Raw genomic sequence first — 122664 nt, forward strand, 5'->3', positions numbered from 1 at the left:
CCCCACCCCCCCCCCCCCCCACCCCCCCCCCCCCCCACCCCCCCCCCCCCCCACCCCCCCCCCCCCCCACCCCCCCCCCCCCCCACCCCCCCCCCCCCCCACCCCCCCCCCCCCCCACCCCCCCCCCCCCCCACCCCCCCCCCCCCCCACCCCCCCCCCCCCCCACCCCCCCCCCCCCCCACCCCCCCCCCCCCCCACCCCATTCTCACAATGGAGAGATGTAGGGCGTGGTGTCCCTGCCAAGGATCCGTGATTGGGACCAGTGCTCTTTAACCTATTCATAAATGACCTGGAAGTAAGGGTGGCTAGCGTGGTGGCTAAGTTTGCAGATGATACCAAATTATGTAGCCAGGGTGGGTGAGAACCACAAAGGATTGTGAAGAGCTCCAAGCGGACCTTAATAAATTAGGTGAGTGGGCCAAGAAATGGCAAATGCAGCTCAATGTAGCAAAATGTAAAGTGATGCACATAGGGGCAAAAAATCCAAACTTCACATACACGATACAGTGCTATCAGTCACAGACCAGGAAAGGGATTTGGGCATCTTAGTTGATAGTTCCATGGGAATGTCAACTCAATGCATGGCAGCTGTGAAAAAGGCAAACTTTATGCTGGGAATAATTAGGAAAGGAGTTGATAATAAAACTGCAAGGATTGTCATACCCTTATATGTTAAAAGTAGTGAGATGTATGTACCGCACTTGGAGTACTGTGTTCAGTCTCTGGTCACCACATCTCAAAAAAGGATAATTGAAGAGATAGAAAAGTGCAGAGAAGGAGCAAACGAGATGATTGAAGGATTGGAGCACCTTCCCTAAGTGAGGATAGGCTGCAGCCGTTTGGGACTCTTTAGTTTGGAGAGGAGACGTCTGAGGGGGGATATGATTGAAGTCTATAAAATTATGCATGGGGTAGAAAATGTTGACAGAGAGACATTTTTCTCTCTTTCTCACAATACTAGAACCAGGGGGCATTCATTGAAAATGCTGGGGGGAAGAATTAGGACTAATAAAAGGAAACACTTCTTCACGCAACGTGTGATTGGTGTTTGGAATATGCTGCCACAGGAGGTGGTGATGGCCACTAACCTAGATAGCTTTAAAAAGGGCTTGGGCAGATTTATGGAGAAGTCGATCTATGGCTATCAGTCTTGATCCTCCTTGATCTCAGATTGCAAATGCCTTAGCAGACCAGGTGCTCAGGAGCAGCAGCAGCAGCAGCAGAAGGCCTTTGCTTTCACATCCTGCATGTGAGCTCCCAAAGGCACCTGGTGGGCCACTGCGAGTAGCAGAATGCTGGACTAGATGGACTCTGGTCTGATCTAGCAGGCTAGTTCTTATGTTCTTAAACCCATGGAAATTATTATTCTCCTCTCCTCTGTTGGGGCCATTGTAAATTTCTGTCTCTGCTGCCTGAGACAGGAGGTTGGCAAAGATCTGAAATGTCCATTTCACAGACCCTCTATCCACATTCAAATGGATGAAACGGTTCTGGTAACACCCAATGCCACTGGAAACAACTTCCTCAAGTAAAAAAAGGCTCAGGTGTTTCAATAGTGACAAAATGCTGACCCAAAAACCAAGACCTGATGGGCTTCTTCAATTAGCATGAACAACCTGCTGAATAGCTCATTTTCTTAGAAAATGTCACAAGATAGACTTCACAGAGCAGCCAATCTTCTTGGAAGTGCTGGGTTTCCTTCTCTTTCACACCACAGGAAGCACCTACGGTTGTTTCATTACATACCTCAGTGTATTGGAAGAGTTCAGGGAGGTTTATCCCCTCAGTCTGTAAAGTGAGCACCTTCCCTTTGTCTGTGTCTGTGGTTTCATTTAAGAGACATCGCGTGATCCTCTTGGTCTCGTGGATGACTGTTTTGTTTGCCAGGGAAGTCAGCAAGGAGGCCAGGTTGAAGTATTCCTTTGACAGTGGAAGCTTCAAAGAAACCTAGGTGAGAACACAGGGCAAAGAGCAAGAGGTTTGTGCCATGGAATAAAGCAGCCTGGCATCTGGCAGTCCAAGCACATGGGGGGAAAAGTCATTTCCTGCCTCCCCGATGGGACGATGGGAACCACCCACAAGATGTCCTCCAGCCCAGGGGAGAAGCAGACTTTCTCAATCTACAGGGATTTAAATGTAGTTGATTGAGGGCAGTGGTCATAAAACTTCCCCAACGCAGAACCCACTAAGAATAGGTTCCCATATATTGAAAGTATGTAACAGAAAATGTATGTGACATCACGGTCATGTGACAGGAAGAAGCAAAGTTATTGTTTCATTGGTGTCAAGGACCAGGATTATGGGCAGCAGACTGAAACAGCTGGGGAAAAGAAACATCTCGTTACAGGATGCAGAATTACATAGTGGGATCCCACTTATAGCCTCTCCCTCTTTCCTGCTTCCTTCTCTCCTTCTACATTGTTCAACCTGGAGTGTGAGGCTGGAATCATAATAGCTCTCCAAACTCTACCGGTCAATTCCCCTTTGGCTCCAGGTTGGCAAATTCCTGGACATTTGGGGGGGGGGGAACCTTAAGAGGGAGAGGTTTGCGGAGGGAAGCAACCTCAAAAGGGGACTATGCTGTCAAGTCCCCCCTCTAAAGCAGCCATTTTCTCCAGGGGAAACTGATCTCTATCTCCTGAAGGTCAGTTGTGATTCTGGGGGAGCCCCTATCCCAGTGGTGGCGAACCTATGGCACTCCAGATGTTCATGGACTACAATTCCCATCAGCCCCTGCCAGCATGGCCAATTCCACCACTGCCCTATCCCCATCTGGAGGTTGGCAACCAATCGCTGATTTGAAGTCTATGGCACAATAACCATCTGAGGTCCCTATGTCAATGGAGTACTTTGGCTGGGTAAGACAATCAAAGATGCATGTCCTTGTTATGAGATGTCCAGATAATTGCCTGGAGTAACTCACAAATCTAATCAAACAGACTGTTTTGCCTTAGGCTTGCTCTCAGTTTGGACACTCTGCTATCCACCCATTCAAACGTGGAAACTGGCATTTTGTAGCACATAGCAAGAAACAATATGAAATCCAATATTTCATAAGGCAGGGTATACAGGGCAGGGTTACGCTCCCCTTCTCAAACCTCAACCTGCACCCCTCCACCCCTCGGTATGTGTTAAGTGCCACTAAGTCGCTTCTGACTCATGGTGATCCTATGAGTCAATGCCCTTCAAAATGTCCTATCGCCAACTGTCTTGCAGACTGAGGGCTGTGGCTCCCTTTATAGAGTCAATCCAACTCATGTTGGGTCTTCCTCTTTTCCTGCTGCCTTCCACCTTTCCTAGCCTCACTGTCTTTTCTCGTGACTCCGGTCTTCTCGTTATGTGACAAAAGTATTACGGTTTCTCTTCCTCCCCTCTATTTCTCTCCGCGCTCTTAGACAACATCCTCCCTTATTTCTCTTTCTCTCCCTCTCAGACAATCCTCCATTTTCTTTCTCTCCCCCTCCCTCAGACAACCCCCTGCATTCTCCTTCTGCCCCCTTCCTGAGACAATCACTTTGTTTGCTCCCTTTCTCTTCCACTTCAGCTGTGGCTTGTTCATCGGAAGTTGCAGCTGTGGCATCAGGAAACACTGGGCTGGCTTGCAAGGCCTCTGGGAGCAACCATGACTGGGGCAGGAGATGCTGAGCTGGGCACAGGGCCCCTGGGAGTTGTCACAGCTGTGGGAGAGGCCCAGGACACGCAGCACAAGCCTCTCACATTCTTTAGATGCTGATGAGGAGAGACAGGGTTCCCAATGGCACCTGCTGTTGTGCGCATGCCTAGAGCAGTGGTGGTGAACCTACGGCACTCCAGATGTTCATGGACTACAAGTCCCAGCAGCCCCTACAAGCATGGCCAATTGGCTGGTGGGAATTGTAGTCCATGAACATCTGGAGTGCCATAGAATTGCACCACTGGACTAGAGAGATCCATTGTTTTGTGTGTGTGTGGGGGGGGGACGGGACTGCTCAATCAATTTTTGGAAAGTTTTTAGATTTTTCAGCATACCTGGGGCTGCCTGAGTTTGCAAGGAAACTGGCCTCGATCTGTGGAATTAAGTATCTGCAGATGGAGCCAGGTTGTGATATACAGACGTGGTTCTTGTACTGTTTGATGCAAAAAGCACCAATGTTGTTTGAGAGAGGGGAGTTGTTCAGGGAGCATCTTGCCAGCCACACAGCTGCTCAGTTGCGTTTTGTCTCCTCCTGTTTAAGAGGGATAGGACAAGGCATGGCCACATGGCCCTAGGCTTGCAGCCTGTGACCACTGGGTGAGTCAGCCAGCCAACCACTGGATTCAGAACCTGCTGAAGAGATGGGGTGTTTTTTCTATTTCTTTCTTTCTTCCCTAATAATTTTTTGCTTATTTCAGTAGTTTGTTAAATTAGGTACTGTTGGAAGATGTTCTGAGTCCCTATAAAGGGAACATAAGAACAAGCCAACTGGATCAGACCAGAGTCCATCTAGTCCAGCTCTCTGCTACTCGCAGTGGCCCACCAGGTGCCTTTGGGAGCTCACATGCAGGAGGTGAAAGCAATGGCCTTCTGCGGCTGTTGCTCCCGAGCACCTGGACTATTAAGGCATTTGCAATCTGAGATCAACGAGGATCAAGATTGGTAGCCATAAATCGACTTCTCCTCCATCAATCTGCCCAAGCCCCTTTTAAAGCTATCCAGGTTAGTGGCCATCACCCCCTCCTTTGGCAGCATATTCCAAACACCAATCACACGTAGTGTGAAGAAGTGTTTCCTTTTATTAGTCCTAATTCTTCCCCCCAGCATTTTCAATGGATGCCCCCTGGTTCTAGTATTGTGAGAAAGAGAGAAAAATGTCTCTCTGTCAACATTTTCTACCCCATGCATAATTTTATAGATTTCAATCCTATCCCCCCTCAGACGTCTCCTCTCCAAACTAAAGAGTCCCAAACGCTGCAGCCTCTCCTCTTAAGGAAGGTGCTCCAGTCCCTCAATCATCCTCGTTGCCCTTCTCTGCACTTTTTCTATCTCTTCAATATCCTTTTTGAGATGTGGTGACCAGAACTGAACACAGTACTCCAAGTGCGGTCTCACCATGGCTTTATATAATACTGCTCCCTGGTTCTAGTATTGTGAGAAAGAGAGAAAAATTTCTCTGTCAACATTTTCTACCCCAGGCATAATTTTATAGACTTCAATCATATCCCACCTCAGATGTCTCCTCTCTAAACTAAAGAGTCCCAAACGCTGCAGCCTCATAAGGAAGGTGCTCCAGTCCCTCAATCATCCTCGTTGCCCTTCCCTGCACTTTTTCTATCTCTTCAATATCCTTTTTGAGATGTGGCGACCAGAACTGAACACAGGACTCTAACAGCAGGGTAAATAATTACTTAAATAAATTCCTCTAGCAACAACAATGAGCATATTCTTCTAGCAACAACAATGAGCATATTCAGTCTGAAACACAAGATCTCATTAAGAATTGACTTATTTTTGGATTTTAAAAGGAAGAGAGTATACGATGGCGGGCACTGGTTGCTTACAAAACAGTCAATAAGCAACATAAACACTGGTAACCTGAGCCCACAGCCCTCTGGATGCTCTCCCCACAGCCACAATCTTACCTCACACCACAGCTCATTTTTCGTGTCATACGCATAGCTCTGAATAGCCGGGTGGCTCTCCCGCACGCTATTAACTCTGTAATGGGCTGATTTGCTCAAGGTCTTGCTCTTGGTCTGAACCTGCTGGCTCGAGGAAGGAGCAGAAGGGTCCGGCTGAGCTTCCGTTGTTTCTGGATCCCTGCCACTGTCACACGAGGCCGCCGCCTCTTCCTTATCCGGGATTTCGTCCTCCTCCACAGCCCCTTCATCGCTCTCATAATCGACCTGTGGAGAAGAGATGTTCGGGTTCTTTCAATCTATGATCCATGTACTGCTGGTTTTACTGGAATGTTACATTACAGAAGTGATTATCTGAAATCCGAAACAAAATATTATTTATCTGTCAACATTTTGGGGGGAAGGTTTTAAATATGGGTTTTCTGGATGCCTTTTATTTTATTGTATTAACCATTGTTTTACATGGAGTTTTAGTAAGTTTTACTGATTATTAACTGGATGGAGCTTATGTAATTTGTTATTGGGTTTTTGTATGCTTTGCTCCTCTATTCAGCATTGTATGAATTTTATGTTGTACACCGCCCAGAGCCCCTCGGGGATGGGGCGGTATAGAAATCTAAGTAATAAATAAATAAAATTATTTATGGTTTGTCTTTTTCATTGAGACTTGAAGTGGATTACACAGTGTCAATACAATTAACAGCACGAGACAACTAATATGCAGTGTAATCGGACCCGGACTGCAGAAATCTGAAACAAAGAATAACTATTAAGCATGATATGTCGAGTAACAAAGCAAATGGTAGTACATACGCACAAAACAGTGCAGTAAGAGCAAGGCAGTATACACAGCAAACAGATAATACATACTATGCACAGTACTGCAGTCCACAGTCTCATTCCCTTATTGAACCACTTCCCTGAATTGTTTTGCTGTAACTCCGGTCCTGTACCACCTCCATTGGCTGTCCATTGAGTTCCAGGTCATGTTCAAGGTGCTGGTTTTAACCTTTAAGGCTATAAGTGGTCCTGGGCCTGTATACTTGAGGGACCGCGTCCCCCTGTACTGGCCCACTAGGACCCTCTGATCCTTGGAGGAGAACCTATTAGAGATCCCTGGCCCAAAATATGTTTGGCTGGCCTCTACTAGAGTCAGAGCCTTTACAGTCCTGGCCCCCCTCTGGTGGAACAGGCTCCCTAGGGAGACCAGAGCCCTGCGAGGCTTGTTGAGTTTCCACAGGGCCTGGAAAACAGACCTGTTTTGCCAGGCATTTGGCCAGCCGGCTGAATGTGATTCCACCGTGCCGTCCTCCGGTAGGCTTTGGGGGAGGGGGGATTTTTTTCGCCATCTGAGTTTTAATTCTGAGTTTTAATTCTGATTTTATTAGGATGTTGTATTGTTGTTGGGCTTTATTATCATGTTATTTATTGTTATTGTGTACTTATTGTGTTGTACGCCACCCTGAGCCCTCCAGGGGAGGGCAGCTAATAAATCTATATTAAATAAATAAATACATACATACATACATACATACATACATACATAAAAATAACATATCACTATTACTGTTATAAAACTGCCCTCCTGAGCAACTCTGTCTTACATAGTTGTGTGGAATCACAGAAATAAGAGAGCCTTCCTGTCCTCCTCAGGCAAAAGCCAGGGGCCATAATGGAGAATGCATGTAGTTGGGCAGTTGCTGATTTATTCAAAATATTATTTAAAATATGTATAAGCCTGTTTTCCCCCCAAACTCCTCAGAAGCTAGAAGGATAACAGCAATAGTAAAATGATCTGATAACACAAACATTGAAACGACAGATACACAAAAGTCTAAGAACACCTGTTTTTATTGAAGTGGTCACTTTGCATCTGGACAGTTCCAGTTGAAGCCACTCAGATACAACGCACCTCCTCACAAAAACCCAACAAACAATCCCTTCACAGAGGAAAACCAGGTAACGGGGAATGACTCTAGCCTAGGCATCTCCTTTATGTGCTGGTTTTCTATGTGTTCGTGTATGGCCTGGCACACTAATACACAAGCATCTCATTGGAATCAAGTTAACCACATTAAATCAGATTCCTACATATGGCTATTTCCCAAGAGGTAAATTATGGCAGTCCACAATAGATACATCAGTCTTCAGCTCCCTGTCCGGTGATGGCGAACACCTGACATGGAATCCGAGGAAATGGCATTAGTGTCAAATGCTCCCAGGAATCTGGGTATGGATGATCCCATTGATTCCTTTAAAGGAGGAATAGTATGTTACACATTTTTTAAAAATGTAACACCTAAGACAAGTGTAGACAACTGGACCGGGGGGGGGGGGGGGTACTTCAACTGTTTTGATGTCTTTCACCTCGGTAATTCACTTCAGTAAATCCAGCTTTTACAAAAACCATGTCTAGGTGGACAATAACAACTATTCCGCCCACTTAATAACAACAGCAATCAACACCCCAAGCACAATCATGGAATTGGCCAGACAAACCAGCTTCTGTGGATTCTGAGAATTATCCAAGTGACTGTGGCCACTCTGAAACTGCATCTTATGGATATAGTTACACTACCTCCAAGCCAGCACCTCTGACTAGCACGAGAGGCCAAACCTGCAACACAGCAGTTTCTCTACTGCTTCCACAAAACAAAATGGTACTTTTCGCAGTTCTGTTTCATCCCACCTCCATAGGCAGAGAGCTTTTGAATGAGCTGTTACTAAAACAAGCATAGTAACCTCACCTCCTCCTCCTGCTTCTCCCTTCTTCTTGTATCTGTGGCATCAGCATCCCCTTCATCAATTTCACCATCAAGAACTCTCCCTTCTTCCTGCTCTTCAAGGTCATCCTATGCCAAAGAAAAATGGAAACAGGAATGGTTAAGAGTGCTTAGTTGCCATGGTTCTTTTGGCCCTTTTGCTAGAAGGCAGCAAAAAAAGGATTAAACAAAAGAGAACTCTTCGTTTCCACAGGATATGCTTCTTCAACATGCAGTGCCATTTTTAGAAAATTTTACTCTGACAGTCATGATTGCATTCAATGGAGCACAATAACAAACTCAGCAAGACAGAACCTCCTACCAATAAACCTGTAATTAGTTTTGTGGGAATGGGTGGATAAGAGTGATCCAGCAAAGATCCCCTTGGACTTGCAAAAGGCTCTTGGGTACCTCACTGGATTTCCGAGTAAGCTTAGCAATGGGAACTTGTATGGATTAAAAGTTGGTTAAACAACAGGAAGAAGAAAGTAGGAATAAACTGACAGCTCTAACAATGAGGGGAAGTGAGCTGTGGACAGATATTGGGACCTGTACTTTTTAATTTATTCATAAATGATTTGGAATGTGGGAGAGGATAGCAGTGAAAACGTCAAGATTGCGGATGACACAAAATTACTCATGTTTGTAAAAACCAAGATGGAAACCTGTCTGTAAACTGAGTGAGTGGACAACAAAATGGCAAATGAGACATTAGGGGTTCATTCCTGAACAGTTCAAAAGTGGTTGGTGGGATTCAAAAACCTTCCCCCTCCATGGGGCAGGGGTGGGGGGAGGGAGGAATCTCAATACCACCACTTCCACCCTTCACAAAGCCTCTCAAGGTCTTGGCAGAACAGGAAAGGGACAAGACCTGTACCTGGTTTTCATGGGATGCTCCGACTTCCCCATCACCACCACCTACGTCCCTGTGATTTGCTCTTTGAGTACTGACACTGTTGTATGAGACCAGCTTTGAAGTCTTCCTCTTAATGGTTTCCAGTAAGATTCTGAAGAAACTGTTTGGGGGTAAAAGAAGAAAAAAGCGCTCACTGCAAAGGTGTATTTAAGCCATGCAGTCTAAGCCTGTCCCTAATGCTGTCGATACAGAGGATACATTTAATTTGTTTTCTATGGCAAAAAGAGGCTCTTCTTTTCACTCTGACACCCCCCCCCAAAAAAAACCCCCAACTTTTCTCCCTTCTAGTCAGGAAAGCAGCGTACAATAATGCAAAAATCTTCTACATTCTTCTAGTCTTCAGAACAAATTATTTTAACCACGCATATTGCTGAAGGCTTTCACAGCTGGAATCAGCCAGGTGTTGTGGGTTTTCTGGGCTGTGGTAAGGGCTTTGGTAATATTAGGGTAAGAGAGTACCCTAAATATTCCAGAATGTCTTCCACTCCACAAACATAAAAATGTGTTTTGCTTTGCTATTGGAAAAGCAGGTAAATACAGTTGCTAAAATACGTTAATTGCAACTGTATATACCCCTAAAGCATTCTCACTTCTTGGAGGCAACCAAGGTCCAGCCATGTTGCAGTCATTTCAACCTGGGGTTGCCCTTGAAGACAACTTGGAAATGTTGATCAGCTCAGAAAGAAATTGGATCTCTGGGGCATGGTGCTGGGGCAGTAGATATCAATCCTACTTTAAGATCTGTTCATTGGTCGCTAATCTATTTCTAAGCTACATCATTGTGCTGGCACCGATCTTTGAAGCCAGTCATAATTTGGGACCACACGTTTATTTACCCTAACTCTGAATCTCTCCCCAAAGCGGGTTGCAATGTATTCCTCTCTTCCATTTTATCCCCACAAGCTAGTGAGCTAGGCTAAACTGAGTGTATGGCTCCTTTCATTGTATGGACCTCTGTAGCAGTTTTGTCCTGCTTCTCTTAATTCTTTTTTTTTGTACTCGCTGCTACGTCTTCCCAGAAAAGGTGAGAAATCCCACCTTGCTAGCACTCCAGAGGAGCTGAAAACAGATTTATTCAGGAAGGTGTCTGCAACTCTTAAAAGGGATATTTGCAATGGAGGATACAACAGTTGTTAAGTTTACTTTTTGTTCCCCGTTTCTTCTGAGAGCATTACTACTGGTTCTACTGTTATGATGATAGCTGAACATTGTTTCCATTTTAGAATGTTTTGGATATTTTTTTTATATGTTCTGCCTTGGATCCCAACATCTTGGGAGACATGAGGGCTTATCAATATTTTTTTAAAAGGAGAAGGAATGGGTAGGGGAAAACACCGACCTTGTCTCCATAAAGTTTAAGATGTCCCCCGGCTTCACACAGAACTCTTCACAGTAACATTCATACGACAAAAAAGTAAATCTGATTGTGAAGATGCGATGATTGCTTTGCTTATTCTCCAAACACACGGACTCCTGAATATCCACTTTATGTAACACCTGAAACAATAAAAAGAAAGCCAGGATATTTCCATGCAACGGCAGGAAGGTGACGACAGTTGAGAGGCTGCGGCTCTAACTCCACGGTAGTGATAGAAATATCTTTGAAATACGTCAGCTTCTGCTCTTATTTTTCCCCCTGGATGGTATCTGTTGATATTTGCCACAAGACTTTTAAGCAAGCACTATCTAAGCTGGTTGAAAACTGCTGAAAGCCACCTCAGGCTGAAAGCCCAGCTACTGCTTCACACATTACTCAGCAAGAAAATTACTTATAACAATAGGAAAGTGCTGGAGGCCAAGCTAAGAACATAAGAACATAAGAACAAGCCAGCTGGATCAGACCAGAGTCCATCTAGTCCAGCTCTCTGCTACTCGCAGTGGCCCACCAGGTGCCTTTGGGAGCTCACATGCAGGAGGTGAAAGCAATGGCCTTCTGCTGCTGCTGCTGCTGCTGCTCCTGAGAACCTGCTCTGCTAAGGCATTTGCAATCTGAAATCAAGGAGGATCAAGATTGGTAGCCATAGATCGACTTCTCCTCCACAAATCTGTCCAAGCCCCTTTTAAAGCTATCCAGGTTAGTGGCCATCACCCCCTCCTGTGGCAGCATATTCCAAACACCAATCACACGTTGCGTGAAGAAGTGTTTCCCTTTTATTAGTCCTGTAATTCTTTTCCCCCCAGCGATTTTCATAATGGATGCCCCCTGGTTCTAGTATTGTGAGGAAAGAGAGAAAATTTCTCTTTGCTCAACATTTTTCTACCCCACGCATAATGGTTTATAGGATTTCCCAATCATATTCCCCCCTCCTCAGTACGTCTCCTCTCTCCAAACTAAAGAGTCCCAAATGCTGCAGCCTCTCCTCATAAGGAAGGTGCTCCAAACCCAACTCAATCATCCTGCAAGTTGCCCTTCTCTGCACTTTTTCTATCTCTTCAATATCCTTTTTGAGATGTGTGGCGTACTGTGAGACTGAACTGAACACCAGTATCTTTTAAGATGCTGGCTCGCATCAACGGCTTTGTATATATATAATACTGCTAATACTGGAATCAAAACAACCACCTGGAAGAGAATAGCTATGAGGAAATCAAAGAAATAGGAAAAGAAGCAGAAACAGCTTGAATCTTGATTCTTCTGCATCGCCGCCTCTTAAAGACACTGAACAGCTGTGGATAGATGATGTGTTGGAGCATTGAGGCAGCCATGCTATCTGCTAATAGATTTGAGGCACCAGTTCAGTTGGAAAAATAAAATTCACCTTTGCTTCAATCATCTTGCTTATAAGGTAGGGAGGAGTCCCTCCTTAGTTTTTTGTCTCCTTTAGGAAATGCCAGTCATGTTTATTCTAAGAACATAAGAACAAGCCAGGTGGATCAGACCAGAGTCCATCTAGTTCAGCACTCTGCTACTCGCAGTGGCCCACCAGGTGCTTTTGGGAGCTCACATGCAGGAGGTGAAAGCAATGGCCTTCTGCTGCTGCTGCTCCTGAGCACCTGGTCTGCTAAGGCATTTGCAATCTCAGATCAAGGAGGATCAAGATTGGTAGCCATAGATCGACTTCTCCTCCATAAATCTGTCCAAGCCTGTTTTAAAGCTATCCAGGTGAGTGGCCACCACCACCTCCTGTGGCAGCATATTCCAAACACCAATCACTGCATTGCGTGAAGAAGTGTTTCCTTTTATTAGTCCTCATTCTTCCCCCCAGGATTTTCAATGGATGCCCCCTGGTTCTAGTATTGTGAGAAAGAGAGAACAATTTCTCTCTGTCAACATTTTCTATCTATATCCTATTCTGAATGCTGAGGCAATGGAATTTTCCCTTGGGTCTTCATGTCATGATTAGGGAGCTGCTGCAAAGAACGAAGGAAGACTTACCTCGCCTAAGCACACCCTGGTGAGCCGTTTCTTCAGCTTCTTCACTCTCTTGTGAGCGCTCTTGGTGTCCAGCACAGGAATGCTCATCATGGGGGTTTTAATATTAGCGCTGGCGACCATCAGGACCTCCCGCAACCTTCATCAAAGGATTATCATACATTTAGCCACAATGTTAAGCCACAGCTGACTTACGGCAACTCTTCGTGGGTTTCCAAGGCAAGAGTCGTTCAGAGGTTGTTAGCCATTGCCAGCCTCTATATAGCAACCCTGGGATACCTTGAAGGCCACCCATCCTAATAATTGCCAGGGCCAGTCCTGGGCTATCCAGGTCAGGACAGTGATACATCACGGACACATTAAATAAGGATTGTTAGGATCGTTATATGGCAGTGACGGCGAACCTTTTCGAGACCAAGTGCCCAATCTGCAACCCAAAACCCACTTATCTATTGCAAAGTGCCAACATGGCAATTTAACCTGAATACTGAGGTTTTTGTTTAGAAAAAACGGTTGGCTCAGAGGCGCGCGTTACTCGGGAGTAAGCTTGGTGGTAGTCGTTGGCTTTGCTTTGAAGCAATTGTGCAACTCTTCGAATGGGTGAATCACGACCCTAGGAGGATTTACTCAGAAGCAAGCCCCATTGCCAGCAACCGAGCTTACTCCCAGGTAAAGGATTGCGCTTTAATTCTTTGCATGAAAATCAATGGGATTTAACAGCACTTAACAGGGTTACCAACACTGCTTCCCCAAAACTAGGTCTTAGATTTAATGCTAATAATCAAGCCCAGCAGCCCAGGCCAGCCTAGATGTGTGTGTGTGTGTGGGGGGGGGGTGGGGGGCGATTTCCCCCCCACATGATGAACTCTGTGCGTGCCCACAGAGAGGGCTCTGAGTGCCACCTCTGGCACCCGTGCCATAGGTTCGCCATCACTGTTATATGGCATATAATGCATGTGGTTTTCCACATTAAGGTGCTAAGTATCCAACCGTCTGCCTTAATTCATTGTCCTGCTGGCTCCTGGACCACATCCGCCCAAGCCTCCAAAGTTCCCTGCACGTCCGCTTTCCTTCAGCCGATAACCTCAGTTATTCCTCAGCTGTGTGAGGCTTTTACCCTTCGGGCAGTTTTTGTAACTCATCCCATTACCTGCTCCTCAGAAACCTCGTTTCACGCACCAACCTTCTCACTCAACCATAAATTTTAGAAATACTCTTCAAAATAGATTGAGATTACTCACGGCCATGTTTATTTTATGTTTGGATTTCTGCCCCGCCCTTTCCCGACCAAGAGATATGCAGAAAGTCAGTCTGGCCTGTGAAGTGAGCCTCAAAGCCCAAACCTGTCATGACTGAGCTCCCCTTGTGCCATTGACACCACTTCCTCATGCTCAGAGGCTGCTCCTTTTCACTCAAAGGTGGTGGAAGGTGCCATCAAGTCACAGATGATTCATGGAGATCCTGGAAGGTTTTCCCAGCAAGAGGCAAACAGAGATGGTTTGCCATTGCTTCCCTCTGTGTAGCTGTGCTGGATGGAGTTCCTTAGTGGTCCCTCATATTCGAGAATTCAACAAGGCTAATCTTGCTTAATTTGCAAGATCTGATGAGACTGGGGTATCTGGGCCAATCTAGGGGGCTTTGCCCACTACAGAAGGGAGCTAAGGTCGACTCGGTTCCCTTCAGTGGAGGGCGATTCCAGGCTGTCCCCACAGCAACTGAGTTGGCCCCCTGGAACCGAGCTAAGTGGGCGGGATCGTCTTGGTGCCTGTTTCGCTCCTCGATCATGATTGGCGCTTGTGTTACAGCGGGAATCAGGAGCGTTCTTTTTTTTTTTACAGTTTTTACAGTTACATGCGCTTTCTGCCTGCCACGACTCTCCCATTCTGCACATGCCACAAAAGCGGCTCGTGATTGGTTGAATGGATGAGGTGTCGTTTCGATGCTTCCCCACTTCGAAGCTTCGAAGCGGTATCGACCTTGTTCCGGCAGAAAAGTGTAGTTCATAACTGCGACAAGGATGTTGCAGTTCTGAGGGGGTGGGGGGGCTGAGACAAAACAATGTTGAGCTCGGTGGCAGTGGGGATTCATTGAGGTGAACCTAGGTAGAAACCAGTTCAACTCTGTCAGTGGGGAAAGCCCCTAGGTCAGTTTTTTTACCTGGTACAAATCACTTATTTCAGTTTCCCAAATAGTTCAGACTCACCAAGCAGGTGGCGTGAGCTTCTTTCTTGGCCCCCAGCTTTGTGCAGAGCATACATTCAGTGTGGAGCAGAGCATTAACCACAGAAAGGCACTGAGATCACGGAACGTTACTTCACCTTGGGATACCGAGTGTGACGTTCATTTCGCCGCGTCCAGCGAAGTGGAAGGTGTTGAGCGTCATCTGTGTGGAGGGCTCCCCAATGCTCTGAGCAGCAAGAAGACCCACAGCTTCTCCTGGGTCACAGAGGGACTGTTGCCACTTTAGATGCAGCAAGTCCTTTAATCTGAGGACACAGAAAGGAATGTATAGAGTCAGCAGCTAGCAGATTGACTGAAAGGAGAGTTTAAAACAGCAATAAAAGCAATAAGGTTTGTCTCATTGGCTAGCACTCATCTCCCTTACCACTACTCTGTCTCTGGACTGCAATAAAATAACTGAATAAGAATTGGGGTGCTGTGTGGTTTCCGGGCTGTATGGCCATGTTCTAGCAGCATTCTCTCCTGACGTTTCACCTGCATCTGTGGCTGGCATCTTCAGAGGATCTGATGATGCAGATGATTCAGATCCTCTGAAGATGCCAGCCACAGATGCAGGCGAAACGTCAGGAGAGAATGCTGCTAGAACACGGCCATACAGCCCGGAAACCACACAGCACCCCAGTGATTCCGGCCGTGAAAGCCTTCGACAATACACTGAATAAGAATTCCTTAATTAAGAATAATGAAGATTCCTGTGTAGTTGACAGGGATACCATAATCACTAAAAGTCAACATGGGTTTCTCAAAAACAAGTCAGACCAGACTAATTTTATCTTGTTTTCTAGTAGAGTGACAAGCATTGTAGATGAAGGAAATGCTGTGAAGGTAGCTTATCTTCATTTCAGCAAGGCCTTTGACAGCAAGGTGCCCCATGATATTTTATTTATTTATTTAATTAATTTATTTATTGTTTGGACTTTTATACCCCCCATCCCCAAGGGGCTCTGGGCGGTGTACAACATAAAAGATAAATATAAATAAATTACGAAAACCTTTAAAACGGCGATAACAATAATAATAGAGGCGTCCGACCAACCACACTTTTAAAATTCTCCCCGGGAGAGGGCGGCGAGTCCCATTAGCTGATAGGCCCAGATGAAAGAGCCAGCTGGGAGGGGGCATCATTTCAGCGGCTGGTCCCTCCAGAGGTCCCTCCAAAGGCCCTTGCAAGCAAGCTAGTAAAATGTGGGCTAGACAATGCTACTGTTAGGTGGATTCATAACTGGTTGACTGACCAAACCCAAACAGTGTCCTGGGCCCAGTGTTATTCAATAATTTTATAAATGACTTGGACGATGGAGCAGAGGGTATGCTAATCAAGCATGAGCAGAGGGTATGCTAATCAAATATGCAGATGGCACCAAACTGGGAGGTGTAGCTAGTACCCAAGAGGACAGGGCTAGAATTCAAAATTACCTTGATAGATTAGAGAGCTGGGCCAAAACTAACAAAAATAATGTTAACAGGGAGAAGTGTAAGGTACTACATTTAGGAAGAAAAAATGAAACGTACCTTTTGCATGAGTTTCAGTTTCTGGATCATGGCTAAAGGTAAGCCCGCGTAGAGCGAGTTACAGTAGTCTAATCTAGAGGTGACCGTGGCATGGATGGTTGGACTGGATGGTCCTTATACCAATGGTCGACACCCAGCTTGACAACACTACATGTGAAGGGGAGTCTTAGTAGGAGTACGCAGTGGCGTAGGAGGTTAAGAGCTCGTGTATCTAATCTGGAGGAACCGGGTTTGATTCCCAGCTCTGCCGCCTGAGGTGTGGGGGCTTATTTGGGGAATTCAGACTAGCCTGTACACTCCCACACACACCAGCTGGGTGACCTTGGGCTAGTCACAGCTTCTCGGAGCTCTCTCAGTCCCACCTACCTCACAGGGTGTTTGTTGTGAGGGGGGAAGGGCAAGGAGATTGTCAGCCCCTTTGAGTCTCCTACAGGAGAGAAAGGGTGGATATAAATCCAAACTCCTCTTCTTCTTCTAAACTAAACATGAGTCAACAGTGTTATGTGGCAGATAAGAAATTCAAGACGATTGTGCGCTTCATCAATAAGAGTAGAGAGTCTAGATCAAGTAACAGCAGCACCCTATTCTGCATTGGTCAGACCTCACTTGGAATAATGTGTCCTGTTCTGGGCACCATAATCCAAGGATATTGACAAGCTAGAGCATGTCCAGAGGAGGGCGACCAAAATGGTAGAAGGTCTGGAATCCACGGCCTATGAGGAGAGACTTAGGGAGATGGGTATGTTTAGTATGGAGAAGAAAAGGTTAAGGGGTGACATGATGGCCATGTTTCAGTATCTGAAGGGATGTCAGGCTGAAGATGGAACAAGCTTGCTTTCTGCTGTTCCATAATCTAGGAGGAGGAGTAATGGATTCAAACTATGTGAATAGAGATTCCACCTAAACATTAGTAAGAACTTCCTGATAGTAAGGGCTGTTCGACAGTGGAATAATCTGCCTTGGAGGGCTCGAAGGCCATCTGTGAAGAGAGCTTTGATTGTGTGTTCCTGTATGGCAGGGGGATTGTTTGTTTGTTTGTTTGTTTATTATATTTATATACCACCCTCCCCCAAAGGCTCAGGGCGGTGTCCATCAGTCATAAAAACAATTTAAAACATATAATAATACATAAAATACTAAAACTTGTAGATGGCTTCAACCCCTCCCTCCCCCCTTTGTGTACCCACGGAGGCCAGATGTTCTTTATGGCGAAGTTGGAATCATCCCGGCTGGCCAAATGCCTGGCGGAACAGGTCCGTTTTACAGGCCCTGCGGAAACTCTGTAAGTCCCACAGGGCCCTGATCTCACTCGAAAGCCTGATCCACCAGGTAGGGGCCAGAGCCGTAAAAGCCCTGGCCCTTGTAGAGGGATCGCCTTGGGGCCAGGGATCACCAGTAGGTCCGCCTCCGATGAGCGGAGGAGCTTGAAGGGAGATATAGGGAGAGACGGTCCCTCAGATATGCAGGGCCAAGGCCACAAATGGCTTTAAAGGTCAGTACCAGAACTTTAAACATGACCCGGTACTCGATTGGCAGCCAGTGTAGTTGGTATAGGACCGGCGTAATCCGGTCCCTAGATGTTGCCCCAGAAAGGAGCCTGGCTGCTGCATTTTGCATGAGTTTCAGTTTCTGGATCATGGCTAAAGGTAAGCCCGCGTAGAGCGAGTTACAGTAGTCTAATCTAGAGGTGACCGTGGCATGGATGGTTGGACTGGATGGTCCTTATACCAATTCTATGATTCTACTGATTACAGAAAAGTTCAGCTCCTGCAGAAGTAATTCTTGGAAAGTAAAAAAACAGTTGCACAGAACAGTAGAGAACCAACCTAAACCATCCCATCCATTGAGACTAAAGTAAAAAATCAACAAGAACAAAACACCCCCATCCAAAAAACTTAGTTATTCTGAAACCCTGGCTAATCCTGAAAAAGGTGTTTGGAGATTACAAGTTTGAGGTCCATATTAGTGGGGCTCCTTCAGTAAACAGCACAGTACACCACAAACTGGCAAGTCTGTTAGGGTTTCTCCTATGAATGTGTGCTATGGTTGTCTTTCTTTGGGGCCAGGATGCAAGAAGTCATTGCACAGAGGCTGAGATATGAACGCGTGCCCAAACTACGTGCAAACTAAATAAAATTACCACCTCTCTGGAGAAATTTCAGACGGACAACAGCTGAGCTTGTTCCGAGAGTTCCACTCTGTGAGGAAATTCTCTACATCGTTTTCAAATGTTTCTGACACGGATGCAAAACAGATGTCCGGCTGCCAGATTCCCAGACAAGGATCGGGGCATTTTGTTGCCTTTTTCTGATACTTGCTTCGTCTTTTCTCCTTCAGTCCGTACCACATCTGCAACAGCTGAAATGGATGGAAGTGGTCAAAGTGCAGAGTAAGCAAATTTTCAGTATTATATACACGTGTACAAAAATACAGAAGGATTCCCTTGACTCATATTTATATCTTATGACTGCCAACGTACCATAGGCTATCATAGCATGAAGCAGCAAATCTGCGCTTGGGAGTCAACCCAGCCATGAATAAAGAAGTGTGTAATCCAAAAACAAAGAAACATAATCTGGATTTATACCCTGCTTTTCTTAACTGCAAGGAGTCGCAAAGCTCCTTTGAAGATCCTCTGAAGATGCCAGCCACAGATGCAGGTGAAACATCAGGAGAAAATGCTGCTGGATCATAGCCGGAATCCCCACAACATCCCCAGTCTCAAAGTTGCTTACAAACTCCTTTTCTTCCCCTTACCATGATAGAAACCTTGTGAGGTAGGTGAGGCTGAGGGAATTCTGGGAGAATTGTGGTTGGCTCAAGGTCACCTAGTAGGCTGCATGTGTAGAAGTGGGGAAACAAACCCGGTTCACCAAATTAGAGTCTGCTGCTAATAACCACTAAACCAGTGGTGGCGAACCTTTGGCACTCCAGATGTTATGGACTACAATTCCCATCAGCCCCTTCCAGCATGGCCAATTGGCCATGCTGGAAGGTGCTGATGGGAATTGTAGTCCATAACATCTGGAGTGCCAAAGGTTCGCCACCACGGCACTAAACCATGCTGGCCCGAGATGAAGGGGAAAAAACCCCAAGGCCTGATTAGAGTGGCTTCTTGCTTCAGGGAGCCACAGAACACTGAATGTCCGTTGTGGGGTAGAGGGAAGGGCCTTGAGTGAAAAGAGTAGGGTTCAGTGGTGGGATCCAAAAATTTCAGTAACAGGTTCCCATGATGGTGGGATTCAAACAGTGGCGTAGCGCCAATGGGGCTGGGTGGGGCACGATGGGAGCGTGGCTGGGCATTCCGGGGCGGGGCTGTGGCAAGGACACAGCCGCTGCGCCGGTCCTTGGGCTGGAAACGAATGCACGCAGGTGCAGGCTGCCACGCACGCCGGTGCACCTACTACTAGACTGCTTCAAGTTCTGCACGCTACTGCTGAGGAGCGGAGGAGGGGCGTAACTAAGGCAAAAACCACGTGGCAAAATCACCCATGAGTCACCCCCTCTGGTAGGGTTTGGATGTAAGATGCTTATTTCTCAATGGTGATTTTTCTCCCAACTTGCCCCTCACCTTGCAGTGTGGCAATGGACAGGTAAAAACACCAGCCACGCCCCTTCTACTATGTCACGCAGGTTCATTAATAGGTGAGTAAATTCCTGCTCCTTTGGTTCCAGACCTCAGCCTCTAGGGCAGTTCTGCACAGTAACATTACCTTGAATATCAGAGGTATGTGAGCAGGTGGCAGCTCAGCAGTGTGGAGCTAGTATGAGTGTGTGTGTGGGGGGGGGGGTCCCCTCACTCCTGATTCCAGTGACCCTTCAACGTGTCACTTGCACAACAACAACACTAATAACAATTACAAATATATTCCCCCCTCCCTCTGCCAAAGCAGTTCACAACTACCTCAGGGCAGTTCACCACTCCTAGCCAAGGTCTTCACAATGCCACATACAATACATTAAGGAAGTCAACAACCCACATAACCTGATTAAAAAACAGAGAAGGGGCTGGCTGAGAAAGGAATGAGAATGCAAGGAGCAGGCAGGGGGATGTTCCATGTTCCAGCCAGCTGATGAAATGCCCATAGGTTCAAAGCCACTGCTGTCCTCAACCACAGGACCAGTGGAGCATCTCCGTCTTACAGGCCCTCCACGGCTGGGAAAGGTCCCTCAGGGCCCAGGTCTCTTTGGACAGAGAGTTCTACCCAGCAGGGGCCACAGAGAAAAAAGCTGTTGCCCTGGTTGAGGATAGCTGGATGGCCTTTGGACCAGGGATCACCAGGTTCTCTTGGGGCAATAACAAACCTAGTGTATTTCAGAGGGGACTCTCCTTATGATCCCTGACACGCCACCCTGAGCTTTTTGAAGGGTAGGTGGGACTGAGAGAGCTCAGAAGAACTGTGACTAGCCCAAGGTCACCCAGCTGGCATGTGTGGGAGGGCACAGGCTAATCTGAATTCCCCAAATAAGCCTCCACAGCTCAGGCGGCAGAGCTGGGAATCAAACCCAGTTCCTCCAGATTAGATACACGAGCTCTTAACCTCCTACGCCACTGCTGCTCCTAAATATTTTAAATATTTACAACGTGATCAAATCCACTGCTAAATCAATGGGTGGCATTACGGTCTGAATTACCTGCAGAGTTTTAGGCTCTCGTCCATTTATGAGTTCTCCACTAGGGATCTGCGCGGTTACATTTGCCATCTTTTTCTGAGAAAACAGCAAAAAACCTCCTTTTCTGACCGGCTGCTGGTGTCTGACTCGCCACCTCTTGATAGCGCTGAACTGTTCCTTCGCACGCCAAGGGTCTGTTTTTACCAGAACTTCATCTAAATGTTTAGATTTCTCTATTATCTGTAAGAAATTGATAACAAAGTTAAGTGTCCATACAAAATGTTTATCATGCTTCAAACTACACATTCCCCTTACACCACAGGTGTCAAACTCGCGGCCCTCCAGATGTTATGGACTACAGTTCCCATCATCCCCTGCCAGCATCATGCTGGCAGGGGATGATGGGAACTGTAGTCCATAACATCTGGAGGGCCGCGAGTTTGACACCTATGCCCTACACAGTGGTGGACTGCAAAGAGCTAAGTCAGACACGCAGAAGAAGGAGGAGAGTTTGGATGTATTCCCCCTTTCTTTCTGTAAGGAGTCTCAAAGCATCTTACAACTCCTTCCCTTCCTCCTCCACAACAGACACCTCCAAACAGTTATCAATTTGCATCATCAATTCATCAAACGACCCTCTTGAACACAGCCCCAAACATTTTCTTAAAAAAAAACTGATTCGCAGCTCCTCCAGAGAGGGAGTCAGGCAGGACCTTATTTCATGTGGCTCCTTTCCAAGGTCTTTTCACCTGAGGCCGAAAGCAAGTAGGAGGGGACATCAAGAAGGTGTTGTGGAAAGGAAAGGTGCAGCTGCACACATGAAGTCCTTCAAGCAGACCTATGATGGCAAACGGCACAAGGACCATCTCCCTCTAGCAGTGGCGTAGGAGGTTAAGAGCTCGTGTATCTAATCTGGAGGAACCGGGTTTGATTCCCAGTTTGATTCCCCGCTCTGCCGCCTGAGCTGTGGAGGCTTATCTGGGGAATTCAGATTAGCCTGTGCACTCCCACACATGCCAGCTGGGTGACCTTGGGCTAGTCACAGCTTCTCGGAGCTCTCTCAGCCCCACCTACCTCACAGGGTGTTTGTTGTGAGGGGGGAAGGGCAAGGAGATTGTCAGCCCCTTTGAGTCTCCTGCAGGAGAGAAAGGGGGGATATAAATCCAAACTCTTCTTCTTCTTCTAGTTTCTGGGAGCAAGGAAAGGAGTTCATCAATATAAATCCTTAGAAGTGGTTCAAAATAACAGCTCGCTGTCTTGTGAAATTATACATCCTTGTAAGTACAAGATCGGATTCAAAACCCATGGAAATTAACAGGGAGGTGAGGCGAAAGATATACAAGACTCCTACCTTGTAGTTATCTACAATGAAAGGAAACCGCTTGGGCTGCAGGAACTGTATTTTGGGAACGTTTAAGCCATCTTCTCCGTAGAGAAACTGCACGATGCTGCCATCGCTGTCCCGTACAGTCAGGTCATAATGAACTATCAGCCCTTCCAAATGCTTTATGATGCATCTATGAAAAAAGGAAGGGGGAAAAAAATCAACAACTGTTCTGTGTTGTGACCCAAAGTTATTTTTCTAAATGAGTGAGAGGGGATCCTAATGGGTAAAGTCTTCAAAAGGTGTTCAAGAAACCGCCCAAGTGCTGAAGGTTGCACCGCAGGCATCACCGGCCAAGCTGCGCACTCTTTAAGCCAACCAATTGTGCACCTGAGATATCTGAGCTGAAGGAACTGAGCAGTTCTGTCTTTGTTCAAAAGCCATTTAGCAGTGAACTTTACATGGGGCTTCCTTTGAAGACGGTCTGAAAGCTGGAGCTGGTGCAAAATGGAGCAGCTGGGCTGCTGATGGGTCAACCTGGCCGGTTGCAGATAATGAAAGAACTACACTGGCCCCCCATTAGCTATCAGGTCCAATTCAAGGTATTGACAATCATATTTAAAGCCCTAAATGGCTTGGGTCTCACATACCTAAAGGAACACCTATGCCAGTGGTTCTCAACCTTCCTAATGTCGTGACCCTTTAATATAGTTCCTCATGTTGTGGTGACCCCCAACCCTAACACTTATCCATTTTACAGACGGAGAACACTGATGCAGAGAGTCTCAGCTGACCCCTGTGAAAGGGTCATTCGACCCCCGAAGGGGTCCTGACCCCCAGGTTGAGAACCGCTGGCCTATGCCCATATGAGCTGGCCCATGCACTGAGGTCAAGTAGGAGGCCATCCTGGGAATCCCTTCTGCTGCCAAGGTGTGGCGGGAGGGGGCTCACGGGAGGGCTTTTTCGGTAGTAGGCCCCAAGCTGTGGAACAGCCTCCCTGCAGAAATTCCCCAAGCACCCACACTTTATGGATTTCGGCATCTGGTCAAAACCTTCCTCTTTACCCAGGCCTTCGATGTGTGACCCCCAGGGGCCCCCGTATCGATGCCAGCTGAAGGGTGGGGGGAGGGTGAGGTGGGGTGGGAATTTTGAATGATGTTTTTATCTACTGTTTTTCAAAGATGTTTTTATAATAGTTTTTAAGGATCGTATGTTTTTGGGATTGTATGTTTTAACGGGGCTTTTAACCCCATTATGTAACTTGCCCTGGGACTTCGCTATAGGGCAGGGTATAAATGGAATGAATGAATGAATGAATGAATGAATGAATGAATGAATGAATGAATGAATGAATGAATGAATGAAATTAAATTGTTCAGTCGAAATGAATGAATGGAATCGAATGTGAAATGAATGAATGAATGAATGGTCATGACAGTTAGAACATGGTGATCATATCCTATCCAGCAGAGGTATGAGTCAGCAAGAAAGGAATGATCTGACAGCTAGAGAACAGCAAGCAGACCGGTTCAATCCAGTTGCTAGTGACCTTTACAGTGATTGGTGGAACCATGTATATAAGCAACAGCAATGTACTGTGTGTTTGTTCCTTAGGGAAACAAGTGCCTGGCGAAGCACTTTGCTGGACTGTTTAATATGAATGAATGAATGAATGAATGAATGAATGAATGAATGAATGAATGAATGAATGAATGAATGAATGAAGGCTGCCTCAACCTTGGTCCACTGCAGCCAGTATTGCATACTTAGACTGGCAGGGGCTCTTTCAGGGCCTTCTGCATCACCTGCTACCTGTAGCTGAACATGAGGACTGAAGCTGGGACCTTCTGAATGCCAACCACATGCTCATCCACTCAGCCACAGTCCCTTCCCATAACCTCTGTTCCACATTAAACAATTAAGAAAGATGGCTTCACCTTTGAAGGTATCCAGATCGGCTGGTTTTGACAGCTGTATCCACCAGTCCCTCTCGACCAGCCATACAATGGAAGAAGAATTCCTGAAACACAATTACAACCTCTGTGAACAAAGAAAACATATCCACCCTGCAGAACACAATGAGGCTCAGATTCATCACGTATGCTCTTAGGTGTTCCAGATCGTTTTCAAGGTGTTGATATTGACCTTTAAGGCCCTACGCAGCATGGGGCCCTCATACCTACGGGACCGCATCACCCCTTATGTCCCGCATAGACCGCTACGTTCGGCAGTGGTGGAACTGCTGGAAACCCCTAGCCCTGCGACTATGCGGTTGGCCTTGACCCGGGCCAGGGCCTTTACGGCTTTGGCCCCTGCCTGGTGGAATGCTCTCCCTCCAGCTGTCCGGGCCCTGCAGGACCTTGGTGAGTTCCCGGTGAGGGCTCCGTGTAAGATCTGAGCTGTTCCAACCGGGCCTTTGGTGAGGCTTGGCTGCAGTGATTCTACCCTACCCCACTGAGGCTTTCTTCGCCAGTTTTCATCTTTGGCAGGGCCTTGATTCCATCTTGGGCCCTGCCTTTCCCCCTCCCAGCCTTTTGGATCGGGCAGCCTGTCTTTAATCTTGCTTGCTTTTAACTTTGTCATTTAAATTTTAAGATATTGCTGCTGTGGAAATTTGTTCTAATGTGGTTAGTTTTAGTTATGTATTTTATGTGCTGTTATTGGAACAGCTGTATTGTGAGCCGCCTCGAGCCCTTTGTGGGTGAGGCGGACTATAAATCTAAATCTAAATCTAAATAATAATAATAATAATAATAATAATAATAATAATAATAATAATAATAATAATAATAATAATAATAATAATAATACTGCAGCTGGTAAGGATGACCTTACATGATCACATGTAACCCTGACAGTTCATTAAAGTAGCTGAAGAACTAGTAGATTTGCTGCTCTTTTAATCGTGGATAAGTGCCCCAAGTTTAACCTTGTAATCTTGCTTGGGAAATTAATGGGTGCTACCAAGATGAATTTTTAAATGCATATGTTGCTTCTCTTTCAAATCATTTGGGGACCAATCATGTTATCTAGAGGAAAGATTCATCTCTGTTTCTAATTGTCACTTCCTCTATACAAATGGAATGGGCAAATCAGTTTTCTGAAGTGGATCAGTCAAAGAAGAATACACAGGGGAACTTTTGGGGGGGAGGGGCTTCCAAACTTTTCATGATATTCCAGGACAATCATCCGAATTTTCATGAAACTGAGTAGTGCAAACCGTTAACTGGATGTGAGTTAGCTAGTTTGTTCCAGCTGAATCTGCCATCCTAGAAATTCAGAGGTAAAGGACTCCCTTACAAGTGTACTTATTTTCCCTCCAGCGGCTTCTGTACCTTTGCTGTTGAGGATAAGGACATTGTTCCCTGACCGTCCACGTGGCAGCTATTCTAGCAACCTGGGCGGGGTGGTGAGTTTTCTGTGTTGCACAGGGATTGGACTACATGGCCCTTGAGGCCCCTTCCTGCTCTATGTTTCTGTGTTTCACCTGGAGGTCCACTCTCACTGTACACAACCACCTGAGTGAATACATTCCTGGTCAGTTTGGTCTTCCACCCCATCACTGGATCTCCAGATTGGGTCTCGTCAGAAAGCCTCCATCTACCTTCAACCTACGAATGTAGCACTCTTAGTGGCCAAAACAGCGGAGAGTCAGTGTGGTGTAGTGGTTAAAAGCAGGTGCACTCTAATCTGAAGAACCAGGTTTGATTCCCCGCTCTGCCGCTTGAGCTGTGGAGGCTTATCTGGTGAACTAGATTAGCTTGTGCACTCATGCCAGCTGGGTGACCTTGGGCTAGTCACAGTCCTTTGGAGCTCTCTCTTAGCCCCACCTACCTCACAGGGTGTTTGTTGTGAGGGGGGAAGGGAAAGGAGACTGTAAGCCCCTTGGAGTCTCCTACAGGAGAGAAAGGGGGGATATAAATCCAAATGCTTCTTCTGCTCTGCTCCTCCATACTTATCAACCTGCCCACGCTCCTCCTTCGCCCATCATGAGATGTAGCATTCCCTGGAGGCTGGAACAGAGCTAGCTTCATACCTTGCAGGAAAAGCCACTAGCTTTTGTCCCTGTGGCCCCAACAAAGGTGAGGTCTCTTTGAAGCAATGGAGCAATCAGATGCTGAGTGCCATTAAGCTGTGCTCCAACATGGCTCACAAACCCCTGTAAAGAACGATGACAGCGCACTCCTCTAGAACTGGAGCAACGTCCAATGCCTTTAGCAGAAATATTTTTGTACAAGATCTGGTTCACAAGCCACCTTGCAGCACCCGCGGGGTCCCCGGCACAGCATCCTGCTGCCGCTTTTCCAGCTGCCTGCCGGGCAGCCTTAGAAAATGGGAGGCAGTTTTGCCAGCAAGACTTCAGATCAGCCACTGGAGATCTGATTGGCGGCTGCCCAAATGTCAAAAAACACTGCTTTAGCACAGCACAAGGATCTTCACTGAGTGACTGAAAGTCAGCTGCACGCAGGCAAGGAAACATTTTAAAGCAATGTGTTCATTTTAAAAGCAGCCCGTTGAACTTCTTGTTGAAATGCTGAAGATTTACTACGAGGGTTTTATTTATTGAGCAAGGCTGCTTACAATACTAGTTAAAGGCATTTTCAGGAAAAACAAAACAAAAAAATTAGCAAACCCCAAATCTCTCCCCCTCCTTTAAACTCTGACTGCCCCCCCCCCCCCCGAAAGCCCTGGCAAATATGCAGGCCTTGCAGCATCTCTGGAAGGTCTCCAAGTAGGGGCCCTCCCCTCCCCCTCTTCAAGGAGCCCCTTCCCCAGAGACGCAGCCACGAGGGAAAAAGGTCCTGGGCTCTGGTCGGTGCCGGACAGGCCACTCTAAAGTGGTGGGAGAGCCAACAGGGCCTGATCACTGTAGATGCCACACAGGGCCATGTGGGAGGAGACGGTCCCTAAGCTGGCTCCGCCTCCTGAGGCAGTCATTTTGTGCGTGCGCACACCGCCCTGTGTCAGAATGCCAAAAGTGCCCGCAAGGCTCAAAAGGACTGCGGCTGCTGCGATACTCAGTTGCTCAAATGCTAGGAAAAGACACACCATGCCCTGCATAGCAGAACTTGGAAGGCCAGAACCTTTGGTACAGCTGTCCTGAATGCTCTTTCGGCATGACGACTCCAGCGCCCACTTCCCCAGTGAACAGACTCCGATACAATTTAAGGTCTTTCACAGAATTCACAAACAGAAATTAGCCAATTATGGACAGAGGAGTTGGTAACTGGGCCTCTAAGGACAGGGTATAGGGAAATCGTTCAGGAAGGGATAATGGTTTTATTCAGACTGTCAACCTTTCCTATGTAACAGAAAAGCAAAATCCCTGTACCTGTAAATCTACCTGTAAGACTACCTGTAAATTTGGATAAAACTGAAGGTCCTTTGGGAAATGCAGCAATATAATAAAGAAACAATAACAAAAGATAACTTACGGCAGGCTTGATGCCCGTGAGAAATCTCCCCGTCACGAACCCCCCTGATCTGGGGGAAAAGTCGTAAGACTGGAAACAGGGCAACGATTTGCCAGATGGCATCAACGGAGGCCTTCGACCTTCCAACTCAATTTGGCCCAGCAAGCAAGAAATCTTTCGGAAGCAGAGAGAGAGGATGATGCTAAAGCAGCTACTAAAAACAGCTTATTCATAAGCACACCTTTTTCTCCATGTTAAAGGAAAGCACTTTCATGCACCAGTTTGGTCCCGGAAGTGCCAGCTTTGATCCCACTAGAAAAATCTAAAACAGCCATTTCTATGCACTGTTTTCTTACTAGTATTTAGAGAATATGAAGAACGGAAAAGCAGCACAGGGGCTGATGGGCTTGGGGGTTTTTTATGGAATAATTTGTTACAGTAAATTTTAAACAAAAATATTTTTTGATTGGCAGGCATTGCTCAGCTCTCCGCACTCAGAGGACACTTGAGTTGACAGCTGGTATGGTGTAATTGAGTCAGGGAACTCCAAGTCCCAATTTGGGCATGAAGGCCTGAGCTGGCGCAGCAGGATTGATGGCCAGGAGGAAGCCGACTAACGTTGGCTCCTCACCTGGTCACACACTGGACTGCCCCTGCTACGCTGTCAGGGATGGGGGTGCAGGGACACTGGAACCATCTCCCACCAGTGGGGAGAGCCGTGGTGGCCTGCACAGCCCCGCGCCGCTTCCTCTGGCAGATTCCCCCGCCCATATTTGGATGGGGCTGTGCCGCTCTATTTTCTTGGGTCCCAAACATCGTCCTGCACTCCCATTTTTGCCCATTCTTTTTGTTAAGGGTGCAGACTTAGACCCCTGATACTTCAGCACAAAGTCTGCAGTCTATTTTACATAGACATAAAACGCTTCCATCTACTTCAGGTAAGGCCCTCAAGTGGCGTACAAGAAACATGCTTAGATACAATGCTTGATGGGTTGAAAATGATTGCTTTATTGCATGGAAAACTGGCTTGATACTTGTCCTCTATTGACTATTTTTGTATTCTTTATATAAAGAGAATGTCCAATGTTTGTTTTATGACGGAAATGTGGCCGTTTCCTTTGTGCAGAAGCAAAGAAGAGAGGTTTCTAGGCCAAACAGTATATCGTAAAGTATCTAAATTACTGGTTAAAAATCAACTGATCTCAAATTTATTGTTGAGAGTAACATTGTGTCACGATTAGACTTTACTATTAGAAGAAACAATGAACAATTTGTTTATCTGTCAAAATATCCCATTTTCAAATCTACTGAACTAATTCCAGTTTGTCTGGAGACAAAAAAGGCACAAAATCCTTTTCTTTATAAAATAATGTGTATTCTTCCACTTCTCAACTTCAACTGCCGCAACTGTCTTCTTCCACTGGCATTTCAAAAGTTGCATTTTCCCTGGCTAATTTCCATTTCCCTGACTTGCCCCATCTTTCCAAAAAATGGCAACCCTGGATGAAGAAAGTTCCCAGGGAAAAAAATGGATTTCTCCAGGTTTTTCCTTGGTCCACACAACTTACATTTCTAAAAGAAAACAAAAAAACCAGGGAGCAAACAAAATTTAAAAGAAACTGCATGAATACCTGCATAGTATTCACAGTCGATCCTTTGGCTCCTGACTGTACCATCAACTGCAAATTATTTTCTGGGAAGCTCCGGTGAAGACCAAGAGGCATGCACACCTGCATTATTTAGAGAATTGAACAAGAATCAGTCATCTTTTGAGCAATAAAGTCAGTTTTCTGAGAAAACCTGATCTGGATGCCTGAAAATAGAGCATGATTTGAGTTAGCATGTTTACTGTAACTTATTATACTTCATACACAACATTTTTGTAAGTAGTTTGTGTTAATTTAATGTCCCTATAGCAATAAATAGTTGAACTTAAATGCTTGATTAGTGTGGTTTAAATGTTACATTCAAGCTAATTCAAAGGTTTATGCGGAAATTATTTTTACTGGAGTGATACAATTTTCAAGACAGTACCAGATAAACTTCCCTTATGTATGTACATTTGTGTTGTCAATTCACAACCATCTTATGGGGACTCCAGAGAGGGGTTTTCAAGGCAAGTGAGAAGCAGAGGTGACTTGGTATTGACTACCTCAGCAGCGTCTTCCTTGGCGGTCTCCCATCCAAGATCGGATCACTGCACATCCCCAAACTTGCCTTACATTGTACAAATTTAAGGAAAAAACCCAAAGGGATTGAAAATGGCTGACATGCTAATTTTAGCATACCCAAAGAACTGTGTATGATATACTATGGGTGTGGCTGTACTGCCATCTGGATCAAAGAATTTAACTCTGTTCCATAAAAGTAACTAGGGTACTTCAGTTTCACTGTCTTCATAGTATCAATGACATTACTGGTTAGTGTCATATCAAATCAATGATTACAGCTCTTTCATCATGTGAGAGGAAGCATATAAATACGTTCCATCCAAACACTTAATTATTGGTTCCCCACCCTGGGACATGGACAATATACCACACTAAACTTTCCCTTCTCACTTAGACACAGTGTGAATCAGACTTTTCTCTGTGATACACCTCTGAAGATGCCAGCCACAGATGCAGGCAAAACGTTAGGAACAAAATCCACCAGACCATGGCCACACTGCCCGGAAAACCCACCAGAACCAGTTGAATCCGGCTGTGAAAGCCTTCGACAATACATATAAATATGGATTTCAGCTTTGCTTTTGAGGGCATCTGCACAGCCCAGTCAGATGAATTTATAACTCTTTTCCATTTGGACTATTACATTTATTTATAGTTATCTCTCTCTAAGGGAGACTATAGTGGCTTAAATCATAACAGCAGAAACATAAATTAATTTAGAAAGTTATTTAAAACAATTCATGAACATAAAACAACTGGCAACATTCAAAGAAAGTCATTAAAAAAATCCTATTGGCTATAAACAGACCATAAAACAGCTAAAATGATAAAATCTGAATTGAAAGTCTGGGTATGCCCTTGACTTCCACGGTTACATCTTACAAGATTCCTCAACGTAAGCACCTGCAACACATTAAAGACAACTTCGCAACTGCCAAACTTGCCCAATATTGCATTGGCAATGGCATCCATTCATTGTTATTGGACTTATGAAACAAGAAATCTTTAGAAATTTCTCACACACCACTGCTTTTAAGCCATTTAAGCCACGGCAGCTCACTCATCTTCGAAGAAAAACGGGTGGTTCTGGAGGAGTTACTAAGTCTCAGCACAATACCACTTACAGAACAGTTTTAACAATAAAATAGAATAATCTATATCATCTTCAACTCCTTGAAAGAAGCTTGAGATATAAATGTAAATGCATAAATTCCAGCTGGGAAATTTTTACTGTACATACATGAAACAATAAGCCATTAGCGCAGGCCTGCACTCACGCATTTTGAACGCCCACCTTGTTAATCTCGTTGTTGTAACGGTTCACTTCCTCTTTGAATTTCAGATCGACGACATTAAAGTTCCGCCGGTCCTTGTCGAGGTGAGCGTCCTGCCACTTCCCCTTGGCCTGCTCACAGGTTGAAGTCTCCAGCAAGTTAAATGCAGCTTTGATGGTCTGAGAGCAAGAATCAGGGGTTGAGACAGAACGCAAGACAATCTCCCTCACACACAGACACACGCGCCACCCAAGAGTATACATTTACCTTCTTACCACACGAGGCACAGTCTTTCATGATCTGCTGTCTTCTATGGTCTGCTTGCGGTTTGACCAAAATATCCTCAACATCTACAATGAAAAACAACAACAACAATGACGTTGAGCCTCTCCCATTTTAGATATGTAGCTACTTTTGGTCATTTTTTGAGGTGAAGCGCTATTCTGGTAAACCGAGACAGCTGTCATGTGGCACGTAGTTAGGCAAATAGCATTGCAAAGTTTGTAATAAGCTACACACAAAAGAACTTAAGTGTTCCAAAAGTCTTAATGCCAGTTAAGAGTTAGATTTTACCAAGTTTTCTACTGGAGCAGAGGAAGGAGGCCCGATCTAGCTCAATGTCTATCCACAGTGCAGCCCTGCCCATGGGGCCTTTTCTCCACAGAAGGTCTCACAGTCCCTGGCATAGCCTTTGTGGGAAGGGCTCCATTATTTCTGTTGCTCCAAAAAAAAAAAAAAGAAGAAGAAGAAGATTGCTGTTTATACCCACAGTAATTTTAATAACTGAGTAACTTTTCTAACTGTGTGTCCAGTGGTGGGATCCAAAAATTTTAGTAACAGGTTCCCATGGTGGTGGGATTCAAACTGTGGCGTAGCGCCAATGGGGCAGGGCAGGGCATGATGGGGGCGTAGCCGGGCAAGGACGCAGCCGCTGCGCCGGTCCTTGGGTGGGAAACAAATGCACGCAGGCACAGGCTGCCATGCACGCCGGTGCACCTCCTGCTAGACTGCTTCGAGTTCTGCGCGCTACTACTGCTGAGAGGAGGGGCGTAACTAAGGCAAAAATCACGTGGCAAAATCACCCATTAGTAACCCCCTCTCGGCACACACAAATAATTAGTAACCTACTCTCGGGAACCTGTGAGAACCTGCTGGATCCCACCTCTGTGTGTGTCCCTCTGACCTGCAAGCAAAACCAGCTCCCTTGATGTTCTGTAAGCAGACTGAGTGTTGCTCAAAGACCCTGACAACATGACTGTTCAGTGGCAGCACCCGACCCTCTGTCAGCTATATGAAGTGAGCCCTCAGTTCTGGCAAATTCCATACACATAACCGCCCAACTGGTGGGAATGAATGGCCCCTTATGGCCCAGCAGCTCCTCACTGAGAGCTCTTACAACCACTTGTGCCAGTCACAGTTTTGCCAGCCGCTACGTCAAATGAGGGCCCCAAATGACTGCCTGGGTTTTTCCAGGGAGAAGCACAATCAGCCATTCTCAACCAGGGTTCCATGGTACCCTGGGGTGCCGTGAGCATGTCCCAGGGGTACCACGGCAACACTACCGCCCCCCCTCATTTTTGTGGTGTCCCCCACCGGCGCCAGCAAGGACATGGAGCTGGCCCATGGGACAGGGCCTGCCACAAGGTCAGCAGCCACCCCCACCCCTTACCCCAGTGCTTCCACTTCACCCCTGGGAGGTGAAGGTGGGTGTCAGTGTGGCAAGCAGGGGCAATGGGAGGGGAAGGTGGGGGGTGGCGGCAGGGGTACCGTGAGATATGAAGAGTGAGGTCAAGGGTACCCTGACCTCGAAAAGGTTGGAAAACACTGAGCACAATGAAGTATGAGACTGTACACACCAGCTCACACACTCACACAGGCTGCCTTTGGAGACTTCTCAGTAGCTTCAATTGGCACTAAATGCAGCAATGAGACTCCTGCCGGGATACAGCAGGTTACGCCAAGGTCACGTCAGCTGCCTCGGTCGGCTACCGGCTTCTGGACCTCACTCAAAGTGCTGGCCTTTAAAGCCGTTCCTGGCCCAGAGCCCTTCTCACATTGCAACCGCCAACCAGCACAACTGCTGCATGTTAGGGGAGCTCTTCAGACAGTCCTGTCCTTGTGGTGCCCACCCTCCAAACAATTTGTCTGGCAATAGTCAGGCTTTGAGGGCCACGGGACTGACTCAGTGGTGGCGAACCTTTGGCACTCCAGATGTTATGGACTACAATTCCCATCAGTCCCTGCCAGCATGGCCAATTGGCCATGCTGGTAGGGGCTGATGGGAATTGTAGTCCATAACATCTGGAGTGCCAAAGGTTCGCCACCATGGAGCTATGTGTATTTTGCCAATTTACCTGTACGTTTTTAACACCTTGGCAACCTCTTGTTGCTTTTGTCAGCTGCCTTGAGTCCAAGGAAATATGGCAGGCTAGAAAGGGAGGCTTGAAATGAAACCAGCAAGCTTTATGGGACACGGAGCCCTTGATTCAAGCAAACTGAGAGGTGATGCAGTGCCCGGAGCGAGAGCCAATGGAGAGAAGTGTGCGATCCTTCAGGGATCGGTATTCTGACCAGTGCTGTTTCATTGAGTCACACATGACCTGGATTTGGGAGGAGAGCAGCGTAGTGGCCACATCTGGTAACCAATTATTTGGGGCAGTGAAAACCAAGGCAAACTGCAAGGAGCCTCAGGAGGAGCTCCTTATTCTGTGAGTATCAGCCACCCACGGCAACTGGTAGCCCGCTGCGTGAAGCAGGATGCTGGATCGGAAGGACTACCTGTCTGACCTCATGGGCTTTTCTTCTGGCTGGCTAGCCAGGAACCTGGCAGTAGGAAGAACACTGAAAACCGAGAGACAAAACAAGTGCCTTGGAATTGCAGATGTGACACCAGTCTACAGGGAACCACCGGAGTGACAAGCCTGCGAGTAGAAACTGTTGTTAAAGGGAGGAGGAGCGGAGGGAAACTCAGCCTGGCTTCTGCAATGGACAGTTCAGGCTCCCTAGTTTTTGGAGTTCTTTGAGGACGTGACCAGGCAACATACGAGGACTTCTAGTGGACTTCTCACAAGGTATCTTACCAAAGACATCTGAGTAAGCTTACCAGTTGAGGGACAAGTGGACAGGTCCTTTCATGGATTTGTCAAGACCCTGTTGAAACATGGGTTCATTCCGCACATGCAGAATAATGAACTTTCAAACTGCTTTCAGTGCTCTTTAAAGCTGTGCGGAATAGCAAAATCCACTTGCAAACAGTTGTGAAAGTGGTTTGAAAATGCATTATTTTGCATGTGCAGAGGGGACCATAGTACGATTCCAGCTCTCCCCTGTTCTTGCCATGAGGCTATGGAGTGGGCTGGGAGCAGGTGGCTGGGTGGGAGACCCTGTCTTGTTTTGCTGGAGTTTTGCTTTGGGCACACAGCAACTTCCTCACCCTTTGAGCTGGCCAGCCACTGGCCTTATCTCCCGTTTGGCCTTGAAGACTCTGCACTGTTGAGGACGCTTTTAGTGACTTCGCCCTGCTGGGGTCCCAAGAGTGGGGGTTGAGGGGATGTTTGGGAAAGAGATATTAACCAAGAAATGCTATAGTGGGACTCAGTTCCAGCACACCTCGCTTCTATGCTGTTTGCGAAATCACATCAATAAACCAATTTCTGAACTCAAGAGTCTGGTTACCACAGGGGTGGGCAGATCCTGACAGGATTAAAAACTGGTTAAACAGGAAGTTCAGCGTAGGAACAAACAGACTGCTGCTGCAGTGGAGGGAAGCAAGCAGTGAGGTCCCACAAGGATTAGTATTTAGTTCTGGTAGCTGTATCTCAAAAAATGAGATTGCAGAGCTAAAGAAAATGCTGCAGTACCTTTTCTACGATTAAAAGATGAAGAGTATGGAACTTTAGATAAAAAAAGAAGGCTACGGGTAGCGAGACAGAGGTTATAACATCTTTTATAACATCTAGCGGATCCTACCGCCCTCCCCTAGGGGTTTTTGGGGGAGTTGACAGCAGGTGCCATCTTATATTAATGTAATTTTAATAATGTAGTATTTTAATGGGGTAGGGTTTATTTTTATTAGAGCCGTACTAATTTATATTTACTGGTTTTTAACTTGATATTGTGCTCTACTTACATGTTGTTCACCGCCCTGAGCCCTCCAGGGGAGGGAGGTCTATAAACCAATTAATAATAATAATAATAATAATAATAATAATAATAATAATAATAATAATAATAATAATAATAATAATATACATGGGGATAGAGTGGATAGAAAGAGTTTCTTGTCCCTATCCTATAGTATTAGAACTCTGGAGCATCCAATGACAGAGAATTGTAGTCCAAAGGTAAGTGAGCCCATGGAGTCTTCTGACAGGTAGCTCTGATCAACTTGGGATTTAGAGAAACTGAAGAATGTGAGGGAATGTAACCAAGTTCTGGCTGGGCTAGCATTAAAAAGACGTATAGGAGATGTACTATTTATTGCAATACAGCCATTTGCCACCAGACTCCCAATGTTGTCTTTTGCTTGCATTGTTTAGGATACATAATTCCAGGTTCATCTCTCCACTATTTCTCTTTAGCACATTTTTTATCTTACCATTTCATTCATCTATCTTTGCATAGTTAAAAATGTTGGCCAAGGCATTATAGGCAATAATCATTTATCTTCCCTGTCCTTCAATAAACCTCCATAATATGTTCCAGTTAAAATATTTACTGTGTATCTTATTGTACTGCTTATGCATTACTCGCTGGACTGACATGGCACCTAGATTTACAGCTGGTTCTTTCACAAAGGAAGGAACATCCTCACTATATTAGCTACGGGACTTCTGTCTTTAAAAAGTAAGTTCAAGAGAGGGTGTTTTTTCCTGCTCCTTGGCAGAGAGGAAGAAATTGCCAGGTAAATGCTTTGTCTTCGGCCAAGGAAACCTAGGACAGTGATGGTGAACCTTTTCGAGGCCGAGTGCCCAAATTGCAACCCAAAACCCACTTATTTATCGCAAAGTGCCAATATGGCAATTTAACATGAATACTGAAGTTTTAGTTTGGAAAAAACGATTTGTTCCTAGGCATGCGTTACTCGAGAGTAAGCTTGGTGAAGCAACCGTGCAACGCTTCAAATGGGTGAATCACGACCCTAGGAGGGTTTACTCAGAAGCAAGGCCAGTTTGGATGTGTGTGTGTGTGTGGGGGGTGATTTTCCGCTCCCCCTACATGACAAACTCTGTGCGCGTGTGCCCAAAGAGAGGGCTCTGAGTGCCATCTCTGACACGCGTGCCATAGGTTCGCCACCACTGACCTAGGAAGTGGGACTGAACCCAATGAAGGACTACTTATCAGAATAACATGACGGTGCACCATGATTTGCCAGGTCAACAGGTTTTGGAAGACTGAATGTATTCAAACTAGTTACTCTGCACTGAGCAAAGTTCTTAATATTGAGTTAGGCAGCCCCATCCATGGTGGGGAAGGGGAAGTTCTGCAGTAGATAAGGATGTCATAGCCATGCCGCCTCCAAAGAGGAATGGGATGCACGCAAGGAAGGAAAAAACTCAAAACTCAGAAAAGGTTCAAATTGGCCATTCTAATTCAATGGGCTGCACATGCAGTTTTGATGAAAGCCCTCTGGAAGCTGACTAAAGTCAGTTCCACCCCCCAGAACCGCCCCTGGACCGCCCCCATCAGCGCCTGAGCATGCTGCAGTGGCAGAGGACTGCCGGTGCAGTGGAAGCATTTGTGCCCAGGTGCTGGGAAGCCATGTGATGGCCTGGTACCAGTGCCCCTTGCCAGTGTACGTGCCATTTACACCATCTGGACTGGCAATGACACTGGCAGTGGGGGCCGCAGCCCTTTCACCACTCCCTCACCCCATGAATTGCACTATTAAGCACAAGCATTTATTGTCACTGTGCACGCACAACAAAAATTTACAGCAGCATTCCTCGATGCACACAATTTCAGACTCATACCCCATCCTCACTTCCCCCTTCCTCCACCCATCCCTACACAGTCCCAAATACATCAACACGAAGCTACGGAGTTTAGCCTAGCCACAGCTCTAGAGTAGAAGCTGTCTCTCAGCCTTTGTTCTAGTTTTGATAGACCTGTATCGTCTGCCGGATGGTAACAGTTCAAAAAGAGAGTGTGCTGGATGAGACGGGTCTCTCAGGATATTTTGGGCTTTCTTTAGGCTTCGGGAATTATAGAGTTCTTCCAAGGAGGGGAGAGGGCAGCTGATAATCCTCTGTGCAATAGTAATCACCCTTTGGAGCGCCTTCCTATCTGCCACTGTGCAACTGGAGAACCATACACATATTAATCTGTTGCCTATACTTGTCTGAAAGGGGCGATTTAGTCATGGTACCTGTACATATTTTTATGCTTATGGATGATGGCTAAAGTGAAATCACCACTGATCTACTCACCCATTGTAAAGCCCCTGTAGAACTGCAGGTAAGCTGTGAAGAGCCGAGCCAGAGCCGTCAGCACCTTTCCACTGGTCTCCCCACCGTAGACCTCGTAGCAGCAATGGACCAGACCATAGGCAGAGCTGCCATATTGCGCTTTGTCCAAGACCCCACACAGCAGCTCCCCGTTCCGAATGATAACCTAGCAGGCACACATACACACACACAAAGCATGAAGCCGGGACTGGCACATCCAGAATGAAGCTCCCCAGATTCGTCCACATATTCCTAGCTATATTTACACACTAATTTCTACATGACAATGTGGAAGCCAGTGAAAGTCCATCAGCTACACCTGTGCTAATAATGAGTATTTATTGTCTGCATTGTGGTTCAACACCCTCAGGGGTTACAACAAAAGTACAGGAGATAATACCTGGGATCGAAACTGCAGTCCTACCTCTAATACAGACCTGGGCATTATACGGCCCATGGGCCACATCCGGCCCGCCGGATGACCCTGACTGGCCCCCCCTGCTGTGCTGGGGAGCGAGGCGCCCTTGAAAGCCCCGCAGAAGCCGGTTGCCTTGGCTGCCGGCTTCTGCAGGGCTTTCAAAAGCGCCTCGCCCCCCTGCCTTGCTGGGGAGCGAGGCGCCTTTGAATGCCCCGCAGAAGCCGGTTGCTTTGGCTGCCGGCTTCTGCGGGGCTTTCAAAAGTGCCTCGCCCCCCCTGCCTTTTGGCCTGGCCCTCCAAAATATTTTCTGTTTCTTATGCGGCCCCATGGAAAAAATAATTGCCCACCCCTGCTCTAATACGTACAAAAGCAGTCAGCTTTCAAAACACTTCTTGGTTTCCAGAATCGTTTATCATGAAGTGCGTGTGGAGCAGGAGAAACCCAAGTTCAAACAATTCCAGGGCAGGCAAAACTAGCTGCAGTGGAGAATGTAGAAAGCTGAATTCTGTGCCTTACGAGTGCTAATCCTTACCTGAGATTCACACATAAATTTGAGACCCGATCGGTAAATGCCGGGTTTAGATGCTGCCCCCCAGGCTCTTCCATCAATTTTAGCTCTCCCTGACAAATTCAGCGGAGGCCAATCCTCTGGAATTACGTTTGCCAGCAACGTAGAAACAACCTGTGACAAATGAACAGAACAACCAAATAGCATGATAGGCAGCAGGTCTTTTCATCATAGTCACCTATCACTTATCACTGCAGAGAGTGGAGGGGTTTGGGTGTCAGGGATATCCAGACTCAAATCACCAGTGTGTTGTGAGGTTCTTTGGGTGGTGTTGAGTTAGCAAGTCTCTCTCTCAGCCTAACCTACCTCACAGTGTAGTTGTGAGGGTAAAAGGGAGAATGGGAGGACAATGTATTCTACGTTCAGTTCCTTGGAGGAAGGTCAGTCATAAATAAACTCCTTTGTGGGTAGCCTTGGGGTTTTTTTTTACCAAGATCTGAAAATGAAAGCACTACCAGAGGATCAGGGGGGATGGTGTTTTTACCCAAGCTATCAAATGCACAGATGGGCAAGAGGCAAGACACCCACCATCTTGCAACAACAGATGCACAGCACTCAAAAACTCTGGAAAATTCAGGGGGGGAGTGGTTTCCTCACTTTTTCCCCCTTAGTACTTTCCCCCACAAATGGAGAAACTGGAAATCCTGGGGAGCACTGATAAAAGACATTTCTCTCTTGGAAAGAGTAAAATGCTTTTTAAGACAAGGACTCAAAATGATTTTTTTTGTAAAGCAATCTACATTAGAAAATAATAATCCCTGTGGATAAATGGTACACATTTTCAAAGGTATGTTTATTGTTTAAACTGTCCACAATTATAATTTGCTATAAAGTAGTCAATAAAAATATTCTGCTGAGTTCAGTATTTTCAGTGTTACAAACTTTAACTTGATACCCAAATATGATGCTATTACAATCATATGAGACTCTGAAAACAAATCTGTGTTACCTTCTTTTCAACTTGTATTGTTTTCTACTTCTCAGCTGCCAAAAGGAGAAGTGTGTGTACTGTACAGTATAGCAGTTTGCAGCTCCCTCTAAGTCAGGGGTCTGTAACCCGCGGCTCTTTCAGCATTATACTGCGGCTCCACGTGGCCTGGAGGTTGGAGGGTAGCATGGGCATATCCCTCCAGAGCAGTGCTGGAAGGGATGGTGAGTGGAGGGGCCGAACAGGAGGCGGCTCTGTGCGTGAGGGCATCGCCTTTCTCGTCCCCTCCACTCACTTCTCCTTTCAGCGCTGCTCTGGAGGGACATGCCCACACTGCCCTCCGACCCGTGGAGGTTGGAGGGTAGCATAGGTGTGTCCCTCCAGAGCAGCCGCCATCCCCCACTACCCCACGGAGCAGGTGGCTGCCTACTCCATCAGGCAGAGGGGGTTTCCCTGCCTGGCACAGCTGCCTCCCAACGCTGGAAGGAAAGGTGAGTGGAGGGGCCAAACCAGAGGCTCTCCGGCTCGGTAGATCTTCAGGGCCATGGAAAATGGGTCCAAATGGCTCTTTGGGTGGTAAAGGTTGCGACCCCTGCTGTAAGTAGTATGGAATAATACTAGTTACTTGCACACAGCTAAGAAGGTTATCCTAAAGACCGTTAATCCAGTCTAACCCCATTCATTTCAATGGGCTTAGACAGGCGTATCTCCACATAGGACTGCACTGTAAGATATATACTACAAAATGTCATAAATATGCAAAGTAGTACAATTTTATATGCTGAATTAGTCATAAATTTTATCTTGTTAAAGTAGTCCCAAAGCTGTCTGGAAAGGTCAACTGGTCCAAAATGTGGCACCCTGGCTTGGGGGCTAGTTAAAGAGATCACAGACCCCACATGCCGAAAGACCTACACGGGTTACCCGTCTGTTATCAGGGGCAATTCAGTGCGCGTGGATTTCAATCCCCCCCTCCCAAAATCTCTATTTTCCCCCATAGCTTCAAATTTCCCAGAAACTCTACATCTGTCAACTGTTGGTAAGGAGAATTTGCTCCCAATCATGTCTATGACTTCATTTGCAATGTCAACTTTGCCTAAAGCCACACGCCTCAGCTCCGAACACACAAAATGCCTCGTAATTTTACCTGCTTTCCTGTCCACAAATGCTGCGGTTTTATAATAGCTGGAGGCAGAACTTTCACTCTTCCCTTCTTGTCGGTCAGCCCTTGATACACCAGTTCCATGTACTGTTCTTGGGTAAAGAAGCAGCCTCGCATGGTCATGCTGGTGCCGGAGACCATGTGATCCTGGATCAAGCCTGCCAATGGCTTCCCATCCTGAGAAAGACATCAGATATTGGAACAGAAGCATAAGCAGCACAGCTTGCATAGTGATAGTAATTTGAAACACATCGATAGGAACCATATACTATAAGAATATAAGAACTAGCCTGCTGGATCAGACCAGAGTCCATCTAGTCCAGCTCTCTGCTACTCGCAGTGGCCCACCAGGTGCCTTTGGGAGCTCACATGCAGGAGGTGAAAGCAATGGCCTTCTGCGGCTGCTGCTCCTGAGCACCTGGTCTGCTAAGGCATTTGCAATCTCAGATCAAGGAGGATCAAGATTGGGAGCCATAGATCGACTTCTCCTCCATCAATCTGTCCAAGCCCCTTTGAAAGCTATCCAGGTTAGTGGCCATCACCACCTCCTGTGGCAGCATATTCCAAACACCAATCACACGTTGCGTGAAGAAGTGTTTCCTTTTATTAGTCCTAATTCTTCCCCCCAGCATTTTCAATGAATGCCCCCTGGTTCTAGTATTGTGAGAAAGAGAGAAAAAATTATCTCTGTCAACATTTTCTACCCCATACATAATTTAATAGACTTCAATCATGTCCCCCCTCAGACATCTCCTCTCCAAACTAAAGAGCCCCAAATGCTGCAGCCTCTCCTCATAAGGAAGGTGCTCCAGTCCTTCAAACATCCTCGTTGCCCTTCTCTGCACTTTTTCTGTCTCTTCAATATTTTTGAGATGTGGCGACCAGAACTGGACACAGTACTCCAAGTGCGGTCACACCACGGCTTTATATAAGGGCATGACAATCTTTGCAGTTTTATTATCAACTCCTTTCCTAATTATCCCCAGCATAGAGTTTGCCTTTTTCACAGCTGCCATGCATTGAGTTGACATTCCCATGGAACTATCAACTAACACGCCCAAATCCCTTTCCTGGTCTGTGACTGATAGCACTGACCCTTGTAGCGTGTATGTGAAGTTTGGATTTTTTGCCCCTATGTGCATCACTTTGCATTTTGCTACATTGAACTGCATTTGCCATTTCTGAGCCCACTCACCTAATTTATCAAGGTCCGCTTGGAGCTCTTCACAATCCTTTGTGGTTCTCACCACCCTACATAATTTGGTATCATCTGCAAACTTGGCCACCACGCTATAGCTGTGAGGATGATGCATCAGAGATGGAAAGATTCCCACAGAGGTTCACCCCCATTCTGTTTCCTCCACAACCACATCCCCTACACACTGGCAGGATCTGAAGATGCCAGCCACAGATGCAGGCGAAACGTCAGGAGAGAATGCTGCTAGAACACGGCCATACAGCCCGGAAACCACACAGCACCCCAGTGACAAGACAACCTTGGGAACTTTTCACAAATACGTGGTATAAAAGCGCTGCAATTAAGTTAATTACTAATCTTGCTCTTTACCAATCCGCCCTTCCGTACTTCACAATCTCTGCGGCTACAAATCAGGATTTGCTCAGGGGTTAAACGGATTTACCTTTGGAACAAGATACTGCTCATCCGTGCAAGCCAGGGTGTAGGCTTCCGCCCGGCCGAGCTCATTCTGAGGGAAGTGAGCGTTCATTTCATCCCCGTCGAAGTCAGCGTTGTAGGCTTTGCAGTTGGCATAGTGAAGCCTCAGCACCTTCTCATCGGGCAGAATCCGGGCTCGATGAGCTTGGATGGAAGGTCTGTGGAGGGTGGGCTGGCGATTCAGCAAAAGGACATCTCCATTTTTAATATGACGGCACACCTGCGAGAGACGGAAGTTCAGCCGTAGGGGAAAAAACCTACAGGTCTGAAAATTGCTACTTATAAAAAAACGTGTATGTAAAAACCAAGAATCGCATCATACACTAAGGCAGAAACTAAATAAATGCAAAAACCAATAAATCTCTGAAGTTATTACTATAATTCATGAAGTGTTGTATAACATACAAAAAAATAGACCAAAGTCATGATTCAAATTCATCTAATTATCTTAAGTCTCTGTAAGTAAGACTCTAGTCTCTCATTCAAATTCTTATAACAATTCATATAGTGTGATATTATATGCAAAAGGCCAAAATAATGGTTCAAAGACCGTCAAAATAAATATCTCCAGTCTTTATAAATCCTTAAGAGTCTCTCTCTCAAACGCCTCACGCGTTTCAAAAAGCGTTTTCCTAGATATCTTCCTCAGGAGAAGAAATTCATAAATTCTCTTTTCATAAATTCATGAATTTGAATCATGACTTTGGTCTATTTTTTTGTATGTTATACAACACTTCATGAATTATAGTAATAACTTCAGAGATTTATTGGTTTTGCATTTATTTAGTTTCCGCCTTAGTGTGTGACGCGATTCTTGGTTTTTACATATCTATACGTTACACACATTGTTGTATTGGAACTTATTAAAAACCAACAGAGAGGGGCCAGAAGAAGTAAACACACAGAGAGCAAGAAACAAACAGAAGAGCAGAAACGGAAACATGGCGAAGGGAACCAAGGTCCGATTTATGACAGCAAGTTCTTTATTTCAAGATGCAGCAAGAGACACAAGACTCCCCTTCCCTGATAGAGACTGCAAACTTGATCCCAGCCCTTCACCTGTAAGGCTTAGTCCACTGACCAGAACAAAGGGGGATCTGAATTCTTTACAATCCCCTGCTGAATGGAGATGAAAACAAGTCTGGAGCCAAGAAGTGGAGAAGCAGCCACCAAGCAACTTTCTACCAGGCGACTGGTATGACTTAACCAGGCCTGGTTGCCTTTACCCCACATCAGCCACCTCGCAAGAGGCAGCGTAGTGGTTAGAGATTCAGACTACGACCGTGGTGGCAAACCTTTGGCACCCCAGATGTTATGGAGTGCCAAAGGTTCACCACCACTGGACTAGGATCTAAGAGACCTAGATTCAAATCCCCTTTCTGCTATGGAAGCTCATTGGGTGACTTTGGGTCAGCCTAACACTCTCAGCCTAACCCAGTGGTGGCGAACCTTTGGCACTCCAGATGTTATGGACTACAATTCCCATCAGCCCCTGCCAACATGGCCAATTGACCATGCTGGCAGGGGCTGATGGGAATTGTAGTCCATAACATCTGGAGTGCCAAAGGTTTGCCACCATGGGCCTAACCTATCTCATGGGGGGGGGGTCCAACCCAGGTGCTCCAGATGATCATGGACTACAATTCCCATCAGCCCCTGCCAGCATGGCCAATTGGTCCATGACCATCTGGAGCACCATAGGTTGGACACCCCTGTCATAGAGTTATTGTGGGGATAAAATGGAGGCAAAGAGAAAAATGTAGGCTGTTTTGGGGTCTTTATTGCAGAGAAAAGAAAGGTGTAAATGAAGTAAATAAGTAACAAATATAGCCAAAGGCAGCGTTTCCTTGGTGGGCGGGAAGGTAGGAAGGAAGCAAGGAAAGGGGTGGATATGGGGCATGCCAAAAAGATGGAAAGAGAACATTTCCTTAATACCGTTTGTAATCATATGGCTGCACCCCCTTTGCTCCTTGTAACTGTGTGGCTGATATATCTCTCACACAAAAACAGTTTGTATGTTGGCCATGCTGGCAGGGGCTGATGGGATTTGTAGTCCATGAACATCTGGAGAGCCGCAGGTTGCAGACCCCTGGCACAGACAATACTCACAGTTTTTATCCCTGGTTTTGGTGTCCCGGTGGAAGGAGTTAACAGTTGCTTGGCTATGGCTTCTCTTTGGGTCTGGCTCGCTGCACTCAAGACTGTGCGAGAACCATCCTCGTTGATGACCATGGAGGCACCTGGGTGGACATCAGGCCCATTAATGACAGCTTTCCTCAGTTCATGGACATTCCATGGGGTCACAGGTTGAGGATAGGTCAGTTTGGTAGCAAAGACCTACAACCAGGAAGAAAAATCATCAAGTTGTCCTGCATGCTTTTCACTGGAGGTAGCAGATACACCCTGTCCCTGAGGGAGGAGTTTTATTCCTCTTAATCTATTATTGGATTCCACAGTCCAATCGGCTTTCTGTCAGTCAGACAAATACCTCTCAAGGCCATATTTATGCAAAACGTTTTGTATTTCACCTTTCACCAAACCAACCAGCCAACAAAAAGATTAAATCAACAACCACCCAAGCAAGAATAACGCTACCCGCACCAAGGATTATGGAAACCAAAACAGGCCTGGGGTAATAAAAACATCTTCTCTGGAACCTACTGCTCAGTCGGATGCAAATAGCCAAATGGGTGCATGGTAGACATTCCCTAGATCAGTGATGGCGAACCTATGGCACGGGTGCCAGAAGTGGCACTCAGAGCCCTCTCTGTGGGCACGCACAAATAGAGTTCATCATGTGGGGGGGGGGGAAATCACCCGCCCACCCCCCACACATCTAGGCTGGCCTGGGCCGCTGAGCTTGATTATTAGCATTAAACCTAAGACCTAGTTTTGGAGAAGCAGTATAGGTAACCCTGTTAAGTGCTGTTAAACCCCACTGATTTTCATGCAAAGAACTAAAGCATGATCCTTTACCTGGGAGTAAGCTTGGTTGCTGGCAATGTGGCTTGCTTCTGAGTAAACCCTCCTAGGGTCGTGATTCACCCGTTCGAAGAGTTTCATGGTTGCTTCAAAGCAAAGCCAACAACTACCACCAAGCTTACTCCCGAGTAACGCACGCCTCAGAGCCAATCACTTTTCCTTAACTAAAACCTCAGTATTCAGGTTAAATTGCCGTGTTGGCACTTTGCGATAAATAAGTGGGTTTTGGGTTGCAGTTTGGGCACTCGGTCTCAAAAAGGTTCGCCATCACTGCCCTAGATAATGTGCCACAAGGCAAGAAGTCCTGTCTGTACGGCAGAGCTGTGATGACAGTCTCAATAGCAAAGCAGGTGTGCAAGGGCGTTGGCGCCAGCTGCCATTTGGCGCATCTGCATTCTTGCCTCTGCGGCTGCACCAGAGCCCTCCTAGGGAAGGGGGTGGCAGGAAGCAGATTAGCACACGCTTTGCCTTTGGCATGCTTCTTGGGCTGGGCCAGAGGTTTGTCAGGTGGTAGTCACCCTCGTCTTTGGAAAGGAAGTCCGAGTCTGGTGTCCACTGCGTGCTTCATGGTTCTCAAAAGACTGGCAAAGGGAAGTGGGGGGGGGTACGGACAGAGGCAGGAGGCTCTGGCCGCATTACTGGCTCCGCAGCGGGAAGCGGTTTGGCATGGGTTGAGGAGGCAGTGGAGGTGGGGGGGGTGCAGGGGAGAGCAGCCTGAAGGCTGGCTAGTTAAAGGACAGGAGGTAAAAATTAAAAAAAAAATGAAAACAGAGAGCAAAGGCAGGAGCAGGCAATCCGCGCGCTTCTCCCCTTGAGGAAGGAAACAGACTGGAGTTCAAGGGGAAGTTCCGCCCACCAGGAAGGGGGGAAAAGTCATTTCCTGCCTCCCCGATGGGACAATGTGAACCACCCACAAGATGTCCTCCAGCTCAGGGGAGAACATCAGTGGTCTACTTCTTGACCTCTGTCTTCATGGGCAATAATTCAGAAAGTAGAGAGCACAGCAACAACAGTACTGCTTCTGGAACCAAAAAATCTGCTAAGGGCCCTTGCAGCTTTTTCCAGGAACGCAAAATGACACCATTCCCAACAAATGGTAATCTAGCCTCTGCTCTGAGACTCCTGGGGAGAGCACACACACACACCCTCCCAAATACTCAGCATCTGTGCTCTACCCTTAGGAGATTTTTTCTCACATTTCTTTTGCAAATGGTAGAAGCTGACCAGAGTATGGGAATCTCGAAAGGCACTCAGTGAAAAAAAACCCCACTGATAACCCAGCTCCTTCAATGTTTGCCCCTTACCATAGGAATGCCAATCTCATTGGTCCCAATGTACATGTCGGGGCAAATGACTGACCGAGCTGCATAATCCACTCGCTTGCCCATCATATGTTTGCGGAACAGGCCTTCCTTTTTTTCCAAAATCTTCAATCATAAATTTGAAATTAAAATAAGAAATTAAAAACAAACGTTAGGAAGGTCACGTGACAGTCAACATCTCAATTGCTGGCAACATAGGCCACGGAAATGCCTTCTATACATACATAAGCCTTTATTGGCATAGTCAGAAAAAAGTTACATGAATCGGGAACACTTGCATGGATACATGATAGATAAAAGGCCCCACGGGGAGCACAACAAATACGTTCTACTGGGAACTCTCAACTATCTCCGCAGTGAAATTGGCGATCTCTTCACAAAGACCGTGGTCCGAGTTGTTTAACATTAGAGATAACCTAGTCAGATCAGGCAGCCCAGATTGGAAGAAAAAATGTAGGTTGGTATATTTAGATCTGATGTTATTAAATCTGGTGCAGTGCAAGAGTTGGTGAGTCAGGGTTTCAACCACATTGAGTTTGCAACTGCATAACCTTTTTCAACATAAAGATTACGGGAGATCTGTGCATCCACCATTTCTTGGACCATCTTTGTTCTAGAGCTGCAGTGGCGAACCTTTGGCACTCCAGGTGTTATGGACTACAATTCCCATCAGTCCCTGCCAATTGGCCGTGCTGGCAGGGGCTGATCGGAATTGTAGTCCATAACATCTGGCGTGCCAAAGGTTCACCACCACGGTTCTAGAGTGTTCTGTTTGGGTCCTGCTGCCTACCCAGATCCGTTCCAAGGGTACTAGGACCCAAACGGAGCATTCCAGAACAAAGATGGTCCAGGAAATGACGGGTGAATTCTCACATCTCCTGTTGTCTTTATGTTGAAAAAGGTTTAGCAAAGGAATATTTTTAGTAACCCTTCAGGTAATTCTGTACAACTTCATTATAAAGTCCCCTCCTCCACCACCCCCAATTCTTCCAGCTCTCACCTGCCGCACTCCAGGGAATTTTTCTGACATGAGCCTGTCCATGTCACTGTCAAACAAAATATTGACATGGCTCTGAAGACGAATCCAGATGTTGTTCAGCTTATCTGCCATCGTCTGCCCGGGGAGAGTCACCAAGACAGAACGGTCCAGGAGCTCCGTTGGCTGCTCCACCGGCTGTGGGACATGTAACAACACTTCAGTACTGGCAGAAGCGTCAGAACAGGGGAGGGGGCAAAGACAGGGGATGAACCGCCCCAGTTCTGGACGATCCTTGACTTGGGAGTAATGAGGATTAGAAGGAGAGCCCAAGGCAGGAACATCTGTCTGTCTGTCTTGCACCATAAAAGGCACAGAGAGCTTTCAGGAGGCTACTTAATGAAGCAGCAGAACTGTTTGGCTCTCAAATTAAATGTGATCAGTTTTATCGCACAAAGCAAGGGAAGCGACATCATCAGACATGGCCGGGGGGTGGGGGGGGGAGTGCTCCAGAACAAGGTCATTATGGCCAAACGGATCTCAATCCAACAGAGGCACTTCACGGACACTCAAAAATATGAAAAATCCTTTCCTATGCCCATAATCACGTGGAGTTCTCTTCAATAGCCAGTGATCCAGATGTCAACTATATAAATGCCAGCCATATGGAGGCTTTCAAAGAACTGAGACAATACGGTCCTGCCCAAGCTGGTGGCAGCAGAGATCCAGTTCAGGCCCAACCACCGTGGCTGAGGATGCCAGGAGCAGCTCCAGCCTGCAACAGTGGACGATGGGAGCTGCTCTGAGTCCAGCTATGTGGGCAGCAAACACCAAGAAAGGCTCTGGGCCCAGCTGCCATAGCAGACAATTCTATGAAAGGCACCGAGCCTCACCACAATGGTAAAGGACACTGAGAGCTACTCTGGTCCTGGGCAGCATTGCTGTTGCCATTGTGGGTAGTGGGGCCTGGAACCACAATGGGATCCCCACCCCCACCCCCACGAGTCTCATGGGCCTCCCGCTCATCACACACAACTCTGATCAATAACCTGAGCCTGCAAAACTTGCATAAATAAGATAGTTACAGAATTCACTAGATTTTAGTCAGATGTTTCACTTAATCCTGTGGGCAATGAAACCACCTCACCTTCGGGAGGTCTCCCTCTTCAGTTTGCATCGACAGCTTCAGATCTTGAGCCATGATAGCCAGAAGTTTCCGTGCCACCTGGGCATCTTTCATGACAGCTTGCAAGTTCACCGTTTGACCATTTGCAAACATCTGGTCTCCAACACAACTCACAGGGCGATATCTATATCAGAAGAAGAAGAGTTGGATTGACATCCCCCGTTCTCTCCTATAGAAGACTCAAAGGGGCTGACAAACTCCTTACCCTTCCCCCCCTCACAGCAAACACCCTGTGAGGTAGGTGGGGCTGAGAGAGCTCAGAAGAACTGTGACTAGCCCAAGGTCCCCCAGCTAACCCTTCCACAGAGCCCTGAAACAACCCAGCTAGATAGCTAATCACACCTGAAATTTGGCCCACTCATGATGGAGAAGATGACAAATTTGGATTTATATCCCCCTTTCTCTCCTGTAAGGAGACTCAAAGGGGCTTACAAACTCCTCTCCCTTCCCCCCTCACAACAAACACCCTGTGAGGTAGGTGGGGCTGTGAGAGCTCAGAAGAACTGTGACTAGCCCAAGGTCACCCAGCTGGCGTGTGTTGGAGTGCACAGGCTAATCTGAATTCCCAGATAAGCCTCCGCAGCTCAAGTGGCACAGGAGGGAATCAAACCCAGTTCCTCCAGATTAGAGTGCACCTGCTCTTAACCACTACGCCACTGCTGGTCCCACATGAGTTCTGAAGAGTAAATAACAGAACAAATGTCAAAAAACACAAAAACAAAACTATATTGCTAAGAAATCCAAGAGAGTTTCATTACCTAGATGGTGGAACAACAAGTTTATCCAGGAAGAATATCTCAGGATTGAAACTTGAATCTCCACTGACCATCACACCAGAGAAAATTTTGCTGAGGAAAAAACCTAAATAGAACAATCAAAGACTGGTTAGGTCACCTGATGCACCCAAGCCGAGTCAGGCAATGCTGCAGTCCATAAAACACTGTCAACTTACATGACTTACGTTCGAGAACCAAACATTAAAATTGTATGCAAAATGCATGCACAGAAATATTGCTATTTGCGAGTCCACAGCATGTTTGAAGTCGTATCTCCAAGCACACAACAATTTAATTTTCTTCCTCCTAAAGTATTTTTTTGTTATTTTATCTTCATAAAATGGGTTCTCGATCAAATCACGGATAAATTCTTCCTAGAAGCTAAAATGTCTGAACTGAGTTTTTGTACTTTGGCCAAATCAGGAGAGGACGACGCTCACTGGAGAAGCGAACACAATGCTAAGAAGAGTTGAAGGCTCATGGAGAGAAATAATGGAAGTAGTAATGGGAGATTTCAGTTACCCTGATATTTGTTGGAAGCCAAACTCTGCCAAGACTATAAGGTCCAACAAATTCCTCACTTCCCTTGAAGACAATTTCAGAAGGTGTGAAAAAGGCAAACTCTATGCTGGGGATAATTAGGAAAGGAGTTGATAATAAAACTGCAAGGATCGTCATGCCCTTATATACAGCAGTGGTGCGACCGCACTTGGAGTCCTGTGTCCAGTTCTGGTCGCCACATCTCAAAAAGGATATCGAAGAGATAGAAAAAGTGCAGAGAAGGGCAACGAGAATGATTGAGGGACTGGAGCACCTTCCTTATGAGGAGAGGCTGCAGCGTTTGGGACTCTTTAGTTTGGAGAGGAGACGTCTGAGGGGGGATAGGATTGAAGTCTATTAAATTATGCATGGGGTAGAAAATGTTGACAGAGAGAAATTTTTTCTCTCTTTCTCACAATACTAGAACCAGCGGGCATCCATTGAAAATGCTGGGGGGAAGAATTAGGACTAATAAAAGGAAACACTTCTTCACGCAACGTGTGATTGGTGTTTGGAATATGCTGCCACAGGAGGTGGTGATGGCCACTAACCTGGATAGCTTTAAAAGGGGCTTGGACAGATTTATGGAGGAGAAGTCGATTTATGGCTACCAATCTTGATCCTCCTTGATCTGAGATTGCAAATGCCTTAACAGACCAGGTGCTCGGGAGCAACAGCTGCAGAAGGCCATTGCTTTCACCTCCTGCATGTGAGCTCCCAAAGGCACCTGGTGGGCCACTGCGAGTAGCAGAGAGCTGGACTAGATGGACTCTGGTCTGATCCAGCTGGCTTGTTCTTTTGTTCCTATGTTCTTAAGGTGAAAGAGGCAACAAGTGGATCAGATATTTTACATCTGATTCTAATCAGCAATGATGACCTGATTAGTGGAGTGCGAGTGACCAAATTTTCCTTAGGTGGGAGTGGCCAAGTTTTCCTGGAGTTTGTTATTCAGCGGATACCAGATGCCAAGTGTAGTCAGACACACATTCTAGACTTTTTTTTAAAAGCTGATTTCAGTAAACTTAGAAACCTACTGGGTGTGATCCCATGGTTAAGAGTACTAAAACAGAAGGGAATGTATGATGGATGGGAGTTTCTAAAAAGTGTGATTTTGAAGGCACAATTTCAAACAGTTGCAAAGAGGAGGAGAAATGAGAGGCGTCATCAATACACAGTGTAACAGACTTTTCTCTGTGACACACCTCTGAAGATGCCAGTCACAGATGCAGGCGAAACGTTAGGAAAGAGCTCTACCAGACCACGGCCACACAGCCCAGAAAACCCACCACAACCATTTCTGGGACTACTGAACCAAAACCTGAAAAATACCAGATAAAATGGTGCACGCCCCTACAGATAATACTCGTGTTCAACATAACTTGTGAACAGGGTTTACAAAAAAAGGAGCTGTTGTCTTGGCAGATTAATGTTGCGTATTACTGAGGACAGCAAAACACCGCCAGGAAACAAAACACCGCCAGGGCATTACTGTGTGTGCAGTTCCCCACTGCAAGTCATACGGAACAATGCATGGCTTGTGCCCAGCTCCCATCCATTCCTTTGAGGCTCCAGATCAGAAGAGCTTCCAGCTCAATGGGGGGCCACCTGCAGTTTCTGTCTAGGGGATCATGTTCCATTCCAACAGTCAAACAGGGCCTGGCTTGTGGTATTACTTGTGCCATCTTTGGACAGCCACTATCCATAGGTCGCAACTGATCCCACTGTTTTTACCTTCATTTTTCCACAAAGCTTCAACATGTTCTTTGGCAGTGCTGGGCGTCAGGTAGCCTCGTTTTCCCAGTTGAGTTTCATCTATGGCTAGGGAATTTAAATAATCATGTTAAATTATGAAGTATCTTTATTTCAGATCATTTGCAAAAAATACTTTCCAATTGCATAAGCACAGGATACCAACAAAATGGCCTTTGCTCAGTACCAATGGTAGTCTGACTCACCGCTCACTCTGGCCTTTGTTTTCCTTAGACTCAGAAGGACAATTTGCCCTCTTACTTCAGATCTTGGGAGCTGCAGCATGCAAGCTGGCTCACACCCCTCCTCTGGAGATTTCCCAGCAACTTCTGCAATGTTTTTTTTATTTTTTTTTAGTCAAATGGAGGGGCAGGGACAGAACAAGGAAGGCACCAGGATGCCTGCGGAGAATTCTACTACAAATAAGGCCCAGGAAGAAGTGGCTGTTGAATTTACAATTGTACTTAGATCTTTTGGTGGAAATAGATGAAGATGCCCATCCCTCTTGCTAGACTCACCCAACAAAAGGCTGCTCTGTTGCTAGCCATGGTGGTTACAGAAATGTTCATATTTAGAGGCAATAAACCCCTGAAACCCAGTGCTAGGAGGCAATGTCAGAGGAAGGACGTTTTTGTTAGAGGATTTGGTTGGCTGCTGTGTGCAACTGGATGGCCCCCTGGCCTGATCCAGCAGGGCACCTCGGAGATTCTTCTATTAGTTTCTTCCCCTTTTGACATGTTTCTCATTCTACACCTGGTTTGTGCTCCTGTACCACCAGTGCCAGGCTAGGATCTGGGAAACCCAGGCTGGCTCTGCCACAGATGCTCACTATGTGACGTTAGACCAGCCACACACTACCCCACCTCACTAGGTTACTGTTGTGAGCTACTTGGGTCCTCAATAGGGGGGGAGTGGGTATAAATACCCTGTTTCCCCAAATATATGACATCCCCGGAAAATAAGAAGTAGTAGAGGTTTTGCTGAAGTGCGAAATATAAGGCATCCCCTGAAAGTAAGACATAGCAAAGTTTTTGTTTGGAATCATGCCCGACGAACAGAACTCAGAAAAATAAGACATCCCCTGAAAATAAGACATAGCGCATCTTTGGGAGCAAAAATTAATATAAGACGCTGTCTTATTTTCGGGGAAACACGGTATCTAAATAAAAATAAATGTCTTAATTCAGGTCACAATAGATTCTGCTGCAACTTAATACTGCACTTCTTCAGGAAAGTTGTGAAACTGTGTGGTGCCACACAAAAATATTTTATTTAAAAAACCCTGCATTGATAGTCATACCCGCTGACCTCTTCTTTCAGATTTACAAAGACTTAACGTCAAATTTGAAAACATTTATTAAACGCTGCATTAAAGAAATGCTCATCAGTGTAAAATTACAAACAATATCACAACTATCCAACAAAATAGAACCTATACCTGCTGCTTCCTCCACGATCACTGGTTTGCCTGACTTCTGGATTGCCATAGAGGGGTAATTCACAGTCAGTTTGCTGTTATGCTCTTTTCGGACAAGTGATCTTTCAGCTCTTCAAAACAAATAGGAAAAAACAATTCACAACAGGCAATTCAAACCATTCCAGCCTTTATTAATACTTGTGAAGGGGCAGAAATAAGCCCATAAAACAACTACTTGGTTTCGGGGAAAAAAAGCTATGCACTTACTTGCACCTGGGACATCTCTTTGAACTTGTGTGTAATTTCCAAAATTGGGAGATTAATTTACTTCTGCACTCACACACATTTTTTACCTAAAGAAGCAAAATGGAGGAGACAAAATTACTGAAGTTACAAATGAGGGGTCTTTTTTTTTTTTAAAGGCTGAAATAATGGTCCGGTCTAAAGGACACATTCTCACCCCTACCTATTTGTTGCCATCCAATGTTCCAGACACGAGTGCATTACAGAGCAGGGGACCCCAGAAACAAAAGCCCAGGAGAGAAGCAAGCAAGGGACCAGACCGAAGCACGCTGCGAAAGAAAGCATCCTCAGCTGAGGCAAAGGCTTGGTGCTGGTTTACATAGCAAAGAAAGAGAGAGGCAAAGCCGGAGAAACCTCTCCTTACCAGCTCCTGCTGTGTTGCCTGCAAGCTGCTCCATTCTCCCCAATATGCCACCCCACCCCACCCCACCCACCCCGAGCGAGACCAGCATTTGGTTCCCTCCCTGCTGGTAGTAGGTTCAAAAACAAGAGACAGCAGAGGGCACCAGGCAACCTCAGCAGCACAGTCATCCACTAGAAGAATTTGGATTTATACCTCATTTTTCTCAACCATAAGGAGTCTCAAAGCAGCTTACAAACCCCTTCCCTTCCTCTCTCCACAAGACACCTTGTGACGTAAGGGGGCTGAGAGCTCTGAAGAACTCTAGACTAGCCCAAGGGCCCCTAGCAGGCTTCTTGTGGAGGAGAAGGAAATCAAATCTGGTTCTCCAGATTAGAGTCCCCTGCTTTTATCCACTACACCACGCTATCTCTCGCTAGAGGCATGCACCATCCCCCCCACCTCCCTGTATTTTTTGGGATTGGCTTTAAAAGATCTGAATTTTTTTTTCAAAAAAGCAAAAACACCTGAAACTTCATACTGGCTTTTTCGATATTTTTCAGGTCTTTTAAAACCAAACCTGAAAAATCCCCAGCCAGAGAGATGAACGCATGGATTGCCTGAGCCCAAGAGACGGCTGAAACGCTTTTCAATCTTTTTAGGCTTTGGATATTTGGCTATTCCTGGATAGCCAAGTTCCCTCCTCCCACCCCCCACCCCCCGGCCAAACCAAAATGCTTCTTCGGGGTGAACGGTTGTTTTGGCTCAATTTTACCTGAATGCACAGTCCTACCAGCCAAAGGGAATAGTGCAGTGGCAGGCCTAGCATACTAGAAACATATCAGGGCCGCATCCCCAAGTCCCTGGTGCAGTTCCCCTCCACAGAGCCAAGACAACCCAGCTAGATAGCTAATTTGGCCCACTCATGATGGAGAAGAAGAGTTCGGGTTTATATCCCCCCCTTTCTTTCCTGTAAAGAGACTCAAAGGGGCTTACAAACTCCTTTCCCTTCCCCCCACAACAAACACCCTGTGAGGTGGGTGGGGCTGAGAGAGCTCCGAAGACCTGTGACTAGCCCAAGGTCACCCAGCTGGCATGTGTTGGAGTGCACAAGCTAATCTGATTCACCAGATAAGCCTCCAGAGCCCAAGTGGCACAGAAGGGAATCAAATCCGGTTCTCCAGATTAGAGTGAATCTGCTCTTAACCACTACACCATGCTGGCTCTATAACACCGAATTATAAAATGATAAATATCTTCATAGTATAAACGTTTGTGTTCTTCTTCTGATACACTGAAGAGGGGAACTGTCTATTTGACATGGATTTCTTCCATTCTGCCCTTAGTTTGTTCTGAGAAAAGGAAGACCTTCTCCTTGGAAGGGTGTGAGATAGGAACCCTCTATCCCCCCATGGTAGTGGACCTGGTGTTGGGATCCATGGCTTGTCTCCCCCACCCCCCGTCATGACCCTGAACGCGAAGGGGCTGCCATGCACTTGGAAAGAAGACAGGAGTAATCTGCCATTTTAGAGAACCAAACCCCCCCCCTCAGGGCGTTTGTCCTCCTCGCCAGATTTCCCCCACCCTCCTCTGAGAAGAGTTTGCCCACTTCCCTCATGTCATATTCGGAGTCTGAGGAGAGCACTCTCTGGGGGCTGGTGTGCCGGTGCTTTTGGGCCACCTTAATAAACCAGGCCCGCCTGCCCCCCCCTCCCCCGGCAAGGGTTTTGTGAGGCTGAATCTGCAGCCGCTGATGGACTCATGGCCCTCAAGGGGGGCTCAGATGTGAGGCAAGGTGGCCCTGCTTCCAGCCTCATCAGGCTCAACTGCTCCTTAAAGGCCTCTTTAGAAAAATCATAAAAGTCTGGGGGCGGGGGGAAGAGGGAAAGCGGAGGCAAGCACGTTACCTGGTTGCCGCTCCTCCCGGGCAGCGCCAGGGTCTTTCCTTTCCTGTGTGGCAGTGTTGAAGCCCTCTGGAGCGAGGGAACAGCTAGCAACACCAGTGGCAGGCATTTTGGGGGGCGGCTTGGTTTTGGCACGCTTTTTTGCCTTAGGCTGCGATTTGGTCGTGGCCATATTGTTTGCCTTCAGGGCAGACTTGGCTGGTATGCCCACAGCCTTTGGAGCAGCCCCAGCTTCCAGGGGCCAGTTTCCATTATCCTCCAAGAGGAGATCAGAGTCAGAGCCACGTGGCGCTGAAAGAGGCTCGGGGGAGGGGGGGGGATTGAGCTCCCCGTTGCATGGACGGCTCCGAGAAGGAGAAAACGGGTTAAAAAGGGCAGAAGGGAAGGACCAACAATCCCGGGAAGAGTTAGGCTGCTGGAAGGAATGGTGTGAGACAGAAAGGTAAGGGAAGAGAAAAGCACCAGGAAGCAAAGAAAACAGGTAGGGTGGAGGAAGTAATCCCAAAATGTGCTACTCCCCTTAGAGGCAGGAACCAAACTGGAGCAAAGGGGGCAGTCCCACTCCACAGGAAGAGGAAGAAAGTTCATTCCCTGCCTCTCTGATGGGAACCACCCACAAGATGTGCTCTAACTCAGGGGAGAAGCTCTAGGCCGATCCTCCATTGAGTAGAGAGTTGGATTGGACAGCCTGTATGGCCCCTTCCAACTTTACGATTCTATCATTCAGTGTATCTGTTCTATGGTACAGCTGAAATGACAGACACTGAAATGCAATTCTCAGTCTGTCTCAAATTGCTGCAGAGTTCTCTTACCAGACAAAATTGTTTATGATACTTGTTCTTCTTACTTACATGTGAACCCTGTTCCATTAGACGGTTATTTTGGAGAATTTCTTCTGTGTGCTTGCTTAACGCTTCTTCTATGTCTACCTCTGGTGCACTGGCATTTTCCTCTAAAAACTGAAAGAAAAACTCAAATGAGTCTTCTTTGAACGGCCTCGGAAGACTCCAAAGGGAGAGGAACAGAACTCACCCTGCTTAGGACAGCCTCCAGGTCATAGACGGCTTCAACCAGCCCGACTTTTATCAACTTCAGCTGATTCAGCAGTAAGTGAATCACAGACCGTGGACAGGTCAGATGGCGGCACCTCAAGCAGGAACCTCGTATCAGAAGGAACAGTTTCTGGAAAAGACATCAGCACTTCACATTTATATAGCGTTTTTGAACTTTTTAAGTACTTTACATCTTTTATCCTTGTAAGAACTGTGTGAGGTATTGTTCACCTGATGGGGAGAGACCAAAAGACAGTACTTGCCTAAAGTCACCTGGTGAGTTCATGGGGGAGGAAAGATTTCAACTGGAGACCTCTATAGTTCAACCACTAACTCCAAGCAGCTCAAACAAGCCCACCTGAAGAACTCCATGGCACCAGAAGGCCTGCTGACACAGCTCAAAAACTCTTGACCTCAAAGCTTTGCAGCATGTCATGGACGAGCTGGGTCTAGAATGTATTGAGAACTCCTCTGATGAAGAGTCAGCAGGAAGCCCTGACTCCTGTCCACAGCCAGTAGTAGAAGTGGCTCGGGGAGAAACAGCCCCTGTGGAGCCAGAGATGAACCTATAGCCAGAAACGAGTGATGTCCCCGTAGCCCTCAAGCTCTGAGCAAGCTGTGGAAAGCCAGATGCTAGCTTGCTCACCTCCCTTGGCCTGAATCTCTGGACTTGTGTTTTTCTGGTTTACCCTTGGGCTTGTCACTGTGAGTGTTGGAACTTTCATGCTTGACTTCTGCAACGGAACCTTGACTGTAGAAACTGGACTCTGTAGGTGTGTGTGTGTGTGTGAGAGAGAGAGAGAGAGTGGGTACTAAGGAACCATGACACAGCATGAGGTGTATATTTGGTTAGATTGTATGTCTCCTCCCACCAACCACAACAGTGACTTGAATATTGTACCTCCCACAGAGGCCATGAACGCTTACATCGAAAAAGAGAGGATTATAGACCGTGAGAGGCAGCTCTGTGTGGCCCAGGTGCCCTGGGCAGTCGTTGAAGCCCTGCATGCAAGTTGCGCACACTTCCTTGTTTTGGAGAGGTCCCAAAGCCAAGTCGTACAATCCATTGGGCAAAGCGGTGCCAGCGTTATCCAGGAAATTAGGGTTGGTTATTGATTTCACACTCAGCTTCCTAAAAATGAAGAGCAAGACACGTGGTTGGATTGTGGATCCTTGAGCCATATGGTACATTGAGCCCCTTCTACTGCACAGTTAGAACGGGGGGGGGGGGGGGCGGGATCTGTGGTCTGCACGAGGGTCCCTCTGGGCCAGAGTCCGGCACGAGGGTCCCTCTCCCCCTTGCCGAGCCCTCCCCGGTCCCGCTCACTCACCCGATCTCCGCCGCCCGGTACACGCCGAACGACAGACCGCTCAACCGGCGCCACGGGGACTCCCTGGCGGCCGCCATGGCTCGACCCACGCGGATGGGCAGGGGCGGGACTTCCGCTTCCAACTACCTCTTCCTTCCGGCGGCCTCCTTCGCCATGGCGGCGCTTCCCTGGCGGCCGCGGTTGTTCGCGGCATGTGGCGGGGCGGCCTCGTGCTGCGCCAGGTGAGCTCCGTCGGGCCTGGCCGACCTCGCAGGACTGTTGGGCAGGGTGGCTGGCCACGCGGGGGCTGGCGAGGCGCTGCTACGGGGCGGCGGGAGGTCGAGCCTGCAGGGAGGGGGAAGGGCTCTGCCGCTCCGCTTCTGGTAAGCGAGGCCGGGACCGCCGCAGCCCACGACCGGCCGGTCGGCCGAGAAGAAACCGCAGGAGAAGGACGAGGGCCGAAGCCCCCGTGGCCTGACCCAGCGCCCCCGGCAGGCTTCCCGTGGAGGAGGGAGGAAAGCAAACCCGGTCCACCGGCTGAGATTCCACCGGGCAGACCTGGTTCTCCAGAGCAGAGTCCACCTGGCTCTTAACCACTACCTCGCAGCAGGTTCTTCTGCATGTCCCAAACTTCAAATGGGCGAGAGCAACCACTTCATGTACACGTGCATTTCACGTTGTGTATAAAAGGCCCGCCAGAGGAGGTCAGGGAGGGCCCCACAATCCAGGCTTTTTGTAAACTGCAAAATTCGAGAGGCCTTTTCTACATAACCGATGGGGTTTCCCTGCACAAAGTGATTCACTCAGTTACTTGGATGATTACTCTCTATACTGCTGTGTATAGCTTGCTGTCGTTAAGACTTTAGTGTGTAATATGCATAATTAAATGTGTTGTGTTTGGTCCTGGCTTTTAAATTTGTTGTTGGTTCAGCAACACAAATCCTGTTTCATTGTTTGTTGAATGCCCCATCCTATTGATTGCATTGACTCACTCCATGCAATCTGCTTCGAGTCCCAGTAAGAAAAGCAAACTCTAAATAAAATAAAAAAAATAAAATAACCAGCTGTGGGATAATCTTCATAAGAACATAAGAACTAGCCTGCTGGATCAGACCAGAGTCCATCTAGTCCAGAATTCTGCTACTCACCAGGTGCCTTTGGGAGCTCACATGCAGGAGGTGAAAGCAATGGCCTTCTGCTGCTGCTTCATTCAATAGGGGAATTTCTTTTCATTGTGAAAACATCTCAAAACTGCTCAAGATATCAATCTAACTAAGAAAGTGAAATATTTGATTTCCTGTTCATGGTATAGGAGACTATCACAAAAGAAAGAATTGGTAGGAAATGTGCTTTGTTTGGCTACAGCCCCAAAATAGTTTTGCAAAAATTTCATGTTTTTATAAAAGATCCTACTCCTGCAGATTCTGCTTTGTAAGTCAACTTCAACTGACCTTTATTAGTCATAACTTTGCAAGTCATTAATGCTTTTCAAGAGGTCTGTACATCCTTCCACTATGAGAATCTAATCAGATGTTTTAATAAATTCCGTGCATTATAACAATGATAATAATACTATGAATTGCACAGGATACTGCTCGTGGGGGGGGGGGGGGGGTTTTGCAATATGTGTGCTTAGCCAGTCAGACATTTGACTGATGCATTTGATTTCCTTAGGTACTGCTCAGGAACTGCAGGACTACAGAAAAAATGCACTGATCCTCAAGGTATGTAAGGAGTAGAGGTGTTTTTTAACCATTTGAAACACTGAGACTTTGAGTAAATAAGGCCCCCTACACCTATTGATGGAAGGGAAGACAGCATGGAATTGCCTGATCTCTTCAGCTCCCAGAAGCCAAGCAGGGCCAGTACCTGGGAGAGAGACACCCCAAAAAGACCCTGCAGAGGAAGGCCGTGTCAAAGCACCTCTGCTTCTCATTTCCTTTGAAAGCCCCTTACTGAGGTCTTCATAAGTCATCTATGACTTGACCATGGTTTACACACAATCCCCCCCCCCCAATTCTTTTGGAGTTGTCCTAACTAAAGTGCTGGAACTTGCTTCTGAGTAAAGAGGAGCTGGATAGAGCTAATTGTGGTATAGTGTGTACATTGGCGGAGCTGAACTAGTTTGCTTCTGATATGGATGCCACATTAAATCTAAAGTATTTTCAGTAATCTTAAAAGTTGAAAACTGCATGTATCATAGAGCCTCTGTTTAACATTTTACCCTAGAAGTGGCTGATAAAAACATGCTTGTGACTGAAGAAAAAATTGTTCTTCCAAGAAAGAAAACCTGGTGAGTTCTTCCAGCTACAGACATTTTAATAATATATTTAGTAGTACATAGCAAAGCTTAATTAATAACATAGTTTTCCTTAAATTTAGGGACAAATTAGCTGTTCTTCAAGCACTTGCATCAACAGTACACAGAGTAAGTTCTGCCTACAATTATTTTCTTAGTGCTGCATCTGAATATCAGCTTGCTTTCCACCTCAGCATTAGGGATGGTAGAAGGGAATGTGTTTCTACACCTTGTTTCTCCCAACCTTTTGGTCGCGACTCTGCTTTTGGTGGACAGTAGGAGGAACAGCCTGTCTCGAAGGGGAATGCCACTTGGTTTAGCTGAATGCTGATGTTTCTGAGCCAAGCTTGCCCTTATGTCAAACCTCGGATCTGGAAATCACGGGAACTGTAGATTTGTTCTAAAGCCTGTAATTCACTGTTTCTCAATTTGCTAGTCTTACTGTCATCTTGCAAAAATGATTAGGACTTATTCTACCTGTTCTTAAGCGTACTGTCTTTTAAAATAGTCCCTTCTTTAAGCAAGATGGGTTTTGGATAATTACTTGGATTTTTTAAAGATACATTTTTAAGCTGAACTGCAGACAAGTGCAGAGTGACATTTATACTCTTTCTCCTCCTTTTACCTAGGACCCCACAGCTTCACAATCAGTGTTTCAAGATGACCCGTACCTTATTCCTCGAACCAGTACTGAGTTTGTAAGTGACTTTTCAGTATCAGTTTTGCCACACACTAAGAATATTTAGCCCTTTGGGCCACAGTGTTTTGTTTACGTCATCCCCAGTATTTTTCAGACAGCTGCCCAACAACTGGAGCCAGTCTGGTTGATTAAAAAACAAGCTGCATGTGGAATTTGTCAATTTAAATTCTGCTATGAACCACCTCATGCCCACATTAGTGTGGGGGAGGGGGGGGTTGTGTGCAACAAAATGTGCAGATTTTCAGGCATGAATTGCAATATGTGAGTTGTTCTTCTGCCCCTGTGACATGATTGAGCATCTAGTTTTGTGCTACACTTCAAATAGCACAGTTTTTAAAAATTGCAGTGTGTTTTGGTGTTACTCAGACGTTTGTGAAATATTCAGTTCTGCTGCTTTTACGTTAACGTTTTCTGCAAACTCCCTGTATGTTCGTTCAAAAAAGAAATCCTCATTTCTTTGTCTCCTGAGACTCCTCTTGGCAGCGGCAGCAGCATCTGTTTTTAAAAAAATTCTTTGTGAAATCTGGGTTGGATGATTCAGCATTTTAGGGGAATTCAGTGTTAAATAATAGAAATTATGAAGAATATTTATGCAAACTTTAAATATTCAGGATGGGCACGTCATTATTCCCCCATGCTATCTAAAATACAAGCTGGACATTGAAGATTTGATTTATTTTTGTTGGAATATGCCCTCAGCCCTGCTTTGAACAGGATATAAAATTTTAGTATTATTATTTAATTTTGTTTAAAATCTCAGCTGCCAGTTTTTTATGTGGTTGTTGATCTTTCATTACAATTCGACCTCATCCAGATGATGATGATGATGATGATGAAGCCTTTCGTTAACATTTGTTAAGAATTATGATAAAGGAGGGTTTGTTTAATTATTTTGACAGTCATAAGTGTAGGATTGTATTGTTATGTTAACTGTTTTCAGTAGAGGATGCAGTACCAATATATTCTTTTTGTAGCGCTTATTTTTCATGTCAAAAGAGTCCGGGAGAAATGCAGCCAAATATATCGTTAACACCCATCCTCGATTTTTTGAGAAGGACATTGCTGAACCTCATATTCCGGTAAACTTTTTTAATTCTTATATTTATGCATGTATTATTTTATTTGAAATATTTATTAGTCGTATTTCTCCTTACAAGAACTCAAGGCAGTTTACAACGCAATTAATAATAAAATACAGTAAAATACACAAAAGGCTGAAATGGAAACCACAAAATTAGAAAATGAGGGCTAACAAAACGAACAATTTGGATAGTGACATTCATAAACAATTTTTGGAACTCCAAAAGACTAAATTTAAAAAGTTCCGAAGAAGAAGAAGAGTTTGGATATATATCCCCTTTTCTCTCCTGTAGGAGACTCAAAGGGGCTTACAATTTCCTTGCCCTTCCCCCCTCACAACAAACACCCTGTGAGGTAGGTGGGGCTGAGAGAGCTCCGAGAAGCTGTGACTAGCCCAAAGTTACCCATCTGGAGTGTGTGGGAGTGTACAGGCTAATCTGAATTCCCCAGATAAGCCTCCACAGCTCAGGCGGCAGAGCTGGGAATCAAATCCGGTTCCTCCAGATTAGATACACGAGCTCTTAACCTCCTACGCCACTGCTGCTCTGTGAGAGACTATGAAGAAGGTACTGAGAGACTATGAAGAAGGTGGACTTTAGGAATAGCCATCACAAAGACAGCGTTAAAGATGTTAAAGATCTTTTGATACTACCCTAAATACTAGTTCTGAGTTGGATGAAAGCCGCTTATCTGGGCTAGTGAAGGACCATTGTCAATTCTGTCTCCCCAAGGCAGCCACAGTCACTCTCTATGCTTAGAAGAGAGGACAATTTCTCCCCCTCCCACCCTTTTTACTATTCGAACACATAGTATAAAACCTTCTAAAACCATTTAAAGATGTGTGTGTGTGTGTGTGTGTGTGTGTACATGTGTGCAGAATTTTTCAAAAGAACGTAGTTAGATTGCTTTGGAGAACCTGAAAATAATTGTCTTCTGTTCCTCCTATTTTTAGTGTCTGATGCCAGAGAACTTGGCGTTGCAACTTGAAGAAGTGTCTGAGGCTGCACTTAAGGAACGGATCCAGCTCAGAAAAGTGAACGCTGCTGTTGACACATATGATCAGCTTCAACAAGCAGGTATCCACATGACTGTTATAACACCATGGTCCCTCCAGTTAGTGATAACAACAGCGTTATAACACCATGGTCCCTCCAGTCAGTGATAACACCAGTGTAATAACACCATGGTCACTCCAGTCTGTGATAACACCAGTGTAATAACACCATGGTCCCTCCAGTCTGTGATAACACCATGGTCCCTCCAGTCAGTGATAACATCAGTGTAATAATACCATGGTCCCTCCAGTCAGTGATAACACCAGTGTAATAACACCATGGTCCCTCCAGTCTGTGATAACACCATGGTCCCTCCAGGTTGTGATAACACCAGTGTCAAGGAAACTTGCATAGGCTTCATTGTTCCAACATCACAGAATCTTATCATCTGGTACTAACCCAGATATTAATATCAGCTGTTAGAGATGGATTTCACATGTAGCCAAGTGTCATTGAGAGATGAAAATGTGCCTGGGAACCAGGTTTAAGGGTAGAATACATCCGAATCAATGTGTTATTGGTTTTGCTGTCTTCAGGAACTTCTGTATCTCTGGAGACATCAAACAGTCTCCTGGATCTCTTATGCTTTTATGGAGACAGGGAACCCGTTCAGGCAACCGATCCTGCAGGCAACAGGGAATTGGAACAACAGGTAAGAATGGAGAGGTAGGCATTGGTTCACTTGCATGACTTAAAATAAGACTTTCAAGCAGGTCAGGATATTTTAAAATTAGTATGATGTCTTGTATCATAATCAGCTCAGAAACAGAACGTTTGGTAGATTAGAGCAAAACTGTTTACCTTTTCAGAGCTGGCATGGCTATCTTCCCCTTGAAAACATGCTACAGGAAAAGCTCCATTAAACAGCTGGAAGTGTCCTCTTACCTGGTTTCTCCGGGGGCCAGTGCCTTCTGTTCTGGACCCAACCAAGCACACACTCTCTCTCTCTCTTTTCATACTGTCACTTTATTATTATTTATTTATTATATTTATATACCGCCCTCCCTGAAGGCTCTGTATCCTGTCACCCTATGGTTAGCTGCTCTTCTCAACTGAAAAGTCCCAATCCTTTGGCCTTTCCTGATAGGAAGACACTCCAACCCTCTTGTTTGGGTTGCTGTTCGCCTTCAGTGGAGTTGTGTCATTCACACACAGTTTGATCATGGCCCCTATTCTCTAAGCAGGGTCATAGAAAAACTTGGCCCTCCCCAGAAGGCACTGTCCTCCCCCTTTCCCTCCAGTTTTCATAGCTCTGCATCTGAACAGGTTGCTGTGTTTTGGGACACTGAATCTCCACTGAATCGGGAAATGGGAAAGACAAACCCCACATCTGCCTCTCCCACTTCAGTGGAGAAGACAGGGAGAAGGGGGGATCGAAGGCCAGGCACCTCATCCTGGTTCTACAAAGAAGCTTTCTGTGGCCCAGTTGAGCACTAACGAGGTGTCTGGGCTGGCCACCTTAGCCTCATCGCTGGGACTGGTGGGAGTCTGAGGAGCTCCCAGCCCTGCCATCCTTGAGGCCAGCTTTACAGTCACCTGAGGCCAGTGTGCAGAGTGGGGATGAGATGACCCCGATTGCTCAGAGAGTACCCGTGAGTGTACCAAGTGGGGATCAGGGCCCGTCTACCTCCAGAGGAATGGGTCAGGGTCCTTCCACGTGACTGGGAAACGCAAATCTCCTGGGACAAATTTGCCAGGAAGCCTTAATATGGCGCTACCGACATTTCCCTCTTTACCAACGCTGCCTTTTCCCAGGCTCTCCTATTGCTGCACTGCCGACCAATTGGGTGGGGATTCTCCCCTGGTCACATTGCAGATTTTACGGGCGCAATAGGCACAGCTAACACTATGGGGAGCTTTCCCACCCAGCTTGGAGGGAGTCTTTGGGAGCTCTTAAAAATCCACTTTGATTTTCTTTTATCCTGAAAAAATGGTGCCACCCATAATTTTAGTTACTTTGCTGTGTCGACCCCCTCCCCCAGTTCCAGATAAGTTACCAATAAATAACACCAGTCTGGAAGATTGATACTTGAAATCTTTTTGCAGGAGGAAGGTTTGGAAGTCAGAAAACAGAGAAGCAACATGTGGAAAACTTCTGATACCACTGGCATTAAGTGGAGGTATAGACGTTGTACTAATCTTTCCTTTCGATATATTTATATTAGGAGATCCTGAGCATTTCTTAAGTGATATTAGTGCCATTTCCAAACTGAACGGGAGGGGAGGAATAATCTTCAGATCGCAGGGTGACAAGCAGCCTAGCATAAACATGCCAGGTTGGAACCTAAGCATGCAAGTGCCCTTCTGCTGAAAGGAGGATGCTGAGCAGAAGGATTCCTTCCGTGAGATCACTTTTGGATCTGCGGTTGGATCTCAACATTCCGATCTGCCCATACAGCCAGATATTTTGCTGTACATTTGTACTAAATGAAAGAAGGGGAAAACTGACACAATGGATAGCCCTGAAGTGCACGTAAGCGTTCAGTTGATGACAGGAAGTGTAATACCGACCTGTTCTGAATGGGTGTTTATGGGATGGGGGGCAATGACAAAGAGTTGTGCATGAATACAGAAGGCAAAAGGTCCTGTTCATACGCTGATTCGCAAGGGGTCATGGGGGTCATCTGGTTCAACCCCTTGCCAACACGAGAATGACAGCTATAATATGCCCAACAAGTAGGAATCCAATTGGTACTTAAAAAACACCAACAATGAAGAATCCACCCCCTTATGAGGATGACTGTTCCCGTGTCCAGTTAACCTTCTATGTTGGGCAATCATAAACTTATTTGGTGAGTTGCTGAAGAAAAAGAAGAGTTTGGATTTATTCCCCGCCTTTATCTCTTGAAAGGAGACACGAAGCAGCTTACAAACTCCTTTCCCTTCCTTGCCCCACAGCAGACACCTTGGGAGGTGGGTGGGGCTGAGAGAATTCTGAAGAACTGTGACTAGCCCAAGGTGACCCCAGCAGGCTTCATGTGTAGGAGTGTGGAAACAAATCAGTTTACCAGATAAGAGTCCACTCATGTGGAGGAGTAGGGAATCAAATCTGGTTCTCCAGTTCAGAGTCCACCATTCTTAACCCCTGTAAGCACACCAGTTTAGAAACATTTAACATCTTTTTAAAATATCAGCAGTAAAAGTTCTGATATTGGTCAAACGTATTAGTTAGGACGGTAATGATGAGCCAGTTAAAAGGGCTTTAACTGAGTTTGTTTTATCAAAGGGAGATTTTTGGCTGATAACTCTAGAAAAGCAATTTCTATTAATAGAGCCAAGGTAAAAGATGAACAATTAGCATTAATACTTGTTAATACAGAAAAGGCATTCAACTGAGCAGAATGCAATTTTAAAAATAAATACATTGTCATGGGCCATCTCCTGAAGCGTGACGAGTCTTCAGGGGATGAGCAGAGCCAGAAGTGGCTGCGGAAGCCCTGCTCCAGCTGCAGAGACTCAAGCACCTAGTTCACCTGAGCCCACATGTCAGCAGAGGCAGAGGGAATTGTTGCATGTTAAATGAAGAACCGCACACCTAGCTCAGAGAAGGCACCTTCTGCTGCAGAGGAAAACAGAGTCTTCACAGGATGAAGCCTAACATTCTGGAAGAGCCAGTTCACAGAGAATACCGGCCTGGACGCAACCAAGCCACAACGCTTCCTCTGACGTGTGGATTCCGGATGCTGAACCCTGACTCTCAAACTGGATGCAGCTCCCTGCTCTAACCTGGGATCTCTCCCTGGCAGTTCAAGCCGGGACATACGTGAATTTTGGCAACTCTTTAGTTAATGTAGGTAGGTAGGTGGATCGATCGATCGATCGATCGATCAAGGGCCAAGACATGAAAAAGAATGAGTTTAAATGACGTTTCTATCTATCAGATCAAAGAATATGGGATTAGAGGTAGGTAAGATAAGGTGGGTGTTAAGTTTGGTAAAGAGGACAGGCTTGGGTAATGTATTTTGTGAAAATGATTTCGATCATAGGTGGCTTCTTATGATAAAAGTATTGGAAGTTTTTGGAACCTTCTCTAATATGCTGTGCTTGTGACAAGGAAACAAACCCATTTTTTTTTAGAATAATTTTAATGATGTGTACTTAAATAATGCTGTAGTAGTCCTTTCCCCATTCTTGATTCTTGTGCCTAGGGAGAACAGCAATGCCGAGAGGGTGTTCAACCTTATGCCAGAGAAAAATGATCATTCCTATTGCACTATGATCAGAGGAATGGTGAAGGTACGGCTGTAGTCTTCATTGAATGCCTTTATGGAGGCTTTTACCAGCAGAGTCTTATGACTGTCTCTCCCATTTTTGGGTGTATTTTCAGCACAGAGCATACTCCAAGGCCTTTGACATGTACACTGACTTGTTGAACAACAGGCTGAAAGGTGAGTCCTACTTTGGAGCAGCAGAGCCACTTGTCCTCATGCCGTGTACACCATGGACAGGGCTTCAAAATGAGCGTGGGAAATATCGCCTAGTGACACAGGACTTGGTGCTTTCCCCCCATACAGTTTATCCCCCCTCCCCATATATATGAAACCATTTATTCTACCCCCCCAAAAATGCACATCCCACTTATCCCCCCCCCCCCTTTCTCCTGTAGCTACTGCAAACCTGTGGACAGGTTGTCCAGATGAACTTGTCACAAAGGCCTGTTTGTCTTTTGCGCTCCCACAAGATATTTAAGGTTGAACTTTTAAAGAGAGCCTTTTGAAACCCCTCATCTCCTTTGGGGTCTGTTAGTCCTCGGAGGCAAAAGAGTCTCTTCCGGATGTTATTTAGAAGAGAAGAAGAGTTTGGATTTATATCCCCTCTTTCTCTCCTGCAGGAAACTCAAAGGGGCTTACAGTCTCCTTGCCCTTCCCCCCTCACAACCAACACCCTGTGAGGTAGGTGGGGCTGAGAGAGCTCTGAAGAACTGTGACTAGCCCAAGGTCACCCAGCTGGCGTGTGTGGGAGTGTACAGGCTAATCTGAATTCCCCAGATAAGCCTCCACAGCTCAGGCGGCAGAGCTGGGAATCAAACCTGGTTCCTCCAGCTCTTAACCTCCTATGCCACTGATGTTCCCATTTGTATGTTTTTTGTATGGTTTTTGTTGCTGCCTGTTTTAATTCATGTGGTATTTTTATTCTGTTGTCTGTCTTGGGTCCAGCCGCCTTAGAAAAAGGCAGGCTTATAAATGCTCTATGAATAATGTGTCTAGGACTGGTACATGGTGCCTGTGACAATGTGTGATTTGCAGTCATTATTGCTGTGTTGGCCGTGTTCTTGACAGAAACTTGTTCCATGTGCCAATGGGTGGTGGTGATTTTTGACTTCCTTATGTTGATTTTTGTTTGTGGCAGTGATGATTGGCGCAGGGGTACAGACCTCAGCTAGATCATGGGAGCTGAGTGTAAGCTATGTGTGTTCCAGCACTGCTGGCGTGTTGCTGGCTTCCTGGAAAGTAGCTTACATGAGAACTTTGCCTTTTGCTGAGCCACCTTAGACAGACTTGCAAATGTAGACTTATTTATTGATTGATTTATGTTGGATTTATATCCTGCCCTACCCCTGATAGGGAGTGTAACTGCCTTTCCATTTTTTCCCCAGGTGACGTGTATACATTTAATGCATTAATTTCATCAGCTGCAGAAGTAAAAGATAAATATGTCGAACGATGGAACCTTGTTGAAGTAAGTATGTGTAGCAGATATGTTTGCAAGCGTTTTGATCCTTTTACACTTTTAGGGAGCTCAGGGTGATGTACAAACTTTTCCTTTTCCCACTTCATCCTCACAACAATCCTGTGAGGTAGGCTAAGCTGAGAGAATGTGGCTCGAGGCCATGCAACAAGCACCATGAAGGGATGGGCACTGAACTCATATCCTAGATTCTAAGCATGTGCTGTGGCTGAAAAATATAAAATACATGTGGTTTTTATTATGTGCAAAAAAGTGTTAAATCAGGCAGCAGAATCTGAGTCCGTTGAGAATCTGAAACCTTTAAGATTGCAGCATTGCTTTGACCTTAACTTCAATGTACCCATTACTTACAAAATGCCATAAATATATCTGACCTCAACTTGATGTATAATAGGGAGAAAGAAATCCCAATAACAATGTTACGAAGGCTGGATTAAGTCTTTAAGACAGAAATTAGCACATTCAAAAGTCGTGTTAAAAAGAACATTTGAATACTAAAGTTCTGTAACATGTAAAATTAGCAGGCGCCTCACTGAATCAAACTAAGCTGCAGCAGGTCAGAAAAAGAGGTGAATGTCACGTGGGATGAAATGCTAAATGAACTGAATGTATCTCTAACATGATTCTGCTTCCTTCCAAACGCCTGGCATTTAACAAAATTACACAGGAGTAATCAAAATGAGCCCCACGCTGCATTGTGGGTCCTCTTGTGTTGTTTTGAGAAAAAGCAATTGATCTGGGATTGGGAGTCAGCACCCACTGGAACAGTGTGCCTAGGAGATATTTGCCACCAGCAAATGCTTTCTTAAACCTTTTGGATGGAAGGAAGGCTTCCTGAAGAGGAGGGTTCTTTGTAGTCTCTTTCAAGACGGAGGAGACTCTCCTGCGGAAGAATGTACCACTTCTGGGACCCAAACAGCCAGTTCGTTATTACTGACCCTGATGGGCAAGGATTGAACATTAATTGAACATTAGGAGCAGCAGTGGCGTAGGAGGTTAAGAGCTCGTATATCTAATCTGTAGGAACCGGGTTTGATTCCCCGCTCTGCCGCCTGAGCTGTGGAGGCTTATCTGGGGAATTCAGATTAGCCTGTGCACTCCCACACACGCCAGCTGGGTGACCTTGGGCTAGTCACAGCTTCTCGGAGCTCTCTCAGCCCCACCTACCTCACAGGGTGTTTGTTGTGAGGGGGGAAGGGCAAGGAGATTGTCAGCCCCTTTGAGTCTCCTGCAGGAGAGAAAGGGGGGATATAAATCCAAACTCCTCCTCCTCCTCCTCTTCTTCTTCTTCTAATCTGGTAGCTAACGATTTTGGGCTAGTGCAAACGTTTAGTGTTTGAACTTGGACTGAAGTTCTGCAGCTTTAAAGACGTACATTTGACTATGAAACATATTGGCCTCAATGTGGCATCTTTATGTAGTTCATCTGGATAACTATTTAGATCAGGGATGTTTCAGTCCTCTGCTGTTGGGAACAGGGTGTCAGCTGAGAACTTGGGCTGTTGTAGGGGGAGACCCCGACGTCTCTGTGGTGTTGTCCTGGTGCCGGTCCTTTCTAATCTCGCTTCTTGGGCCCATCTTTCAACAGGACTTGCTGAGACAGATGGCTCAACAGAATGTACAGCCGAACCTGCTAACCTTTAATTCTGTGATGAAGGTGCTGGCCCAGTGTGGCTCTTTGGGCAGGAGCCTGGCCCTGCAGACCTTGAGTGAGATGAGGGCACTCAATATAGGTAAAAAGTTATTTGCTGTCTCAAGATTATTGGAGTTTCCAGAGCATTCCAGTGGGAGATTTTGACTGATGCCATTGATGTGGCTAGAAAAAAAGTCTGCAATCAACTTTATTGATACAGCTGCGTAGATATTAAGTCCCTGTTTCACAGTGGATGAGCACGGCACATTCTCCCCTGAGCTGGAAGACATCCTGTGGGTGATTCCCATTGTCCCATCCTGGTCCTCTTCCTGTTGTGTGGAACTGCCCCCAGGACCTCAGTCGGTTCCCTGTCTCCATGGGGACAGTATGTGGACTACCTGCTCTCTGAATTGTGCATGCTACCATGATTCCAGCTGGTTCCTAGCCGTTGAAGAGCTTCTCTGCTCTCTCCCTCCTTCCTCGCTCAGAGACTGCCTTATTATGCAGCGGCATCCGAATCCTTTCACCAGAGAGCAACAGTGACCACTGCTTGGAAGTCAGGGCAGACCAGGGAACCACAGGCACGCCAACTACAGCTGTCCTGTTGGTATATCCCACAGTGATGGCAGCAGTCCCCACCAAGGCAGCTAAGTCTGCTACAACTTCTTCACGCCAAAAAGGCGCCCGTCGCCAGCTGCCCCCCATCACGGGGGTTCGGCTTGGCAGCAGAGATCCCAGGCGGCTCACAACTGACGCAGCCGGCCTCTTCGTGCCATACATTAGGTGCTGATAGGGCCTCAAATCTGTCTCCTGAATCTCTTTTTCTCCATTTTATCCTCACAACAACCCTGTAAAGTTGGTGAGGCTGAGAGGGCTCAAAGTCACCCAGTAAGTTTCATAACGGAATGGAATTGGAGCCTGTCCTAGTCTGAGGCTTCTAACTCATAGCAGTTCTGACCCCCTTTGTAGCTTGGAGCCTTTCGGTGGAGCTGATTTTCTTCCATCTTAACCACTCCTTCTCCAAGTCTCTTTTATCTTCAGAGAACTGGGTTTCTCCACACGCACGCACGCACAGGCTGCCTAAGCACTCTTCTAATTAGCTTAGCTCTGCCTGTGGAGCAAGTGGGGCCATCCTTCTCAAAATATTCATCTTGTATTTACTTGGGGGGAGGGGGGAATCGTTTGTTGATGTATGATAACAGCCCTCCCCGCCCTCCAAATTAAAACAGGAAGGATTCTGCCCAGTAAGAACAACTGCTCCATTTTCTGCATATCCGGTGGAAAACTGAATGTTTTTTTATTGTTTGTATATTGTTGTGTATTTAAAAGTTTCTGTCAATAACTGAGAATCTGGGTTCTGTCTTAGTCTTGCCTTGGGCAAATTAAGAAATGGCTCAAACAGCCAATACATTTGCCAAAGCACTTCAAAATTAAATACTTCTCTGTTAACCAGTATTGTGAATATTATGTTTTCTGTCCCCAGGATTCAATTTATGTACCTTTATTTATTTCAGAACCTAGCTTGGCAACATATGACTACCTCCTCAGTGTATTTTATAAGTCTGGTAAGTAGTCTCTGGAACCATACCTGGTTAACTTGTTTCTGTGCTGTCCTGTGCTCTTATTGGAATCCCAGCTCCCTAGTCACAGCCTTAGAAACGGTTTCGACTTTTGGACTGAATGCTTGGATCTCTCCCTTGACTTTTCCCAGTCTTGCGCCCTTGTTTAGAAGCTCTGGGGTAGTTTAGTGTAACTGAAGAGGCATTTGAGCCCATTCACAGTGCTGGAGAGGTCAAAAGAGAAACCCAGCGCTGTGCAGTGGTCAGCTTTTACACTTAAAATCTCGTAAGGGTTTTTGTTATCTTTCTGTCTTGCTGGACATGGCGTCCTGCATTTATTTCAGTTCAGTCTGCTTTTCTGTTTGGGAGAGTCCGGTGGGGCACCTGCCGCAACCTTGCCCCCTCATAGCTGCTGGGCCCGTGGGCCTTTCTCACGTACCTGTCTGGGGGGAGCTGCTACTTGTCAAGTATCAGTCTTTCCACTTGTTAGGTAAAATGATAGTTACTTTAGTCAGTGAACTAAGATCTCTGCAGGAAGTTTCCCTTTCGGTGAAAGAGAGATTCGGGGAGGATTATTCCTCCCGTCAGCTACACAATCACAACCACCCATGCAAGTGATGCAGCACAGAGTTATCCTGATTTCTGTGCTGCCTGAACATCAAGGTGAACAAGAGATAATATGTACCAACCAGGCTGAAACAGCTGTTCCAAAAGCAAATACCTCCCGTTGGAATGAAGTAATTTTATTTCGAAGTAACAATAACAATATATGCACAAACGTACAATTAGTAAATATACAAAACAAGCAATAAAGCAAGGCTGGTTGGAATCTAGATAAGTGCCGACCTCGTTAAAAAACTTCAAGGCTGCTGAGTAGAATAGAGATCAAGACTCTCAATGTAATAACAATAGTAATCAGTCAGACTGCGCTTTGCCAGTTTTTTCCTGCTTCTCGCAATCGTTCAATAATCAATCTGATTATTCTTGAACAAACTAAACAAGGATCCCATTTGTACTGAAAATGCTAGCTAGCTGTATGTAAATGTGGCCTACTGTTGAGATGCAGCAGTCCGTGCTACAAACCAACATTGGTGCGTGTCTTATTTTATAGCCATATCTGCACGCGGCCCAACAGAGATTATCTATGAAGTAGTAGATGAAATTGAAGGAAAGAACTTTTACCCTCAGGACCCAGCTGATAGTAAGTATCTTGCATTGATCTTGTGGTGTTTTGGAATAACATATGACCAGTAAAATTAAAGTTTGAGTCCAAGGGCACCTTTAAGTCCAACAAAGCTTTATTCTTGGTATAAGCTTTTGTGTTTTTGTGCCCTTCTTCTGATACCCTGAAACAGAAATTATCAGCCATAATGGATAGGAAGAGGGGACTACCTGGAAGGTCAATATGCAGATAGGGTCAATATGCATAGAAACTGAGTATTACCGGTAAGTTAGATTGGATTAACACAGATGGTGAAACCTGTGTATGGCAACAAACTAGCATACAGCACAGTAAAAGTTGCTGGAACTGAATGAAGTTAGCAGAAGTTAGTGAGATAAGAATCCGATATCTCTATTGAGTCCTGGTGTTTCCATTGCTCTGAATGTTGTAATAAGTTGTAACTCAGCAACCTCCCATTCTAGTCTATTTCTCAGAATTGTTTTGCAATCAAACAGCCACTTTGAGGTCCTGCACTGAATATCCTTGATTGCAATAAATACATACATATATAATTCAGAAATAGACTCAAGAAGCAGGCAGGGACTTGTGGATCCCTGGTTTCTGTGTTTCATACAAACTGCTTTATCAGTTACTCTCCCTTCCCAGGAGACCTTTGACACTTTTGATTTAAGAATCCCTCAAGATTTGAAAGTGGTACAAAATTAATTTTTAAAAAATGTGTGATAGTATGACCTTAGAAAGAAATGCTTTTTGTCTTGAGAGATTTTCGCTTTTGGGAACTTTTCAACTGTTATTACTATTTGAGATTTTCAGATATTTGCTTCTCTTACTTCCATAACTCATTTATGTCTGGCAGTTTGAGAAATGTATTGGGGCTCTGAGAGCCAGCATGGTGTAGTGGTTAAGAGCAGGTGGATTCTAATCTGGAGAACCAGGTTTGATTCCCCACTCCTCCACCTGAGTGGTAGATCCTTATCTGGTGAACCAGATGTGTTTTCGCACTCCTACATTCCTGCTGGGTGACCTTGGGTGTGTCACAGTTCTCTCTGAACTCTCTCAGCTTCGCCTACCTCACAAGGTGTCTGTTGTGGGGAGGGGAAGGGGAAGGAGTTTGTAAGGCCCTTTGAGTCTCCTTACAAGAGAGGAAGATGGGGGTATAAATCCCAATTTCTCTTCTTCTGTCCCAATTTACAGTAGCTGGCATCGAACTCTGCCTGACCAAGCTACTAAATTACTTTTCAGAACTAGTTTTTGATCCAACCTTCCATTTTATTTCAGAATTAATAACACCTGACAAATTTATATCTCCTTTGTTGCCGGCAGGAGTAGAAAGGTTGATAGTAATTTTTGTTTCTTCCTTTTCAGCCAGTTTTTTCTCAAATGCCATGAGAATTGTAAGTGCATTCTGTTTGATTTTTAAACATAATTCTGAATTTGTATTTCTGGCTACCTGTAAGCCTGGAACCTCAGTGGCTTCGGGGATGGTGGCATTGTCGAGGATGGCAGGGGGATGTGGCGGCTGCTCTGGATGGACACGCCCACGCTACCCTCCGAACTCCAGAGCAGCGCTGGAAGGAGAGTGGAGGGGACGCGAAAAGCAGCGCCCTCACGCACGGAGCTGCCTCCAGTTTGGCCCCTCCACTCACTTTTCCTTCCAGCGCTGCTCTGGAGGGACACGCCCACGCTACCCTCGAACCTCCAGGCCACGCACAGCCATAGTATAAGGCTGAAAGAGCCGCATGCGGCTCCGGAGCTGCGGGTTGCAGACCCCTGGTCTAGCCCCTGTTGGATCCAGAGGCTCGAATCCAAGCTTGGCTGTGAACATTGGTACCAGTCCTAGTCTGGTCACTTCTCTGGTATGTCGTCACCTTGTGCTTCAGAGTGGGGAGATTACTATGGTTGTCTACCCAACCATGCTGCAGCGATTGCGGAACCAATGTGCCGGGACATATGTCACGAGCCATTCCCGTGCGATGAGCGCTCTGAATTGAGCCTGAAGACTCCGTGAGGACAGAACTGGTTCCTTGCAAGGAGATGCAAGCAATAGAGCCAGCGTCAAATCCACCTCTGCCAGCTAAGGCAGAGCCAGCAACAGAGCTGAGTCCTTCCCTGCCAGCTGAGGCTGTTCCAGATGCAATACAACTGGAAGAGTCCTCAGCAGCCCCACATAAGCTAAGTGATGAACCAGCTGCACAAGACAAAGCAGAAACAGCTGCTCAGCAGTAAAAGGAGAAGGGCCTGGTTTGCAGCTTGTCACGGCAAAAGGCTCTGGGAGCCAGAGGCAGCAACATCAGAGAAGCGCTGAAGCTTTGCAGGATTTTGGCCTCATTAGTAAGGACATCCTATATCAGTGATGGCGAACCTTTTCGAGACCGAGTGCCCAAATTGCAACCCAAAACCCACTTATTTATCGCAAAGTGCCAACCCGGCAATTTAACCTGAATACTGAGGTTTTAGTTTAGAAAAAAATGGGTGGTTCCAAGGTGTGTAGTTATTCAGGAGTAAGTGTGGTAGTAGTCGGTGGCTTTGCTTTGAAGCAACTGTACAACTTTTCCAACGGGTGAATCACGACCCTCGGAGGGTTTACTCAAAAGCAAGCCCCATTGCCAGCATCCGAGCTTATTCCCAGGTAAAGGATCGTGCTTTAGTTCTTCGCATGAAAATCAGTGGGGTTTAACAGCGCTTAACAGGGTTACCTACACTGCTTCCACAAAACTAGGTCTTAGGTTTAATGCTAATAATCGAGCCCAGCAGCCCAGGTTAGCCTAGATCCGTGGTGGCGAACCTTTGGCACTCCAGATGTTATGGACTACAATTCCCATCAGCCCCTTCCAGCATGGCCAATTGGCCATGCTGGAAGGGGCTGATGGGAATTGTAGTCCATAACATCTGGAGTGCCAAAGGTTCGCCACCACTGACCTAGATCATGTGTGGGGGGGCACTCTGTTTGTCCGTGCCCACAGAGGGCTCTGAGTGCCACCTCTGGCACCCGTGCCATAGTTCGCCACCACTGTCCTATATAAACCTTGTCTTGACTTGGCTCTGCCTGGGTGCAGTGAGTGGTTTCAATGGAAAGCTCCACATACCAGGTTCCCTGCTCCATACCTTGTTCCTCTGTGCCTGGCCTGCCTGCCTGCTTGAACTCCTGGTCTTGCTTGACTCTGAACAGCCTGACTGTGCCTCTCCAAGTTAATAGGTCAGGAGGAATGTCTCCTTCCACACTAGCCAGTCTGCTAGTTCAGATCTGCTGTCAGGCCCTGCTTTCTGTGTCCCCGCTTTCAGTGGTGAGTCATTTTCAGATGTGGGTCATTTTCTGGAACACTCTTCCCCTTGAGGCTCTCGCAGCACCTATTTTCCTTTACCAGGCAAAAAAACACAACAACATATTTTGAGGCAGGCTTTTTAAACTAGGGATTTTATGTTATCAGTTTGTTAATGCTCTGCTACGGTATGTCTTCATTGCAGTGTTTGGATATAAAGGATGTTCAGCTTGCTTATAAGTTACACAGAGTGGTGGAGACAGGAGAAAACTGGAAAATGATGGGAGACATGTTCCAGCAGACCTCTTATTGGTAATTGACGTTTGGTGCTTCATGTCGTTTATAATGCTGCTTGCAAAGGGGTGCTGGATCAGAATAAAGCAAAAATCTAATGGTACCTTAAAAACGAACAATGTTGATTTCAGTCTGAGATGCCTTGACTCCCTCCTCCTTCAAGCTGACCCATAAAAATTCCCCGCCGGCATTTCCCGTCACATCTCTATCTGACCTTGATCTGAGTTTGCAAATGCCTTAGCAGACCAGGTGCTCGGGAGCAACAGCTGCAGAAGGCCATTGCTTTCCCATCCTGCACATGAGCTCCCAAAGGCACCTGGTGGGCCACGGCGAGTAGCAGAGTGCTGGACTAGATGGACTCTGGTCAGATCCATCAAGGCTCTTTCTTATGTTCTTATGACAAAGGGAGCAGGGAGCCACAAAGATTATACTGAAATAGATATTGTCAGTCTTTGAGGCACCACTCAATTTTCGTTCTATTTAGAGTTCTGCTACCAATCTGGTTAACAGAGACAGGAACTTGCTACTGATTTGGAAGCCAAAGTACTGTTGGTTTGGAGGTTCATATCAGGGAACTTGAGTTTGCAACGAGAGGCTTTTGAAATGGCTGGAAGAGTTTAGGGAAATCCTTGTCTCTGTGGATCCCTGCTAATCTCCAAAAATTGATGGCCCTAGTTTGAATCCCTTCCTTCACAGAATAAAACCCCTAAGAGGAAAGGGAAGCTGTTGTGTGTGTTCCCCCTTTTGTGCCTCATAAATTAAGAGATTCCCTACCAGTGGCATTCCTCTTGAGCCCCAGTTTCTAAAAATCAGCACAATGCTTCTTAGTTTCAGCAAGCCTTTAAGGTTCAGCTTTTCATGCGTTTTGCTTATCTGAGTGTTCTGGGGTTTTCTTCTGTATTGTGCTTTTTAAAACAATTTCTATGAATAATTTTTTTAAAATCTAACTAAGGATTACGCCAGGATAGAAATGTAATTAAACTGGTAACTAAACTTTTTCTGTCTGTTTTTAGTAATTTGGTCTTTTTTGCTATGCTACAGTGGAAGGTTTTTTGGTTTGTTGTGCATGATGGAACATCTTGATGTTGCTCTGAAATGGTACAAAGAGCTGGTTCCTTCAGTAAGTATAACTTAATATCTGTGCTTGTGTGTACTTCTATTTTTTTTAACCCTTCAAGTTCAGATCTGTGCAAGTTTAGCTCTTATGTGTTTCATTAGATGTTTTACCCAAACTCTGAAGGAATGCTGGATCTTCTTCGAGCACTGGATGCAGGCAGCCGTTTGGATATGATTCCCCAAATTTGGAAAGGTTAATACTGCTTCTTGCTCTTTTATTTTTGTTGTGATTTTCCATAACACGGCGAGAAAATGTTAGATTTCACAGAATGGAGGATCAGAAAATGTGCATTCTCACAGTGTGTTTCACCAATGAAAGTGTTATTTCATTGGCGCTTCCCAATGAAAGCAGTGGCGGCGGCAGCAGTGGCGTAGGAGGTTAAGAGCTCGTGTATTTAATCTGGAGGAACCGGGTTGTAGTAAAGTAACTGAGTTTCACAGGTTTGATTTCTGATTGTCTCTTTTCTTGCGCAGATATCAAGCAGCTTGGACATGGTTACAGGCCTGTTGTTGTGGAGGAGGTTCTGAATCTTATGGCGAGAGAGAGGCAGTCTCCAGAGGTGAGGGAGGATGAGTCTGTCTTTGATGTGGGATGATTCCATCTCCTAGAGGTTCTCCATAGAGGTTCTCTCTTTGTCTAAGAGGAGCCTCCTCCAGACTGTCAATTGGAACACTTTTCAGAGGTTATTGCAGAAAGTAGTTTCTACCTTGGATTATCAAGCTGAATGATCTGATACAGCCCCTTCAAGGGGTTTAAAAATTCCAGCCAAACCAGTGGTGGAATACCTCTTCCCAGTGATTTCTGACCAAATCCAGATGACAATATGTCCACAGGAACCATAGCCAAAAAGTTTAAATCTGACCAATAAACAATATGGAAGATTTTAAACTCCACCTGTAGTCGCATTACATGCAGGAGCAATTTTATCTAAAGACATTGAAAATGCTCTCAAAGACCAATTTGATAAGAAGATTGAGACTAAAAAGGGCATAGGAAGCTACACCCTTTGTAATTAGGGCTTCAGCAGTAATCGTTGACTTTACTAGAGCCATTGTTATTGGGACTGATAATATGCTGCAAGACTGAGAGAGACCCACTAACTTACAAAAGATCTCTACTTAAAATAAAACAAGCAGCACAATTTGTTTCTAGGGATCGAAGGATGTGATTCAGTTTAATGCCAGATTATATACTGGAAACATCTTAGTGTGCAGAAACCTGTGGTTGAAAAATTGGGAAGTTGACCTGGTTAAAAGTCAAATCCGGGATTGTATTTTAATGTTATTGTCATTTTAAATTTGAATGCTTAATTTGTATCGTACTTTTAAATATTGCAAGGCATCCTGAGCCACCTTGGCCGGGGAAGGGTGGCGTTTAAATAATCGTTTTAAATTATTGTCATCATTTTAATCATCGTCATCTTTAACTCTTCTCTACAATATGAGACGTTCTGCTGTTGGTGACCCGTTTTTAGATTCGTCATATCTTTTTTAGACTCAAGTGGCTTTTGCCGACTGTGCCGCAGATATAAGATCTGTCTATGAAGGACAGGAGGGAAGCCGCAACCCACTCGAATGGACTGCCGCCGCTCTGGGAAACTCCGCCCTCCTGTTCGCCAGAGCTGGGAGAACACCAGAAGCCTGGTAAGGAAGGTAGGAAGAGGTTCCATCTCCAGGCACTTGGCCTTGGTGGTTCTCTTCCCTTCACCAGAGCCTTCTTCTCTCCCCCACCCTATTTCCTTCTCCATCAGGAGATGGACGCTCTCCTGAAGGGCCGTGGGCTGGGGAGGCCTCAGAGTTCACTTTCCCAGAGACAGACACAAGGCTGTGCCACACAAAACAGAACACACAAACAGAAATCACAAGAGGTCTCCCTTGTGCCAGAGGCTCAGGAGCTGTACAGACTTGGCATATTGTACCATGGGAGTATGGTTGCCTTCTCTGGGTTGGGAAATAACTGGAGAGTTGGGAAGTGGAGCCTGAGGAGGGCGAGACTTGGGGAGGAGAGGGACCTCAGTGGTTGTGTAATGCTATGGAGTCCAAAGCAGTCATTTTCTTCAGGGTAGCTGATCTCTGTCGCCTGGAGATCAGTTGTAATAATGGGAGATCTTCCACCTAGAGCAGAAGTGGCCAACCTATGGTGCACCAGATGTTCATGGACTACAATTATCACAGTTGTAATAATTATAGATCTTCCACCTAGAGCAGAAGTGGCCAACCTATGGTGCGCCAGATGTTCACAAACTATAATTCCCATCAGCCCCTGCCAGCATGGCCAATTGGCCATGCTGGCAGGGGCTAATGGGAATTGTAGTCCATGAACATCTGGAGCACCATAGGTTGACCACCCCAACCTAGAGAATGGCAACCGTACATGAGGGAAATGCCATTGCCAGGGCTTAATGGCTGAGATTCTCCCTCAGTAGGAGATGGGTTCTGCAGCTGCACAGATATTGACGCACCCACAGAGCTGGCACCACGTGATTGTTCCATCTGCTCAGAAGGTGGGTGGCCTTTGGTAGACTTCTTCGTGGCACCCTGGTTCAGCCCTTCACCTGGTTGCCTGCTCTAGTAAGATGCTTCATTTCAGTAAGCCGAAGGATTGAGGGCAGCCTCCTGCCTGCAAAGGGACGGGGGAATTTTATAGCATAGATTCCTTCATGATGGAGGGGTTGAGCAGCATTCTTTCTGCCTGCCGCTTTTTTATCAGAAAGGCTTGCCTTGTTTTTCTGGATGATAGGAAGAGGTTGGAAGAGTGACCAGGGATGTTGTGTTCTGTCTGTCAATCACAAAACCATGCTGTGGTTCTTTTCCTTCTGCCCGTTCCAGACATTGGATTTCAGTCTGGTCTTGGATGTGAGGACCCTCTGCTCAGTGGAGGAGTCAGTAAAGGGGAGCACTTTTCCTATGAGGACCAAAAATGTCCTCCCGCTTCTCCAGGCAATAGGAATTTACTGTAAGAAGTTACTTGTTCTCCCTGGAGTTGGAGGACACCTTGTGGGTGGTTCCCTTTGTCCCATCGAGGAGGCAGGAAATAGATCTTTTCCTCTTCCTGTTGGGAGTCCCCTGTAGTAATGCACTGCTGACCCAGCAGCACTGTGGTAGAACGTTGGAACACCAACGGGACCTAATGGGCCTTCCTGAGTTTCGCTTACAGCACTCCCCCACTCCTCATCCCCCCCCCTAAGTGAGTCATGCGGGTCATGAACTGTCTGGCTCAGTCACCGGGCGTCCCAGACAAAGGGACAAATGATGATCTGCCCCCAGGTGAGGATTAGGCTCCAGCGCTGATGCTCCTCTCCTCAGACGTAGCAGCCAGGGTGTGAGACTCATGCATCACATGATGATCTCCAGGGTCTCCCGGGTCTCCCCGGCTCATCTCCCCTACCCACCTCGCTTTACACCGCCCACCAAAGGAAAACCCTAATGTGCTAAAAGGTCGAGACCAGCACAGGGGAGAGTTGTCAGGATCACTGCAAATCCCAGCTACTCCTGTTGCTGGGGCGGCCTCCTCCGCCAGATGAAGCACCTCCTCCGCGTCTCGCCTATTCCTTAGCGGCTTGACTCCTCGCGGGGGTTGACGCTACAAGCTGGTGCCGAAACCCGGGAGTCCTCAAACCTCCACCCCCCTGCTCACTGTCAGCCTGGGAAAGGGCAGCGATACCGAAGTCCGGCTGGATCAGTGGCATCCAGGGGAACTTCACCGTTTTACCGGTGTCGCCTGTCCCTCTGGATCGGCGCATCCAGAACTCTGATGCACGCGTCCTAGGGACACTCTCTCTGCGTCCGGCCGGAACACGCACCCGGTGAGTATAGGAGCTTTTGCACAAAGCAGGGCTTATGACAAGCACGTTGGCGACCTGAAAGCTGTTAAGCCGAAATGCGGCAGGAGTCCCCGTAGTTATAAGGGAGCTCGCGCCAGAATTGGTTGAGAGAGATTGAAGAGCTCAATGTCCATGGTACCCAAAGGGGGGGGACATTGAATCTTAAGGACTGGGGAAAAAACATCGGGCGCACTTTCTTCGCACCAGAGCCTCCAGCTAGCGCCCGATGTCACTGCTACTGGCGATGGAGACAATGTTATGTCGCCATCAGCCTGCCGCAGACCTATGGCTCCCTTGCCGTAGGCCGCCCTCTCCTTTCGATCTTTCCACCTTCAATTTCAACCCCGGAATTTCTCTCCTATCCGCTTAAATTGGACGCCTGTCCTCCTTCTGCCCCCCCTTTGCTCCTCCAGCCCATTTCTGCAAATTCTCTCCCCGAGCTCAGCCGCCCCCTCCCCTGCTCCGCCTTCATTTTCTCCGAAGCCACTGCACCTCCGGTCAAGCTTGCCCCACTTGCGTAATGGCGGCGGGAGCCTTCAAAACTCATGGCAGAGCGTGTAGCCCACGATCTGCCAAAGAGAACCCTGACGGAAGGCGACGATGCCGATATTCTGCGGCATTGTGCCCCCGCTACCCATTTCACAGAATGCGTAGGGAGGAGGATGGCATTGTTCGGGCGGGTTGTCGAAAACAGCCCTTTAAGCTATATAACACATCCTCACTGAGTCTCGGCAGAAGCGATGGCGCGTAGACGTAGGAATCACTTCAGCTTCATTGAGAGGGGCATGCTGGAGGCAATCGCATGGAGGAATCACTTAATGGTTCCTGGACGACTGGAAGCACCACCGCTTCCGCATGCTCCTGGAGCCCCTGCACAATTTGGTGATCTGGGAGAGCGAAGTTCGGCCAGCAATGCTTTTTAGCAGGGCAGCGGCTTCTGGCGGGCGCCTACACTAATCACCAGCAGCTTTATGGTCATCGCGAGAAGCTTTTCGCTAGCCCCAATGCACAGAGTTAAGCCTCTGCCGGGTGGCCACCCGCACTTCACGGTTACGCCTCTTGAATGCGCCTACAAGAAGCGTTTTTGAAAGTCCCTGGCAATACCCGGATACACAGCCAACCCAAAGTTTTTCTAGCACCCGGCAGAAGCCTCCCAAGAGCTCCCTATGCAGAGTTTGTGAACAGGCTCCAGGGAGGCTCCTCCAAGAGGCAGGTTGACAACGAGGAGGCTCCAGGCGGGCCGAACTCGCTGGAGCGCCTTTGCCAAGGAGAACGCCCATCCGGCTGAGTGCATGCAGAAGCGATCACAGGCCTAGGGAAGGAACCTCGAGGCTGAGCTGGCCAACATGCTCAAAGCTTGCCAGGATATCGGATGTCTTTTCGGCCCATCAAGCCAGCCTTCTAGCCGCCCGCCCTCTCGGCGCTGCCATGAGACAGTCCCCCCGAGGCGAAAGGTGTCTCACCATTCGCGGCAAGCGAGGACATTTCCGGAGGAATTGTAGGCTGCCCGGCGGGGGGGCCTACAACTCGACGGAGGAGGGTCTCTCCCCAGAGAGGCGAAGACCCCAGGAAAGTCTAAGACCAGGCGCCTCCTAATGCCCGGGCTGGGGAGGCTCCGCGCCCGGGCATCTCCCCAGCCCGGAACCAAGATCCGCGACCTCAAACCAACCCTTCCCCCGGAGCCTCCCCCCAGCATGAGATCTTCGGCTGTACCCCAGCTCAGTATAAGTGATCCCATCCCCATCGGAGACCATTGGAGGGCTGGTCTTGCCAGCTTGCTCCCCCCCCCTCGTCTATACTCTCCTGCTCTGCCTAACCCCTTCTACTTCCAAAGTCACCATGCCTCCACCAGTGCCTCCAGAATGGCACGCATTTCAAAAATCTCTGCAGAGTCCACAGTCACTGAATTGCAACAGAGAAAGAAATGCTGGACGGAAGAAGGGACTGCCGTTTTGAACCTCCTCCTCCTAGAATGTCACCCCATAGCCAATCCTACAGGACAATGAGGCATGGAAGAGGGGAAGATGCTTCGCACAATGGCCTTAAGCCAAAAAAAAGTCCCTCGCCGTGGAATGAAGAAGCCCCTGGCCTCTCTCTCAGCTGTGGAAGGTTCAAACCAAGGATCTCATAGCCTCACTGAGCCTGTGCAAAGCTCCTAAGCTCAAAGCTCCCAGTGCGGCAGCAAAATCGCTCAGTACCTCAGAGAGAGCAAGATCTCTCCAAATCAGAGTCGCCAATCCTCCTCGTTACTTTTATATGTGCTCTGTATGCCTATGTATGTTCTGTAATGTCTCTGTCCCCTGCTTCAAAGAGACCCCTAAAGTTTTCCCCTCACTTAAGAGTGGGATTTTTTCCATTAGCTTCTAAGCTATGCTCTTGTGCTTCAAATTAAAGTTTTTCTCCCTTCTGATTATGGCCAATGTGCCAATGCCTTGAAAGGCTCTCGCCCATTAAGCAGCATCCGGGCCTTTTAAACGGGACACAGCAGCTCGTCGCAGTGCTCCCTAGGATACCGACATGGGACCTGCTTCAAGCCGCCTCCCATCTTAGTTTAAACTCCTTCAAAACTGCTTCTTCAAACCTCTCCTTGGAGAACCTTTTCCGAGGTGTAGGAGGCGAGCCTCGCTGCTAAACCGGCCAAAGTCTCACTTACAGGAGGGGAAGGAGTAGAGGCTGACTTCCCAAACCCTTCCCCGCCTTCTTTTCTGCTGCACACCCTCCTTCTACTCTCATGGGCTGGCCTTTACCCCACCTCTAGATCTAGGGGATCTGACAAAAGGCTTTCTTGCAAACCCCTCTCAAATTGCTCGTGGTGATCAAACCTCCAAGCCCAGGAACTGTTTTCTTTGCATGCTTTCTCTAAATCTTTTCCCTATGAAAGATGCTATATTCACGATATGACTATAAGTGTGAATTGTTTAAGTTGCCCGACCTGGTTTGTGGACCTCTCTCCCTTCCCCTCTAAGCCCTTAACCGGGCAATTACAGCTGCCTTATGTATGCGCCTTAGTGTTGTTGCAAAGTGATGGTTATTAGGAATGGGCCAACTGCACCTAAGAAAGCTTGGCCAAAACAAAGCGAAAGAAAGGGGAGTAGTTCCCCCCCCCTATTGACCCAATCAAGGGTCTCATCCAAGCTTAGACCATATCCAAAGTACTCTGCTCTATTCTCTATCAAAAAATTGCCCGCTTCCCACTCAGGGCTCGGGCTTTCCATTGTCATCTATAAGAACTAACTCAGCCAACCGCACGCAAAACCCCTGGGGAAAAGCGTGCGGCTTGTTTTTTTTCTCTTTCTATACAGGAGTCCAGCTCGCCCAATACCGGGCCAGCTCCCACCCCGGAGATGGAGCGGGGAGGGCCTCCCTGGAGGATCCGACCCCGCAGCCCTGTTGAGAGAGTCTCCGATCAATTCCCCAGCCTGGGAGCCAAGATGGGAGGGGACCTCTCTGGAACCAGTACGGTACACCATTCTTCCCGCATCGGAGATTTCGCAGCCCTCGCTGCTGCCCCCCCCCCCAGGGGAGAATGGCAGCCTGGAGCCAGCTTAAGTGGCTCAAAGGTTGACGCTGTGTGTCGCTGCTCCTCATCTACAGCCGCCATTCTCTCTCCCTCTCTGCGCCCCTGGCTGGAAACTTGGAATTGCAGCCAGGAACATTCCTGATAGATTAACCCTTGGAACTCCTCACGCTTCGTTTTCAGTCAGCTTGAATAATAATCATTGTTGGAACCACGCCTTCTCTCACAACCTTGCTTTCGGTGGAGAGTCACTGAACCTGCAATGCTAAAGACTATCAGTAGCTCTCCCTTCGCTCTTGAGAAAGCCATGGACTCTAGCGCCATCGCTCTGTAGCTTTGGTAGTCAAACAGCAAGAGCCATGCATTGGACAATTATGCAACCACGGGTTGCCTTCCTTCTTTACATCTAGCCTATGTACTGTTTAGCTATGTTTATTGTTTTCATTTTATATGATGTAAGCCTATCTACAAACATGCATGTCTTGTATATATTGTTGCTAACGCAATGTCTGATGCCTTGCCCCTTTATGCCCATTGGAGCCGACCTCCAAGGGAATTGTTGAGTACTATGACCCGACTGATTATTGAAGTTACTGCATGCCTTAATTTTTAGAAGTTATCGTATTTGCTGTTGTTGCATTCCCGCCTATCTGCCTGCCGGGCCTCTCTACTGCCGTCTCACCATTGTTTTGCATCAGGCTTCACCTCGGGGAGCCCAAGCACCGGTGCAGCTCCGCCCCTCCCTCGACCCCCCTTTTCCGGAGCCGCAGGCGGCTCTAGCCAAGGCGGAGTATGTTTCCCTTGCGACTCCCCTTGTGGGGAGTCCCGGACTTGTTTCATGTAACACTAAGACTATCGGCCGTTCTGGCCTGTGCCTTCGAGAAGTCTATCAACTCTACCCCCACCGTTCTGGATGCCCACAATGGCCTCCGAGGCAGCAGGAACTTCGTCAAAGCGACCTTAGATAATCGTGCGCTATTGATTACTTATTGTTGTTGCATCACCAAGGTTGTGAAAATGTACGTAATATGTGTTGCTTTAATCTCTCTGATAATTCCCAATTGATTCATATGAAAGTGCGCGAATTGCAGGAAGTTGTATCTAATCTGAAGTATGATGTTTTGCCCCATTGGTGGTCAGCCCTCTGGAGCTGGCTGCCGGGAGGATGATTGAGTGCTATTGTACAGCTCTGCATTGGTTTAATTGTATGCCTCATTATCGGATCTTGTTTCGTTCAATGTATGTCTAGTATTGCCTGTAACCTATGTAAGAAGCCCCTCGAATTTCCCTTACCCCGCAACCAAGTTCTAATGTTATACAAGCAGCTCGGTCAGCTTGACCCGACGGCGGAGGAGACAAGCGTCCCTTCAAATCACCCCTTAGCATTTCGGTCCCCCTTCTAAAATGTAAAAAAGGAGGAGATGTAGTAATGCACTGCTGACCCAGCAGCACCGTGGTAGAACGTTGGAACGCCAACGGACCTACGGCCTTCTGGTCGCACCGCACCCCCACTCCTCATCCCCCTATGAGTCACGGGTCATGAACTGTCTGGCTCAGTCACCGGGCTCCCAGACAAAGGGACAATGATCTGCCCCCAGGTGAGGATTAGGCCCAGACGCTGATGCTCCTCTCCGCACGTAGCAGCCAGGTGAGATCATGCATCACATGATGATCTCCAGGTCTCCCGGTCTCCCGCTCATCTCCCTACCCACCTCCTTTACACGCCCACAAGGAAACCCTAATAAAAGGTGCGAGAGACCAGCACAGGGGAGAGTTGTCAGGATCACGAAATCCCGCGCTTCCTGTTGCTGACGCTCTCCGCCAGATGAAACCTCCTCCGCGTCTCGCCTATTCCTTAGCGACGACCCTGCGGGGTTGACTACAGTCCCCTGACATTCTTAACAAATGATAAGTTAGAGATAAATGTGTTTAAACTCTTTAAAATCTCCTACAGCGAAGAACAGTATTGATCAATCAGATCAGATCAATACCTCTTTTCTTCCCATCTAGGAGCATGCTGGAGCTCTTTAAGAAACACAACCGAGTCCCCAGGTAAGATGGTCTTTTGCACATTTTAATCAGAATTACTGTAAATCTTTTTAGGGGACAGACAATACCTCCTTCCCTCCCCTTTCCCTCAGGAGCTTACTTTTAATTTTCTCACCTCTGAATGCAGCTTTCTGCCAAGATCCCCTTGACCAGACAATGAAGACACTTGTAGGATCACAAAGGTTTCTTTATTGCAGGCATAAGTCAGATCAGGAACAGTTTCAAGGCACCTCTGCCAGAGTTGCAGAGCTGTTAATCATATAAACATTACTTCCCCACCCCCTCCCAACCAGGCAGCGAGCAAGACAGCAGAAAGTAGTTTTGAGAATGTGGCCTTCAGAGGCCGGCACTAAGGAAAGCTGATAACTCACCTGGCATTCGGCAGGCTGCGAGCTAGCAAGCATAGGAGTTCACACAAAACAGAACACACAAAAATCAGGCCTGAAATTTTCTGACAGGTTGCTCTTTGTGTCTGTCCGACAACTGACCCCCTCACCCCCTTGTAAGAGTGATGGGTTCCAGTAGGCCCAAAGTCTTGTTGAGAAATGTTTCATTTGGAAAATGCTGGCAGAAATTTCAGGACGTTATTTCCTTTGTATTGTCGAAGGCTTTCACGGCCGGAATCACTGGGGTGCTGTGTGGTTTCCGGGCTGTATGGCCGTGTTCTAGTAGCATTCTCTCCTGACTTTTCACCTGCATCTGTGGCTGGCATCTTCAGAGGATCTGATGGTAGGAATGGAAAGAATGGAGTATATATACTGGTAGGAATGGAAAGCAAGTGGAGTATATATACTGTGAGGTGAAAAGGTGAGGCCATCTGAATAGAGTAGCCTGGCATGTGAGTCACAGAGAAGTCTGTAGCCTGGGAGTAACAATGAAGATTCACCCATTGACTTTGCTATCTTTATTGTTACTCCTATGCTACAGACTTCTCTGTGACTCACATGCCAGGCTACTCTATTCACATGGCCTCACCTTTTCACCTCACAGTATATATACTCCACTTGCTTTCCATTCCTACCATCAGATCCTCTGAAGATGCCAGCCGCAGATGCAGGCGAAACATCAGGAGAGAATGCTGCTAGAACATGGCCATACAGCCTGGAAACCACACAGAACCCCAATTATTTCCTTTCGTTTTGGGCGTCCAGGGCTCAACTCTGGTTCTGTATCAGACCTGGTCAAAGCTTATTCTTTTTGTAGCCGGGCAGGGATCCTGGGATATTGTTGGCACTGAAGAAAGTCCAAAGTCAGAGCGGGTGAGGAGAGCTGAGACTGACACACCAGACTTGGGATAAAGAGTAATGAAGCATGAATGAGATGCAGTGAGCATTTTGATGATAACTATCAAGAAGCAGAACAAGCTGCCTTTGCAAGGGAAAATCTAATTGATCCCAATGTTAATTATTAAAGTACTCTGATATAAGCAGGTCAAGTCAGGTTGGGATTTAGGGGAGTTGGTCCATGAAGCTTGGTGAGGAGTTTTGGCACCCAGGGTTTCATGAATCTGTAAGGCTGGGTGGATTAACAAAATGTCCTGAAATCTAAGTTGGAATGTCAAAAATCACACACACCCTTATGTATTTAAATCACCACGGAAGGGAGATCAGCTCTTTGGAGAGACCTAACACCTTCCATGGTGGCCTTACTTTAAAATATACATAGAGGACGACTCTGAAGAAGAATTAGCATTTCAAAAACGTCATTCAAGTACTCCATACATCAAGCTCTTGTCTGGAAGGATTCCCTGATCGTGCTCTGCCAAGGATAAGGGCTCCTTCCGTCTCCATTTTGCAAGCCTTGCAAGTTTATTGTTTAATTGGCTTGCCCATTTGGAGGATTGTACGGACCGTACAATTCGGCCGTTATACTTGTTATGAATATATGAATGAACTGCAAAGAATTGCTTACATGTTACTTTTTCAATGAACTTTTCAATCTCACTGCGTATATTGATTTAGACATGGACGTCATTTATATTGTTTCCAATTTGTACATTTAGGACGGTAGTCCGTTTGACGGTATTTGATTTTTCACTTGATAAAATTGAATGGTACAGATACAATAGGCGTTGCCATTGATAAAATTTATTCTAAGGACAGATTGCAATACTCAAAATGAATGTTCCTCCAAAAATATTGTATGTATTCCAAACAGTCCTGATTCATGTTCTTTTTCCATCTCATGCAGTGATTTAGTGATGAATGAGGTGTTGAACTGCATTAAGCAAAGCAACCGCCCAGATCAGGCACTTGACCTGGTGAAATTGGCTGCCAATTTCAGTCTACAGTCAACTTCACAGCTTGCTGGGAGAGTGCAGAAGGAATTCCCACTCTCTGAAGAGCAAAGGTGGGTTTCCGTCATGAATGAGGATCTTTTTCAATGACGTAGCTGCTGTTCACCCAGAGGCACAGTTGTTGCTCTGCAGACAGGATTTACTCTTAATTCGACCGGTCTCAACCTCTCAGAACCCCCATCTATTCTGCAGATTCAGTTCCTCTCGTCTGTCTCTGAACCTCTGGAAGAGCTGTGTTCAGTGGCAACATAGACTTCAGTCTCCTCCTTTGTCTGCCATTTTGAATCACATCCCTTTGCATCGGTTAATTCTGCCTTTGGCAAACCAGTGGTACAGCTCTCTTCTTAAGACTGCACAAATGTTTCTAATTACATGCAGGAAATTCCTATGGTTTGATCTATTTAGTTTATTAAAATAACCATATCCCACTTTACCTCCTTAAACTCAAGGTGGCTAACACAGGAACAAAACTACAGAGGACACCAAAACTACATAACAAACCGCCACCAAGATTAAACAAAACCTCTCAGGATAAATAGTCAGATTTGCCTAAACTGTTACCTTCCCAAATAGTCTCTGCACTAAAATGGTTTTATGCGCAGTGAGTTAAGGCACCCTTCCAGGCAAACCACTTCAGAAAAAGCCTATGGCTTCAGTCTGTTGCCTGAAGAGATTCCCCCCTCCACTGTCAGGGAGAAGTGCGAAGGGGAGTAGAGGGCGTCTAAACCCACCTAGAATCGCATGCAATCACATCACTCTTAGCCCTGTTAATCAAAGTAGCTTCCTGTCAAACCTCGGGTCTGGAAATAATAGAAACTATAGATTTGCTTTAAAGTCTTTATTTCGAGGTGAAAGGTAAACATCAGTGAAGATGATTCTGAAGAATTCCGTGCAAACTACACAAAGCCCAGGAACTCTGGGAACAATTTACACTTGATAAGCGGTCACTCTTTTCCAGGCTCCAAGGCCACAGACAGTGGGAGTGATAACATGACACCTGCAGAAAAGAAAGCCTTACACTTCCCTTGCAAATGCCTGCTGCCCTCAACTGTCAGGCCGAGCCTGACACTTCCTCCAGGGTAGATGGTTGGTGGTCTTATTGTTCCTGTTCTCTCTGGTTCTGTAGCTTTCACCTGTTCATGTTCTATTTGTGTGGATCTGCCCCCAGAGCATCCTTCCTTGTTTGCTCAGGAAGAGGGATGCCAAATTATTTGGCAAGATACATCTGCAACTTGAAACGTTGCCTAGTTAGCATAGTCCTGATTGTGCAAAGGAACTCATCCTGCATCCTCCACCCCCATCCAGCCTTGAGAAGACTGACAGTCAGAGCCAGTGTGCATAGTAGTTAACAGCCGAGCAGCAGTGGCGTAGTGGCGAAGAGCAGGTGTACTCTAATCTAGAGGAACCAGGTTTGATTCCCCACTCTGCCGCTTGAGCTGTGGAGGCTTATCTGGGGAATTCAGATTAGCCTGTGCACTCCAACGCCAGCTGGGTGACCTTGACTAGTCTCTGAGCTCTCTCAGCCCCACCTACCTCACAGGGTGTTTGTTGTGAGGGGGAAGGGCAAGGAGTTTGTAAACCCCTTTGAGTCTCCTACAGGAGAGAAAGGGGGGGGGGATATAAATCCAACTCATCTTCTTTCTGTCTTGTACGGCTTCTGCCTTATTCAGCCTGCACTTCCCTGCTAGCAACAGGCTTGTTGGTGGTGCTTTCAGTGTATCCTGTTTTGTATGTAAAGTGTGTTTTTCATTTGTGTTTGCAGGATCGCTGTGGATGATATGGTGGCCATGAGCAGCAACAGTGATGAATAGACGCTCAGAAGAACCTTTTCCTGTTTTATTATCTACCATGTGGCAGACGAAGGGCCCATCCTGGAAAACAGTACTGGGCTTGACGTCCGGTGGGACAGTGCTCTGCTGGTCAGCCTGGCCCATGACAGAATTAATGATGTGCACTGAATGTCAAGTTTTGGCCTGACCTTGTTGTGGGCATTTCACCCTCCACCACTACCCTGTACATACCATTTTTAAAAAGAATACTAAAGATATGTATCTGGGAAAAGAAAACTGTACATGATTGCTGCTGTTTTTCCATTTTTAAATGAAAATGCAAAACCATCTCCATCTGCAGTAATTATCTGAGAAAAGGCATTTTTCAAGGCAACCGAAGAGGAATTTCCTGCTTTAACTCTGGCGCAAGTGAGGGCATTGTATGCATGGGACAGGACCTCTTCTGGCCCTGTGGTGCAAGAAATCCCTTTCTCTGCATCCAGCCGTGAGCGTCTTTTCTCGGTCCCTTGTGCCACCAGAACGGGAATGCTGGGATCCAAGTTTTGAAGTGACCTTAACTGCTAGATCTGAACCAATGTAGTAAAGGCATTACTTTGTTTTTCAGCCGTAAGTTATTTTTGCCAGTTCTTAAATATTTTGGAATCCTTTCTACAGATACTGTCCTGCTGAGAATTTATTTGAACGGCTAGTGCCATTTGCCAGAATTTGGGAGGGCTACGGGCAAGGCAGGCAAAGGATCTGAGCGAGGGTGGAGCTGTGGCACAGCACAAAGGCATCTGCATGGTGTGCGGAGGGCCCCAGGTTCAATCCTCGGCAGGGGTCTGCAATCTGCGGCTCTCCAGATGTTCATGGACTGCAATTCCCATCAGCCCCTGCCAGCATCACCCCCGATCCTCGGCATCCCCCATGAAAGGATCTAGCAGTGGGTGATGTGAAAGCCCTCTGCCTAAAATCCTGGAGGGCTGCTTCCGGTTGGAATAGGCAATACTCACCTTGATGGACTGAGGGTAAGATTCAGGTCAGGATAAGGCAGGTTCATGTGTGGCTGGAAAGGCACCGTGGCTCAATGGTGGAGCATCGGCCTGGCATGCAGAAGGTCTCCAGCATCTCCAGTTAAAAACACTAGATAGTAGGTGATGGGGAAGCCCTATTCTTCAGACCTTGGACAGCAGCTACCAGTCTGAGTAGGCAATTGGTGGCCTGTGGGGTTATGTCATAGAATCATAGAGCTGGAAGAGACCCCAAGGGCTATCCAGTCCAACCCCCCTCCCCCGCAATGCAGGAACACAATCAAAGCACTCCTGTCAGGTGGCCATCCAACCTCTGTTTAAACCCCCCCCCCCCAAAGAAGGAAACTCCACCACACTCTGAGGTAGTGCATTACACTGTCAGACAGCCCTTGCTGTCAGGAAGGTTTTCCTGATGTTTAGGTGAAATCTCTTTTCCTTCACCTTGAACTCCTGGTCCTTGCCTCTGGGGCAGCAAACAAACAAGCTTGCTCCCTCACCAACGTGACATCCCTTCAGGTATCTAAACATGGCTATCGTGTCACCTCATTGTTGACTTACTAACTAGTAAACAAAACCAATCATTAAAATTATCCTCCATGCCAGGAAGAAGTATACTCTACAAAATTTAACTCTGTCACTACTTAGAAGACCTAAAACATACTGTCATCCTTAATAAATTCTCTTGAACATAAATACAGTGTTGCACTTACCTGTGTAATTGTAGTTCCTTGAGTGGGTTTCTGTGCAGTCCCACATTGGGACTGCACTTGCTAAGCCTGCCTCAAAAATATTTTTCAAGCTTTCCGTCTGCTCTGGAGAGTCATGTGATAATGCTGGCCCAAGAGGAGTCACAGACCTGGACGCTGTGGAGAGCTCAGCAGTGAAGAAGAAGAGGAGTTTGGATTTATATCCCCCCTTTCTCTCCTCCAGGAGACTCAAAGGGGCTTACAATCTCCTTGCCCTTCCCTCCCCCCACAACAAACACCCTGTAAGGTAGGTGGGGCTGAGAGAGCTCCAAGAAGCTGTGACTAGCCCAAGGTCACCCAGCTGGCGTGTGTGGGAGTGTACAGGCTAATCTGAATTCCCCAGATAAGACTCCACAGCTCAGACGGCAGAGCGGGGAATCAAACCTGGTTCCTCCAGATTAGATACATGAGCTCTTAACCTCCTACGCCGCTGCTGCTCCAATGAGGGGGTATCCCAACGGCAAGACTTCATGTCAATGAATGCCAATGTAGAAACCCCTGAAAGAGGTGAGGCAGAAACAAGCCTTCTTCTCCCCTTACTCTGAAGCCACCAAAGGAGACAGAGACTTCTCATACAGGACAGTCTTAAGGTGGGAACCCCTATCCTGGCTGGCCTTGGACTTAAGAGAGGCGCGCACCAAGATAGGCCTGAAACGTCTACTCCACGCCTTCACAGACTACTGCGAATGCAATCAACTCACAATAAACTATGAGAAGACCAAAATTGTGACATTCTCAAAATCGTGGAAGCCATCAGCATGGTCTATCAGTGGGAACAGAATTGACCAAGTCAAAAGTTTCAACTACTTGGGAATCCGTTTCCAATATAATCTGAATTGGACCGAGCAGTACAAGCACATCTCCCTCTCCACCAATCAGTGCGCGGCAGCAATTAGGCGGTTCTTCTACTTCCAAGGGGGTCAATGCGTCCCATGGCTGTAGGGGGGCTTGATGGCAGACTGATTCCAAAAACCTTGTATGGTGCCCCAATCCACAAGCTAAATCACAATCTAAAACCTCTTGAGTCTATACAATCTAGCTTTTTTATAAACTACTTGGAATTCCCGAACACCGTGTCATATCTCTCTCTTTATGTTCGGAATTAGGTCTAAATCTTCTCGAAACACGTATATGGCTCTCCTAAGCGATGCAGCTGCGCCTCAAATTTTCGATCAGAGCAGGACAGCCTAACAAAGCGAATGCTTTTCAGATTCCTATCTCTCCACTTGGAGTCTTCTGATCAAGAAAAAAAAATTAATTCGTTAAGCTTGGCTTTAGATTTCTTCATAAACATGGACTGGCGCAAAATGGTCAAACTTCTGTTGATAAGGCTACTAGACGCCGAAAACCAAAGGCTTTCTACTCAGCAGATGAAGGGCAAGTTAGAAGAGGGATCCTACCGTCCCCCCTTCAGTAAAGGGCTACCAAGATATTTTCTACAATATATCTTCATGCATTGCCTCCGGCGTGCCTTAATGCTAGCCCGACTGAGCGTCCTACCCTCAGCAGTCCTGAGTGACTGGTTCTCAAGATCCCATACCAACAAAGAGCGTGTCCCTGCTCTGCAAAAGCCATCGAAACAATCGAGGCACATCCTCCTAGATTGTGAACTATATGCTTCATCTAGAAGACAATACATAGACCCATACACTGAGAACTATGCCTACTCATCAGACAAGGTCAAATCTTTCTATCTGCTTTGTGATCAGTCTCCTCAGAGATCCCTAGACGTTGCCAAATTCCTGGCGCTGGCACAACAGATTCGCCACAGATTTTAGTTTATTTATTTATTTATTGTTTTAACTGCTGGAAATGTCTTTTACTTATTTTATTTACTTATTTTAACTTGATTCTCCTCAACCTCTCTGTTGTATTTTAAACTCATGCCAATAAAAGGTTGATGATGATGATGATGATGATGATGACTTAAGAGAGGCATGGGCCTTGCAAGCTGGAATACATGCCTCACCCAGCCAGTAGAGGCACTCCTCGTGACCACTGGTGTTCGCAATTTTAAAGGCTCAGGTCAGCTTCCACGATGGAAAAACTCGCCATTTCTGAAGAAAAAAGTACTTCTGAAGAAAAAAGTACGGGTTTTGGGGTCTGCTGCGAAGTAAAGAAACAGAACTGAAATGAGAACTTCTTTCCAATGTGGCAGCAAAAGTACTGAGGAAAGAGCCCTCCTCTTCCTCCCATACCATGACTATTTGGGTAGGAATCTTCCCTCCCAAAGGGAGGGGGAGAGGCAGTGAGAACTCCACAACTGCAGAGCAGACAGAAAGCTTGAAAAATCTTTCCAAGACAGGCCTGTGCAAGCACAGTCCCAATGTGAGGATGCCCAGAATATCCACAAAGGTGAACCCTGCTTATTCATCCCACACTGAGAATGGGTTCACCGGCACAGGTTGAACAGCTTTTCTTCCATGTGGTCCCTCACAGAAAAAGGGGAAGCGCACAGAATCTTCATCGCATTCATTCCTTCAGATCATCACTAGAATGCCATCTTGCCAATACACAGATAATACTTAGGTTTTCTCCTTTTTCAGTGTACAGTTTTATATAATAAATTAAAAAAGCATGAGCCTGGTTTTGTACACTTTTCATTTAATTGCACCAAGTAGCAAATCAATAATAGTTGTTACAAACATTATTTCAGTTGGATCATAAGCCCAATCGGTAATACCTGGATATTTAAAATAATCCAAATCCCTCCCCCCAAAAGCATTCCAGTTATGACAAATGGCTGGAAAAGGCTACAAACGCAACAGGTGATAGGCCTCACAACAGTGCAAGAAGCATCATCCACTGAGTGTTATTGCACTTATAGCCTATGATGCTTTGGAAGAGTTCAGGTCTAGCCTCTGATTCCCGTCTCCACAGTTAGCAACTTTGCATTTGACTGGTTGTAAAGACAGTCATTCTTCACCCGTGACCTCCATCAGTCCACCTGTGTTGTTCCTAAGCCCACTGCACTGGCATAGGCTGTCAAGATATCCACTACTTGTTTTGTCTCTAAGGTCATTCGAGCTTCGTTGAGCCAGTCCAGCGCTACTCTCCTGGACTCCCCTTTCAGCTGATTGACAAACTTAGCTGCCAGCTCCAGGTCTCCATGCTCGATGCAGTAGGAGGCGTAGGAGAGGAGTTTGAAGGTACCCAAATCTTCAGGCCTGAGCTCAGCAGGGGGCTTTAGCTGCTGAGGGTACATCAAGAGGAGGGACTGCAGGTAAGACAGGAGGTAGTGATACAAGCTGTTTTGGGTTTCATCTATCAGGGCCACCCGCTTTGCCAGCTTTTGGACCCTGTGGAAGCGTGCCCTCAGCGCCTCTTCTGTGTACACCCCTCGGCTGAGCGATTCCGGAGGGAGGGCAGCTGTTAATGCCTGGGTGAACGTGTTCTCCGAACAGCTTGCTCGGATGGCTTCCACTGCGCCTTCCAGTGGTTCAGTGGGACTGTCTCCAGAAGAGGTCTTCAAGCTTTGCTTTAGTGCTTCAACTGAAAGCCACAACTGATGAGCCTTTCTGGCCTCTTCCTCAGCAACAGCATGACCTGCAACCCATAAAGTTTAAAGGTGGGGAAAGTGAATGTACATCACATCTGTTATCTGGGCAGTGCCGTTATCACTAGGTCAGTTGTGTAAGAACACCCGGTTGATTCATGACTGTGGCAAAGCCTAAAAGCCAGTGAACATCTGATTACAAGCATTACACCAGTACTCCTATATCTATCCTAAGCCTTAGGGACACATTTATTCAAAGTGGCCCCATATTTCTGGATGCTGCCAAAGCACATGAACCAGGAAGAACATAACCATATACTGGTGCCAATAACTCTCACTGCTCTGCCAGGCAAAATCATGCCGTTTCATCCTGTCCACCAGTGCAGAGGCTGGGAACTCCACTTTTCTTTCTCTAGAATGGTTACAGTCTCTTGCCTCACAGGAGTGTCCCTCTTCTGCCTCCTCAGTTGGACTTTGGAAGTTCTGACTAAAGCCCTTGCTCTCTGTTTGTGGATCATAAAAACAGACAACGTTCTCGAGCCAGCTCAGCCAACTGAGGACAGGTAGACAGCCTCTCCCCATATTTCTTTTCTCTTACAAAGGCCTTTCTCCTCTCCTTTAAGTTCTTCTCATTACCACTTCTTGTGGCTGATTCCTGGCGCAAAATTCTTACCCAGCCAGAAATGTGACTTTTCCATTTTATCTGATTCTTCGTGAGCACATCCTACCAAACACGACATCTTCACTGTTTCATGCTTGAATACTTTTGCCTTTTCCATGCATGTACCCCTAATATTTCCCTCAGATAAACCACATTTTGGAAGGCTGTTTCATGGTTACTGGTAGGCTATCAGAAACACTGTGAGCTACACACTATCCATGTAAAGATCCTTAAGCCACAGGTTCTACTCTCCCTGTTCTCTGGCAACTGGGTCAGTTTTCCAAGCTAACCGGTGGAAGTGGAAAGAGGGTTTCCCCTGAAAATTAACTCCCCCAAATCGGTTGGGATAATACATGAAAAGTATATGTGATAACAGAACAAAATGGTTCCCCAAAGCACTCACTTTCCACAGCCTGCTCAATTCCACGTAGCCTGGCATAGGCTGTATTGATGTCCAGAGTGAAGTTATCAAGCTGTTCCTGAACTTGGCGCTTATACTGCATTTCTTGTTCACTGAGTTTTTCTGACAGGTTCTAAATGAAAGAAACAAAAACCTAGCTATTAGCAGAAAATTACCATGAAGAAGAAGAAAAACAAATGAGAACCAGTTTGGAGCATGGTGAATTTTTGGTCTCCCCCCTTTTTTTAATGGATTGAGGATGGGAAGAGAGGGGACAACTCAAATTTCAGGCAACTTCTCCAGCAACATTTAAAAGCAATTACGAATCTAGATAGCTCCACTAATCTTGCCTAAGTTAGGGAAACCAATCTGGTATTGTTTGCTCCCAAAGAGGTCAAAAGACCTCTAAACTTAGTTTAGCTAACCTTAATGGAGATAAATACACAGATGGCTGCTGCAACCAAAAGTTCCTTTACATGACAGCAAGTTCAGCGGCAGCTAATGAGATTTATCTGACATACAACCAACCATGGTTTAGGACTGAACTTTCAGCAAAGACTTTTAGACTTTCTGAGGAAGAAAGCTGATTTATATATATTTATTATATTTAAATACCGCCCTCCCCAAAGGCAATGGCTCTTCCCAAGACTACTCTTTTGCCCCACCTTGCCAAACTCCAGCTTGAGTTCTTGCTCTTGGATTTTGATAACATCCCCCAGATGATCGGTGTGAGCAGCAGCTTGCCGGCGCAGCTGAGTCCTCATTTCATTCTCCATAATTTCTCGGACTTCTTCAATCTGGCAAAAAAAGTCATCAAGAGTTATGCCTTGGCACACTATGTTACCTGACAAGCTGTCATGGCTGAGCACAGGGGGGAGAGGCAGTCTCACAGGTATGAGGGTCCTGATGGGCTTTGTATGTGGCAGCTAATACCTTAAATTGAGCCCAGTAACTGATAGGCAGCCAGTGCAGAATGGGGGTAACATGCATGCTCTGTTCTAGCTCCTAGCAATAGTGGGCAGTAGGATTCTGCACCAACAGGATGTTCTAAGTTGATTCTGAAGTGAGACCAATTTTCAGTAGTCTAGCTGTGGTGTTGATTTAGGTGGCCAGATCAGCCGTATCAAGGTAAGAAGACACCTTTGGGGCTATGCTGAGTTGAAAGAAAGTCTTTTTAGCAGCTAGATTATTGCTTCTCCGATAATAACGCTGGGCCCAGTATAATCTAAAAGGCTTTTAATTCAGTCTAAGGGTCAGCTGAACTCCATCAAAAGGGGGGGACAGGACATAATGTTCTTCAAGATCTCCACCTTCCCAATCAGCATAACCTCCATCTTTCCAGGGTTTAGTTTCAATTTGTTCACTCCAACCTACCACAGTAGCCAGGCAGTTATTCAGTACCTCTCCCATACCACTTGCATAAGGATATATAGATCTGAGTAAAACCTACATATCTAACCAGTCTACCTGTCTCTTTTACCACATGGCTACCCTGGCGACATCAACCCCACCCAACAGAAACCATAAATCAACTGTATCTTCATGGCATAGATAAATTTTACAAAAATCAAAGAATGTGGATATTTTGCCTTCCAGCTTATTATTATTTGTTGCTTTGTTTCTGGTGGAGGGATAACAACCAGAATCCTTAACTAAGAATTAAAACCCAGAGACTTGTTTTCCTCTCCCTTTCTCTCCTTGCCCCACAAAAAGAGAATGTTCAAATGCACCAGTTACCTTCTTTTCCTGTTCCATTTGGATCTCAGTCTTATGACGTTCTAAGGCTTTGGTCACAGCTGACTCAAAAGACTTTTTGTCTTCTAGTTTCTGCTTTTCCAGGGCTGCCTCTACATGCTGTTGTTCTCTGACTCTCTGCTCCGCCAGCTCCTTATTCAACTGGTCAATACGTCGATGAGCATGGGCAATTAGAGAGTTCAAGTCATCGGCTGTCAGTCCATCAGCTGAAGAGAGCACAATATTAGAACTAAAGCCACTGCGGGAAAGGGCAGATTTGCCTGAGTGGGCACTTGACTGCTCCAAAAAGTGCAAAATACTGTCAGATGCATGTACATATTCCTCTGCATTCAGAATCCAGGAAGCAATCAAGGACTACTATTTGGACAAAATAGGGCTGCCCATTTGAACAGAAATCTTATTGGAGCAGATCATCTAGCTCCCATCCTGTTCCACACAGTAGACAAAGAGAGTTCCCTGAAAAGCAAGTGGTAGAGGACCAGCCCTCCCCCTGCTCCTGCCCCCCCCAACACCAATGTTCAAACTCAGCTGTCACAGATCACGTCCCCAAAAGCCACTAATCGGTGCCATGAATCCCGCTTTGAAGTCATCAGAGGGTCAACTAAAGCATACAATTTATTCAGTGGTGGGATCTGAAGATTTTAGTAACAGGTTCCCATGGTGGTGGGATTCAAACTGTGGTGTAGCGCCAATGGGGCTGGAAGCGGAGGCACCTTTGATGAAGTGCGGGGCATTCCAGAAGCGGGGCACTGTAGCAAGGACCACCAGCCACTCGCGCCCGGTCCTTGAGGCCCTGAGAAATCCGAATGCACGCAGGCGCAGGCTGCCACGCACGCCGGTGCACCTCCTGCTAGACTGCTTCAAGTTCTGTGCGCTACTGCTGAGAGGAGGGGCGTAACTAAGGCAAAAATCCCGTGGCAAAATCACCAATTAGTAACCCCCTCTTGGCACACACAAATAATTAGTAACCTACTCTTGGGAACCTGTGAAAACCTGCTGGATCCCACCTCTGAATTTATTGTTTGTTTACTTATTTATATTCCACTTTTCTCCTCCAATGGAGAGCTGAAGTGGCTTAAATTTTTTTCCTCTCATATATTTTATTCTCACAACAACCCAGTGAGGTAGGTTAGGCTGAGAATGTGTGGCTGGCCCAAGGTCACCCAGTGAGCTTCCATGGCAGACTGGGGATTCGAACCTGGGCTTCTACACCACGTTGGCTCTTATCCATGCGTCAAACTGCCTCTTTCGCTAATTAATTTATTTACCTTACCTTATTTACTTAGATAAATTTATTAGCCACCTTTCTTCCAGATGGAGTCCAAGGCCGCTTACAATGTTTATAAAGTATGCAAAACTGATTTCATTAAAAGCACTAAACCACAATTTAGGTCGGCTTTAATCCAAACTGTTCCTAAAGATCAAAAATAAGAAGGGAGGGGGCAGGAGCACCTCCCTCAGGTGGTTGTTTCCTAATCACTGGAAAGGCTCTTTGGCCCCTTCCGCACATGCAAAATAATGCGTTTTCAAAACACTTTCACAACTGTTTGCAAGTGGATTTTGCTATTCCGCACAGCTTCAAAGAGCACTGAAAGCAGTTTGAAAGTGCATTATTCTGCATGTGCGGAATGAGCCTTTCTCTCATGTGCCCCCCAAAGCAGCTTCTTTAAATGATGGGACAGACTGGAGGACCTCGACCTGTGGCCTTAACTCTCGGGCAGGAACATATGGGGAAAGACAGTCCTTAGAACATAGGAGCCTGCTGGATCAGTCCAGAGTCCATCTAGTCCAGCACTCTGCTACTCGCAGTGGCCCACCAGGTGCCTTTGGGAGCTCACATGCAGGATGTGAAAGCAATGGCCTTCTGCTGCTGTTGCTCCTAAGCACCTTCAAACATCCTGGTCCCAAGCCATGCTAATGGATATACAACATGGGATGGTTCACTTCATAAGCCAATCTAGGTCACCCCAAAGTGTGGTAGTGTTGGTTTGGAAGAAAAACTTCTATTTAGAGATGCGGCTGTTTTCAAAGATTGTTCATCCGACTAGGACCATGATACAGAGAGGGTTGCATTTACCTGGACTCCCTGCCCTACAAGAGCTTTCCAAGAAAAAACCCTATAGGACCTTCACATCTCCTTTGTTTCAAAAAGTAGATTAGAGATTTGGTGGAAGAGATTTTTTAATACCATACAGAATCAACACATGTCAGTATTTCACTCGCTGCCTTCCCACCCCTCAGCATTCTGCCACCTTTCATGAGAATACGATTGACTTTCTTTCGCTTATGAAATCTGGGAGAAGACTTAATGTAAATTAATGGTTCACAATATTTCAGCACCGCCTAACAGCTTTAAAAAAGTCTTCCCTTCAGTAACCCTGGAGTACCACTGCGAGCAGTGATTTCACAGGCAAGCCGTTTTTGTGGGGGTAGTTTGCCATTGCTTTCCCCGGCTATTCTTTACCCCCTAGCTATGAGCTAGGTGCTCATTTACCGACCAAGAAATGGATGGATGGCTGAGTTGACCATGAGCCAGCTGCCAGTATATCTGACCCACAGGGAGTTCGAACTCCTGATCGTGTGAGTGGCAGTGCAAGCATTTAACCACTACGCCACGCGGCTCCTACCCAACAGCTTTAAGGTTGAGCTAAAAAGCATTAAAAATCTTCATCAAGATTATCTACAGAGTGGTTCTATACTGAAATATTCATAATCCATATGGTTCCTCGGAGCATTCCCTGGTGCTGTCCAGCTGTCTGAAAATGCTGCACAGAACTGAGCTGTCTGGGATATTACGCTGCACCAGTTTGGTGGCGGACACGCATGCAGCTTACAGGGAATGTTCTTTATAACAGAAAACATAAAGTTAAATGCAGCACATTTTGCAGGTTTTCCAGAAGAACAAAATTTAAGATCCCACTCACCTGTTACTAAAAGTTACAAATAATTTTTAACTTTTTCTTTTTAGTTCAATTGGATACTAACCTTATAACATCTGTAGCGCTGCTCCTTAAAAAGAAAACTATACTTCACTGCCTTTCTCACTGGGACAAAAAACCAAATCTGTCAATTTGGTATTTAAAAAGTGGGGAACAGCATTTGGGAGTTCAATATAGAAGACAAATGTTATGTTTCTGCAAAATGATCATGAGAAAAAAATATTTAATCACTTAGACCTTCAGGCATGAATTTCTCCTTGAAAGGGAAACAGGGACTTGGCACATTGCTTTCAGAAAAGACTCTAACAAAGATAACTGCCGTAAGAGGGGAATTAAAAAGGTTTCAGAGGAAAGGGGAAGCTCCAGGTGACCACAAGAGATTCTCTGGAATAGCTGCTACTGACCAAACAAGAAAAACTCTACAAGAGTAATAGCAATTTGTTTAAATAGCTGATGTTTCGTTATTGTTCTTGGTGAATTTGCTGTTGTTGCTCTCTCAATTGGAGGTTTTTTAAATTTAGATGTAGTTTAAGTAAAGACCTTATATACCACCAGAATTTGTGTAACACCAGTCTTTAAAGAACTGTATTGTCACCTGGCCAAAAGAGCTAAGCAAAGACACTGTCCCAAAATTAAAGAGTTCAGTTGTTATAGCTTTCAGAGGGAAAAAAATCGAGAAAATGTCAATGCAAGTATGCTTCCTCCTTTCAAAATTGTGACCTGCTCACAGAATTGCTACAGCTTAATATTATCTTTCATTAGCCTCTTACTTACTTAGCCCCTTCCGACCAGGTTGTACCTCCGGAGTCACACTATTCAGCTCTTTCTGAAATTCTTCCCTTGCAATGGCTACAAGTTCACGATACTGAGCAATTATTTTAGCTTCTGATTGGGCTGCCTGCACCTACAAAAGAGAGATAGAAAATTAGAAACTCTGGGAACGTCATGAGTTTTTGATTTGCAATCTGTATCTATCACTACTATCAAAGCATCATAAGACAGCCACAAGGAAAATACTGCAGCAACTATTCAGATGGAAAATCATCCCCAAAAACTCAGCTACACAGGCCCATTTGCTACATACGTCAGCTCCTTTCTTTGCACTATACATCAGTTGGCACTAGAAACACCACAAAAACAGACTCTTTGTGCTAAAAGTGTGCTAAAAGTATACATTGTGCTAAAAGTATACATTGTAGGTACAAGAGATTTATTTCTACCCTCTGTAATACACCTCTGAAGATGCCAGCCACAGATGCAGGCAAAACATTAGGAACAAGATCTACCAGACCACGGCCACACAGCCCGGAAAACCCACAGCAACCAACAGATATAAATTTTAAGGTCATATACCAGCTTTGCCAAAATAGGGCAATCCAGTTTCTTATTGTGTTCATTCCCAAGCCTTTTCATATTATATTTATTAACTAAACATCAATTATTTATAAACTAACATTGTAAGCATTTTCTGCATTGATTCGATGACAGCTTCCCAGAATAACGGGATTTGGACTCTCTTACAGTGCACATTTAAAAACAGGATTATCAGAAATTCTCAATGAATTGGGGGGGAGGGGGAAGCTATAACATAAAGACAAAAGAATGAATGCCAAACACTGGTTTCACAAAGCAGCAAGAACAAATCTCTGCCCTCAAACAGGAAAGATACGGCAGTTTTGAACAAATACAAAGGACAGACGTTCTTATCAAATAAAAACTTACCTTTTTCACCACACCGTCCAGGTCAACAATCATACGATGAAGTTTATCCTCAGCAGCCAAGATGTGAGATTTGGCCCCAGAAATTTGAGATCTCTTGGAATGCTCTATCACCCCTTTCATTTTCTCCAGTTCTTCTCTGATCAAAACCAGAAGCTATCAGTTAGCTATGCCAATAATCACCATTTGTTCGCAAGAAGATGGGAAAGGATCAAAAAGTTCACCCATTATTCGTTTTTGTGATAAAGATAACATGAACAATGAAAAATGGTTTTAAAAGAGACCTGGAGACCAAACCCTACAAGGAAAGGTTGAGGGATTTGGGAATGTGGGGTCTGGAGAAGAGGAGATTGAGAAAGGACATGATTGTTCTCTTGAATCCATCTATGAAACCTAGAAATAATTCCACTGAACCTATACAATGTTTGAACGAAGCGACCTTATTTGAGTCAGACAGCTTCATATGCTTACTTGGCTTTTAAAAGGGCATCTGCAGCTTCATCCACAGCTTTACGACGATCCTTCAGGGTTTCCTCCAATGTCCGCCATTGAACAGCCTTTTTCTCACTTGGAATCTAGCAAAAGGTAGATTCATTCTAATGATTTCAGGTAAGAGTAATAAAAACAGGTAGTTAAAAAATCCACGTTTATTACCAAAATTCAGCGGCTGAATAAATAGATCTGCAATTTCTCCATCACTGGAAACTATAATGGAATGAGCCATATATTGATTGTGGAGTATTTTTTTTCAACAAGAACACAGAATAATGTTTCGTGTATATCAGAACACAACAATCAGGAAATTCTGGAGTACAGATTTCAATTTCCACATTACTTTTAACATTAGACCAGTTTCCTACAGGACATGCAAAAGTCTCTTACTTCCACTTGAATGCTCAGTAAAATAAGAGCTTGGAATACAAGAGCTAGGAAAACATATCCCAACTGACACAAAAATCTTCAAAAGGTAACAGCAAAACATTAAAAGGGAAATACAGCTATCTCCACAATGTAAACAAAAAAATCCCAGCAGCAGGACAGGTTCTAGCCTAGAGGGTTTTGATGTCCTTCTTCAAATGAGACTTCCTTGTAAGTCTAATACTCTCCTCTTGTTCGGATGAAGGGGGCATCAACAGCAATAACTGAATCAACTTGAACGAGGCCAGTCTGAATTTCTGCACCAGTTTTATACCCTCCATCCAAGGGAAGTTTGTGCTATGAAAATATCATTTTTACAGAGCTTAATAACATTCAAAGGAACTGTTCAAATAACCAAACTAGCAAATATGCAGCAGATGGTTGGTAGACAGAATTTTTGTGAAGTCATCCTTGATGAAAGGGTCCAAATACCTCTATGAATAGAAGATACCTGATATTGCCACATGCAGTCCCTTATCCACCTACTTAACACAGAAGATTTATCTTTATTATCAATTCATTGCTTAAAGGGATTGGGGCCACATGGGTGTCCGGAGGGCACTCTCACTCTGTGAAGATAAGACAGAGAGTTCCTTCCGTATTTCCCAACATGATAAAGCCTTGTCAATTACACAAGCATATTTGCATTCTCCTGTAAGTTGTTTTTTAAAATTAGCTAACACATACAAGTTCCATTCTTTTGCTAAGCCAGTTAACAGCACTGCCATGCAGCTATCAGAGCTTGCAAGGATAGTGCAGCCACAGAGTAATGACACCAGATTCAACTCCCACCCCTCATCCATGGGGCAGCCAAAGCCTCTGTCCACCTTACTAACCTCCCAAGGTGGTTGTGGAATATAAAAGGTATACTGCCCTGAGTCCTTAGAGGAAGAGAAGGTTTTAAGAGATAAAATGGGGACACTAGAGTGTCACTTCCACCTACTTCAGTATTATCCATCGCCTCTTGTAATTTCTGAGCATGAGTATTAACAGCTTGCACAGCAGCCTCCTGAAGCGTAATGGCTTGTAGGGTCACACGAGCAGTGCTGCTCAGAGCACTTTCCAAGGTTGCTGCAAGAGCTGGGGAGGGAAGAAAAAATGCCAATCAAATCTGTGTCACACTTCAGCTGACTAGCTCTGTCCTACACTATATTTCCTCTTCAGAAATCTGCAGAAACAGATCCAAGCGTTCTACAGTTAAGATTCTGTGGCAAGGTAACGGGAGGGAGCAGCAGCGGCGTAGTGGTTAAGAGCAGGTGTACTCTAATCTGGAGGAACCGGGTTTGATTGCCTGCTCTGCCACCTGAGCTGTGGAGGCTTATCTGGGGAATTCAGATTAGCCTGTGCACTCCAACACATGCCAGCTGGGTGACCTTGGGCTAGTCACAGTTCTTCTGAGCTCTCTCAGCCCCACCTACCTCACAAGGTGTTTGTTGTGAGGGGGGGAAGGGAAAGGAGTTTGTAAGCCCCTTTGAGTCTCCTACAGGAGAGAACTCTTCTTCTATGCAAAGGCCTATTCACCTATTCAAAGGCCTATAGAGAGCATCAAAGCCTTGAGTATTGGCCTTCTTATTCAACAGGGAGTTTCTAGGTATCTGCATAGCAACACACTACCTAGGTCTCTGCATTCCAGCCACACACAGCCCTCAAAATTGTGGAGTGAAAAACATTTTGTTAGTCTACATACCTGAAATCTGCTCCTGCTCCTCTTTATCTTGTTGGGCAAGACGAGCAGCAACTTCCTCGGGTGCTCTCTCCTTTATAGCATGGGAATCCCCACAGTCACATTCTCCACCTAGTCAAAGCAAGAATAAATGCAAACCCCTGAAACTGTTAGCATTTCACTAATGAAATGGAGATTTTCTTGTTAGACTATGAATCCAAGCGGTGCCATACAAACAGATCTCACCGCATTCCAAAATTAAACTGGTCCCATCTGGAAATAAATGGTTCGGTTATGGATTAGATTTCAGTCATAATTAGAGTATAACTGTACTCTGTATCACCAAAGGCAAAAAAAAAATTGCCACATGTTGGACTTTGTTTTGAAATGCTCCGTGTGGACCCTAGTGTCTACCTAATGAGGTAGGCACTAGGACCCAAACAGAGCATTCTAAAACAAAGACTGTCCAGAATGTGGCAAATGAATTTACTATTTTGTTTTGTTTTTTTCTTTTGGTGAGACAGAGTGAGACCAGAGATACAAAACCTTAAAGCAAGCTCATTTGGCAAGGTCACCACATAAATGGTGTCAGATTCAGCCAGTAGAAGTCAGATTCAGCCAGTAGACTGGCAGTCACCCACCTCTGATCTAAATACAACAGGGGCCGCGTTTTTAGCAGACTATATGAGAAAGTAGTTTGAATTCGCAGTTAATACAGACGGATAACTGAAAGGACATATTATTTGATTTCAGCCCCTAAAGGTAGTGACTGACTGATCTGATTTATACTCACACCTTTCCCTTAGAGAGGCTTCCAACAATCAACACATAAAATATAAATACTATCTACATTTGTAAACATAATTCTAACCTAAAAAATCCCAATTTATAATTTACAGATTAAAAAGGTGCCTTATGCTATATAGCCACTATAGCTGGACTGTCTTTTATTGATTAGGATTGGTCTAGTGAAAACAGATAACAGAACAACCAACCAAGGAAAACTCACAGGTCCAAGATGTACATAAAGGAGTAGGAGGAGGAAAATTAGGGAGGGGGAAATAGTGAGAAAGGAAAAAAAAGATAACGGGAAAAGAAGGAAAAAAGGGAAAGCCCAAACTAAGAAGGAAGGGCAAGGAAGGGAGGCCAGCTGATCTACATGACCATTGCAATTCTCAAAAGTATGCCTGGGAGAGCAGCTCCGTCTTACAGGTCCTGCAGAACTGAGCTAAGTCCCTTAGGGCCAATTAAACAGAGTTTCATCATAAAGGCCCTGGCCAAGGACAGCCAGACAATTTTGGGCCAGGGACCACTAAAAGGGTGTTACCAGATGAGATCAATGGTCTCTGAAGTTACATAGGAGAGGTAGTCTCGCAGATACAATGTTCTCAGACAATTTAGGGTTCCGAAGGTTAGACCCAAAACCCTGAACCTGATTCAGTTCTCAATCTGGAGCCAGTACAACTGGCAGAGCACAGGTTGTATGACACCTCTCCAAGGGGCCCCAGTAGAGACCCACACCACTGTGTTCTGGACCAGCTGGGGTTTCCAGAGGCAACTGCCAGGGTATCTCTGCATAGAGCAAGTTACAACAGTCCAGTCTAGAGGCGATCACTACATGAATCACTGAAGCCAAGAGCAAGGGACAGGTAAGAGATCAACTACCAAGCTTGTCAGAGATGGAAAAATGTCATTTTTGTGATTTTGGTCTCCTGTATTTTAAGACCTATAGAAGAGGTTGTTTGATTGAGCGATATTCCTACGTATCATCTGTGTATTGATGGGAAACTCCTGACTAGCTGGGTGAAGGGGCAAATATAGATAGGCACATATAGATAAGACTGATGAGAGAACTGTCTCTTGTGGTACTCCACACATCAAAGGGTGTTGCTGAAGCTCTTTCTCAAAGAGCCACACTCTGCCCTCAGCCCTGGAGCAATGAGACCAGACATTGAAAGACTATCTCGCATTCTCCAGTGTCAGTGATATCAGTTATACCTGAATGGAGAAAGCGGAGATGCTAAGAACTTCTCTAATAGATGTCAGATACCAGCAAGCAAATAGAGACTAATTAAAATGATTTAGCACCTGTGGCAAGAAGAAAACTTTACCAATAAATAAGCCTATTATAACTTATAGTGTACAGGCATAATAAACAACCAGTGATCTTTGCAAAACCGCCCGGAGCCCCTCGGGGATAGGGCGGTATAAAAATCTAATTAATAAATAAAATAAAAATAAGTAAAACAAACTACAAACTCATAAGATAAAAACATTACTAGAAATATTTTATAACACACTGAATCATTCTGAATAGAAAATGCCTGGGACTCATCAGTTTGCAACCTATGTAAAACAGATCTAGCACTTGGCATACTTTTTTTTTTGCTTCAGAACATCACGTCACAAAACATGCAATCTACTGACAAACAAGCAATACCCAAGCCAGGATGTTTGTGAATTCCTTCCGGATGTGAAGGCCCTTTACCCTGTTCCTCCTCTTGCATCCCTGGAGCTGGAACTGACAAAGCTTCACCAGTTGCTGCTATTATCTGTGCTACTTCTGCCCCTGCTGTAAATACAAACAAATGTAAATTGCAACACGATAATACAATTGTGTTTTGGTCTACGAAACAGAGATGCTTCTGAAAACAGTACAAAATCAGAGATGACACAGGAACTAATATTCCACAAGCTAGCATCCTTTCACACTCAATTCCCCTTAGACATATTCAAGGATATATTAGGTGAAGACTTGAGACCAAACTTCTCCTGTATGCACCATGCAATTCTACCATACAATTCTGTTGACAATGAACCCCATCCAAGAAGGGGGGAGTATCTGCTTTTGGGAGCAGAGTGCGGGCAGATTTGCCCTCCCTGGGGTACTTATTCCAGTGGGAAGCAATCCCATAGGCACGCGGCCACTGCCACACTCCCCCCCAGCGCTGGTACACAGCGCCAGCAATCCCAGTGCCCCTGCCATAGTGGAGGTGGGGCAGGGGCAGGCCAAGGGGAGGAGCTGATGTTTGTCAACTCCCTCCTGGCCTTTGCCAGTGTTACACCAGCAAGCTAAAGTATAGACTTAAGCCAGCCTTTTGGCTGGTGTAAATCCACTGCTGTCCATTGAGGCTTCTCGGCAGTAGGGAGACTGTTGCACTTTGCGGGCCTCCCCACACTGCTTTGAAGCCTCTCTGGTAGTGGCAGCACCACAATGCACAAACTCCAGTGTGAATGCGGCTAAATGTCTCACACATACAGTATAGTCATCTGTTATAAAGCTGTCCTGCTAAATGACAAGCTACCAGCAAACTTCTCTTAATTAACAAAAAGAGAAACTATAACATAAGTCTATAACACGGAATTATAAAATGATAAACACTTTCAAAGCCTAAAATCATAAAATCCTTCATAAATGTCTTATACCCCCCGTTCCTCCAACTTTTATAAGGCTCATGACCATTGTGTCTTGAAATCACCTTCTTTTTCTTCACTAGCAGTTGAGGGAGCCTCAGTTTTACTCTTTGGAGGTTTGACCACAGGTTGTTTAGATTCTTTCATTACCTCTCCTACAGAGGAGATTTTTAGTGGGCCTGGCTGCATCTGTAAGAGAAATGTATTTCACTTTGAATTGCACACTTACAAGAAGGCACACAATATTCTTTCAAGAACTGGCAACAAATAAGAAAGTGAACTGTGGGATCTGTATAATCTATACATGTAAAAGAACTGAAAGTCAGCATTAATCAACAAAATAAACAGAAAAGAAAAAAGTTTATATGATTATCCAAGTGTTATAATTTTTTAAAAACCAGCACGGGAATACAAAAGCAGTTCCTTAATTTAAGACAATTTAATGTTTTTGGCATTCTGTCATTATAAAGTCTGAACTTACTATTTGGACAGAAAAAAAACAAACTCTGATGGAGCATTGCCAAGTTGACAAAGTTGAGGATCACTGCCCCTTTCCCTTCACCCCCACGTCTTTCAGAATATGCACCCTTTTGGCAACTCAGAATGTGCATTCCTCAAAAAAACAACAACACACATTTAGCAAAGGGGAGACCACCTCTCCCCTTGGTAACAGTGAAATTCCATGGTATATTTCTGAAGTGAAGAGGTTTCCATTATGGGCAACAAGGCCAGTAGAATATACAGTTGAATATATATTGGGTTGCCACATTGAGGAAAAGGCTGTATTCAGACATCACTCAAACTTGTGTTTGCTAATGATAAGAACCAGCTTGGATTTTTTCCCCTGCAGCTGATATGCCTTCTTCACTCTTGGAACCGAGATGGACTTCTTCATTTGGAAAGACTTGATCTAACCACAGTTTTGTAAAACATCTGAATTTGGGATCCAGGAAAAACTAGGTATCCTCTACCTGTGTTTGCAGGCTAGGTAAAAGTCTTCCTTCCTTGTCTAAGGCAGTGTATTATATTGTCTGCCTAGGAGAGCGATCAATACGGAGCACCAAGCAGGAGACCCACAAGGACAGCAGACGGTCATCTTATTTGCCCCTAAATTCCCCTCCTCCACCATTTCCGCCTTCCCTTTCCTGATCATCCCACACACTCTTTCTTTTTCCTACTTTCCAGCTCTCCTTCCCAAATGGCCACTCAGAACTCAGTGGGCATTCTTCTCTTAAAGCTACAGTCATTGTTCCTATTATTTGGGGAACTTTAAACCTCCAGTCTATTTTTTCTTTATTTGAATTTTTTTCTGCAAACCAAGGACTTTCTTCAGCTTTGTAGAGAAATCCCTGCCTGTCCCTCACTCCATCTTGAAAATGTATTAAACATATCCTATATAGCATGGTTCAGAATATATGATAGAGGTGTTATACAGTTTACTCAGATATGGAAAATACTTTCAATACCTTAACATGTAGCATAAGCAATAACTGAATTAACCCAAGCGACAAACACATTAAATAAAAAAGAAGAAACTTACTGGCTTCTTTGGTGCTGGAATATAAGGAGGGTGACCAAGAGCCATTTCAAAAAGCTTATTGGAAAAGGGGATGGCTTTCTCTACGTTTTCTCGAAAGCTTTGATCATAGTTAGCATACAGAATGGTTCCACCTAGTCCACCGCCAACAACCAAGACACTGGCTCCAATGATCTTACCTACAGAAACACTGTTAATAATAAAACAATGAAAGAAATTTCATACATATGTCAAGACCACCACAGAAGAGAAACTACTGGAGAAAAGAAAATCAAATAAATCTTAGAACATGTCTCTATATCCAGTAAATACAAATGGCTTTCAATGTATTCAAGGCAGTTCTCTATTTATTCCAACATGCAATATGTTTGCTGCTCAACCAGGCGGGGGGTGGGGGGTGGATCATGCTTCCTGAACACATTTTACAGGAGAAGACTGTGACAGAAACCCTAAAACCTCACTCAAGGTGAAGACCACCACATAGAGTGCCTGGGATCTTAGATCGCTGGGGTTTATGTTAGATAAAATAACCCATTCATTCCCATTCCAAGTTTGGCCCAGATCATTTGTCAAGGAGGTTCAAACCCATTGCCAGATGCTTGATGGGGTTGGGACTACATTTTATAAGTCTCTGATTGGTAACAGCAGACTCTGATATCTAGAAATGGGGCTTTGCATGGGATTTACTAAATTGGCTTGTCACTCATAGAAAGGCTGATGTTTGAGATTTTTCATTTGCCTTCAGCAGAAACTAGGGTTCAGAAAAAGTTGGGTAGGGGTTAAGGTCTTGTTACTAAAAGGAACTTTGTACATGCACTGAAGAACCTGCTACAGCCTAAGGAAAGTGTAGTTAGATGAGTTAGCTCAACTGTACTGTTTTTTATTTTGGAATTCTGTTAATTGTGTCCTTGTGCATTTTTGCCACATATTTTGTTTTGGCTTTTCCCACTCCTTTCTGAACCCAACCATTCTCTGCCTTTTTTCTCTCTTTTATAATAAATTTTATTTTATAACAACCTCTTTTTTAGTCCCAATTGGCCATGCTGACAGATGGGAATTGTAGTTCCTGAACATCTGGAGAGCCGCAGGTTCCCTACCCCTGTTCTAGGGTTTACATCCTACTCCCTTTTTTATTGTTCTAGTACTGCACTAGAAGGATACTTCCTCAGTAGATCTAGATATTTTCAGGAGGTCCCTGAGTGGTGGCAGTGGTGGCAGCTGGGTACCTTCCAAGAAATCCTTGGTTGAAGAGAGTTTCCCTCCAAGGGAAAGGAATTCCCACTCCACCCACTTGCTTACATAACTAAGACTACCACCCATATACAAGCACGAGTGTTTGATTGAGAAAAAGCAGAACTCCTGTAGAGATCCATGAATGTGAAACTCCACTGATCAAATGGTTACATGTCTTGTCTCACACCAAAGGAATTTTGAATTTTTTCAAAAGAAGACAGATGAGTTGCAGGCGAGAAATCTGCTAATCTGAGTTTTTTTAAAAAAAAATGCCACGACAGTTAATTGTCAACAGAATTATTTTAAATTAATTATTGCTCTTCTTAAGTTTTAAAAATAAAGAATAAAATTCAGGGAGCAGACATTACCTGTCTACATTAAACCCACAAGAAAGTTCTTATTATACCCACAAGAACAAACTGCAATAAAACACAACCTTCGGGGGGGGGGGGGGGGGAAGCATCTGTGATAATATCTTTTGAACAGAAATTACTTTCACCTGACCTTTCTATCCCAGGGATCGCAACAGGGACCTTATGAATGCAAGGCAAATGGTCTACTATTGAGACAAAGACCCTTCAAGCTAGTAGAATGAAAGCTCCACTGAGACAATGGAAAAAAGAACTCGAAGTATGATGGGGTCTTCAAACTATGGCCCTCCAGATGTTCACAGACTACAATTCCCATGAGTCCTACCACTTGGCCATGCTGGCAGGGGCTGATGGGAATTGTAGTCCATGAACATCTGGAGGGCCATAGTTTGAAGACCCCTGTATGAATACATACCCATGTTCGCCAGATGTTGCATATCCACGACACAGACGTAACAGATGGGGTGAACCACACAGACAAGTCTAAGGAGAAATGCAATAAAGTATGCTAGTTAATAACAGGTATACTGAATCCTACTTATTTAGAATTTTGTTTATGCTTCATCTCCAATGAGGCAGCTTACAAAACAAAACATAAAACCTTAAAAAACTGTTAATTAAAGCCAAATACTAAAATCCCAGCCAGAACATAGAATCACAGAACCCTGAAAACCTTAAAATAAATTTTAAAATTAGACAGAGCATGAGAGTTTCTTTCCACCAGTAGATAAAAAGGCAGTGTAGTGTTTTTCCGGCTGCTTCAGCATTTTCTCCAACTTTTTTAGTAAGCAAGGTGAGAGAGATGTGGGAAACAGGGCATGTCACCCACACTCCCTCCCCTCCCCCCCTCCCTTGCATGCCACCCCTCACTCCTTCCCCTCCCTCCCTCCCTTTGCATGCCACTCTTCCCCCTCCCACCCTTCCCTCTCCCTACGCTAGGGTGGGTGGGCCATGTCCAGATGCTGGGCCCCCTCCCTCCCCCCACTTGCATGCCACCCCTCACTCCCTTCCTCCCCTTCCCTTGCATGCTACCCCTCCCCCTCCCTCCCCCTTCCTCCGCTAGGGTGGGTGGGCCATGTCTAGATGCCGGGCCCCTCCCTTGCATGCCACCCCTCACTCACTCCCTTCCTCCCCTTCCCTTGCATGCCACCCCTCCCCCTCCCCTCCCCCTTCCTCCGCTAGGGTGGGTGGGCCATGTCCAGATGCCAGGCCCCCTTACTCCCCTTCCCTTGCAATCATCCTGGCTCTCGAGATAATGGAAATCTTTGCAAAACATTTCCATAGTATGCCCTGCCCACATAGCCAAAGAAGACACAACCCGATACAAGGACACCTTCTTTCACTTATGGGAAGTGAGCAAAAAAAAATGTTGCTCAAAGATCAAGTTTGGATAAACAGGAACACTTTTACCTGGAGCTGATAAGTTAGTAGTATGAACACCAGGTGGGCCTCAAAGATATTTCACAGATGAGGTGCCAGACCCAAAAATCTCTGGTTGTCACCTGCCTCACTGCTGAAGGCAGGATATGAGGAGCAGAGCTTATGAACCAGATTTTAACAGATGAACAATTTGGAAAGATGTAACATTTCACATGCCTGGTCCCCAAGTCATTTACAGATTTTAATACAAGAACCAGCACTTGCCTTGGATTCTCTTGCCTTCTCTTGTCTCCAACCCAGAAACACAAATAAGTTACAAAACTATTTTCAGCTGATGCCAGTCACTTAAGTGAATTATAATAAATTTGGATAAAATCCAATCCCCATGGATAGCTATCTCACCTTGCCTACTAAAAAAGCAGGAGGAAATGCCGAAGGAGCCAGAATGGCCTTCCAGCTACTCAAATCTGTCTCAGACTCTGGCCTGGGGATTATATTGTGATTCTTTTTTAAACATCATTCCTATTCAGTTTGTAAGAGGGTGCCCTTGACTACAAGACAGGCTCATAACGTAAGCTGTCCTCATCTTCAACCTTTTCAGTTTTACGTTAGCCTTTCAAAGGCATCAAACCACTGGCTTTATGGTCGGACATAGAGGTGTCAAATTTCCAGCAATCTTGATTAAAACAGCGTGTGTTTGGAGTAGGGAGGGACAAAAACACATGTGGGCGTGCGCATGTGTCAAGCGCCGCCAAGTCTATTCCGCTTATGCGGACACTGTGGTCATTTTTATGTGCTTGTGGTCTGCTCTGCAGGGAGCGTTCATGCCCACGATGGAAAGCGCCACAGCTGCGCAGCAGCAGCACTGCTAGCCCCCGAATCCGCGTCCTCTGGCGCACGGCCTTGCTCCGGTCCATCGGCTGCTCTCCAGGAAACGAGTCTCGCCGGCTTGGAAGCGTCACGAAAGGAAGCCCCGCCGAGCTGCTCAGGGGCGAACTTGGCCTGGAATCGCTGCAGCGCCTTCTAACCCCCCCCCCCCCCCTTTGCCTTAATCGAGACTGCCGGACGCCGCTGAGTCCGCCCCCCCCCCCCCCGGTGCCCCAAACACTCGGCTCCCCAGGCCGCGGGCGGGCAGGCAGGCCGGCCGGCCAACTCCTCCCGCGATGCGCTGAGGGATCCGCCCGCCTCCGGAAGACCCCCCCCCCCGTCGTGGCCCAGAGTCCCAAGGAGCCCAACACCGCCAACGCCCTTTGGGCGCCTCCGCTGACTACCCCTTCAGCGAAGGGCCCTCCTCCGCCCTCTGCTCCGCGCGAAGGACGCGGAGGTCAGCGCAGCCCCCCTCCCTCCCTCCCTCCCTCCCTCCCTCCACCCACCCACGTGCCGGCTCCGCGGCGCTCACCCGCACGGCCGCGCCCCGCACACGCTGGCACAGCCGCAGCATGGTCGTGGCGGCGGCGGAGAAGCCTGGCGACGCCCGGCCAACCGACGCCTCTCGCTGCGCATGCGTCACAGCCACTCTGGGACGGCGGGCACGGCGAAAACGCCGGCCAATCCGCAGGGAGAAGGGCGGCGCGAGGGCCGATGGGAAAAGAGCCGGCTCCCCGGGTATAGTGCGCCTGCGTGGAAAGAAAGGCCGTCGCAGTTGACATCGTCGTTTGCTCTGTTTTGTCCTCCCTCCCCTGCCGTAGCGCTGCGGACCAGAGGGAAGCCGCAAGATGGCGGCCTGGGCGTTGAGGCGCGCCGCGACGGGTAAGTTGCTCACCCTGAAGGTCGCCGGGTCAGTCCCGCGGACCCCTCGCGGCACATTTACCCCCGCCGTGGCCGGCCTGCCTCGAAGGAGGCAGCCATGGGCAGGGTACCCCTGAACCCGGCGGTTTCCCACTTAGAAATGCTGAACCTCAAACGACAAAAATAAACGTTTCTCATTTGCCCAAGAAACCTATATCTCTGGTTACTATAGAAACACAGATTGGCATTTACCTTCTAGTCTCTCCCATCCCTAAATAAATAATAATTTAAAGCATAAAGTCCCATAAGTATACTCACCAGTTTGAATCCTTTTCCAGATTCATTCCTCTCTACATCTACCTCGCTAGCAGTAAAAGAGTATATTTGTCCTCACCAGCTCCTGGTCCTCACTGGTTGAGTTTTCTGTGTGTTCAGGTATAGCTTCCCTTTAATGGTCCCTAAATAGTCAACACTTTCAGGTGGCTGCTTACTTCTGTCAGACGATCAAATGGTAAGAAGCCAGATTGCAGCCTATATATAGCTCCCTGGCCAGAGTACCTGCTTCACTCCTTCCTTCTCACAATATTTTCCGCTTCTTTCCTCAGGGTTTTATAAATCTTTCAATTCTTTGGTCCCTTTGGCCCTTAACAGCACTTGCAGAATCTACCCTATTTCTGGGCTGTCTACACTTTGTATCAAGTCGGGGCAGCTGCTGACAACCTCTACTAAAAAACTACTTCCATCTATTGGCAGTGTTCCTTGTGGACATCAAGTCTCAATTTTGAACAGGTAAGCAAATTATTTTAACACAATTGTATACTTTTTCAAATACATTCTTGCTCCCCAACTATGTCTCTGCAGGAGCTAGTCTTTAGCATACAATATTAGTTAAAAATCACATACCAAAATAGTAAACATACTGTTACTATAACTGCTGCAACTGTTCTCTATCTTCCTTGTCTGCTGCCATTTTAGTTCTTTTGTGTTGCAAAGGGAATGTTAGCATAAACTAATATTATTGTTATTAGTAAAAGTATAACCTTATACTTATACCTTGGTCTTTGAATCTGAAAATATGGAGAAATAGATAAATGCAAGTTAGCACTGAAGACATAATTCTTGTGAGACGATTCTAGGTACGTGACAAGCTTCCATTTAAATGGAAGCAAAAACCTTTGCTTCCATTTGTGGAAACAACAGGAGTGGAGAATTCTAGCAGTTTATCACTCTGGTAAAGGGTGCCTGCCTTATATAGCAGTTTTCGTTCCTAACTTTTGTGACTTAGTCTCATGGGCTTTCAATATATCACAGATGGAAATGAAGTTACAATGACACCTGTTTCTCCAAAACAAGGAAAGTGCTTCAAATTTGCACTGAAAGACAATTTATCTTGACTGTATTTCTTTTCACAGTATCAAAATTCCTTCCTTCACTAAACACAAAAGAGCAAATGCCAATCCCTGTCCACTTTGTAAGGATCCTTATAGGATATATTAGAGCCCAGCATCTCCTATGTATTCCAATCACAGTGTGCTGACACAAACCGCTGCAGAAAACAGAAGGCTTGTGCATATTTTCGGTCCAGCCCTCCTCTTCAAAGAATTGGGGCGGGGGGGGATTCCTTCACTCATAATGGACTGGCTTGAGCCTTGATACAACCAAATCTGTTTAATAAAGTTAGCTAAAGGTATCTGATGTTTGATATCTATGAAGAGACTGGTGAAATGCCTGATTTTTCTTGCTAGCATACAACTTTTGTACTCCTTATGGGATTTTATGAGTATTGTATACCAGAGTTTTGTCTTCATATCTTCTTGTTTTGTCAAATGCAGCATTACACCCCTGGTACCAAGTGTCCTTCATCAGCAAGTAAGGACTCTTATCAAGTTCAGCTTACGAAAAGGAAAAAGGAAAACTGTAAAAGCCGTGGTTCATAGGTTTCTCCGTTTGCACTGTGGCCTTTGGCTGAGAAGAAGGGTAATATTTTATTTTGTGTTGTTATCTTAGCTTCATGTGTATGTAAAGGTGAGAGAGGGCATTAGAAAGTGTGGAAGGTAATAACATGGAGGAAATATACCTGGCTGTATGAAGTTCTGCTTAGTTAAATAATAATGTCTGTTTTGTAAATATGTAATATGTAAATATGTAATATGACTTTGAATTCTTTGCTGTTTATTAACAGGCTGGTTATAAGAAGAGGCTGTGGAAAAAAAATGCTAGGCGGAGAAAGCGTTTGAGGGAACAAGTGTTTTGCAATAAAACCCAATCCAGGCTCCTTGATAAAATGACCACTTCCTTTTGGAGGAGAAGAAACTGGTATGCCAATGATCCCTTCCTGAAGTACCACGACCGTACAAATCTTCGATTGTAAACTGTCGAATATACATCAATTCATGCAGCATGTGATGTTCATATGTTAATCCAAAAGTAATTCGTATTGATCACTTGTCCTTACAATCAGATATATTCCATTAAAATACTGGGGAAAAACCCAACTACTAGTTGTACTTTAAACGTTTAGATTTATAGGTGGTGGATTTTCTGAATTAAAGGTGATACACATCTCCCTGACATTCCGCTCCCCCTAAGACCCTCCCCTACCTGGATGATGGGGGTACTGTTTGTGTAATGCTTTCAACAATTGAGCGGCCTTCACTTTTGTGGCGTCAACCCATTCATTAAAACCTTCTGGGAAATGAGTCCAGAACACCAGGTACTGGAGATGGCCCGTATAATCTCAAGAATCCATGATAAATGCCACTTTGTGATGCGTATCTTCTCCAATCCACTTGGGTGGGGCCACAACAAACCCTGGATGCCAATGATGTGCCAGGGGCGCTTTTTTCAGCAAGCTGCAATGGAATACAGGGTATATACCATATAAATTATTTGACAGTTCCAGTTCAGTCGCCACAGGATTGATAATCCATTGCACTTTAAGAGGTCCAATGAACTTCCGTCCTAATTTCCAACTCCCCTGTAGCCCCTTAAGGTTACGGGTAGACAGATAAGCAAAGTCCCCTACTTTATAAGACACCTGTAACCTTTTCTTGTCCGCATGTGTTCTGTAGTCCTCCTTGGTTTTTTAAAGGGAGTCCTGAATTACTTTCCAGGAATCTTACATGTTAGTGGTCCATACCTGTAAGTCTGCCGGCCCCACTGCTGCTTCCCCAGCAACGGGAATGGCTTCCCCTCCTGTCCGTACACCACTTGGAAGGGCTTTTACTTGTGCTGTGGTGGAGGCATTGCTTTGTTTATTTATTTATGGATTTTTACCCTGCCCAACCCCGAAGGGCTCAGGGCAGCAAACAAAATAATAAAAACATTACTACAATTAAAACAGCAATAAATATGTTCAAATCAATTTATGCAGTACATACGGAACAATCCAAGATGATGACTTACAAATTCGGTGACTTATGCAAATTGAACAACTGGCAACAGTTCAGCCCAATTATCTTAGGTATTGCTCCAGCACTACATTTAATCTCTCGGTCTGGATGATGGTGAGGGTGTGATAAGCCGAAGGCCACCCCTGCTCCACCCCCAGCAACTTCAGAAAGTGCCTCCAAAATCTGGACACAAACTGGCTCCCTCCATCCGAACTGATTTTATGCAGCACCAAAAGCAGGCAATAAATTTGCCCCACAAATATCTGAGCCAATTTTGGGGCTGTGGGGATCCCCGCACATGGTATGAAATGTGCCTGTTTTGAAAATAGATCTACCACTACCCAAATCACTGTTTTCTCCTTACTGGTAGGTAGATCTGTAATAAAATCCATCAAGCCACCTCCAGTGGCCGAAGTAACCCCGGTTGCTTGCCTGGCACTGTTTTTGCCATGGCACATGCTAGACAGCCTTTAAAATAGGCCTCCTCGTCTTTACAGTGGGTGTACCACTAGAATTGTCTCCTAACCAAATGCAGTGTTTTCACAAAACCAAAATGCCCTGCAGACTTCACATCATGATACCCCTGCAACACCTTGGCCCATAGGGCAGAGGGAACATATAACTTCCCCTCCTGCCACCACAGACCCCCACCGCACCCTTCTTTCAGTTCACCTTCTTGTTCCTTAATTTTGGGATCATTACAACTAGCTTCCTTTAGTTCATTTTCTCACACCCCACCGGGGCAGTTTCATTTGGCTCAATTCAGGTGTGGGTGTTCCCTTTGTGTTACTCTGAGTTGTAACCGTTAGTCCCAACTGAGTGGGTGTGAGTACTGTTGAGGGAGTGGCCTCCTTATGTGTGGGGCAGTTGGGAAAGTGCATCAGCTAGAAAATTCTTCCCCGGGAAAAGTACAATGTGAAACTGAATTTGGAGAAGAAGTCAGCCCACCTTAACTGCTTTGCATTTAGCTTACTAGGAGCCTTCAAGGCAGCAAGATTTTTATGGTCTGTCCAAACTTCAAAGGGATGTTTGGCTCCCTCCAACCAGTGTCTCCAAGCTTCTAATGCCCTATTTATGGCCCCTGTTTCCTTATCCTCAATTGAGTTCGGACCCTGTAAATTTCTTTGACAGATAGGCACAAGGGTGGGGTTTGTTATCCTCCCCCCTCTGCAGGAGGGCGGTGCCCACAGCCACATCCGAGGCATGGATTACAAATGTTTTTTTGGGGTCAGCATGGCGGAGGATGGGTTCGGACGTAAATGCCTTTTTGAGCCATTCAAAGGCCAGTTGGCAGGTTTTAGTCCATTCTAATGTGCCCCTGGCTGACTGCCTTGGGGCCCCTTTCCCTTTGTTCTAAGTAGATCAGTCAGGGGGAGAGCCTTTTCTGCTAAATCTGGGATGAAGTCTCAATACAAGTTAGCAAACCCCAAGAATGACTGCAGTTGCCTCGTGTGTGGGGGTTCCCACCTCACAACATCCCGTACTTTGTTGCAGTCCATCTCCAGTCCCTCATGTGACACAAAGTACCCCAAGAAATCCAGTTTGTTACAATGGAACTCACATCTTGACAATTTTACATACAATTGATTGGTCATCAACCTCTTTAATGCTTCCCGCACCAGACTTACATGTTCTTCCATGGTTTCTGTATGTATCAACACATCATCCAAATATACCACCACTAGCCACAACAGCCAATCATGCATATTTTCATTGATCAGGTTCTTAAATCCCCCCAGGGCCCCACTCAGACCAAAGGGCACAACCAGGTACTCAAACTGCCCATAGCAGGTGTTCAAAGATGTCATCCACTCTTGCTCTTCTGCAATCCGGACCCGGTAGTAAGCTTCCTGTAAGTCCAGTTTGGTAAAGATTCATCCTTGAGACAAACTCCCTAGCAGGTCCTTTACTAGTGGTAAGTGGTATTTGTTGCACATCAACATTGCATTAAGGCCCCGGTAATCCATGCATAATCAGAGCTACCCGTCTTTCTTCTTTCGGAATAACTCCAGAGCTGCTAAAGGGGAATAGGTGGATCAAATGAAGCCCCAGGCTAAATTTTGTCAAAAAATTCTCATAGAGCCTCTGATTCCTGGCATACAGATCTGTTTTGCAACCCATTTTGCAATGGGGCAGCAGAATATCACACTCCCCCTCCTCAAACACTTTCCCTAGATCTTGGTATTCCTTGGGGATTTGCAGCCCCTCCACAGCCATCGCTGCCAAAGGGCACCCCCCACGATGGCTCCATAGGCCTGCATTGGCTCGATACTATCTGTTGGGGCCAATTGTGTGCCACACAGGAGGGGGACCCAAGCCGCACCAGTCCATCCCTCCACTGGATCTCCAGGTCATGTTTGGTCAGCCAGGTCATGCCCAATATCATGGGGTATTTTCCAACTGCCACAATAATGAATTGCAGTTTTTCCCAGTGGGCCCCGCACCACACAAGCACAGGTTCAGTCAGGTAAGCAGGCGGGGGCGGGGGGTTATCCGCCCATCCATTTGTTCAAACTGGAGGGGCTGCTTAAGCTGGAACAGTTTTAAGTCCCAGCCCCTCAGCTACTGTGGGGTGCATTAAACACTTTGAACACCCTGAACCAATTAGACCCCTCACGGTCATTTTGTTCCCTTTAGCTCCATTCACTAAAGTCAGGGGTAGCACTAATAGGGTAGAGGCTACACTCACCCAATCGGTAGCACCTGGTT

General features: G+C 46.0%; 4 protein-coding genes and 1 non-coding gene across 5 annotated transcripts; 3 read left to right on the forward strand and 2 right to left on the reverse strand.

The window, feature by feature from the left end:
• Positions 1-1602: 1602 nt before the first annotated feature.
• Positions 1603-58370, reverse strand: POLR1A (RNA polymerase I subunit A). The gene is made up of 31 exons (XM_048517603.1): positions 58272-58370; positions 57868-58072; positions 56921-57070; positions 56740-56847; positions 53609-53694; positions 53363-53472; positions 51907-51993; positions 49618-49720; positions 48821-48983; positions 47698-47871; positions 46680-46802; positions 44503-44730; positions 42359-42613; positions 40704-40895; positions 38593-38742; positions 37625-37808; positions 31464-31546; positions 31217-31375; positions 29383-29481; positions 27773-27925; positions 24275-24357; positions 22365-22530; positions 21035-21253; positions 18543-18757; positions 14965-15132; positions 12650-12785; positions 10613-10770; positions 9235-9373; positions 8343-8447; positions 5599-5862; positions 1603-1947 (listed from the first exon to the last, which is right to left on the reverse strand). The coding sequence occupies exons 1-31, from the start codon at positions 58346-58348 to the stop codon at positions 1603-1605; spliced, it is 4887 nt and encodes a 1628-aa protein (XP_048373560.1). The 5' UTR covers positions 58349-58370.
• A 29-nt stretch (positions 58371-58399) lies between these two features.
• PTCD3 (pentatricopeptide repeat domain 3) lies at positions 58400-92196 on the forward strand. The gene is made up of 24 exons (XM_048517255.1): positions 58400-58492; positions 59925-59974; positions 60480-60543; positions 60633-60678; positions 61179-61247; positions 62224-62328; positions 63282-63405; positions 63921-64036; positions 65431-65504; positions 67533-67620; positions 67712-67772; positions 68981-69063; positions 70661-70805; positions 72220-72270; positions 73376-73465; positions 74813-74841; positions 76913-77019; positions 78043-78121; positions 78220-78310; positions 78592-78677; positions 79613-79761; positions 87469-87510; positions 89698-89856; positions 91566-92196. The coding sequence occupies exons 1-24, from the start codon at positions 58425-58427 to the stop codon at positions 91612-91614; spliced, it is 2025 nt and encodes a 674-aa protein (XP_048373212.1). The 5' UTR covers positions 58400-58424; the 3' UTR covers positions 91615-92196.
• Positions 68727-68871, forward strand: LOC125445378. The gene has a single exon (XR_007246298.1). It is a non-coding gene; the product is annotated as a small nucleolar RNA SNORD94 (small nucleolar RNA).
• A 3740-nt stretch (positions 92197-95936) lies between the features above and the next one.
• IMMT (inner membrane mitochondrial protein) lies at positions 95937-116360 on the reverse strand. Its single transcript, XM_048517353.1, has 14 exons — positions 116235-116360; positions 113871-113938; positions 111855-112041; positions 110380-110503; positions 109341-109472; positions 106925-107032; positions 106181-106317; positions 104791-104894; positions 104323-104458; positions 103375-103504; positions 99644-99867; positions 98572-98703; positions 97910-98039; positions 95937-96895 (listed from the first exon to the last, which is right to left on the reverse strand). The coding sequence occupies exons 1-14, from the start codon at positions 116274-116276 to the stop codon at positions 96288-96290; spliced, it is 2262 nt and encodes a 753-aa protein (XP_048373310.1). The 5' UTR covers positions 116277-116360; the 3' UTR covers positions 95937-96287.
• MRPL35 (mitochondrial ribosomal protein L35) lies at positions 116145-119058 on the forward strand. Its single transcript, XM_048517358.1, has 4 exons — positions 116145-116584; positions 117215-117352; positions 118396-118540; positions 118746-119058. Exons 1-4 carry the CDS (start codon positions 116337-116339, stop codon positions 118932-118934), a joined length of 720 nt encoding a protein of 239 aa, XP_048373315.1. The 5' UTR covers positions 116145-116336; the 3' UTR covers positions 118935-119058.
• Positions 119059-122664: the final 3606 nt, after the last annotated feature.

Source organism: Sphaerodactylus townsendi, linkage group LG15 (assembly GCF_021028975.2).
Source record: "Sphaerodactylus townsendi isolate TG3544 linkage group LG15, MPM_Stown_v2.3, whole genome shotgun sequence".
NCBI lineage: Eukaryota > Metazoa > Chordata > Lepidosauria > Squamata > Sphaerodactylidae > Sphaerodactylus > Sphaerodactylus townsendi.

Bases quoted from the DNA above. Each gene is read 5' to 3' on its own strand.
- POLR1A (XM_048517603.1), bottom strand. From the start codon at position 58,348: ATGGCGGCCGCCAGGGAGTCCCCGTGGCGCCGGTTGAGCGGTCTGTCG. The intron at 40,896-42,358 runs GTAAATCCGTTT...TGTCTTTCTCAG, and splicing joins AGCAGTATCTTGTTCCAAAG to GATGGGAAGCCATTGGCAGG. The intron at 22,531-24,274 runs GTGAAGCCATCT...CTTTTTTCATAG, and splicing joins CGATCTGGATACCTTCAAAG to ATGCATCATAAAGCATTTGG.
- PTCD3 (XM_048517255.1), top strand. From the start codon at position 58,425: ATGGCGGCGCTTCCCTGGCGGCCGCGGTTGTTCGCGGCATGTGGCGGG. The intron at 60,544-60,632 runs GTGAGTTCTTCC...CCTTAAATTTAG, and splicing joins CTTCCAAGAAAGAAAACCTG to GGACAAATTAGCTGTTCTTC. The intron at 89,857-91,565 runs GTGGGTTTCCGT...TTGTGTTTGCAG, and splicing joins CCACTCTCTGAAGAGCAAAG to GATCGCTGTGGATGATATGG.
- IMMT (XM_048517353.1), bottom strand. From the start codon at position 116,276: ATGCTGCGGCTGTGCCAGCGTGTGCGGGGCGCGGCCGTGCGG. The intron at 104,895-106,180 runs GTAGGTGGAAGT...ACCTTTTGCTAG, and splicing joins AGGCGATGGATAATACTGAA to ATTCCAAGTGAGAAAAAGGC. The intron at 98,704-99,643 runs GTAACTGGTGCA...TTTTTTTGCCAG, and splicing joins AAATGGAACAGGAAAAGAAG to ATTGAAGAAGTCCGAGAAAT.
- MRPL35 (XM_048517358.1), top strand. From the start codon at position 116,337: ATGCGTCACAGCCACTCTGGGACGGCGGGCACGGCGAAAACGCCGGCC. The intron at 116,585-117,214 runs GTAAGTTGCTCA...GGCCCTTAACAG, and splicing joins GTTGAGGCGCGCCGCGACGG to CACTTGCAGAATCTACCCTA. The intron at 117,353-118,395 runs GTAAGCAAATTA...TGTCAAATGCAG, and splicing joins CAAGTCTCAATTTTGAACAG to CATTACACCCCTGGTACCAA.